This window comes from Perna viridis, chromosome 5, assembly GCF_037379345.1.
Source record: "Perna viridis isolate PV_CMFRI_1.1 ecotype Kerala chromosome 5, ASM3737934v1, whole genome shotgun sequence".
NCBI lineage: Eukaryota > Metazoa > Mollusca > Bivalvia > Mytilida > Mytilidae > Perna > Perna viridis.
In genome coordinates, this window is record NC_142449.1 from 42,780,700 (window position 1) to 42,924,878 (window position 144,179).

The following is a 144,179-nucleotide window of genomic DNA, read 5'->3' on the forward strand; positions in this document are numbered from 1 at the left end:
AAATTTTTACAGAATTTTATCGCCTAAAGTGATCTAAATCAGCAGTCGAATGTATTCTTAACATTGGTATTGTTTAAAGAACCAATTGAATGTTTTTTTTTCTACGAAAAAACCCAAAAAACTGATCTTATAATAAACTTCTGGCCACTCAGTCTCTGGACAGGGACTTCATATTACACATCATCGCTTTCATTAATTTAACATTAACGATTAGTAAGTGTGAACAGCGTATAAATATTTTTTGATAACACACTGAAAAAGAATCAGATATTTTTTGTATACTAATAAGGTCTTCCTGACTTCTTTCCGCATCATTATTTCCGAAATTTTTAAAATTCATAAAACAGTGACGTAGAACACATTTTCGGTGATTTTGGAAATCTAAATTTTGAACTTTACATAGTTGATAACTGTAATGAGTCATTTGTGACTACATTTACACTGCGATTCAATTATATATCGTAGTATGTCAAGGCAAGTGTGGCAAATGCGTGAGTTTACCAGAAATTGCTAAGTCAAAGATCAAAACTGAATATACTGACATTACTGTACATGTCATGTATCCCCATTCTTCTCCACTGTATTGGAGAACGGAATCAATCCTGTTGTAAAACTTATAGAAGATGCAAGTTCCAATGATTATAAATAATATTAGGAGGGCAATGACTTAAGTGCGAGTGAAGTCCATGCATTTGCTTGAAGACAAGTCACATGTAACTTACAGTGCTCACCTTTACGGCTTTAGCCAGAAGCCCAGGGCTTGTAAAAATTGTAATTCTACAACATAACATAAGAGGTTGAAATTCCGTTCCTCCATACCCAAACCTCTTACTTCTGAGCACCATATTGCATAACGCTCATCCCGCCATTCCTTGAAATTGGCAGAGTTATAGTAAACTATTTTCCATTAAAAACGCATTATACAGTTTCTTTACCATTTCACGGGAGAAAGTGACTAAACTAAAGAAAAACAATGACCAACCTGATGAGAAAATCCAGAAATCCTGGAAATCCTCTGTAAAAGCAGTTAAAATGAACTTCATATTTGGTTTTTAGCTTTTTGAGTGTGTAATTCCAGTTGATAAAATTACAGATTTTAAAATTTGCGAAATGAACATATCAAATTAAACAATGAATTGTCTTTACCAACTTAAAGTTCGTTTTGTCAAAAATATAATTTATTCCGTAAAATTAGTGACCTAACTCAAAATTGCTGGTCATTTTGACAACTGTCTTCATTACAAATGTTTTCTAGGTATTAAACTACTTTAATGTAAATAAAAGACATGAAGTATTTTAAAACACGTTTAGCTAATTAACATTTGCGGTGGCTTTCAGTATGTCAGATGCTAGAGGTTAGATGGCACCAAGTCAGAAAATAGGTTGCCAGACAACCTCTAGCATTGCTGGAGTAGTAAAAATTGATTCGGGGTACTGAAATGATGTGTACATTTCTTGTTTCAGGCTAGTTGAATCCTGTACAGTCCTGTATTTTTCGAGCTAGTAAACAGTCATTGAGAATTTTGAAGGAAAGAACTGTGTAAGTGCCAGCAAAGAATCGAGTAGGTTCCCTTTTGAATAAAATGAATTTTAAGTCATTTCTGCAAAATTTTATTTAAGATAATTTCATCTGTGGGAGCCAGAAAAAGATATTAAAAATATTTGTCATTTTACTGGTAAAACAAGTCCAGGTTTGGCAATGAAGCCTTGTTTTACCACAACCTGAAATATGTCCAAAGAGTTCTGATTAAATAACGTGTGTCTTTTAAATATCTTGTTCAGCAGGTGTTTTGACTGCATTTCAAAGAATCAGTAGGTACAGATATAGTGTTTTGCTTTGACAAGAGTTTCTCAAGTGGTCAATATAAAAAAAATATTGGTGAATTTCTACACATTTAAAAGCAAGCTTTACTCACTTATTAGGTTCTTTTTTCAACAAATAAGACTTCTTATCGCTATTTTGTTTAAAATCCCTTTGATCTTGCTATACGATAATTTTCAATCTCAAGCCAGTGGAGTGAGAATGAATATTATTGCTAGTTTCTATGTCCTCGCGTGACATACAAGCAATATTATCGCTAGTTTCTATGTCCTCGCGTGACATACAAGCAACAGCGTAGGAATATTTATGACCCAAATAACTCTCTCTTTGTTTACTCTGTATGAAATAACGGCTAATTTGTGGCAATATTGTCTAGTCTACAATGGAAATTGATTAAATACAGTAACTTACCCGATTAGAATGAATAAATCCCCAAATTATTGCACAAATTTTAAATGCGACCGTCATAGTTAACCAAGTTTTTTTCAAATGATGTGTTTCGCAGCTGCACAACATATGCGATGTCACATAGCACATCGCTGAAAAATAGTCTCGAAAGGAAATTTTGCAGTGCTAATAAAACTTACATATTTAGGTCAGGACTATTGAAAATAAGAAAACTAATACCTTACAATTCAAGCAAAACAGCGATAAACAGATTTTAAAATATTTTTTCAACTAGCTGGAGTTTCTCATGCTCATCTTTTCTCGCGGCAAAGCTGCTCGACGAGATTAGCATGAGGAACTCCCTCTCGTTAAAAAAAATATTAAATAATCTAATAATGCCATTGATAATTTTGCTAAGGACCTCTCAAATGAAAAGAAGAACATATTCTACAGCTGATTGTCTCGTAAGGAGGTTCTTTTTCATCATGAATATGAGTCCTACTGTCCAGGTTCACTCTAGTAAAGCAGTCTGTTGATAACTGTTGAATTGGTAATTCCAGGGGATTTAAGTGTTTATTATTTTTTTTTCAGGAATTTTAATTTCTTTTTTATTTTGGCACTTTTCATTTGGATATACTTTTTATTGAGTATATAAATATATAAGTAGGAGAGATAACTTATAACTTACTGTCAAAGTGTTTGTAAAGTTTGTCTTTTTAAGATATTGATAGGTCAAATTTAGTTGAAATGCACTATGAAAAAATGGCGGATAAATTTTCCAGAAGTTTTTCCTGATATAAGCAGTCAAAGAATATCTATGTCACCAGTGCTTCAGGATAAATTTGAATAGCTTTTCAGTTGTTTTCTACATGTATTTGAATATATTTGAGGCAAAAAAGACCAAATTGAGAAAAATGATGTACCACTCTTTGCCTGATTCTTACACAGAATGGTACTTAATTACAAGTTGGAAATCATCTTGTGACACCAACTCTTAATATTTGTTGGATTATTTATATGGAGCTGTAGTAGCCAGCAAGAAGCTTTGAATGCTGAGTCCTAAAAACAGTCAAGCATGCAGCATAAAGTAAGCTGCATGAAGAAAAAAAAATCACTGACAGACTGATGGAATTCATGCTGCTCAGTGTGGACCCATACTTGAGCTAAAGGTTCCATTTTATGTCAAGTGTGTTTTTTTCTTTGAACACATCTAATGCTTTAGTTGTTATTATCATGCAAACCAAACAATAATTGCTCACTTGGACATGTATATTTTGTACATGTACCTACATGTAGTTCAGAATGATTGTCCTGCATAGTTATTAAATGCTTTTCATTGTCAGGACTTTCTTTATATTAAACTATCTTTTTATATCACAACAACTGCATTTACAGGCACTGACATAGCTGTTGTTTTTTGAACGTGTGTGGTGTAGCTTACATGCACTGACATAGCTGTTGTTTTTTGACTGTGTGTGGTGTATTTTACACACACTGACATAGCTGTTGTTTTTTTAACGTGTGTGGTGTAGTTTACACACACTGACATAGCTGTTGTTTTTTTAACGTGTGGTGTAGACATGTCACAAGATTATGTAACTTTTGACTCATATCATTTCAGATCTGTGCAGAACTTACATGTTTTTATGTACATTTGGCTAAAATATAAATACAAATTGCACGAATTTTGGTACCAGTATCATAAGATATTATGCTGGAATACAAATCCAAAGCAGTGTTCTCCCCATACTGGCATAGCACAGCTTTTTTGGCCTTCCTCCAAAATTATAGCACAGTGCTCATAGTGCATTCAAACTAACAATATTTACTAATAGCTAAAATCATAGTGCTGCAAAGTACAGTGCTATGATGGCCTAGGTAGAACACTGCAAAGACTAAATACACTGTGAAAAGAACAGAAGAAGCTTGATATATATACATGTACATGTATGAGTTCAAGCACAGATAAAATAACCTACATTAATTAGTATTTAGAACTAATGATGGCATTGCATCATATATCTCAGTTCATCAAAAATATCCCATTGAAATATGAATTTTTCAAAAAGTATGTTAATTATTGTTAAGAATGGACATAAAAATTTGATTATCAGTAGAAAGTTGCCCTTTAATATGATTTTGTTCCCTATGTTCTGTTTTATTTTACTGATTACAATACCATGTAAATTGAAATTTGGCACATTTTTTTCAGATATGATGGCAAGTAATACAAGGTGTTCCATGGTAGAGGCTATTAATCAAAAGTATGATGATGATGGTGGTGAAGAGATGTTATTTATACATATACCAGCTTCAGCTCCTGGGAAAAAAGGTCAGTTTTAACAGCAGCTAAGAAAATTACACTGTAGGTTCAATATGACACATGACCACATGTATAGATTATTTCTATGCATAAAATTCCATGACAAAATCTAATAAAAGATGTTGGCTGTCTTTCATGCTGTAATATGCTTTAGATGACAGCCAGATAATACAAGCATGCCCTCGAAAAGAATTCTTTAAAATTTTGAATTTAGGTAATACACTGGTTCCAGGGTTTGACTCTAACAATTCATTTCTTGCTATGTAGCCCACAGGACTATTTAATAGATACTGGTAAATTAAGTGGTCCTCAAAATTGATTTGCAGTCCTCTCCTTTAGTCCTTAGGACTAATAAAATTTGAAGATTTAATTTAGGGTGTCCAAAGACTGCCAATGTATTTTTTCAGCTCCTGGGATTACCAATTTAAATTTCAACAAACAGCTTTTTTGACTTGATTCTTTGTTTTAGTTTTTTATTATTTTCATCTTGTAGAAAGTTATGTCTATTGTGATGTTTTGATAGGTCATTAAGTACTGGCACCTGTAAGGATCGGGCAACATTGAATCATGCTCAGAAAAAAACACGCAAATTTGACAATATAGGCATATAGTGTATGGTCTTTTGAAGACAAATTGATAGTTCCTTTGTCTTAGAAGTGTCAGAGGTTGCAGAAAAGCAAGTTCAAAGTTACATTAGAATGATATTGGAAAAGTGAGTTATCTTTCTTTGATGATTTAATTTATACCTTGTATCACTGACACTTAAACATGTTCAAAAAGAAATAAATGCAATTTTTTTCTGCATTTCAGAGAACATTTTGAATTATATTTCAAGAAAAGACATTTTTTTCAACATGTTTCACCCACTGCCTGATTCTTATTGAGAACAGCACTTAGTTAAAGTTCAGGTTTCCTTTTTCCTTCACTGCTTGTTAATAACAGTATTTGAGATTTTATTTATGGTGGTTTTTTTTTTGTTTTTCAATATTTTTCTTTGGATGATGTCTCAGGGGAATTTCTACTAATGAACTGTTTAAGTAGGTATAACCTTTATATATTTATAGCATCAGGACATATAGCAGTGCCACCTATACTTGCTCTTCATGACAGTTACATATGTGAAGCTGGTGATGGAGACAAGTTAGAATCATTATGTGGAACGGTCCAGGAGTTAGATCTGACTAAAAACTGTATTACGGACTGGGGAGAGGTAAAGAAGTTGGTTTGAGAAAGGCAACATTTGGCCTGATAAACAAAGTCTACATGAAGAAAATTTTGTGTTGTTTCTCCAGCTTTTTGGTGTGATTTATATTTGATTACGTGGCCAAAAGGGGTCCTTACAGAACTTTCTCCTTTGTAAAGTTGTATGGTAGTTTGAGGAATTGAATTTTGTTAAAATTACATGTCATAATGGAAAATTGAATTAGAAACTTATCTGCCTTATACATCTTCTGAAGTCCTTTTTATTTCATGCATTTTAACAGGTTAAACATGAAAACCTGCCCAAACCCAACATCACCATCATCAATACCTGCCCATACCCATACCCAAAACAATCTTCATCAATACCTGCCCGTAACTAACATAACCTTCATCAAAAACTGCCCATTCCCAACACAGCCTTCATCAATACCTGCCCATACCCAACGAGACCTTCATTAATACCTGCCCATACCCAACAAAACCTTCATCAATACCTGCCTGTACTTAACAAAACCTTCATCATTCCTGCCCATACCCAATAAAACCTTCATTAAAACCTGCCCATACTCCACAAAACCTTCATCAATACCTGCCTATACCAAACAAAACCAATTCTCAAAGTAGTTCCATTAAGGCATGTTATACTATAGTTCTGTTAAGGCATGTTTTACTGTATTTCTGATTCAGTTAAGGTTGCCTATTTCAGGTATTTGCATTAAAATGAACATATCTATAATTTCTAGGAAAACATATCAGTACAGTTCCTTGCAACTCTCATGTATATTATTTCAGGTCTTCAAAGTAATAGAAAGAACACCAAGACTGTGGTTTCTGAATCTGACCAGCAATAAACTTTCCAATGACTCATTACTCTTAGATAAACAATTTCCAAACATAACCAACCTGGTACTTAATAACACTGGTGTTACATGGAACACACTATCTCAACTACTGCTGATTTTTCCAAGGTTCTCTTATTACTGTAAATAATAAATTTTACCAGTGTTTATGTGGTTACTCACCACGAAAGAAAGTTTTTTGGGAGGGAATTTCATCCATCTTTCCACCTGTTCTTCCGTTAGTTTGTTCTTCCAGTCATTTTTGTACTTTTAACACAACTCTCTTTAACATTTAATGTTTATGTTTATTGAGATTGATATGATGGTACAATGTATATATCAATATTCTAACAGCTAGTTGAAATAGCCCAGTTCCAAATTCAATCCTACATTATACCAATGTGTCCTACTTAACTACCACAGAACACATGTGTGTTCTTTTGGACACTGTCTTTTAAGTTTGAATAGCTGTCAATTATGATGGTGGATGGCCAATTTAAAGGTCAAGGTCATCATAATTGACAGCTATTCAAAATTATTAGACAATGTCCAAAAGATCACACATGTGTTCTGTGATAGTTAAGTGGGACACATGGGTATAAAGTAGGGCAAATTTTTACCTAAAGAGCTATTTAAATTACTCACTAGCCTAGCTAGATTTGTATTGAAATTTGAACTGGTCTATTTCAACTAGCTGTAAAGCAAAATGTGATTAGTACAGCTTAAGGGTTTAAAGTAAGGTTTACATGTTAAGTTTGAAAGTGAAGATCTTTCTATAGTGTTCAAAGGATTTGGCTGAAACTTTATACGAAGGATGGAAATGATATGTTAATAAGCATGAAGATATATAATTATTGTTAAATGTTTTCAAAGGGAGATAATCAAACCTTTTTTAAATAGTATGATACATGTAGCTAGCAAATTGCGAATTCTGCTCAGTAACTAGGGTGATTGCTAGCAAACTTCAAATTCTGCTCAGTATGTTTGCCTTGTACAAGGGACATTCTATTTGAATTGATGTTCTGAATCTGGAATACTGTCAATCTCAGGTTGACCAGACCTGTTGCTCATAACCATCCTTATGAATATATTTACTGCCAGGAGTACCACATATGATAATCATATGCTGCTGGATTCATAATATGATCTTATTGAAACTGTATGATTCTTATATGCAAATACAATTGTATTGTATTGCTCATGGTTATCATGTGTTTGTTAAATTCATATGATTATCAAATGATAATCATGCATTCTTCATGTGTACCAGTAAATTGAAACATATGTCAATCATATCATGCTCAATTACTGTTAAAGTACTTTTATTCTCGGATACCAATTTTCATGGTTTAGAGGTTTTCAGCATTTTCATCAATGGAAATCTTTTCGTTGGTAACCAAATTTCGTGGTTTGGCCTACCCACGAAAACCACAAAAATTAGTATCCCATGAACAATAGTACTTTCACAGTGTAAGATAATCATATGTCGAAAATGCCCTTTGTATAATTCTCATGTGTGGCCATTGTGGCTGTGAAGGATTTCATATTTTTGTGAAAGAGTATCTGTAATTATTGGATTTAGGTGTCTTAAGATACCACTATAAGCATAATAAGAGAGGGCTACAGTTTAACTAAATTTTAAATATTTCTTGTGTTAACTTCTTTATTATAATCAAGTTGGGTATTAGTGTTACAATCATTTAAAAAAATTATAATTAAGTACCATTCTGTGTAAGAATCAGGCAATGGGTGTCACATATTTCTCAATTTGGTTTTTTTTTGCCTCAAATATATTCAATACATCTGGAAAACCACTGAACCACTATTTAAACTTATCTTGAAGCATCTGTGACATAGATATTTTTTGACTGCTTATATAAGGAAAAAGTGCTGGAAAATTTTCCTGCCATTTTTCCATAGTGCATTTCAACTATTTTTGACAGTAATTTCTTGAGTTTATGAGGTATAAACACGTGGATAATGCAGTAAAATGTCTGTATTTTTACTTCATGTGCTACACCTTATACACATTTTGCCTGATTCTTAGACGGAGAAGTACTTAAAAGTAATAGGATACAATGACTGAGTTTGAGCCATATACAAGAGGTGGGATTCTACTAAACTGTTGTTTTGTTTCAGCATTAAAGAGTTGCATGTGAGTCTGAATAATTATACTTCAGTAAACCTCCCAGAGGACATTCAGTACACACCTCTGACTAAACTTTTCATCAATAATAACAAAATACAAGATTGGAGTGCACTTTCCAGGCTTGGAAAATGTTTTCCTTGTTTGGAAAACTTTATCAGTATGGAGTCAGATTTATCAACATTATCATGTGACATTGATTTGAAACAAACGTTTCCATGTTTGAAATCTTTGAATTTATCTGGAACCAAACTTTCCTCATGGGATGATATTGATTTTTTCCGACACTTTCCAGTGTTAGAGGATATAAGGATAAAAAATATATCTTTCTTAGAGGTAAGTTTATCTAATACCAGTCTCTTTTAGAATCAAGCACTGGATTAAACAAGGCTAGGAAAAAATATCTACATAAGCATTGTAATATTCTGTTTCATTCATTGGAAGAGTAATCAAGGGAACCAAGGTTATAGCTGTAATCAAAAGAATGTAATCCAGGGACGAAGACCAGATATGGAAAACAGACATATACAACAAAGAACATTAAGTATCTAAAATCATACATACAAAGTAACAAAAGCAAATGAGCAACTCGGACTCCACAAAAAACTGGCTAAAAAATATATACTTACTTTTTAAGAGCAATTAATGACTCCTTGGAATAATTTGTAAATTTTGTTATTCATTGCAAATGAACATTTCAGGGGCAGATAACTTCATGTTCTTCTAATTCTTGGAAACCTATCTTAATCAAACCTCTTTCTGACTGATCATTTTAACTCCCTGCCACACAAAGTGGAGTAGTATTATGTAATACCTTCCGAAAATGTTCTTGTCTCTCTGTCCATCTATCAGGTTGTCCCTCAACGGTGTCCCGGTGATAACTTGAGAACAATTCACTGAATGTTTTGAAACCTTAAACAGCTGTTTTGTTACATGAAATACAGTTTAGTTTAATTTTCAGCAAAATTTAAAATGTAGTTTTTGAGTTAGGCCATTTTGAACATTATTGCTATCCCACTTTTTTCAACATTACGTGGTCAGTATCACGTAATGTTCCATTATTGCCCTATTTTTCAGTTGCCAATTAAATGAACTAAAACAAGTCAATGAAATTTATTTTAGCATAACTAAAAAAAAAGTTAAGTAAGTAATTTTCTTTTAAGCATGTATCTCTCTATACCAAAAATACTGAAATTTGTTTGTTAAATTTTCGCAATCACTTTAAACAAGTTCTTTGCTAATGTTTACTTTACAATCAAATTCTTATAGGAATTTCCAGAGAAAGAGAGAAGACAGAATGTTGTTGCCCGATTACCTAATATCACCAAACTGAACGGTAGTCCGATTCATGAACAGGAGAGAGAGGATGCGGAGAGAGCATTCATACGGAAGTTCATGGATATTGATGTCAAACCAACAAGGTAAGAGATTGGAAGCTAAAGAGGTGTTTGTGGTAGATACAAAATGTTGAAGTACCAATAGATATAGAATTCTGACACTGTTAATGGTAAGGTGATTCCTGGTTCAGATAAAGCCCAACTGCTAATGGTAAGGTGATTCCTGGTTCAGGAAAACCCACAAAACAAACAAAGGTTTTTTATTCTACATACGTCATACTGTAACTATAGTCCTTTATCATATATATCTCTATTTTTTTAGAAAACCATGCATTTATCTCTCAGCCAAATCAAGAACGATAACACTTGCAAAGTGACAATTTTATGTACAATCGATAACATTTTTCTCACAAAAGTGAAACAACTGGTTATATGTTCTATTACTGTTTCTGTATTGGAAAACAAAAGTGACTTGAAATGAATGATCGCCGTCTGTCTGATTTTTACAACTCCTGCACTTAAATAAACAAAATTTTAACAGTAAGGGCTCAGCAAACAACGAGTCAGTGCTATAAGGCTAAAAGAGTTTCAAATTGAATATGAAATTGCAACAAGGTTTCATATTTGTTGGTCTCTATGGAAACCATGTTTTCTATATAAACTATTCTTGTGCTGTGACATTTGAAAAGTCCACAAATAATTCCAACCAAACATTTTCTCATACAAATACTTATCTCTTTCAGGTTTCATGAGCTGCAAGATATTCATGGGAAATTAGACCATCTTGCTGAAATTGATATGACCCCAGAAACTCATTATCACATAAAGGTCATATTCGAGGACAAAGAAGAAATGATGGATATAGCTAAAAACCAAACTGTGCTAGATTTGAAAAAATTTCTTAGAGGTTTTTGCAAAATCCCCATTAACAGAATGCTGATCTTTGAATATGTAACAGGAAATTCGTATGTAAATGAATTGAATTATAACAACCGCATGCTACATACATTCAAATGGACGAAAGATAATATACTACAAATAAAGAAGAGGTGAAAGGGGGCATGAATGCAATGTTTCTTATTTAGAAGTCTCTTGACATGATTTAAACCCTTTTATTTTAACTGTTTATCATTCTTGTGCATACCCAAAATATATTTCTGTGAGTGAAATTATTTTGTTCTATTCAAAGTTGTACCTTGTGGAAGTATATGTCACACATGTTCAGTTAAGATGAAAGATTCTGTTATTTCTACTGTTCGTCTACAAGTTTGATTATCCATCTTTTATCTACTAACCTTTTTGAACAATTCATGTGGGAGATTTTCCCCCATTGACACTGTCTCAAGTGGGAGATGTTTACGTACAAGCAAAATTTTATATGTAAAAATTCAATTATTTAGTATTTTTCACTGAAAATATAGTAATTTTAACCAAAAACCTCTGACAAATCTTAAATTTTTAGCTCACCTGGTCAAAGGTAAACTTGTTGTATACTTCTCCAGGTACTGAATCGCTTGAATTTGTCTTTATAGTTATGTAGTATGTATATGTCCCTTTATAATTTTACTTTTATTGTTATGATATGATGCAAGTTCATCGGTGTTGTCATGGTACAATGCAAGTTCACCTGTGTTGTCATGGTACAATGCAAGTTCATCTGTGTTGTCGTTCATCTGTAATGTCATGGTACAATGCAAGTTCACCTGTGTTGTCATGGTACAATGCAAGTTTATCTGTGTTGTCATGGTACAATGCAAGTTCACCTGTAATTTCATGGTACAATGCAAGTTCATCTGTGATATCATGTTTTATTCCTTATTGCTGTAGATGTCAAATGCTAGAAGTATCTGTATTCTAGATAATACCATTAGTTGTGTTTTGATATACTTTTTGTTAAGCATTATCACATGAAATTATGAAAACTTTGAACACTGTAATTGTATGGGGAACTCAAAGTAAGAGATGTTTATTCTATGAATAAGTCCTATTGATTTAAAACCATGCATACTTTAGTTGATTCATTTTTGTTCATTGATATCTTTTTATAACCATAGAGGTCTACCATTGGTCCCACAGGAGCTTTGATTGGTTATTAAATGTCTAACTGAAGCAGTATTTGTGTTTTGTAGCTGTTGAAATATTTTAATAAATTGATACAAAAATGAACTTGACAAGTTAACAAATAACAAGTTGGTATTACTTTTTTATGACTGCTTCCTCTGATGAAAGATGAAGTGGAAATTTGCATAGAGTTATCTCTCTTTGTACAGGATTCTAATGAGTGCACTACATTTCATTGTTGGGAGTAAGTCTTGTTGCTGTATGTTGAATAATCTTAGTTTTCTACCAGATGAGTCAGGGTACAGTATCTGGGCATATTTGCATAACTGCATCAACCAAATACTTACAGTAATTTTTGCATAGGAAGAACTAGGCATGCTTTAAGTTATCAGACAGATAAACAGGTCAAGTGATAGCCTTGAATGACCTACCAATGCCTGAATACATCATCATTTCATGTTTACGGTAAGTTGTTAGCTCATTGTTGAATGGACTTTTTTCCTATACCCTGTACCCTCTATATTGCAGGTCCCACTGTATCATGATTTGGCTAGATCTGTAACTTGAAATGATGCACATTTTCAGTATTTGTTGTACTTGACCTAGGGACTAAGTGTAAACTTTGAAACCACATATTTGTCAAGTTTTTTCTAGGACTGGAAAATTAGAAACCAACTGAAAATTTTTATGTGATTTTCGGCTACTTTCAAAATGTTTGGAAAATGCTGTCAAACTGAATGAAGATGAAGTAAGGATTTAAATATTATCTCAATCCATTGAAAAGTTGTTAAAGTGCATCCCTACAAATTATCATTACATGGTTTATGATAAAAAAATTTTAAGAGAACTTTCTTCTTAATGCATTGATACAATGGGAACATTTTTAGACACCGAAATTTACCTTACCTTTTTGCAAGCAATTACTGAGAAAATAAGCTTTATGCAATGAAAGGTTAGATTTTTAACTAACTTCAGACAAAATAAAAATCCACTTTCCAAAGACCTGTTTTTCCTCAGACTAGAAAACAATTAACTACCTTGAGACAGTGAGACCCCAGTATACATTTTGACCTGATCTATTTGGATTAAAACTTCTAATTTTGTAGAATATTTAGTGTATTGCATAGAGCCTAAAGAGAAATATTTCAATTGATTGATTATTTGTCAGTTTATAGTTAATAGCAAGCCTTGAAAGAAAGTGTTTGCTTCCATAGCAAATGCTGAAATATTACTTTAGGAGGTAGACCTAGGGTAAGGGACACAACTCTTAGAAATCATTGGAACATTTGTATTCACCATTTTACATCAATCTTATGTAAGCATCAAAGTTACTTGGACTGATTTCATTCCGCCTCTATTGGAAGCTTGTTTGGCTTTGATGAAATTGAATATGATCCAAACATATTACTGATTTCAAGAGTAATGTCTCTTACCCTAGGTCTACCTCCTTAAAAGTAAAATCCTTACTATTAGATTATAACTTTAGCTCACCTGGTCAAAAGCCATGTGAGCTGTTGCCATCACTTGGCGTCTGTCATCATTGTCCTGTGTCCATTGTCCATCGTCCGTCATCGTTAACAATTTTTCAAAACTCTTCTCCTTTGACACTACTTGACCACTTGAAACCAGACTTGGTATGAATATTCCTTGGGGTATCCTGCATAGAATTGATGTGGGGATTTTTGTTCTGTCAAAAACATGGCCCCCGTTACTAAAAATAGAACATATAGGTCAGACAGTAGTTTTTCACATATATCTAGACTACCATTAGGTTTAGCCAAATTTTGAAATGGTAAGTGTTCAGCATGATGAGATCTATCAGTGGTCAAATTGTCATCTAAATCCGTTAAGCCATGTTGGAGGTATGGCCCTCTTTCGACATTTTTTTACTATTTTTAATGTTATTTCTTTCAAAAATCTTCTCCTCTAACACTACCTGACCAATTGGAACCAAGCTTGGTTTGAATGTTCCTTGAGGTATCCTGTATAGAAATGTAGTGGGGATTTTTATTCTGTTTGAAAACATGGCCACCATTACTAAAAATAGAACAAAGGGGTCAGACAGTAGTTTTTTTTGCATAGATCTCAAAATCTGTTAGGTTTAGCAAATATCTTTCAATTGCTGAAATGACCCTTATTATAAGGCCTTCAAAAGTCTTCAGGAATCAAAGTTGTCAGGCGACTCCTTGTAAGAGTTATTGTCCTTGAGAGATGAAAAGTGAGGGTTTTTTTTTGCAGTTTTCAGCCAATATCTTGAAAACTATAATTGATAGAAACTTTCAATGGCTGAAATGATCCTTATGTTGGTCCTACCAACGTCTTCTTGAGTCAAGATTGTTGGACAACTCCTTGTTAAATTTATTGCTCTTGAAAGACAAACTTTAACCAGGTGAGCGTTTCAGGCTCCTGGGAGCCTCTTGTTGTATTTTATTATGTGTGCATTAATTGAAGGAATAATGAAATGTATTTTTAGAAAAAAATGGAATTCAAATTAAAACATAGTTGGAGAAAAAGTATACATGTGGGCAATTGTCAGTACAGTTATAGAATTGTACAGTAGTAATAGAAATGATTAGACATTTGACAACTCCTGAAAATATTTTATAGTTTGCTGCTTTTTTTGGTCATGGAAGCATGATGCTCTTTTGTATGTCAGAGTTGTAATGGTCTCCTCCTGATAAAGGACAGCTTTAGTCTTATAATTTGAATATATGTGGATTTTGTGTTAAATTATGCTTTATCTCCCATACCAAACATCTTCTTTACCTTATTCTCATAAACTATAAACAGTTACAGAGAAAATATACAAACATTGATAATATTTCATAAATTGCATGTGTAAACCATTGTAAACCTGGAGGTACGACCTTCGTTAAAATTATCTTCACAAATATAGCTATGTTTCTGGGTAGATCAGTATTCTGTGAGGAAAAAAGTCTTGAAAATTTCAAAGTATTTGCATTTGAATGACAATAAATTGGTAAAAATGGTTGTCTATCTTTTTCGAAACATTTACATATCGTAACATAATGATACTCATCACCAATATCATGGGAGGTACACTGAGTGTACAAACAAGGGCCCGTGGTTAGGCAAAACAATGTATTGTATTTGTAGATCATGGATTTATGGCAAATATCACTTGACCAGCTCCACTTATGTGTTCCAGTAAACTCAATTTACCTCCATCGAATCTAAATCTTCAAATACAATATGGTTATCTCCATTCTAATGTAACTATCAACTATATCAGTGAAAATTACCATTAAAAATTATAAAAAAAAATAATCTGTACATTTCAGACATGCAGTCAATTGTGGACATCCTGAAATACTTCCTATTTTTCAATGAAATTTCTCATTAAAACAAATGTTGCATTAGAACTCAAAAAATAGTTTCAACTTTCTTAGTGTTCACTTTACTCACTGCAATATGTGCATTGTACTATGGTGACCTAGTTCAAATTGTTATTGACAAAACTGTATTTGATTATACATTCTTTACATTTCTTTGATTGATTGATTGATTGATTGATTGAATATAGTATAACATCCAATGGAAGATATTCATTCATGCATTTCAGGGCAGGTGATTGACTATCAAACTTTGCTTTGTATCCAACTGAAAACTGAGTCAGATGCTCACAGAAACAACAGGTCACTGGAAGGCAAATGTCACCCCACTTAGACAAATGATTAACAGACTTGAGAATCAGGGATATGAGGAAATGTGTCTTAAAAGTTCTCTTACAAAATTCTTTTGTAGATATCAGTCCTTAGTTAAAAAATACTCAGTTGAGTAATTTTTGTTTTTTGTAAAATGTTCTTTGTGCTTTTACTTACAATAGGAAATGAAAAGTCATTTTATTCCTCAATGTTGAGTCCCAAGTTTGACCCTATTTGTATATTTATAAAAATAGGTAGTGATCTAAGCCTGTGGTTTTCTTTGTCTCAAGTCTCAAATATCTGGTAGTAAATATTTTTTTGTTATCAACAACATATTTGTTACTCCTTCTACTTGCATTATTTAAACCAGATAAACATTGTATATTGGGATACATATCATTCTGTCAACTGCTCTTTGTCATAAAATTATTTTTCTTACTGTGTTTCTTTTACATATTTTTTATTTAATGTTATGTTTATCATTTTCCTGGAATTCTTGTCAGGGTCGGTCCATTACAACACACATTTTTGAGCCACATTAATGCCTCAGGTCCAGTTTGCATTAAAACTGTTTTTCCTTTGTAGATGTGGTTCAATCATCATTAATCTTAGTAACATGTACACCTTACAATAAACCTAAAAAAACCCCAATAATTCCAGAGTTCTGAAGGAGTTTTCATTGTATGTCAACACATTAAAAATTTTGTTTTGTATATTGTTTTCATGTTTTTTTCTGTTTTTTTTTTCATGGAAATTCTTAATAGGACAAAGACCAAAATGATAGAGTTTGTATTAAATTTTATTGTAATATTATATACAATATTGACTTATAACAAAGACTGTCACATGACATAAGTTTGATTTTTCATTGGACAACTCTCATTCACTCAGTCACTCCCACCTTGTGTCAACAAAACATACCAATCATGACAAATAAATACTGAACATATTGTGTAAGAATTTTCTTGATTTTCGATGAATTTAATGTAAAAAACTAAACTTTTGTATATGACTGAGGTAAAAATACATATTTAAGCACAGCCAGCCATTCAAAAAGTGTAAGATCTAAACAATGAATCCAAATGACACGATGATTGTATAAATTGTCAATTTACAATGAACTGTATCTATTGCATTCTCATATGCAGTGTATATATGTATAAAATTCACTCAACCTTTAACTAGCAATATGTTTGGCTCTGTAAAATACATACTCCCTAGCTTCTATGGTATGGTGTAGTAAGAAGTATCCAAAGCCAAACAAATGGCTAAATTTAAACCTGACTGCAAAAGAATGAAACCAAGAAATTATGATGTCCTTTTTCCATCATGTTAAATATAAATGGTGTTAGAATTGAATGACAATTAACTAAAAATACCCGTTTCATGAATACACATCAATAATTTATTATTGAAACAAGTTCTGATTTCAGTCATTCATGAACACACATATAAGCACACCAGTAACAATAAAATACACATTCACTCATCCTAAAATATGACCCCTACACATACAACAAAATCTCTCACCATAACAACCGTATTATCCAATCTACAAGTTCTCATGTTTAACAGCTTGATGCCATTTTTCGTCCACACTGAGCCCTTGTTGGGCAAGTAGAGAATAAATCAATATTTTAAAAAATAATGTTAAAGGTTGTTAAAGGAGATGGTGAATAAAAGAACTTGTAAATAAATATCCCGCATAAGATTTTCTCTCATCAAAGAAGGTCATATCATTTCCTCTCTAATTAATAATGATAAAAAAAAACTCTGCCATTGAATCATAAAAACAACACTGCTAAAATAACAGGAGAACTTGCAGAAATAAGAAATGTATGCAACAATCAATTTAGTAAAGTAATCCATCCTCAATAGCACCAAGGCAAAAATAAATAAAACCCTGAAAAACTCAGCTGTTGAACAGGGTAATCTTGTGTTGAAGTAAAATCATTAAATTCCATTTGAAATACAAAAAGATACTTATCCCATGTGACTTAATAAAATATTGCTTTCAAAAATGGCTTTAACACAATAAATTTCAGTACCATAAAAAAATGTCTACATATGCAGAGTTAAAAAAAAAAATGACAAACCAGTGTTGATGTTAATTTCAATTTTTCAACTGAATCACCTATTTATTTCACCCCCATTATTCACAATGAAACAAATTAACATTTTAATCTAATACAACTACAAGAACCCCATGTCAAACAGCTTTGTTGATTGTTGCTAACAATTCTACTATTGCATAGGTGGGACACGAAAAAAAAAATCATTGGACACATGATAATACTGAACAAATGCACTATATACACAATGATATAATTTAGGGAAAAATTCTCGTTATACACAACAGTTACTGCAGTCTAACTCCATCTCACATTTACAACCTTGTAAAATAATAATAGCCTATACTAAATACGATAACAGATTGGAAAAAGTGAATAACCAAAATATGATAACAAGTGCGAAAGAACGCATGAACTTGTTCCAAGCATTCTTGACACACGTTATACTATGGTTATTCACACTTACCAGTTGATTATCCTATTTATTACATATATTTTTTCTATAATATATCGCTAGTTTCACCATAAAATTTGAATTTTGTAATCAGCAGATCAGTATTGGTGTTGTGGTGTTTTGGCAGAGAAAATAGTTAAATAACCATAATGTGAATTATCAAAATTTATTACTCGTTGAACATTCAATAAATCACTTATCTATTTGATAATATCAACACACTGGTACAATACATGGACCTTCTACACTAGAGCTAGAGTGGACACTGCTATTTTCCCTTGCTCACTGGGGATAATGTTTACATTTTCATCCTGGTGGGGTTGTTGTCTCTTTGACATATGCACTATACCTATTCTTGTTATATGTTTACATTCTAAGCTTTTCTATGCTGTCCAGGGCAACATTAACCACTGGGTATGATTAAATAAAGTAGCATCTAAATATAAAAACTATGACTTAAACAATTTTAACTCATTGTCACTATGCCACCATGGAAAGTGGAAATGTTTACCCACATGATCAACAGTGCATGTCACTATTGATGGGCCACATGTTAAGATGAACAAATACCTTGTATTGAAACAAACTGTTCTCTAACTATTCTCATTATAAATATAAAATTTGGAATTTTGATGACATCCCTCAAGTCAGCTATCAGTATTTAAAAAAAATGAACTTGTTTAGCTGAGAACTGCATACCAACAGAAAATCTATCTGACAAACCACATTAAGAACACAGTGTTAGGTAAATAGGAAAAAAAAACTCTCTTCCTTAAAGTGAACTTCCTGATGGGATCTTTACAAGAGCATTATAAATGAGATGAAGAAAGACTGTTTCACTAACTTAAAAACTTAAGTATAAATTTTAATTAAAAGTACCCATTTGAGCACAGTAACAACTCATTAGATTTACCCTTTAGAACTGATTCCTCCAAATTACCTGGAGAACCAGTAAAAACGATATGACCTGGCAAGGCCAACAATACTTTGAATCAGAAAATATTTTCCTCTGATTTTTCAACTTTCTCGGCGATGAAAATATTTTCTGTGGATTTCAGAAACAAAGTTAACATCACAAATAACATTCTGTACACAATGAATTTGATATCACAGCCCGGGTTTTTACATTGTTTACTTGTGATGTGTAGCACTTTCCATGGTACTATAAATAACTTTGGTTATTCCATATAGTTACTATATATAGAACTGAGGTCCTATCTTTGGCAGTAAGATTATCCAATGGAATTTAAGCATGATGCACTCCATATTGAATCCTGAGTATTAACATGATGCACCACATATAAGAGATTCTCGTTTGAATGCCAGGTAAATTGTTTTATTCTCGTTTTATTAGAAGCCTCACGAAACACAAACATTAGTGTGTCATACGGCCTGATCACAGTGTTCATTAGAGCTAGTCCGTGTGCTGTCCAACGGAGAATTTCTGTCTCTATGTACATGTGAAAATTCAATTGTTCCTTCTGAAAAAAACAAAAACATTTCTTTGTCAAAACCAGTTTCTATTCTGCTAGATCTTAAGGAGGTAAGCTTAGGGTAGGGACACAATTCTTTCTAAATCATTGAACGTCTGTATTCTGTATTTTACTTCAATCTCAAGTAAGCATCAACGTAACTTGGAGTGATATCATTCTGTTTCAAATGAAAGCTTGAAAGGCTTTGGTGAAATTGAATATAATACAAACATATCACTGATTTCAAGAGTTATGTCCCTTACCCTAGGTCTACCTCCTTAACAGGTTGATTAGATGAATAGCTACCTGATACCATGATGTACAATTAATCTATCCACTAGATTAAGTTTTTCTTCACTACTGATCTTTCCTCATTATTTATTCAATACAACATTTAATAAGCATTTCAGAAGTATATTTATTTGTCAAAATGCTGTCATTTCAATAATAAAATCCAAGAAATACAGTTAAATTTTTTTGAAGATAACTTTTATATTTTTTTATCACAATAAAATATGAAGCTGATCATGGTTTGAAAGGTATGCACTTACCATTGCTACTTAAATCAGTGTTTGTTGCCTGATCTCTTGTATCTCTCGTTGAACTTTCACGACTTCCTGCTTGACGTTTCCGTCGTCGCTTGTGTTTTCCCGAATGAACACCATTTTCACTGGCCAATGAATTGTCTCTATTAGCATCACATGACTCAGCCAGCTGATCACATGATTGATTTGATTGCTCCTGAGAGTCTGAAGTCGTGAACTGATCGTAGCCAATCGGAACACTATATGAATTAGGTGATGGAGGAATAGCAGGTGCCTCCCCGCTGCCCATCGAGTCTGGAGTATTTAAACACTGTGTACCATCCAGATCAGTTTCAAGTTTATTATTATTATCACTGTAATGACTAGGTAAAGTGCCATTCGGAACAAAGGCAGGAGATTGCTGCAAAAAGAAAAAGAAAGGTAATGCTAATGAAGTAACATTAATCTCTTCATTCTGATAAAGCAGAAAAAGTAAGCTATAGTCTATACTGTATTATTGTTTACCTTTTAAGTCTGTAGCAATGGGGCAGAGGGATTACTATGACCCTCCTGTCTTTGTAGTAAAAGAGCATTAAAATTAACTGTGAAAAATGAACTTAAAATTGGTTTTAGAAAATATTGTCCAAATGACCTCCCTTCCTAATCCCCTACAAATTCCTAGTTCCAGACATGCCTTTGGAAATACATAACATCAAAGGATAATTTTGTCCAACAGCTTTAGAATAACCTTCACTATACCTCCTTAACTCTATTCCCTAGTCCTGAAATCTGTTTTTCTTTTGCCTTAACTCTTCCCTAGTCCTGAAACCTGTTTTTGTTTTGCCTTAACTCTTCCCTAATCCTGAAACCTGTTTTTATTTTACCTTTTTCCAGTCTAAGCAGCAGACATATGTTACATACCTGAAGATACTGGCGACCCCCATGACCACTGCCGTTACTAAGCGAATGCATATCCATCTCTGACATAGGATTCACACTAACGTTCATTTTTGTATAAGAATTCTGAACTTGTCCATTTTGAACTGGTGGTGCGGTTGGGACAGCAGAATAACCACCATTTACATATTTTTTCCGTAAACTGTCTGTATAAATTCTTTGAGATGGATCCTGGAACTTATTTCTCAACACTGCATCATTCATAGCATCTGTGATCAAAACAAAGATTCAAACATTTTTTAAAAACTTCTATTGTACAGTGCATATTGAGTCATTAGGTTTTGTTATGGTTTCACTTTAATCACATATAATACATTCAAACTTAAACCACTATCACATAACCTAATCATGTAAATAAAGGGGGCATGTTTTGGTCAGACTGCTTATATAAGAATTGAAAATGTTAAATTTTGAACACTGCCAACAATGTTGATCCAACATAGGTCATTAAATGAACAAGATTTTTTGTGCATTACTTTACAACAGAACTATATTTACAATTGAAATTTCCATTAATGAAATTCAAATTCATCACTGAGTTTTCTCTTTAAAGATTGTTTAATTGATCAAACTACATACCCATCATCCTTCTTTGTTGCCTCTGCTTCCACCAACACATAAAAATAAACACAATTAACAATAACATAAGAACACCAAATACAATCCCCAGAATCATATACAGGAGTTCACTGTTGGCTTGACTCTCTGTCTTTGTTGGTGAACCCTCGTTTTCTTGTTCCTGAGGAGGTCTGGATGTTGACAGAGGTAAAATTGGAAATTTCGGTTCAGGTCCTATAAAAATATATATAAGATATTTTCCTACAACCTGCAGGTAGATTTTCCTCATATTACATAAGTAAATTACACAACTGCTACCACTTCAATATATATAACATAGCTTATCAGTTTATTGTTAAAGCAAGGAATGCCTATATTCTAAAGTTGGGTTTTAATTATATTATCATTACAACTCTATCACTGTTCAGTCCACTGCCAAAGAAAGTGAAAGTTAACATGTTTACGCTATATGAATTACCAATTTACCTCTACAATGACAGTCAGTACAGTTAATGTTCACAATGTAATAGGTATTATCTACCTTAAACTAACAATGAGAAAACTGAATGTTTCATTCAGATATTTTCATGCTATTAAGGATCTCAGTCAAAATTATAAATCTGCAATTACCCATGAATAAAGTTTGGGTTAAATGTTAAGGTCAAATTATCATCTTACCCTTCCCCTCAGTTTTCTTGACAACAAGATTGCTAAAGTCACTCATCCCTGCCGAATTGAAACACTTCATTTTGATAGAGTATTCAGTGCCAGGCTGTAGATCCTTCAGAAGATGAACTCGTAGAGATGATTCCATCAGCATCTCCTTCTCATAATCTTCCTTGGAATTGAATGGTTTGTAATAAAGGAAAAACCCTTCAATTGGTGACGATTTGACTGGGATGTACTGAAATATGATGAACAACATGGTATAATTAGTTTGGTAGATGAAATTATACATTTTATGTGTAGATGAGATTATATATTTTATGTGTAGATGAGATTATATTTTATGTATAGATGAGATTATATATTTTATGTGTAGATGAGACTATATATTTAACATGTAAATGACATTATACATTTTACATGTAAATGACATTATACATTTTACATGTAAATGAGTATATTCAACACAGTGACTTAAAATTGATTTCAAAAATTTTGTTGCTTCTAATAAGTAATTACATGTAAATAGAAGGGAACCACTACTAACATACTTTGAATCTGCACTCTTTACATTGTTTAATTCTCATATTCAACTTAGATAAATCTCTCTGGTTAAATTTTTATGACATAGAAATTTCTTTTCATTCTTAAATGCATATTCTAATTTCTGCATTTACAAACAAATTTTGAGTTGGGAGTTTTAGTTTTAGAATACACATATTATGCAGTTGCTCTGTTTGCACTCAAGGTTAAAAATTGCAATTATGTATGTCTGATACCGATTGATATATTATTAGGAGAACTCAATATGCTTTTTCGAAGAAAAAATCATTTTTTTTTCTCTGGTAACAGAAACTTACAGTCCATTTGATATTGAGGGCATAATTCTCTCTGTAAGTGACAGGAATAACTTCTACAATCACTGGAGCTTTCTTAGGCACCTGTGGCTGTTGGTATGTCGGCAGATGTAAAGTAAATTTCTCGGAATTTGGGCCAACTTTGTTGTCATTGTTAGAATACACTGCAGCTATGCGAAATTTGAATGTTCCCTCAGCAACAAGATTTTTCACTTCAAATTGCCGATGGTCTCCAGGAATTTCTGTCTCATCTGTTTGCCAAGGGCTCTTCTTGGGTTTGATGACACGGTACTGAACACGGAAGAATATGATATGAAGTCCATCATTTTCCGGAATTGTCCAGTTAAGTTTCACTGAAGTATCAGACAATTGGTAAACATCTGGAGCTGATGGTGGTACCATTTTAACTTTTGCTGAAAAAGAAAATTATCAATGATTTTTTTTTTATTTATTCATTATTAAATGTTCATTTGTTGTTGTATACGTTATACATATACTTTTTTGATTTTTTTGTTTTTTTTGTTTTTTTGTTTTGTTTTTTTTTTTTTGGGGGGGGGGGAGGGGGGAATCGACAATATTTTTTAAACAGACAAGACATCATTTTACATGACTGTGTGAGGTTTCATTAAAATCCAATATATAACATTTTAAAATGTGTGGAACAGAATGTTTGTAGATTGACAGATACACAAAAAGAAAACAATATTTCTCTACTGAAGGAGACAAAAAAGACAGCTGGTCTACTTACTGGATGGACTATCATTCACCGGTCTGGGGTTCTTTGTTTTCTTATTCTTTCTCTCCTTCCTATTTCTTCTATTCTTCTTCCTTCTTTTCCCATTCTTTCTCCTGTAATGAGGTCGTCTTCGATTTTTGATTACATTCGTAGGGTAATGTCCATCCCCCTTTACTGCCACATGAATTACTGCATAATCAACCCCTATATCATTACTTGACATACATTGATACAATCCTGAATCATCAAGAATCACATGTTTCAGACTATAAGTTGTTCCTTGATTTTCGTCAACATTCAGGATGTTTGTGATAGGAACTGCATTGCGATACCAGATGACCTCTGGTTTTGGTGACCCACTGACCTGACAACGTAATTTCACCGACTCTCCAGGGGTTAAAGTAACTGAGGTAGTTTCTGCTGTGACAGTTGGTGGTTCTAAAATAAAACAGAAAGAATCTGGTCATTCAAATATAAAAATTTTTGCTGAAAAAGTTTACATATTTGTCACATGTTTATCTTAGAAAAGTTAAAGAAATTTGTTTGTTTTTACCATTAAATTTACAAATTTTAAAGAAAAACAATTATTATATAGGGTACTTCCTATGGTCTTAGATATTATGTCTTTGGATTTACTGACAGTCGAGTTTCAGAATAATTTTTTGTTATGAACTCACACACACAGGCAAGAGAGAAGCTTCTTACTATCAATCTGCAGAAAGAAAAGAAAAAAAAATTCTCGAAAATCATAGTCACTTAGCCAAAAATCCCCTCCAGCCCAGTAGTCTCCTAATGGATTTTAAAAGAATATATATATAATATATTTACCAATGAGTTTAAGGTAGACATCTTTGACCGTGTGGACTCCATTACCACTGTCCACTTTACACAGGTAAGTACCAACATCTTCCTGAGTTACATTCTTTATCCTCAAGTTTCCTGCAACAACAAAATATGTAAACTTCACACTTAACCTTCAACCCTATAACTCATTTAATTGACATAAGACCATTCCATTCAACAACCATTTCCTCTTGCACCAAACAATTGGTCTGTATTTCTGGTTTAACTGTTCTAATATTTCAGCATTAATTTTGCAAAGTTTAGAGACAAAATGTATCCATACTTTCACTACTGATGAGATGTTACACCTTGAAACCTGTGTACAGCATACTGAAATGTCTAAAAGAAAAACAGGAGTGGTATTTTTGTATTAACCACTTCTAACTGTTTTGTTTTTTTTTAGCATGTATTTTTTGGCGGTGAATGATGTAAGCTCCAACTATTTATTACTGGAAAATAAGATTTTGATATACCTTGTATGACCTCTGCACGATCAGTTGGTAAAATGCCACCATATTTTTCCCATGATACAACAGGCTGAGGTAGACCAATAGCAACACATTCGACAGTTACATCTTCACCGTGATGAGCCTCGACCTCAAATGGTCGATAAACATTCACAGAATGGGATGTGGATCCTAGAAAAATATAATAAAATATAATTAAATTCAAAACAGAGGCACTAAAAAGATAATGAACAAATTAGCTGAATTACATGCAGGTCAAAAAAGTGTATTTTCCAAATTTGTTAGAATTTTTATTTTTGTAAGTCACTTTATTTCATTTTTATGTAATCATTATAAAAATAGTCAATATCTCAAGCCAAATCATGTAAATTGAACTTCCATGTTTCCCTTGGTACCACAACAACTCCATTCTTTACACTATACCAGAAGGAGTTATACTGGTGCACATCTGTTTTTATGGAGTAGTTGTTAAAAAGTCATTACTACTGAGTAATGTCTACCCCATTTAGTTAATGACCATTCTGTTAACTGATTATAATTATACTGTAATGAAAACCCAGTGATAAATGTACATTTTTATCCAAAATAGTGGCAACAGAACTCATTCTTGTTTGTTTGAAGTTTTTACAAATGTGTCTGCCTTCAAATCATGTATGTCTAAAGAAGAAGCCAAAATACTAATTTTTTTTTTTGGCATTCATGATTATTTTTTTCTACTGCCTGTTAAATTCATTGGAATGGATAAGTACTGAGAGGACTTTATTGTTTCTCTTTTCTTTGGTAGTGCCATTTTTTAGTTTACAACTATTAAATAAATTTTATCAAGAACAATGGTTTTGCAATTTTTTAGCAAAGGAAAAATGTAAATAAAACATTGACCCTTTTAATATGTCAAATCTACAAGATTTAAGAAAGAAGATTTTCTTCTTTATTCCATGATCAAAAATCATTTTGCCTCTCTTTAGAAAGGACAAGGGTAAAGAAATGTCACAATGTCAATGGTCTGAAATAGGACAGGCTTTACATCATTTTGTCATAAAAATGGAAAATTTAAGACCATTAAACTATATTTCACTATTCTTTAATCTAGATCAAGGTCGGACTGAACAAAGGCTTCAAAAGTCCCCTCCTCAAGAGCCCCCTAAAACATTATCATTTTTCATCATCAAGATTGTAAGCAACCTCATCAATCACCCAGTAGATACTTAAACCACATCAACAGGGGCCAACCATAGGAGATCCAATTATTCTATTTCAAAAGGCACATTAGGGTGTCATATTACATTTCTGATTAATATGTTTTCATATTTTTCTAATGAAATTAAATTTTGATAAAAAACAGATCAAGTTACCTATGCATGAGGGTCATGTGATAATTACCAAGGTGACATGACCTAAATTTAAACAGCTGCCAATCATAATTACAGAAATCCATTGTTAAGAACTGGTCAGATAAAATGGACAATCAATGACCAAAACTTAGTCCTGTCATTTTCTCTCCAATTAAAGTATCCATTTCATAGCCAAAAGGGCTGAAAGTCAAATATCTTTGCCTAATATAAACATTTTTCAATGAATTAAAGTGAAAACAACTTTGAAATTGAAGAAATAAGCTGATGGATTGAGTACAAAGCAGTCATATGAATTATGTTCCAACAATTTAAGTTCAAATCTAAATACATTTTCTTGCAGAAAATAAAAGGATCATTCTTTGATTGATAATATTCCTATCAATTTTCCAGTCAAATTTAATTAAAAGGTCTTTGACTTAAAATCTCATTAGTCAAACTGTCTAACTACAACAGTTATTGGGATAATCCTGCTCTGTTCACACCTGACAGGTGATTTCATACCTGTTATACTCTTTAAGCCCAGGTATTCATCAATGACACAAGCCTAACTATTAAAGCAAAGAATCCTATCATTTAGAAGGCCCATTCTTAACCTGGGACATTATGGAAGGTTAAGATAGATTGTCCGTCTGTCTGTCATCATTCAAATCTGACAAGGTTTCTGTTAGGTCTACATTATTTTTGTGAATTTAGAGGCTGCTTGTCGCTTTCAATAAAACGGTCAATTTCATGAACGATGCAGGCAGCAGACATGAGATTTTTGCTGTCTGCTACACATCACTAAGGCATCCATCAAGTATCAAAACCTTAAATACCAAGGAAACAGAAAATCATCTCAATGTACATATGTATTCATTTTAGATCTGTTTTGAACTCTATTATTGCTTTGTCCTAATTACCGACATTCAGAACATTGTAAATTCCTTGTTCTGGTATCACTGGGAACATATTTTACTTCCTATCCAAATCTGGGTAGTAGGCAGTAAAATGGCTGTTTACAGCAAGAATTACAAAATGGGTCAATGACAGAAATGGCAGAATATCGTTAAACAGGAAGTAGATGTCCAACAGACCTGAAATCAGGACCCACAATATCGGACCCGTACCTGATGCTAGATACCAAATATCAAGAGTCTGAGATAAGTAATTGCTGACAAGGTGTTACAAAAATAATTTTCCCTCTTGCTCGCCCAACTTTCACCATACTATAACCAGATTTTCACTATGGGAAATTAGGCCGATAAAAATACAATCTTCCTCTCTGGAAGTGATTGGGAATCTGATAATATGTCCTCCCTTCTGCCTCAAAGTTTTTGAAACGATAGAATTAACAACCAACTTTCAGTGATTTGACCTACCTCTTGCTTCAAAATTTCTTTAGAGATGGACGAGAACCAAAAAATTACGTTGGAGAGGTGGCCTAAAAGTTTTCTCTGATTTCTAGTTACCAAAACATAATAAACATGCTATGGTTCAAGTTTATCCTCAAAAATCTAATTGCATTTAATTGATTTTAGGGTTTGAAGGTCCCCATAATTTCTGTTGATTTACATGTCTGCACTTAATGTGTCACAAAATAAGAATGTCATGCATTTTGTACTTTTAAAAGAAAGTTCTTTTGTCGAAACTCCTGTCTATTTAGGTTCAGTAAAAACATGCTCATCTGTTTTTGGTTGGCCTTTCAACCATGACATCTTATAATTACAATATCCTTATTTTCTTTGACTCTGTTGGTTTATAACCCTAGTTAAGTAATAAAACTCATCAAAATATAGCAACTCATAATATCAACCATGCTATTTCTAAAGGCAGTCAACCTGAAAACCTGGTGCAAAAATTTACCCAAGATGCTGTTCTGAAGTTAATTAAATGATCGTTATAAAATCACTCAGTAAGCATAGTTCGAAGAAGTAAGCAAATAGCTAGATAGAAAAAAGGAAAGATTTTAATAATGGTTGTGAATTGTTAATAAATATTTTAAAAACTGAGTTATTCCCCTTTGTTTAAAAACAAATTTTCATATTGCATGACAAAATGTTATAAACCATTTTATCTAAAGCAATTTATATTTTTAAATGCCAGAACATTGTAATTTATAGTGAACACAGATGTGTTCTGTACAGTAAAATCAACTTATTTTTTTTTTAAACTGGGCTAATTTGCACAATTTGTGTCAAAAATACAAAGTGTATGTCAAAAACTTTCATAATACATTGCACATTTGCAGTTCCTTTTTTCATGTTTTATTCAAAGCAAAACCTATGTTTTAGAAAACTAAAAAAAAAGGCATAACAAAACAAATACAGCATGATAAAATAACCATATTCCCAATTCATCTAACAATATCTCTATACAGAAAGTTCAAATTATGGACATATCTTTCCAAGCTAGTAAACACACTCTTTAACTTGACCAAATTATTTTGGAAAGTTTAATTATCCTGAAGTAATTAGAATGATTAAGTTGAGTGGTATTGATGTTTTTCTTTATGTGTTGATGTGTGTCAAAAACCACTGAGGGGATCGAATGTCATTTGTTCTCATTTCTTGTGTTAGAAAAAGTGATAAGTATAGAAGCATTTGGTCAAATAAAGGCTACATTATTCACCTGTAAAAATTGAGATTGATTTCTATAAATGAATACCAAATTAAAATAACTTCAAACCACTTTTCAAGACTCTGGGTTGACTTATTTTTTTAAGAATTGGCAATAATAAAAATTTTGTCTATTGAAAAATAACATAAATTTTCCATGTGTATATTGTTTGTTGCACAAAGTGCAATAAACAAAATATGCACATGAAAAATTTAAGTTATTTTTCTATAGACAAAATTTTCATCATAGCCAATTCTTATAAATTAATCAGAAAACATATTTTTATCTTTAAACATGAGAAAAGTAGCTCTGAATTTAACTGAATAGGGGCTTGTCAATATTTGTTTTATCCACTGAGATATAACAAAATTATTTCAACCAATCAGATTACAGTATTTATCTCCAATTAATTTATTAAGAAATGTAAATAAACAAAAATGATGTAAGCTTAAGTCATAATAGGATAATTAACTGGGAAGAGTGAATAACCGAAATATAATCATGAGCGCTGAAGAATGCGCAGATTTAACGAGTGTGTGGAACTGTTCCGTGCACAAGTTAAATTTTACCACAAGTAAATTTTACCGTGTTCTAGGCATGAGTGATCATATTTTGGTTATTCATGATAACCAATAGATTATCCTATCTATTATATAGATTTTCCCAATTATTCGTGGCTATTTTCAACACAAATTAAAAATTTTGTGAAAGACGGATGAACATTTTGACAGGAGAAAGCTCCCAAGAGTGAAATTACTGAATTTATTCAACTGTGCAAAAGATCCAAATTTTTGACACTGGGAACATTTGGTAAATCAGTGCTATCTATATAACAATAACTGATCTGCTGGTTTTGGTTTTCTTCATCAGAAATCTTTGTTATCCTAATTCTGCACTCCAATTTACACACACTCCAACCCCACAAAATGTATACATTAACTCATTCACTGTTGAAGTTGGATTTCTTTTCTACAGGCAGTGTCAGTTTAACATTGACAAGAATTACACACACTTATATATGAGCCTCTTGACTTTTTTTAAAATAACTCCATAAAAAAATATAAAGCTATAGAAATTAGCAAATATTTTTTCAGCTCAAGCATTTCCAAAACACTTAAAGACCCTTTAAAAATTGAAAGGACAATTCATATTTAATTTATTTCTACATATTTCACTTGACAATTTGGTAAGTTTAGATCAGTAATTATAAAATATTTTCATTGGCACAGAACATTTATACTATAGTTTGTCCCATTATATTTAGCTATAATGACGGTTTTTAATATCGCATAGCTATTCTCAATATCAGTTTTACAGTATTAAAACGTATTGTAATATATGGGTTTATCATAACCAAAAATCATAGTTTTACATTATCAATTTTTGTTCATATGAATGTATTATTTATGCTTCAAATGAAAAAATCTGGCGTGTCTATTCAAAAGCCATTGTATCAGTTACCTCAAACAAACCCATAGGGAATCTGAACTGACCCTTAACATGCCTAACTTGTTATCAAGCAATTTATTTCCAGATTTATTTCATTGAAGACAGGATCATTTTCATGTAATAAACAGTTGAACTGTCAAAACAGATTTTAGAAATTTTCATTGTTGAAATTTTAATTCAGGTGTACCAGTATCCAAATATAGCCCTATCTGACATTTAATAGGCAAGTTAAATGAGTAATCCCCCTTTTCCTTCACTTGTGAGAACATTATTATCTCCCCTTACATTTTTTTAATATTTTACAGAAAGAAACACAGATTTTATTCTTGAAAAATTATGTTTTAAGCAGACTTTAATATATTATGGGTAAGTCATTGCTCTCATACTAGAACTGGGACAGACAGAAAGACAAATCCTTTCGGAGAATCTGACATAGAATTTTTAATAAATAAGGCATCTTTGACCCATCTACTTTGGCAACAACAAAATATCCCTACTATTATTTACAAATCCTGCCAAAGATTCTGAGGAGAAATACAAAAATCGTAGTTACAATTTAATTAAACAGTAGGTTTATGACCTTGATATATACGATATTACAGAGATAATAGGATCTATTTCAAGTTTTCTTTACCCCTGGCAGTTCTTTTATCAACAGACAAGCGAGAAAATATAAGTATAAATCAGAGTATCGTCTTTTGATCTTCCTGTGGCATTGCCAGGTGCTTCAACAGTAAATTAGGTCTTCCAAAAAGATAAAGAATTTCGCTGGGCAACGTGCGAACCATTACACGTCCCTTTCATTTTCATCACGACCACCAGACTAACTGAAGTAACTAAGTTATAAGAGATTAATAAATAATTTGGGTAAAATTTGGACCACCACACGCGATGAACTTCTAACAGCACTTGTATTTCACCGAGATCAGATTTTATTTTTAATGTGATCTATTGTTAAATCTGTCTCTTTTATGATTTTTATGGCCCTTAATATTCGTTTATGAATAGTCAAATGTCAAATTTATATTTTTCACACATATATGTTAAGAGAGCAATTTCAAAGTTCCCCTGTTTTTGAACATATACTATCCCATAGATAATGGTGAGTTAACACTAGAGACTATACAGGATTGATTTAGAGTGGTATCATCATGAATATACATCCTATTGCAAACATGTCAACTCATTGTTAATAAAAGTTCTGAAAATTTATCTGCATAGTTTTAGCTATAAATCAATTGACAATTTTACTAGGCTTACTATTCAAATTCAAAGCAATTTTATTGAATTTTTTCAGTACTTGATTTTAATCAACAGCTCATAGTACACAGTCAATAATTAACTGTCTTTGTAAGAATCATGCAAAATCTGAAAAATGTGATACACCCCAAAAAAGGCTACATATTTTTATTTTTGTAATTAAGTTGTTTTATGGGTTTATACTATGAAATGTGTAATTATTCATTCAAATCTGCCTGCTCTTAGAAGATAATCAACATTGAAAATCCAATATAATCTATTGTATTAGAGTGTCATTTACAGAGTTATCTTCCTTAATTTTGAAATTTACAGTGCATTCTATATAATTTTTATCTCTTATGAACATGGGTTATATGAAAAACTGAATGTTAATTTCTGTTTACTATGGCAATTCAAACAAAATATCAAAAATAAAAATATGTAGCCTTTTTACCCATGAATCACATTTTGCATGATTCTTAGCTGGAGTGCTACTTAAGCATTGTGAGGTCTTACTATTACAATGGTAAAACCTAAAAGATTTAGTAGCAAGAGGCCAATTCATTGTAACTAATGTTTTTAGTCCAAAAATAGTCCAAAAACTTAATAATACAAACAAAAATTTGTACTTCTATACTCTTGAATTTATTCACAAGAAAAAGAACATATCACACAAATTGGATAATTTGTACTGTTATCCAGTGGTGAATAAAGATTGCAAGAAAAAAAAAATTTGGGGCCAGACATCAGAAATTGTATTGTTTCGTTCTTTATCCACACTCCTCTTTTATGAGTATCTGATGATCCGACTCGATTTATGTATAGCCAACCAAAAAAAAAAGCAGAAACTGCCGAAATTGAAAGTAAACATATGATAAAAGCAGAACCGTAATGGTAAAACGGGGTTTGAAAAAGCGGAAGAAAGCCAAGTCTGAATGAAAAGCATATTATTTTCAAAGACTGATCACATGACCTTGTATTATCTCCTGATAGGATAACAACTATCGATTGTGCTTACCTTGGGAAAATGGTTGAACTTTGAGAGAGATCATGTGACTTGAAGTTCTGTTTTGATTAGACACTGGATTGACAGCTATACATCGATAAATCCCTTGGTCACTGTAGGTTAAATTTCTAATGAGGAGGAAACCAGATGAAAGGATTCGGTAATGATCTGAAAAAAAAGACCAGAAAAAAATAATAAAACAAAGAGGAAATCACATATATAAATCATAAGACTGCTATTTGTAGCCGTAAGTCTCAGGCTTCTGAAGCACAAAAATATCCAAGTCCAATAACTCTTGTAAGATTTGAAAAATCAAATGTTGGAGGGACAAGATTCTCTAAATATGGTTTCTTCTATAGAGTACAAGCAACATTCATTTGGGGAGATGTGATGTATGGATAAACACTTTGTGACATGAAATAAAGAGTTCAGTTTTAACTCGAGTAGCACTATTAGTACATGTATTGTATGATGGATTTTGTGTCATTAGTTCTTTTTTAAAGAAAAAATAGAAAATAGGATTTGATGCCAAAAGAGTTTTGAGAAAATCGGTTAGACAATGTAACATTTTGAGACCTATATATTTGGCATGGGACTTGTAATGCAACTTAAATCTAAATGAACAAGATAATATTGAGCCAACAAATGAAAGTAAAGTTACTTTACAGAAATTATATTTCCTTCATTTTGACCCAATCTTGTAAAACTAGTATTTCAATGCTATAAAAAGTTCTTTCTTTGCCAAAAACTTTATCCTTCATCAAAACTAACTCTCATCATATAACAAAATACATTCATAACTCATAACACTTTTTACAAGCTATGAAAGTTAATCTGGCTGTTTCTTTTCATCTACGCATTCTATCAAGTTTATATAATGATATAATTAACTATAATTTACAGTTTAGCCAAGTTAATCTTTACCTAAATTAATATCCATCATAGTTTGTTATCAGAGATATGGCAAGACTAATAGAGCTCCAAACTCATGTAAATTAGCTGACTGTTACATTAATGTGCCAAAGATGGTGAAGAATGAACACAGAAGGTTTATTTTTGTTTTTACCTCTGGGTACCAATAGGTTACAAAGATTTTGAAATTGTACATCAATTAATTGATTCCCTGTGTATTTAGTTACCAGAGTGTCTTTACTCAGTTAAGATGTTGCCTGTATGAGGCCTACTAAAGGCATTTTTTTGCTAAGTATAAGTGTTCGACAAAATTAATTGTTTTACAGTACATAGTATAACTTGAACATTTTGCAGGCAGGTACTGTTTTGTCCCTTATTTCATCTAATCTGAAAATTACAAAAACAAGGTATTTGGTAGACCAAAGATGGAAGCACAGACAGACAGACTGGGGGATTTAAAGTATACTCCCTGAACAGTAAATTGTGCTTGGTAAAAGATTTTGCTAGAAATACAAATTGAAAACTGTAAAGGAGTAAATTTCAAGACTGATAATAAGTGTTAAGATTCTACAAGACTTTGTAGTAAACATGCAGGTCAGATCTCGTAATAATAAAATGCCATTAATTAATGACCATTAGCAAATTAAGATGATAAAAACTATTTACTTTGGAACTGTTCTAAACTGAACTCTTTTTGGACTGTAAAAAGTGTGTGGTTTAGACAGGTGTTCGGTTTATCAAGGGTACCATTAGATTGATGGAAAAGGATATTAAAAAAAGTGTCTGGTTCAGATATTTCAATTATTCGGATTTCAAGTTAAAGATAGGTTTCACTGTCTTTTTTCAATGAGAAATAAATTTGTTCCTTTATAATGTGTATCAAAACTACATAAGTAACAAACATTATTGAACTTCTGCCCCTCAATTATCGAAAGAACCAGATTCCCTACATATATCTCCCCTCCACTTACAAAGATTTATTTGAACTATGATATGACATCATACAGAAATATTGCTAGTTGCAAACAGCCCGAAAAAATTTAACTTCAAAGAACCTGACAAAACCCAGATCCCTCAATTCTACAAAACAGTTACAAGTGTTCAAATAAAGTGATTAATTAATAACATTTCATAAATTGCAGACAAGTTTCAAAAAGATCAGGCATTTCCTGTCAGATTTATGTTGCCATGGTAACAAATTATACTTTATCATATTTTATGTCGATACATTGCAAAAAAATATGTAACATAATGGATTTTGGTAAAAGAATCTGTTGGCAGCCTCCATATTGCTTTAGAATGTTAGAAGACATTACACAGCTGGAAGAGAGCATTATCATTCAACAGTTACAAAGACATTCACTTGTTTATTGAAAAGTTTCAAGTTTTTCTGTAAGGGTAAATGATTATGAGGGGAAAAAGGGGGAGTAGCAATTCATCATTTGAATAAAAAAATAAAACTGAAACCATTATATTCATATCTAAAATGTGATCAAGTTTATTTCATTTCTAGCAGGTGATAAAATAGTAAATAGATAGGACCTTGGAGACCTAAGGAAGAATAGGTGACTGACAAAGGGAAACATTTATTGGGTTCATCACATATTTTTTTATTCTTTGAATTCCTATGTAAAAATTCTCAATTCTCCCAGAAAGAACCTCACTGAGGATAAACACAATTTAAGCATGTATTCATTGTCAATAAAATGAATATAATAATGCCGAAAAGTTGTGAAATAATAAATTGATGGTTATGATTAAGGATGATACAGGTAAAAACATATGATGGCAATGAGTTTTATAGTTATTTTAATGGTTTTATGACAATTGAGAACAAGACATAAGAATGTTCAATATTTTAAAACCATTATTACTATGTTATCAATGCTATTTAACTATTTAATAATTGAATTGTTTTTCCATGATCAGATTGCATTAGAAAATGCTTAATTCTAAAACATTGAGGCCTCAAGAAGGACAAATGGTTCACCAACCTATTACAAGGAGGTAACTTAAATCATAGTTTTATTTTTGCTTTTTTAAATTTTCTGTGATATTTCTAACCTCATTTGAAGAAGCAGATTCATTTGTTTTCTTGACAAACATTGCTTTCAACAAAGGAGGAAAAAATTAAAAGATCTTTTGACAGACCGCTGTAGAAAAAAAAAACTTCACTGGTAATCAGTCAAATCATCATTTCCAGCTAGTCCTACCTAAGTTAGGTCTGACAATTCTGACAGTGAGCCATATTTCTGATCTTTATAATGTTCCTTTAATGCTATTCCAGAAAATAATTTAGTGTTTGCAACATTAAGTGTAGACATTAAGTACAATTTGGTGGAATTTCTGAGGAAAATTAAAAAAGATTTCTGTACTCCAGAGTAAGAGGACCAAATTAATTACAAATATAAATAAATTTTTAGTGGATGGATGGGAAGTATTAGCAAAAAGAGCATACTGAATCACCTACTGATCAATTAAAGAAAACTTTACTAGGATATTGAGCTAAGACAAAATTCAACTCTATAGCATTCAATAGAGAACTACAATGGTTAATCTGAACCTGTTTTTCAGTATAGTATTACATAATAAATTGCTATTTTCTAAGGGGTGTGTACAGTAAGGTTTCATATTTACGATAAATATGCACAGAGCTACATGTGTCATGTATTCAAATAGATTTACATTACTAATGGGGAAAATAACTCCATAATCCCAGCAATTTGTTATATAGATAAAAACCAAGCACAACTATATCTTAAGAGCAAATCACATTTATTTAAGGTAAATACCAATTTATTCACATTAAATAATCAAAATTAGCTTTGGAAATACATTAAAATAATCACAGCCCATAGCTCATGCATCTCTTTTGAAGTAAATTAGTTGTGTCATGGTATCTGCTAATATTATCTTAATGTGAACTTCATTCTGAATACATAGGTTAAGCTTGATCTTTGAAATTCAAGAAGTCATCGTTTGTTTCTAAAAACGCATTAACTTGTCAAATATTGTTCCCACATTGTAACTTGCATGTACCAAACACATTAAACCCATGACCAGGTAAAACTTTAAAATCAACACCCGTATTTGTTATTACAAAGATTTTTTGAAGGGCATTCATTACCAAAATGAAACTGACCATGAAAAAAAAAAACATTAGCAATTGAGACTGTAACCATGGAGAGGATAATCTGATCTGTAATGATATATAATTATCTACTCCAGAAAAAAACATGAAGATTCAACTGGAGTTATTTCCCTTTGATCAGCTGATTTCAGCCATGATTTAAATTCAAATGTTGATGGGTTTAATATTAATTCAAATGCTCAAGAAAAAACAATATTTGGTTTAACAAAAAGAATTTCCTCAATGTTAAAATTACAGTAAATCAAAAAATAAAAAAAAAGAAAAAGAAAAAAAAAACCTTAAGCAGAATATGCAAAAAAAAAAACCACCATAACAATACCAACCAAACCACCAATCAGTATGGACAATATTATTAAACAATTAGTTTAGTTTTTCTTAGTCATTCAGACAGTCTATCAGTCAGTCTACCTCAAATTTTGATACTAAAAATTTATATATTTTTTAATATTAACAGCATTTTCATTTAAAGAAAATATAAAAAACAAACATCCATGATTTTAAATTTTAAAAGCCTACATCTCCCAAACAATAAGAGCTTGGTTCAGGATTACATCTGGCTATCATTTACATACAATCTGAACTAATTAGCTTTAAACACTTGACTAATTTGTCCCCGCTATAAAAGGATGATTAACTTCTTTGGTTACTGATTAATCTAATTAGTAAAGCCCTTTAATTTTCGCTGGTTAGATAGACATCTACACAAAAACAATGATCGTGGATCAGGTCATCCCTCCTTGCCCGTCCATTTAAAATATACAACAATGGTTGATCTGTCACACTTCATATGTTTTGAAGCTATGATGGGACTTGAGCTTGTGACATGGTCGGAATTCTTTTGTTAAATGGCCATTAAAAAATTGTAAAGAGGTCTTTTTTGTTATGAGTGTTCTGACAAAGTTTGAATTATAAATAATTCATGTAACATATAATTAGCCAAAATGGGCCACCAAAAAACATCAGTAAAATACACAAGTTACTCTACCCACTGAAACATACTACAAAAGTTTCAAGTTTGTAGAAAAAATATGATGAAAAACTCTTTCTTTAGAAATGCATTGCACAGGATAACTACATTCCAAGACCAGTTTGTGGTAACAGCTTAAAATATCACTTTGTTTGTTATATAGATAAATTTTAATTCTCGAAGAAGAAATATATAACATTATAATCTTTTACTTGAAGTAATGTTGCTAATATCTTTATCAATTTAGAAGTCATACTGTTTAAAAGAAAAATCTCTCGAAATGTACCTTGTTGAAACAATTTCAATTCTAAATTGGCTAATGTTAAAACTACTTAGAGTGAACAAATGAATTTTTTCATCTTTTTCACAAAGATGTAAGCACAATAGGCAAAATTAATTCTTAACAGGTCTAAGAAAGTTTTGCTTCAATTTTTGAAATTTGCTCCAAGCAATTACAGCCCAAACTAAGGTTTCAAGGAATTAGTGATACATCTGACTCACTTAAACCCTGACACAGATAATTGAAAAAAAAGTTTCATAATTCACCAAAAGAGCTCCTTGACATCCCCCATCCTTCATCACTGCTTGTACCAAAATATATCAAAATGATTAATATATGTTTGTTGGAATCTGCAGCTGTTAAAAACTCAATACCATGGAAACTCGATACATTTAAAACATTAGGGGGCACTAATAATTAAAAGGAGAATAGCTGCCTTTCCTCCTTCCTGTTCTATTAAATTACTTATAATTTGATCAGGGAGGCTAATTTTGATCATGGATTTAAAAAGGCTTCTTATCACCTAAAGCTTAATAGAGCAATTACTTGATTTAATAAAAAAATAAGAAAAGATCCCCATTTAGAACCCCATAAGTTATTAGAGCACCTGCAAAGTTAGTAAAGAATTTTGTAACAATTTCTATATACAAAACACAGCAGAAGATTATTAAAATTAAGATATATTAGATGGGGCTTTCCACTTGGCACTGAAAACCTATCTATCTACTGCAGAAAATATGAGCTTAATGTGAATGTCTGCAACAGGGGGAACAAAACAGCTAAAAACAGTCTAACTCATTTGTTCCTGTCAGAGTCACCTGAGAATTTTGAAAGAAGGCATTTGTAATACTTTTTACAAAGGTTATATACATAGTCTCTCTTGCTACCATTTATTAAGAAGACATAGCTCATTCATTTATTTCAAACAGGAGTAGATGTGTTAATAGGAATTAAGGAGTATCTTCCTCTATCTATCTTCATTCAAAAACCATCAAAAACTTTTATATTTATCATCAACACGACAAATGCTTCCAAAACCATTAGGGGTTCCAGCAGGGACAAGTGCTAAAGGAAAGATTAAAAAATAATTACTAAGGGAGATAATTGAAGTTTTTTAAAAATCTGAACTGTCCCAAACTTCTCTCTTTTGAACCTTCATTAAATTCAGATGTTGTTTTACAAAGCAAACAATAAAGTGAAAATTGGCAAAATGGGAAATAAGCATATGGTACAAAAAAAGAAGAACCTGAACTGTAAAATCCAGATTCATTTTTAAGGCGGAAGAAAATCATCTGCAAAATACCAAAATATTTGAAGATCTTTAAAAAAAAATCCTCATATTAGAACTACCACTTACCTGATGAGGTTGATAAAATGGTACCATTGAATTCAAAGATGATATTAGCTTCTGGGCTGCTAATTGGCGGTTGGCATGGCAACACAATACTGTAGCCCAAAGTTCCATTCAAGTGAAGATCGACTCGGTTCTGGAATCTTTTTAATACTACAAGCATACAGAAAACAAGTAATGAAGCATGATATAGAAAATGGCTGTGTTGTATGAATATTTACTTTTTTAGGAAGAACAAAACTGAATGATACAAGTACATCTATTGCACCTTATTCTTACAGGGAAAACAGGATAACATTCATTTCCCTTGTTTTTAAATGTGCCAATGTAGAGCCGAAAGTATTAAAGTTTCCTTTCAAAGTTCTCTAAATCAGTTCTACTTGAAACAGCTATTTAATCCTTTAACTTTTAATTTGAGTTTATTGACCTATCAGCCAACCTCAGAAGTCACAAAAAAATCTTCAATCAGAGACAACCAGTAATACAAAGTACTCCTTAATTCACAATATCAATTTCAGACAATCTAATGAGTTTTAAATGAGAGGATAAAATTTGCAAATAATCACATTTTAAGTGTGTACTTTGTTGAAAATGTACAATAAATGAGTTTTATAAAGTACATGACACCCCAGGAAAGTGCATATTTTGTGATTTAAGAACGAAGTGTAGAATAAAGTGTGAACCAGGAGCAAATTACAATTTTTATCATATTCCTTAAATGGATGAGCCCAAGGCCTGACACTTAATTTCGTTTGTTTTAATATTTTAGATCATCATAATGAATAGCAATGTAAAAATAACTACTTAATTTTATCATAATAGTAACAGAAAATGTATAAGAACTGAAGGCAAACCTGTTTTAGAAAGTCTGGCAGGTCGACTTGTAACTTGGCCACTAGGTGTCTCTGCAATGCACTGATAAATGCCTTCATTTGTTTCTTGCTTTCGCTTATGTTTAAAACTAGCTATGTGTAAATTTGTTCCGTTAAAACTGAATCCCTTCAATCCCCCTTCTTTCACATAATCTCCATTAAATTTCCATCGCACAACCGCGCTAGGTGGCAAAACTTTACACGGCAACGTCACTGAAGCATGATGGGATATCACAGCAGATTCTGGTTCTTCAAGAAAGACAGGTATTGTATCTGAAAAAAAACATACAGGATCTGTCTTAATTTCTAAGTGAAAAGGGATTCCTAAAAATAACTACACAGGTATCCAATGAAAAAAGTTACTACTGACAGCAATTAAATATGGTCTATACAGTATTTATGATATTTTCAGTTTATTAATTTTTTTGTTCCAAGTTGCCAATTGATCCATTTTTTATATTAACACCAAAAAAAAAACAAGGATCAATTTTAGAATTAGAAAGAAAAACGTAAACTGAAGTAAGTTTTAGCTCTATAAGATAGAGGTACATGTACAATGCTTGATCATCTTACAATTTTTTATTTTTAAAATTGGTGAATACTTTTGATTACAACCAAGTTCAGAAACTATTCTAAAAACATAAAAAATGCTACTTGGTTTCTATTGCATTAATCAAAACTATTGAAATCTTAATACTGCATAAGTGGGAGTTTTCTCAATATCACAAGAAGTGTCTTAAGTGACACAATCAAAATTATAAATACACAAACTCTCATTGAAAAACATAAGAAACGCAATCAGAGTCAAAAAACATAAAAATCTGCTTCAAATTTATACTATAACAGTAAGGAGTTATCATTAGATTGTATCAATGATAATTTACTTCATTCTTCACCAATATCCATTTAGTTTTTATCTTGCTCAAACAAAAACAAATTGACGACTCAGAAAACAAACGTTGATGTGAAACATCATCAACCTGGTACAGAGGAGAAAATAATAGTTAAACAAGCATTGAATACTTGAAAAACTCTTTATGAATTCACATTTAGATATGAAAACATATTTTCTGTAAGAGCTGCAGTAAATGACTGAGATGAATGCACTCAGTAAATGAGCGAGTGATGGAGTCAGATTAGTTCCCATGTCATTACAGTAGCTTACTCCATCTGGTTAATGGGCAAGTCTTGCCAAGTACAAAGTATGAGATAAATTGCCGAAAACACTGCTCTCCAAAGCATTTCACAAACATATTAAGCTAATGTTCTATTGCTAATTCTTTCTCAAAAACATTTTTGTCATATCCCATGCCTATATCTGCATCTGCACTTGATCTAAAACCGATTTACTCTAATTTATCAAGTTTGCTGAAATTCAAATGGTTCTTATAACAGATGGGTTTCTATTGGTAATATGCATCAAAATCTCCTGTATCTTTTACTTATAACAAATGGGGCAATCCCTAATTAACAAAAACACACATTCATAAGGTTAAAAAATATCAACCACTCCCTTCAACTCATTAAATAATGTAATAAAATCTAGCACTAGTAAAAACAAGTTTTCATAAAGCTTTCCATGAGGTGCCATTGCTTTAATCAAGTAACAGTAATAAATTAAAAAATATGGTCTTGCAAATAGTTTCTATAGCATAAGGGCTAACAAGCTACTGTCAAAGTTTAAAAAAAAAGAAAAAAAAGGGTCATTTCTGGTTCAATTTTGATTTATTTTCCATCTTAATTCTTCCAAAAAATCTTTAGTCATAAAAGGCTAGCACATAACAAGTTCACTTTGACATCCATTATATTTTAAACACAGCACAACATTGACTTCCATAACAAGAGTCTGGTCAAAATTTCGCATAAGGTTCTTCATTTACACCATTGGCAAGGGTTATATCATCCTGTGATTGCGTTACAGTGTAATTTTTGACATTCTAACATTGAAATTTTCACAGTATCGGAATTAGAAGAAGTAATACAAAAGGTGCCTTAAGGAGGTAGACCTAGGGTAAGGGACACAAATTTTACAAGTCATTGGAACATTTGTATTCAGCATTTTACATCAATCTCTTGTAAGCATAAAGTAACTTGGATTGATTTCATTCTATTTCATATGAAAGCTAGATAGCCTTGGTGAAATTGAATATGATACAAATATATCACTGGTTTCAAGAGTTATATCCCTTACCCAATGTCTTCCTCCTGAAGAAAAGAGAACACCAAAAACACCGAAATTATTATATTAAAGAGTAGTTACCCTAACATTTTACAGAAAATATAGTAAACTTACAGGAAAATAGTGGGGCTAGTGTAAGCCTAAAATTCTGGTTTCCTACTTCACTCCAGCTTCCCTTTTTAATTCTCACCCCACCTTAAAGTCAACTTAACCTACCAGCACATATTTCCACAATGATGTAGGTATAATGTATTACACTATTACCTCACTTTAAGTGCCTCCATCTCAAATCACAGCCAAAATATTTCTTCAACTATAACCATAAAATATTCACATTATGGTTTTATGACGTTTATCTAAAGAGCAATGCTGTTTAACACAAGTGTGGTCTGGGTTAGAGTTTATAGTCTCTCCTCTTACCAAGAGTACAATAACTCGTCTGTATCAACACTCATAAAAAAAGCAATGAAATACCCCATAAACACCACCAAGATAGGACTACCCTATGCTGTCAATTTCAAGGTGAAGGTCAAATACATTTTGTTCACCCAATTTAGATTTTTATGGTCGACATCAAAATTAATATAATGATTTTCATCAGTCTACATAACAGTGAAGAAATAAAACCAGGAATATGATGTGTGATGTTTAAATGCAAAGGAAATAGATGCTGTAAGAATTATGTCAGAGTACTTCAGTATTTTGATATGATAGAATTTTATGAGGTTAGAAAAACATCAGCTGAATGGAATAACTCCACATTACAAAACCTTACTGTATAAAGTCTTCAACAAAATTTTCTATCAAAATACCATTTTATACTGTATGTTCTATAAGCACACTATTACTTGCTTATCTTGCTTTTCCTTCCCTTTTAAGCAAAGGATATGCATACTGGCACACTTATTATAAACTAATGTAAAATTATTCAGTTATGTTTAGGACAAACAGTATTGCAATATCCAACTTCCCTATATCCTTTCTGTAGCTTTCCCTGTACATCATCATCAATATCACTATATTCTAAATCCCTCCTGAAACAATTCTGTAGATCCAACACTTTCCTTATCCCACCCTGAATTCACCCTATAAATGTTCCCTACAGCCAACACTTTTTATACCCCTCCCTGTAGGTTCCAATCTAATATCCAACACTTTCCATATCCCACCTTGAGTTCACCCTATAAATGTTCCCTATAGCAAACATTTTCAATACCCCTCTCTGTAAGTTCTGGTCTTATATCCATCAATCTCTATATCCCTCCATGGGTGCAATCTGTACATCTGGACCAAACACTTCATAACCCTCCCAGTGAGCTCTCTATATCCAACACTCTCCTTACCCCTCTGAAGGAGCTCTCTCTCTCCATCCAACATTCTCCATAACCCACTTACAGAGTTCTCTCAGTATCCAACACTTTCAATTACCCTAACAGTGTGCTTTCTGCACTTCCGGCCCTATATCCAACAACCCATCACGTCACCCCAAAAGTCTTCCCTGTACTTCTGGTACCCTCTATTGATTTATGAGCATTGGTTTTAAATTACAGATCAAAGACACAGCTTTTTAAGATAAATGACGAAAATATAAAAATTAAAATGAATATGTTGTTTGGACTTTGGCTGTTTCCTAAAGGCTAATGTTCCTTCTTAGCATTAAATACACATTAACGAAGATCACCATCTAAATATTTCTAAAGGTGTCGATTGAGTGTTATGCAAATGTCCCCATAAGCCTTTGTAGAAAACTTTTGGCTGAATGCATCGGGAAATTTGACTTTTGAACATAAATCAAGAAATAATAGGGGATTTGAATTAAAGGAGGTGTTTTGAGAAATGTTTGTAAATGCTCTTTATACTAGGGTTTGTGTCCCAGCAGATGATTTTGTACTCTGTAATACTGATCGGTAATAGTCCAAAACTAGTCGAGGGCACACAGGTAGAAAATCTTATTCATGACTGATCCTCTGTTCAGAAAATTCTTGTTCACCTAGATGTTTTGTTTTATAGATATCAGTCCATGTATGACTATATCCTTAGTGAATCTGTACCAAGCATTATATGATAGATGTGGAATTAAAACCTCATTTAACACAATAAGTGGCTTGAATAAGCAAGTATTCAGCTTTATGGAGTATTTTGAAGTAGTCTTTCTCAATGAGACAATATCCTACTCAGAAGACTGGTGACAAATATGTATTGTCATCCAGAATAATAAGTAATAACTTTGGTACATGTGAGGGCAAGAAGAACATATATTTATTCCTCCAAAATTAAATATGTTGAAAACAGTTCATTTGAAATGAATTGCCCAAATTCTTCTCACTGTTAGACAGCCTAGCCTTGACAAAGAATGTACTTAGTTTATTTTTCTTCAATAAATCAGGGTCTGATATTAGCAGAGGCCCACTCACCAATGTCCCTTAAAATTTGGTGTGAGCTACTAGAATTTTTACTGTAATTGTAAAGAACTATACATTTTGGCTACCAAGCCAAATTTTTCAGTTAAAACCCTGCAAATAGTAAGCCAAATTTTCAGGTTAAAACCTTGTAAATAGTTAAAATGCAATTTTCTAGAAAACTTATTTTGAAGAAATAAAACCGATATGTCCTGCCACTTTTCAGGTCTTCACTCTGATGTTTGATACTACTTTATACAAGTGCTTCTAATGACCAAAAAGGAATATGGTAGAGAATTCAAGATTGTGCAGAAAAACAAAACTGCAACCACAATTAATTCCATGCATACTCATGAAAGTCTGATTGTAATCACAGATATTACACTCCTGCTTGATATTCAACAGACAATATAAGCTTAAAGGACAGAAAATGGGCCATTACTGTTAATAATTGTCACTGCTGTTTTCACTTGAAATTTTGGTTATCATGCATGACAGATCTACACAGCATCAACATACTTCTGACAGTTCCTACATGTGATTATGTTGTTATAGTGATGTTTTGAGCATTTAGCTACACCTTTCTATTCCAGCTGTCTTTGTATAGCACAGTGTTATGCTTATTATTCAATCAGAAAGTAATTGTAGAATGGTTATATGTAGTAAAAAGAAGCCAACATTTTATTCTTTTTAAGTAGCTGTCTTTGTAAGAATCATGCAAAATTTGAAAAATGTAATACACCCCATAAAAAGGCTATATATTTTTGTAATTAAATTGTTTTAAGGATCTATACTATGAAATGTGTACTTATTCATTCAAATCTGCCTGCTCTTAGGAGATAATCAACACTGAAAATCCAGTGGATTCTATTGTATTTGAGTGTCCTTTACAGAGTTGTCTCCCTTAATTTTGAATTCTACAGTGCATTCTATACAATTTTTATCTCCTATGAGCATGGGTTATACGAAAAACCAAATGTTAATTTCTGTTTACTAAAGCATTTTAAACAAAATGTCAAAAATAAAAATATGTAGGCTTTCCAATCATGAATCACATTTTGCATGATTCTTAGCTGGAGTGCTACTTCAGTAAAAACTAAAGCTCAATTTTCACATAGTTTCGAAGTTTGATAATTTCATTGGTAGACGTTATGAAAACAAACATATTGATGAAACCTTTTTCACTTAATTCTTAATGTCAACTTCAGCATCACCTTATTAGGATCATTTGTACTACTTCAATGACAACAGAATGTATATGGACAAAAATTGACACCGCTTCACATATTGAAAATTATGACCACAAATAAGAAGAAACATGTTTTGTGGTTTGTGTGGAGATTCCATGCAATAAAAGTCACACTTTTTCCAATAACAAAATTCAGTAATGTCACATTTTAATCACTTTACTTGGCATTTAGTTATTGTCAATTTCATCCAAGGTTTATTCAGGACAAAATATTAATCAATCATAAAATCATGATGCAGATTTTTAACTTTATCACTAAAGAGCTCCAAAAATGACAGCTACTTTGCAGTAAATCATGAATTTAATGTTACTGGTCAGTCAATAAATAAGCCAGAATTGTCACAGATAGTAAGAAATATATTATTTTTATTCATGCATTCTGTCACAAAAGGCAGGAAAAACAACAATAATTCACCTAAGGTTATGATAAATAGACACTAATTTTGAAAGAAGCAATTACAATACCTTTCCCATTCCAACATGTAAAAGACCAATTAGAGAAATTACCATAAGAAGAGGAAGACATTAGGAATAAATCTATCATGTATGATAGAAGATGGAAAGCTAAGAGTACAGTATCATGGTACTGCCATTATATGGCAAGAATATGGTATTGTAGTCCACAAGAACGTGACATTTTATAGATTTTCTGAATCAAATCCATACAACTCTTTCAGTGGGTTACACTTTAAAAATAAACATTTTTTTTTCTTAAAATACAGAAATGTGAACAAGATTTAAAACAGAAAGGATCATTTCACAAAATAATTCTATTTATACAACTATATAACCATCCCCCTTTTTATATTCACTGATGCAGAAAGACAAAGGTAAAGGAAAGTGTCATTACTATGATCTAGAATAAAATTCCCATAAATAAAAAACATATCTGATGTTTTTACCAAGCGGATCCATAGTGGGTTCAAAATACAATGAGAGGCCTACTAGAAAAAGTGGACTTCTTTAGGGGGTCACAAATCAATCTGGTACATAAGAACATATTCCATATGTGAATAATGAAAAGTGTAAATTTATGCTGACCTGTCTGGCAAAGTACATAGAATGCCTCAAAAATATAATTTTACATGACTTAAAAACCTTATTGAAACCTCTGCTACCAAACAAGAATATGTTATTTCCACTCCAATTTTTAAGTGATAGTTCTACTCAACATTTGTAAACACCATTCCCAACACTCCCCTAAAGGTGGTTCACTTAAAAACATAACATTCAATTTGGTTATCCCAAAAATGCCTTTCCTAAATTGGGTAAAAGATCATTGAAATCTATCCTGCATTACACACTTAAAAAACAACTCAATACCCTCATAATGATGAATGATAAAATCCATGTTTTTTTTAAATTTTTTTTTCAGAAAAGGATTTAAGTCTAAAAATTACCAAATAGTGAGTCAATTTTTATACTTTGCCTATAGGCTCTATTAAAAATGAGTGCAATGAATGCCAGTAATAGTCAGGTGAAACTAAACACCATCTGATAGCGTTAATATACAGCCAATATTATTTTCTATAAATCAAAAAGATTTCACAGCCAAATAGAAATTTTTACTTTAATGGTTTAACTGAAAACTGATCAAAGCTTTTTAGTAATTGTATATTTCACCATTGATTTATTCATGACTTGTTTGAGGTAACTTAAGGATGCAAAAATGTTGCTTTACACTGTACATTGTGTTTATTTTTTCAAGTTAAAGATGCATTGGAAAGATCTGATGAAATTGAGCTTTGAACCCCCCCCCCCAAAAAAAAAAAAAAAAAAAAAAAAAGTAGTGGTATGTGATAATATAAATACTTAGTTGGCCCTCATCACTGTGACAGAATTAAAAATCAGCCTTTCAACTTATTTCAGAACTGCCAACAATTTTTGGTTAACTTGCAGGTTTTGTCAAAATATGCATGTGGTCAAGATATATAGCTATATGATCCATCTCATTTACAACAGCCCATATGTCCATATGTTTGAGATCATATACACATGGCCACAATACCTTAATGGTCTGTAATATATATATTTCAGACTAATAATCAATTGAGTAGACCATAATTTGCACTTAACATGCCAGCTTATGATAAAAACAATTCCCAAGAACACAACTGGTCAACCTAACTCAAAATTCCCAATCCAATCCAAGCAGTCTGCACTCTTTTTCCCACAATTCCTAATCCAATCCAAGCAGTCTGCACTCTTTTTCCCACAATTCCTAATCCAATCCAAGCAGTCTGCACTCTTTCTCCCACAATCTGGGCACAAAAAGTTAAGCATCAACATTCAGCTTTGAAGTCATACAACTTTCATCCCTGATGGGTTGTTGTCTTTTTGACATACTCACCATATCTATTCTCTTTATAACTTCTAAATGACAACAGGAATTTCTCCCCCCCCTTTCTCTGAGATCTAACATGATTTTTAATTATTCCTTGTCATAACACTAACACTTACCATTAGACAAACCGTTGACGATTACGATGAGGATCCATAGAACGAGACCCTCCAATAGCATCCTTCTGATGCCCTCGCTCATCATATTTTGTCATAAAGACACACACAAGTCCAGAATCCACTCATTGAATCAGCTGATTACGTTCCACTGACTAAACCTGGAAAATAGAGAAAATTTCTTTGTAACTTACAATTCAATATATCAAAAACCTTTTTTTAAACTTTGCTTGAAAAAGGTGTTATTTTCATCTCCTCCTGACATACTATTATTTCTAATGATTTTTTTTTACCACTGAGCATTTATTCTGCAGGAGATTTTTCACCATTTCATATTTTCCTGCAACTTTCATGGGAGGAATAATTTCTCAGCCTATTCCTGATTTGAACTATTTTTGTACTCTCTAAGATAAAATTTCAATTCTAACGTGCTCCATGAAGCTCTATATTTTATCATCTTGGAGAATAAATTTAAAACACTCATTACTGAAAAAGAACTTAAACATACATGTACATGTATATATGGTGCAAGAGAAGGTAAAACCCTTATAGAAAATGATAGAGATGTAATAACTGCTGGTTTGTAGAATGTGCCCTACTTCAATCCGCATTCACAATTTTAACAGAAGGCAGCAACTTTTAATAACAAAACACTGACCTCAAGACTATTGACATTAGACCCATCATGTTATATTACATAACATGGCATATTGTAGTTTCAAAATGAAAAAGGTGTTTAAAGCCCATTAAACTACTTTCTATGGGTAAAAAATCTCACTAACATTCCACATGCATAGATAATGTTGCAATAAAATCAGCAACATAAGTGTGGATGTATACTGGTAGCAAACTCATAAATCTACATATGTTAGTCAATCTCAAAAGATTTTACAACCTTTTTCAAACAGAACTTGATAGCAGTCTACTCCAGTTATACACAGCCCCATCCACTTGGCAAAGATTTTTTTTATATTATGTAAATTATTTGTCTATAGTATAAGATGGTAACACAGCAATATAGTGATATGATTTCCAGTTTTAATCAAATTAGAAAGGGTGGGGGGGAAAGGGTAATAGTAATGAAGAAAAAAAAGGTACCATTACCACTGAACATATATGAACTTTAGGTTTTAATAGGTCTAATTGTGGGTCTATCCACCACCTGCATTTATCATGATAGTGTTCTTTTCCTTTTGTGACATATACAACAAAAAGAAAGACATATATGAGAAAATGTAAATAAAACCATTTCTATAAGCAAAAGATCTCTTAACCAAGCAATAGAAATACATCTCAGAACAAAAAAACATATCTTTGCATATGTATCATAAAGTAGCGATTAAAATATTTCCAAACAATTGATCAGAAAGATGTCGAACATATTCACATGTCAATTTGAATCGTTTTCCAAGAAATGACTGTACTCTCAAGAAAATGTGATTAACTAACTTGACCCAAATAGATTCAGCATTTTCCAATGCTTTTACCATAAAAAACAAATTTGGTTGATTCCCATTTCATTACATCTTTCCTGTAACACATGTCAAAATTTATAGCCAATATGCCAAGTTTCATTGAAATCCGTTGCTATCCAAGTGTCCCAATATTGTAAATAATTTAGTCCACAAATGGGGCCAATCAACTATCTAAAAGTGTGAAATACTGGGTGACCCATTTAATCAATACCAAAACCAAAACAAACATACCTCCAAAAGAGGAAACTTCCCAGTAAAATAAAAAAAATCATTTACTCCCTGCTGGCACAAAAAGAGGTTAAACCCTTAATATGGCTTCCCGCTGTTTACTGGATAATACAGGGATTAATGTAGTTATATACCCTGATCTAATCTGGCCAAGCTGATTGGTCATCTTCTTGATTATCATTGACCACTTTATCAATTTGAAGATGGGCCAACTTAAACAGGTGAATAATTTTATCGGGAGATGAATGTGTACTATCTATCAACGGAGCTTGCCGGGGAACTCGAGCTGATATCCATTCCTGTCAAACAAACTATCGCTACAGGGTGCAAAGCATAGCACAGTATAATGATAGAATACTATTGTGCAAACAAATCAGCTGATTATCTAGGGTGACTTTGAAGAGTTACTTCACATGGAGCTCTCCTGTGAAGAAGATACAATCTAACTTTGATCCTTTTGTTTATACTTTTAGTTAGAAATCTTAAATTGATTGAAATCCAAAAGTAGGGAAAACAGACCAAGTCTTATCTGTTTGAAGACTATATAGAATGACATAGATAGCAAAATACAATTCAAGTAACTGCTGCATATTAACAAGTAAAAAAGGCATAACAATTTTGGGAAATAAATCAAATTTTCATTTTGTTCTACTATGCAAATTGACAGTATATCTACCTGTTTGAATAAAATTGTATCCAATACACTAAAAAAACCTCTATGAAGTTGATTTCACTCATAAGTAATGGGTGGAATGTACCAATTCAAAATGTTTCTCCTTAAGTCCAAAAGTAGAGGTCATTATGACATACAGAAAAGTCACATTACCTCTGCATACTTCCACTTCACCATGTTAATGACATTAATAGTACTAGATAACAGAAGGAATGTAAATGCTCCAGAGAAATCAAACGGACCCTAATCAGGTGAAAGTGATTGATGACCAATGGATTCGGTCAGTAATAATCCCACCTGTGCCCTTATCATAGATAAAGCTGCTAAGAGACTGATTGACTTGTTAATCATTGGAGATTAAGCATGAATTTCAAGCTTTAAATTAAAGTCAGGATTTGGAGATATTTGCAGTGACCTTAGGTCATATTGTTTAGCATCACAACTTATTTCGTGGAAAATAAAGCAGAATTATGTAAAGTGCAAATCTTATCCAGTAAACTGAAAGATGATGTATGATAGAGTTCACAGTCATGTATACCAGTATATAACAACCTATCATACCAATGCATTTTGCATACCAAATTTCAAATCATTCCAATGACATATCCCCAAGTTTCAGCTAATGTAAATTTATGGAACAGGTACAACAGACAACAATGAAACTCATAAGCAAAAGGTTTAAATATGACAGCATCGAATTCCCGAAAGGATTATGAATACTCCTATTGCCTATGCTTGAACAGTTTGGTTGAATTACAGAAAAAAACTTTTCAAGCAGCCACCCCCTTTAGCAAAGTCAAAAGGTGCCCCCTCTTTGGAATTCCTAGATCCCCATTGACTCCCCAATAGTAAAACCCAAATTTCAATGCAAGTTTTAAACATCTAGAGAAACCTGATGATGATTCATAATCTGTTTACAATGTTGTTGTGAAAGGTAGATAACTTTATATGTCTTATATTCTATTTTAATGACAGCTTGAAGTAGCTTTGAAATTCTAACTGATACCTATTCTTGCAGTAAACAATATTTTTTTCGATTTGTGAAAACTGAAGCTTGGGAAAATTACACAACTAGTATTACAAGATAAAATTTCATATCCCTTTCTAATCATCATCCCAAAGATTTGATAATGTAGTAATGGATATAGATTTATATTAGGCTAGTCTCTGTGGTGTGTGTGTAATTACATGTGAGGAGGTCAGTATTAAAACTAAAAATATATTCCCTACGAGTGGATAATCTTTAAGCTCTACTTATTTGACAGTATGATAATCAGTGCCCAGTATTCAAATTAGTCAAGTTGTCCGCCCAATAAGTTCTTAGAGAGTTTGTAGCCATGCAAAGACCATTAAATACAAAGAGAAAAAGTATGGTGTATATGTCAAAGAAACAAAAACATTTGGGATAAAAATATCAGCCCAAGGCCATGCATTGGTCTTCAATGAATGATACAAGGTAATCCTCATACCACAAATCAGGCTGCAGCTGGCCCAAAAACATCTTTATACACAAGTAGTTTGAAAGTTTGTTTTTTCCTAGGTTCCCCATGCCAAAAATTAAAAAGGGTATATAACTACCACAAATTCTGTGGATCATAAGTTACTGGAACTATGCACAACCACATGTTATGTCCTGACTACCTATATAGTTTCATGGAATTTGGTGCAGTAGTTTTTGAGATTGCACTTACAAAATTGTGAGGGACAGGACAAAAACAATATGTTTCCCTACTAAAATGGAGGGGAACAGAATTACAATTTTCCGACCAAGTACCAAAGTATTCCAATTATATCATACCCATAACACGTTTTCCAAATACACTTAAGCTAACAACTAACGTCTGCATATTAATTACATCAAAATTCAATGTCTCATTACGATGTTCTAACACCTTGCAAGACAGATATTACAGAATTATTCTACTTTATTTTGACAAATTTATACTAACACCTGATAATTTGTTGGAATTCCTGAAGGCTATTTCACCTTATGTTCGACCTATAGGCTATAGTTGTGTATTAATGATTAAGATGAATCGTTTTTCTCACAACAAGTGACAATTCAAATATCCTCATTGGAATTCTCCTAGACTATTTTAAATGGAGAATCATGTTATCTTATGTATCAGAACATGTCCTAAGAAAAAATTATTTACATTTTTGGTGTGAATTTTTCTCTGTCTGAAGTATTCATGTTCCATCATTACTGAGCTAAATGTAATCTTGAAGACAAATTCCTCTCTTCCGAACAAGCTAGCCAGTACATTAATTTAAACTAGTGTGTACTATACAAGTAGAATATACATTTAACACTCTAGTTTGGTGTATATTTTGGTGTTTTTGTAATCCCCTCTTAACACCCCCTTAAAAAAAACAATAGGAATTTAGTATCAACCAGCATAAGGCTAAAACAGTCATAAGTTTCTTGCATTTATCACAATAAAGATGTTGAAAATTTCAAAATTCATCTTCCCCTGTCCCCCTCAAAATCTACCATTACCTCTAAAGCACCCCTCTTACCTAATGACCTACTTAAAATAAAACATACATATACTGTATCTATTGTTGATACACAAATAACAAATCATACTGTTTTCCTTACTCAATCACTAATCCTGTGTATGTTATTGCAGTGAGACTAACCTCTCTCTATTAAGTACTTCATTCTTCTACGATAACATCTAATATCTACTGTCAAAACAATTTCCATGCTGCAATTGTGATCTCAGAATCCAAAGAAATTTGCATTAATTTTGGCATCTCTTTTTCCAAATTTGTTTTTTAGACTTTTATGATTCGCTATTATATTTTCCACCACCACTTTTATTTAAGGAAGTAGACCTAGGGTAAGGGACAAAACTCTTACAAATCATTGGAATGTTTGTGTTTAGCATTTTACGTCAATGTCATGTAAGCATCAAAGTAACTTGGACTGATTTCATTCTGTGTCAAATAAAAGCTTGACAGGCTTTGGTGAAATTGAATATGATACAAACATATCACTGATTTCACGAGTTATGTCCCTTACCCTAGGTCTACCTCCTTAAATAAAAGTGGTGGTGGAAAATATAATAGCGAATCATAAAAGTACAAGAAGTTGTAGAAGTACATGTAGCTGTCCATATAAGAATATTTAAGTGGTGATACATGAGTCGAAAGATGACATATTTTCATTCCTAATAATTTACTTGAAATGGTTCAGAGTATTTTCAAATAATTGGGGCCAAGGGGAATGTTTACATTTTGTTGTAAGGGAAAATAATTCCTTAATACGCAACATTCCATCACTAAAATGTCAATATCTTACATCCTACTAAAAAATATGTTACCATAATGGAGAGTGCATTTCTCAATCTCTCAGTTATATTTGTGTGAAACTTATCAATAGACCATCTTAAGGAGGTAGACCCAGGGTAAGGGACACAACTCTTACAAATCATTGGAACGTTTGTATTCAGCATTTTACATCAATGTCATGTAAGCATCAAAGCAACTTAGATTAATCTCATTCTGTGTCAAATGAAAGCTTGATAGCCTTTGGTGAAATTGAATATGATCAAACATATCACTGACTTCATGAGTTATGTCCCTTACCCTAGGTCTACCTCATTAATTTCAAGCACAAACAATGCAGAGTAAACATAAACTGCTTTTCCAAATCTGCAATAACTGAAAGCATCATACATAATTTTTTATACATACAATACCAGAACTTCCTTTCTGACACAATTTTTGGTTGATTAACAGCAGCATTTAAATTCCAAGCAGTGTACATGTTATGCATACATGTAAAAGTACTTTCCAAGACACCATATCTGAATGTTCAGTATCAAAATAAACCAAATGACTATCTTGGTATCCTTAAGTCCACTTACACCATGATAAAGAACTGTCTTAAGTCAGACCAAGGACTATAACTGCCGATCAAACATACAGTCATAAATGTCACAAAAATCAATACTATACAGACTAGGTCACATGACCATACTTTCAGACCAGGATTCTGATCTCATAGAAAGCAAGCAGTTTAGAAGTGGGCTCATGATTATTCAGTGTAGACCAAAGGAATTATAGTTTACTCCTACATTGTAAGTTCAACTTCATTATGTATATAAGTCATAAGAATTCTTATAGATTGTAACAAGTTTAAAATCCTCAGCAAGTCATTGCAAGACAGAGAAGAAGATCATAGAAACAGTTGGAGGATGAAGATGACAAGTCTCACATCATCGAAACGGAGGAAGAAGATGACAAGTCTTACATCATCGAAACAGATGGAGGAAGAAGATGACAAGTCTCACATTATAGAAGTAGTCCAGGTATTATAAAATCTACTAGAAATGTTTCAACATCTTTTCAAGATAGAAGTGTCAAGACAGAATAAATGACACTTCTTAATAAAAAATATTATTTTGAAAGGAAAAGAAAGCTGATTGGTTTCATCGATCATGAAGAACCATAAACCTTAGCTTTACGTCTAAGTCTTTTGTTACAGTACTACAGCTTCTAAACATAACTAAAACTCTTCTTGAAACTACATCTACATCATGTAATCTAAACACAATACTTTTTTTTTGTTATGAAATTATTGAGAACAAAGATACTGACAATTCAATAATCTAATCAAAAGATTTTTGTGGGGAAAAATTTAAAATTTACAATCAGTGTACTTAAAAGCAAGATAAAGAGAAATAAACACCCATTCAAACTAAAGTAAACAATGGAAAATTACAATTTGACGTTTATAACAATTCACGACAAAGGTGCAGATCAAATACTAAAACCCTCTTAGAATATTACACAATTGAGGGATGCAGTAGTTTATCTTAAGGTGCACAGCTCTGACACTCTATCACTCTTCAGTAAACACTAGAATAGATTAATGTCCCCTTGTTTATATTTAATTAATGATAAAATAATCTCTTTCTTTATTTCAATATTTACATTCTTGACAAAATAAATACAAAGATAGTGTACAAACAGAGACTGTTTATAATATTTTTACTTCCTTATTAATCAGGGATGTGTTTTTTTTTCTTGGTAAAATGCTAGACCACTTGATCATATCAAGGTTCCAAACAAGGGTGTGGTGCGGGGGAGTCTTGCTTTAATGGAAGGGGTCCCTTCACAGCTGCAACAAAATTTTTGAAAAAAATGGAGGGTTTTCATAGAAACTGGCAGATTCAAAACTCTTTTAATTATAAAATTTTGACATGTATATAACATGTATAGAACAATTGGGAAAACACACTCTCTTAATTTTTTTTTTATGGAAAGTGGTGTGTGAATCCACCAAACACATCCCATGTTTTGAAAGTCATGCACACACAGAATCATTTAATCTGAACCAAACATTGGTCCACAGATATTTTTTTTTTAATTCAAATAATGATGTGTATATACATCAAACTTTTCATGAAATAACCACATCATAATAGAATAAAATGAGAAACAACACTAACACTCACAGTATTTCAAAAGAAACTCATGAGTGAAATTTCAGGCCCCTCCAAACTATATGGTATTACGGTCATACCTCTAATTGGGGGTATTGTATGCAATTCAATCCATTTGTATTTTGACCACATAGATAAATGATTTTAAGACCCATGAAATTAGAGGTGTCTGATTTGGATCCGATGATCAGCGAGTTGATAAATAGGGCCAAGTACATGTACCTAGATGTTTTCTTTTTTAGTCCAAATTTACCATAACCAACACAGGTTGGAATGAACTAGTATTATACGATGTATTATATTATTCATATGCACTGACTGACAATGACATCAGCCATCCAACGATTCTAAACCCACCTTTCAAAATATAACCTCCCTGATCATGTAAGCAAGTAATTTAAAAAGTTGGAAATTTTGCCCTCTTGTGACTGCATCTACATAAGATAAAGTCACCAGGTACACTTAAATGGTAAATTTAATTTAACGACACAATCAAAAGCATGCATAACAAATGGGACTTTTCTTACGTTTAATTAGGTAAGATTTGTACCATCTACATGCTAAAGGAATTCTAAATCATGGACTAGATTTACCTGATATTGAACAGAGGCCAAGCAATCATTATACAACCACTGACTTAAGGGGATAACTTCAAACTTATACTTTGCCTTCAACAATATTTTCTTCCAGTATATATTTTAAGTCTAAAACTCATCAAGAAATTATGTGTGTACTAAGATAACAATGTAAGAAATGGTTAATTAACATTAAATTTGATTACGTGAGACAGAAAGTTCCAGACACCTATTGTTAGAGGTGGAATACCTACTAATTCAGTTTGTTTGGCCTCAGAGCAGGTGTGGAAGTCTTTAATGTGAAGTACCATATGTATCAAGTAAAATGTTTTTAAACATTTTATGAGGAAAATATTCTATTTTGGTAAACAAATAACTTCTTTAAAAAACGGAACTTCAACAAAAAAGGTGTTCACTATTCAAAAAAGAAAATTGAACAATGAAAAAAAAATCAAATTTTGTATTCTACACTAATGAGTATGGCTGAGTTGATTTTTGACCTCCAACGATGAAAAAAATTGTCACCATTATAATTACACCTAAATATACTTCTAGAAATATTTATTGTGATCAATCTCAATAGATCTCAACAAAGGACTTAAACCGTATATAGTCAACAAAAGGCATATCTTGTATACATAATAAGTGTAATTATATGTTTCGGACAACCAACCTTGTGGCCCACTGGTCAATTTTACCTGGGTATTGAATGTGAACCTCTAATTATAAGAAGTTGGAATGCACAAAACAGTTAATATCTTGCTCACTGTAATTATATATGGCCATAAAAGGCACAGGTTCACTCAACATGTTAAGGGGAATATAAAATGTGTTTAAAGCTTCCAGGGTTTTTTTTATCGGAAATTTCTGTACCAAGTTAGGACCATTGAGGTTGTTTCCTGTTTTCGCCTTGATGTTGCCATTTATCATATGGCCTTTCCTTCTTGCATTCGTCCTTATGACTTTTGCCTAAAGTCTGCCTATCCATTGGGTAATTTTGTTATTTTATTCACATCGAATAGCCAATGAAGGTATATAAAGAAACATCCAAACTTTAGTACAGAAGGAGTGAACCTCATTTTAAGTAAGAAGAATGGAGTCATAGGCACAATAAATAACACCAAATATGACGCCAGTCTTCAGAATTGGAAGAAAAGTCATGTACGTAACAGCTTTGAAATGTCAACAACGGAGAAGATTCCGCCAGAGAAATACCACTGAAACTGTATCAGAGCTTCATTGTTTGTATAAACTCTGCGCCAAATAAACAAGTCTTCCAGCAGCTGGTATACAAATTGACCCCGATTTTTTTTCTTTCGACCTTCTACGTTTCTAACATTATACACTTGAATTAGATAAAGATTTGTTTAAGATTGAGAGAAGAATTTGGTACAAGATTCATGAATAGGATTCTGTTTCCTGAAAAGACCAGTAATTAGGCTATAAAATACTACAGCAATGTGAGAATCTGTAAGCTTCATTCCATAAGTGTTTTGCCTGTCAGCAGGGTTGGAGTGTGGTATAGAAATCCAAACACATAGTGCTTAAACATTTATATAAATTATTAGGGACAGGAAATATCCTTAAATGACATTCAGTTATACCCAGATACAAAAATTGAAATGTGCAACTCCCTCAACATGGCAAAATAGCTTTGATACAAACTTCGTGCAAAGGTGAAAAATGCAAACTAATAGACTGAAAACCAATGTCTAAAACACCAGTCGGACAATCAAAACAGCTTGAGACATAAATGCTGGATCCAGAAATTTACAAAACAGGATCCGTAATCCTGGGCTGTAATTTTTTTCCTAAAAAAAAATGACCAAAAAAAAATGAACTTGTGTTGGTGGTGTAATGCTTTAATAGTTAAAAAGTTGCTTGATTTTCTCTCAAACATGATTTAACGAGGTCTACAAAAAAAAGCAGAAATTGGCAAATCAAAAGTAAATATACAGTAAAAAAAGAATAGTAAAGGTTAAATCTGGATTTGAAAAAAAGCAGAAAAAAATCATGTCTGATCTATCGAACCATAATGCTTTCAGTACACTTTTAAATGTTTTAACCAACAAAATATATCATCTTAAAAAAATACTGAATTTCAAAATGGGAGCAGGTTCATTTTTTGATCCACGGTGAACTATCTACGGACACTCTTAAGAAAACCACTGACATACTCATAACCAATCTTTAAAGATTTCGGTCTTTAACAAGAAAACCATAACAGAAACATTATAGGTAAATTTAGAAAAGAACAAGTACATCTGAACTCAACAATAAATGTCATCCATGATTGTGACTAAACTGATGGCACTTCTTCCACCAGCATTGTCAAGAAAGTCATAACATGCAATTAGCCTCAGTAATATTCTTGTTTATGTGGTTAAAATCTTAATATGGACATTCTACATTACAGGGACAAGATGATTGACAAGGAAAAGATAACAACAAGACAAGATTCATTAATCTAACTATTTTAACAATGAATTCTTTCAAAATTTTCTTCAAAAACCAGTATTGAACAGTATGTTCTATAACAGTTTTGATGGAAAAGAAAAACCCTATGCAGAGGTTCAAATTTTCTTATCAAGAGCAAAAAGTCCTGGACTTTTGTTTTAAATCTTAAATGAAAAGTCCCCCAAGAGAAAGTGAAAGGTCCTAGATAAGGGTAAAAATCAAGCATGTTGGGTCCAGGTAAATGAAATTTTAATGGTCCTGCATCAGAAATTAAAGGTCTCACACCTTGGATCAGTGATAATTTGAACCCCTTCTACCTAATCAAATTTTAATAGATATCAGTTTCATCCTTTTCCTCCCATTGATGTAAAACATCTAATTTCCTTTTCTTCTTTGATATATTTATCCACATCACATGTTCTTATGAAACATGTTAAATAATTTCCATTACAGGAATATTAATTACAGACCCACCAAACCTTGGACAAAATTTCCAGTATACCAAATTGAAAAAGAGACTTTATAGTAAATACCTATATATATATAGAACTAACTTTGCCATTTTTTTCAAATCTACAGCTATCATCCAAAGCAATAAAAAAAAACATGTTTAAAAACCACAACAATGAATCACAAAACATCTAGCTATCACTCTTTTGTTTCACTCTGCAAACATATGACCTTAATTTGATAAAGATTCCTCTTTCAACACTTCAAAAACCTCATAATGTTGTAATGTGCATGAAAACATGTAACAAATTCATGATAATCAGTTATCTCATTCTCAAGAAACAAAATAGATTGGCAGTAACCAGAGGTGTTACACAAAACATACACAAAACACACAAATTGTGTAGATACTTACATTAAACCTTGATTATTGTTAAGAATGTATTCCTCGACAGTAAATAAAAGGGTATACACTAACACAATAATCCAAATTCACTAAAGTTTTGAGTTGAAAGCATCTAGATTCCATTGTTTAGCAATTTCCACTCAAGTTTTTATCACAAATTGTTTCTATTTTTAGCTCATGGCTTTCCTCGTAAAAATCATAACCCTTTACCACAAGAAAAACACTAAAAGAGAAACAATCAAAGACAACATGTAAAAACAGATGAATTAAATTCCACAAAACAACACAAAAAACTTCGCACATGCCTCCATGTAATTTTGTACTATACACACAATAATATTTGAATTACCAGTAACCATAGCTATCAGGTTACTTCGGCAGGATTTCTGTGTTTCTCCTGTCAAAATATAAATTTCTCCACATGCAACCAAATCTGATACCTCATCAGAGAGTAAGAATGTTGATAAAGAAACACTTTTCTGATTACAATCAACTTTTGAAGTGCTCTAGGCTTGATTATGTTTTAACATTAGCGTTGCGTAATGAATCCATAGAAATTAGAGTTTCATTTGAAATTAATTCAAGATAAATTGTTGATTATTCGGTTTTAATTTCTAGGCGATGCTTTTAACAGTTTCTTTATTGGTAGGTAAACCTTGTTTTTGCCTATCCTAATATCAATTTGCAGTTTTGCTATGTACAAAATTAACTTAAGAAATCCAGCGTAATTTTTTTCTCTACAATTCTTTCTATTCAACCCCAAAAATTCATAAATATTACAAATAGCACATTTCTAAAAATAGCATAATCTATCTTTACATTAAATTTTGAACGTTGAAATAGCCATTTAATACAAGTCAATTCTTTTTTCATATGAAAGGAAAAAGGTTCAATAATTCTTTCCAGAGCTTTAAGAGAAAAAATCAAATCAAATCAAACTGGGTATTAAGCTATAACAAATTCAACCAATGAATTAATGGAAGTTAGTACACTACCTCATTATAGGAAGGGATTTGGTACACCAACTAAGGTTCAATGTGAAAGCTAAAGAAAACTGACAGACATGTTTTATCTCATGTCAATATTAAGAAATTAGTAGCAAACTGCACTGAAACACCATCTCTAATTATTTTCACACCTCCTGAGTTTACAAGGAACTGTCAATCAGATAAAAAAGGGAGATAATTCTACATACATGATTTGTTTCCTGCTTAAACATTAAATATCACATTAATGAATAGAATTTTGTTTAGCATAATTTTTCAATCAACTGGTCAGAAGCCAATACAGCAGAACAAAATTCCAAAAGAAAATTCAAGATTTTTCTAATTTTAAAAGAAAATAAAGCTGAACTAGATATTTGGTCTCTAAAACAGACTTAGCTTAATAAAAAAAACCTCATCAATCAAGAATTAAAACAAAACAACAATCAAGTCCCAAGATTTCCAACTGATGCTGGTATTTGTTGGTATTTGGTATTTACCAGAAGAACTCATTCACCCAACAGTCTGCTCAAGTCATTATATCATTTTTCATGAAGATGAAGATTACGCTGTTTTCCTGCTGACAACTTTCAATGATTTCTGAGCATATTTTGGAATGGTTTTCAAATTCAGCAGCTAACATTTCATGGAGGATAAATTATTACACCCTCACCTGACTGTAATTTGTTAAAGAATCATTTTTCAAAGTTGCCAAAGAGGAAAATTCTCCGCCATTCTGCCTCTGGTGTAGGATCTAAATGATCGATAGCGACAAACAAAACAGTTCTTCTTTCCAATATAATATACAAGAAATTTGTTGCAATCATTTACAGAAAGTTCTATCCAATTTAGCTAAAAAAAAAACCATGAATGTTCATTTTTTTACATAAGATCTGAACTCCTAATCTGAAAAGAATAATTCCTGTAAAAAATGTACAGATGAACTTTTTTAAGACAGTAGACTTTTTTAATGGATTAACATAAGACTCAAATCACATGCAATATCAAAAGTTAGAAGTATATCTCAAGAATCTTCTGAAGGACCAGACACTCTGTGAACATGCCAGGAATGGTTCTATATAAGTTAAGACTTCTTCTGCCTTTAAACATTTCTGTTGATGAACAACCATTATGTACTACCAATAATGAAAAAAAACAACTTTCCCACAAATATGAATGACTTCTTATGACTTCTTCTTCGGTCCACAGAAAGAAAACTTTTAATACTATTATCAAATACTAAAGCACTTTCTAAAGGAACAAAGTTATTCAATTAAAAGATGTAAATTATCATAACACATCACGTTTCCAAAATTTAATAGGTTCATATTTTATACATCTGGAACTAGATTATTAATATTATCTAAAGAAGGTGTACAAGCTAAAAATTATATTATATAAAGATTGACAATTTAGAATTTTGAATGGCCTTTATATTGGTTTAAAGTTGAGAACAATGTCAAAAGAGGGTTTCACTCAGTGCAAAAGAAAATAGCTTTCGGTACTACACAATGGATTTAGTGTCATTTGCCAAACTATTTATTCTTGTGTCGCCATATTCATCATTTGAAAATTACATTAAATTATATGTTAAATATACCTTTACACAGTCGGGTGTGCGATCATCATGTTTTCAGTGACAACTTCAATAACCGATTCTCACATCAAACCTGTATACATTTTAAACAACTGGACCCATTCCGACATGGCATTAACACTCTGAACAATAACGCTTGTGAAAAAATTCAATACTCTTTTTTTCTGACTCAATACATTTTTTCTCTTGATAATATTGGAAGGTAGTGCAAGGAAGACAAAAAAAATCTTTGTAAATTTAAAATATTTAAAAAACTGAATGTCAACACTTGAAGCCTTAAATCGATTCAACAAAACTGTCTCATTCAACAATGGGGTCCAAAATGTTACCAAACATTCAATTTTAGTCTTTGCCGTAACCATAACAACCTACTCATATATTCAAATAAAGGAGTTAGCCATTGTTATAAAAGCTGTTGGCATTTTGTAAAGAATATTTACTCTACTTTAAGCGACAGAGAACAGTTTTAAGACCATTTTATACTATACTTGGAGTCTGCAATATTTACAACAAAGAGAGCTGGTGACTTTTCAAAGGTATAAAAAGGAGGATTATGATATGACTATGTAAATTTGAATGAAAGTGACATTTCAGCAAAAGTCTTTCCCACAGAATAAAAAAACATGTAGAATTTTGCTCCAATTTCAAGTAAAAACTTCAGTCCTTAAATAAGATCTTGTCCAATCTTGTCAATTCTGTATCTATTTTTTTCATTTTCAATTTTGGAGGCAATAAATTGCTTCCAGATACCAAGTAATCTCAGCTTTAGTGTCTCATGTTTTGTCCATTGCAATGCAAAAAAAAAACAACAATTAAATGATCTGTATAGTTGCTTCTTGATTGCAAACCAATATAGCTTGTTTTTTGAGTTTTTGAATGGCATAATACCTTTCATAATTACTATCTACAGGAGGTCTACATACACTGTTTCCGTTTAGACTCAAAATGTTTTTTATGCATACTAACACACAAAGCTTTCTACGTCAAAAACTGGTAAATAACTGAGGCACATTTAAACGTCCATGATAGTTAAATCCACAGACGAAATTTTATGAGATTATTGCCATATAATATGAAAATGTATCGGTATAGAGGAATACCAAAAATGAAACAACTACACAAAAAATGGAAGGATTAAAGACAAGATCGAGCAAAATCAGAGATGAAAAGAAAAACAAACATTTTCATCTAAAATAAAGTTGCCCCACTGGATTAAAAACAGTTTTAGACTACTGGAATACCAGAATTCTCCACTTTCATCACTTGCCAACATATCAATAATAACTGCTACAAATGTTATATACAGCTAATGAAATGAAACAAATACACACACGTTTAAAAATAAATGTCAGAAAAGCAACAAAAATCTAAATCTAGACCAGGTGCACTAGTATGGCAACAAAACTGTAACACATTAAATTCAAAATATCATCAAATCTTACACTTACAGCATAGCGTTACAATATGAAAATTTTCCTTGCAAAAACAAATAAAACATGCCTTACCACAAAATCATTTTAAAGCCTCAAGTTTCACAACAACAGAGGACTCTAAAAATCTAACTTGAACAGGTATTAAATTGACTTTTGTGATCATGTGTAGATAGATGTTGACACAGAAGTGTGAATTAAGTAATTGGTAAACATTTGACAAAGTCGTTAGTCTCTCCTAATCCACAACTCCTCTTGTACTAAGTCAATATTGGCTGGTTAGAGCTGTTTTCATGGAGGTTGAGGTCGTATCCTGGTATTTATACAGAAAAGAACTGAAATTCAGGCAAGAGTTGAGCAGTATTTGTAAGCCAATGTCTACCAACCATACAAGCTTTCCACGAAGCTTATATTGCTTAAAGACAATTTCATAAGAAAACTGAATATTACAGAGTTCAGATTAAGTATGACTGTGGTAAACAGATAGCAGGTAAGGGATGAAGCAACCTGCACATATAATATATCAGGGCAAGAAGGTAATGAGACATTGATACAATACTAGCTATTTCTAGAAAAGCAGAGGACACTTACTCTACCGGTGCACCCGGTCCATGTTCCCAGTTTTTAGTGGAGTCCAAGTTGCTCATTTACTGTTGTTACTTTGTATGTTCTGTTTTTGTTACTTTATGTTCTTTGTTGTGTATGTCTGTTTTCTATGTCTGGTATTTGTCCCTGGATTACATTCTTTTGATTTCTGCTAGAATCCTAGTTCCCTTGATTACTCTTAGTTATAGACCAATGGACATAATTTGTGTACCTAATGAAGGACAGATATGAGCTTAAAAAAAATGAAGGATTTTTTTTTGACATGTTGTTTATCAATCCTCTGTACTAGTCACTGTGTTTTAGACATAATTCCTATCAATTTACAGTACAACCTGCTTAAACAGGACCCAAAATAAACTAAAAACAGCCTAATTCATCACTTCTTAGAATTCAAAGCAGTTTGAATGTATTCTAAATCTGCCTAAACCAAAGAATTTCATATTCCACAATACTGGTTTAGACAGGATCAAATATATAGTCCTTGAACAATCCGAAAAATGATTTGACGGAAAAATGACCGCTAACTGATCGATAACCGATGACTGATCTGATCGCAGTTTTATTATGTAAAATGACGTATGATCTGTTAAAAATAAAACAAATGTGAAATGTTAAAATCTATTGCATTATGTAAATATATGTAAAATTGTCAAAGAAAAGCAAGGAAACTGTAAAATATATTGACCACTCTACGGTCACGTGATGCGATCAACGGTTTAATGGATCGGTCTGACAGATTGATGACTGATCAGAAACTGATCGGTGACAGATTTTTGTTGCATGGATCGACTTAAGTACTGTATATACTACAGTGAAACCTTTCAAAACCAATCCCTTTATGACAGGGAGATTTGTTCTAGTGAGGCAGGTGTTCAGTTTACAAAGGTATTGAACATATTGAATCTGATATGAAGGAACTCTAATAGATGTCTGGTTTACAGTAATTTCTGGTTTATTCAGGGTTGGTTCAGACAGATGTCACTATATTTTGTAGTACCATCTAGGCACATAAAGAGGCTATGAATAAATACTTTCACTCTCAACAATAATCCACTCCTATCCTTTGAAACCTCTTGTTACCTTAACAAAAAGATAATGTATAAATTCTGCTGATAATGTAATTACTTTCTCATGATAAACAATTTATTTATATGCTTGACCTAAAACTCGAAAGGTGCAAGTTTTTGTGTTCTCACATACCATTCAAAATCTAATTAAAAGTTGGTAAATAACAAGGGAGGTAACTGTATAAATGTCAGAAATCAAAACAATTAAGGGCTTAACATTCAACTTAAATTAGAAAATTCCTGATGAAACAAAATGATTGTAGAAGAAAGAAAGAAAGAAAAGCTGTTGATAAATGATATTGATTCTACACTTTGCTTGAACAGGCAATGAATTTTTGATCATCTTCAAAAATTTCCAAAACTTTTCAGCCAGTTTCTCAAGAGGGAAGTTACTTTTGAATGATACAAATAAAACATGAATGAACATCATTAAACCATTTCAAATGGGGTGAACAGTAAAATCTACCTAAACTGAATCCTAAATAAATTGAAAACCTGTCTAAACCAGACACTTCTATAAGTCCCTACATACAGTTTCAATGTATTATGAACCTTGGTAAACCATTTCCATCCTACGCTGAACAAAAGGATATGGTTACGGTGGGTTTCACTGTGTTATGAAAGTTGTCCAAAATCTGATCCCGAAGACAATTTTTAGATGAACATGTCCAGTTTTTAAGTCAACACATTAGTAAAGACCTATGATCACTCTGTAAGAATGTAAATTTTTTACAGAATTATTAAGATAAGTACATGTAATTACTGAAGGACACAGATTATTTAAACTATCATGCATTGACCAGAAAATAAGAAGAAGACAGTTTCAAAATTTTAAATCCAGGTGTCTCACTACTTAAATCCTTTATGAAAACTCCCCAGGGGATAATATCCCAGATTATTTTCACAAAGTTGTGGCACAACAAAGACACATTATCTCTTTTTCCTCCTGACCAACTATATTAATAAACTGGCACAATAGGTGCTACTATATCCTAAAAGAAAATATTTCATAATTGAATAGTGACAAAATCTTACTATAAAGGAATGCAGAGGGATAAATCATATTTGTTACAGATTTTATTCACGACATGTCGCCACTGGTCATTTTTACAGTATTTATAATAAATGTCCTTTTTAATGCCACAGAAATTTGTTATCCCCAGGCAATCTCATTCTAATGCTATAAGTATATTAGCGAGGATAAGGTTACAATCCTTTTTAAATTGTTTAAGAAATATATATTACCATATTTTATCTTCATGAACCTGTATTATTTTGTTATTGCAGGTGGGGATGTTTTCATTAAAAAGAAATATTTAAAACATTGAAACCTGCAGCCCTTGTCTAAATTTTTTTCAAGGTGGGGCCATTGGCTATGAGTTTGCAGAAGTTTTAAAATTTACCAAACAGCATCTAGAAATTTTCTTTTTAATTGGAACACAAGCACATTGCTATCCTGTTGTGTATGGGGCAGACTAAGGTGAATTGAATGAAATAAGACGTCTAAAAAATTTCAGAAGTTTGACTGTATCCTTATTCTAGTTAGGTCCAAATTGACATATTTGTCAAAATCTTAAAAGTATCACTACACACAGTGACCAAAAGTTTTAACAACAAAAGGCAAGTTTTGGTGACACACTATTCACATTAAATAGCTACACACATGAATTCACAATGACAGTGCTTTTTGATGAGACTCGACATCGAAACCCTTCATACAACAGAATAATACCATAATTAATGTTTTGAGATTTCAGCCTAACTGAGAAATACGAAACTCTTTCAAAAGTCAGGAGAAAATTTCTCATTTTGTCATGTACACAATGAAAAGATATATGGTTTTATTGAGAGTTGAGAATTGTGTCTAACTGGGATAGAAATTGGCATTTTATCGAAAGCAAAAAAGTCATCAATAAGCACATGACATCCCAAATGTCTTAAGATATCAAATTTTCATATTTTCACAAATAAATAACATTTAAATCTAAATTTAAAACCCCATGAAGAAGGAAAGATGTATTTTTTGCAAACAATTTATTAAGTTTCACATATATCGTGACAAGATAAGTGCGGGAATTAATGACATGGTGGATAGCAATTTCTCCATTTTGACCTTACCATAGACCCTAACACAGAATTAATTTCCTAGATAATACATTAGCATGGCTCATGAAAAAAGAATGCAACAAAATATATCTCTTTCTTCTAATTTAAATGGAAGAGTTAGCTCCCTTACATTTATGACCTTTGATAGAGTCCAGTGAAAATTGTGAAGATCTTCAAAGTTTAACAAATGGAATTGAAAACTGGACAATTTGTAGGAATATTTCAGCCATTCTTCTATTTTACAGAAGATTTCATAACTCTGTATAAATCAACTAAGTTAGCTGAACACAATACAGCAGAAAAAAAAAAAACTTAAAAAATAAACAGAATTCAAAGAATGTTTCCCAAGCCATGTATGGATGTAATCAATTGGAAAAAAATCAACAACCAGCTTTTAATTGACTTAAAATTGTTTTATTTTTCAGAGAAATTGCTTTTAAAACAGAGGTCTTTAAATGCAGCTGTCAGTTTTTTTTATTACCTTGATTAATAACTTATACTTTTAAAATTTCCTTAAATTTAATTAATGAAAATATGTAATAGAGCACATGTTTGAACTTCAGAACAACCAAAAACCATGTTTTTGAGGACTTGTGGTGACCTAACAATTCATGACAAGTTATAATGTCATGTGGCTTATTTATGGACCTACTTCTTCTGCCACAACACTACAATGTTAATGTAAATTCTACTAATAGCCAAAACCTTTTAAAAAGCATGTAAACCAGAAAGGGCAAGTCTGCGAGGTTAAAGTAATTTCATATCAGAAAAAAGAGAAAAACATATCTCATAGACTTTGCTTTATCACCTTTATAATGATATAAAAGTAATGCTATGAAGATGGTATGATAATTTAAAATATCTTTTTGTCTGTTCCAGTAGGTTTAAATGTTACAATGTCTTATGTATTTTATGTAATGTCAGTTGACAAAAAATGTGTTAAAAGTTTTTTTTTTATTCCTAGATAATAATAAGGTCATGATTTTTATTAAAAAATGTACACAGCAACAGCAAGGATCATATTCCAAAGAAACAGCTAATGTGCCAGGTTTTATTTTATACACATAAAAAATCACTGTGTTCTGACTGTGTTCATCTTTATAAATTTGCAAAAATATTCTTAAAGTGGTCTACAAGCTTTTTGGTTCTTTAACATTTCTTTTGCACTCAACATTATGACAGAATTAAGTTTTCATGGCGATTTTCTTAGTAAATATACAAAATAATTACTATCCTTCCTAATAAATACTAAATACATTTAAAATCCTGAAATTCAGTTTTGTTTACAAGCATATTTATATATATCTGCAAATTGTAGTAAATATGTTCAGAATTACAAAATTTTATATAAACAAATTAATGTCACTCAAAATTACTTTTCAGCATGATCAAAATTTGGTTGAAACTATCATATATAGGACAATATTTACATAAATCTAATTAGGTTAACAACATTCCCTACTCTAGCATATTAAGAATGTAAACTTTGTATATATTCCTAAACTATGATTAACCATTAAAATCATAATAAATACCTTTCGACAAGATACTTGATAATTAAATGCCATAGCAAACATTTGAAATTTTATTTAGATACATTAAATGCTTACAATCATTGAATTACATGTCATCTTTATACCTGTTCAAATACAAATCAGAAGACGGACAAAGAAAGTTTGCATTTCATAGATTAAAGCTAGAAATATAATCGCTCTGTCCCCAAATACAATAAAAAAAAATATCAACAAGAGAGATGTACACAAAACTCACCTTTCCACACAAGGTAAAAAAAATCAGGTAATAAATCCACCATTAAATATCCAAAACAAATAAACAAAATAATTCCAAAACACGTTAAAATTCCTACATAATGAAAACTAAATTAGACTTAGCCTCCAACTAGTACAGAATGCATGTTTGTAAGTTTAACACGAGCATTTTTACTAGAAGTTTATTCTACATTCATGCTGTAAAAACATTTCTCTCCACACACTACTGATACACAAGATTTTTACGCTTGGTTTAAGACATAGCGAATACAATCCATTCAAAAGCTTACAAGACCACGTGTTTACTCCCAAAGCCATTACCTTCAAACATGATGACTGACATCTGAGAGGCCAGCCATTGGGGAAAATTCTCAATAAACCATGAAATCAGGAAATTAGTTGATTTTTTTAATTGATTTTCCTTAGGGAATAGGGTAAGATATTCAATTAAAGGTTTTCATATGGAATACCACTACTGGTGGATAGTAGCAGAGGAAGTGAAGTTCTAATGTAAATTTTTTTTATTAAAGGAACTTTTTTTATCAGAATTTTTTTTGTCTAAATGGCCTTATATAAAAAAAAATTGTAGCATTTTTATAATTGAAGGTTTTTGTGCAGTATTGAGTATCTGTCTAACAGCTGCAAACATTAAACCTTGAAGTGAAGGAACTTCAAAAAAGTGAAAAAGTTGGATATTTGATGCAAAATTGTTAGATACCTTCACCATAATCAATATTTTGCCTACGTATTTCATTGCCATTTTAATGCTTTTTCTTTTGTATTTAGCAACATTTACCTTTATTTGTGCTTTCTGTTAGTTCAAACATCAGTTCATACTCAAAAACAATGAAGAATTGTCCAAAATTTGATGTAAACTCCTCTACTTTAAACTGATTGAGAAGAAAAATCTGTGAAACTGTACCAGTAATCTATCAATTCAAAATATTTTGTTTTTAATTTTGATTCTTTTGTTTATTTATCACGCTGTTATTCTGCGGTCCTTTTCACAAAAAATCATGAAGTCATAATAGAGTTAATTATTATGACGTCACAACTTAAGACTAATTTTACTCTTACGATTTTTTGTGAAAAGGGCTGCTGGTTTTTTAGAGTCTAACAAGAAAAGCCAGGAAAGGGTTTAATCATAGATCATAATCATAATCATCAATCTCAGAATATGCCCTTTTTTTCTATAATCCAATCTTATTACTGATTGAATTATAGAAAAAACAGGGCATATTCTGAGATTGATATATAAAGTCCTTACCTCACTCCTTCTTTTTTAAATCTTGTATGCTTTTAAATTCAAATTCTGTTTCTTAGAGCTGTTAAATGGTTCCTGAAAAAGAAATTCAGAAAATGTTACCAATCATTTTAAACAACCTGCATGCAAAAATAAAAATCAGGTTTTACATATGCCATATTTCAGAAGATGAACCTGAAGCATCAAAACTATTGTTAAAAGAGAATAATCCCTTAACCAAAAAGATGATCTATAAATTTTCTAAAGATAGTAACAAAATTGGGTTAAAAAGTCTTAGAGAATGAATTTCAGAGACATCTGATATATTCAGCTTTTTGGAACCAAACTTTGTCAAAACAAACCCTTCAAATCAGTCTGTTATTTAGCATCAGTTTTGATCCCAGTGGCAACAACAACAATAGTTAGAGTTCATACACTAAATATCATTTAGTCGACAATTCAATGTTTATTGTTTCATGACCTTTTTTCTTACAATATACATTGTAGTTTTTTATGATTATTCTTCCAAACATATTCTTTCCTTTTCCAACCAATTTTTTCAGTATCCATGTACTTTTTCTTGTTTTCTTAGTGCAAATGACCAATTGCAACAAGCACTTAATGAGAAAAAAAAACACAGTCCAAGTTTAAGTAAAAGTGCAATGTATCATTTTTTTTAGTCATAAATCAATTTTTCAAATAAAATTCATAAACATTCTTCATCACAAACAACAACATACCCCACAGAGCACCCCATTAAATTCTGTTTGGGGTATTGTTCACAAGTTTTTGTTAACTTCAACAGGTCAAATAACTGACAAGAAATGAGTATCAGTAGCTTATGTTGAGGTGCAAATATTTCTCCATGGTTGGACGAAACCACATTCATAATCACTGGAGTGTGAAACAATAAAGAATTTAAGTGTTTCCTTCATTTCATATGCATTCTGTTAGAGGAGTTTTTACAACATTGTGTCACAATACTAAGATTAGTTTCATTAAATAGATCTTTAATCAACCACGATTCTCCCTACATACAATTATCTGCATTTTGCATATTTGCATTGTTTTCACATAAAAGCTATGAAATCCAATACATGGTAACAATGAAAGGCTATCTAAGCAGATAAAACAAGTCTGCACTTACAAGTTATGTAATATTTGGGTTATCATAGAGGTATTTCCTAGCCTGTTCTGTTACAAATTCTCTGATTTTTCAATTACATGTAAAATGAACTTGTGAAGATTATTATTGTAACTGTTAAATGGAATGTAAATAATTCATTCATTCATTTTTTCATAATTCAAGAATGAATTAATAGTTTTCCTGTATCTAAGCAATAGATGTCTATAGAAGACTTCTGCTGAAGATTGATGAAAAAGGAAATTTTACAGATAAGGAGAAAAACGATGAAAATCTATTTTAAAAAACTGAGTAAGACTGAGTAAAGAAGATCCCTCTTAAATATGAGCATATACCCAAACTTACGGTTTCAAGTGTTTGTAGTTTGAAATATAGATGTACCAGTACATTATAGTTAAGCATTAAATTAAAATTTGTTTACATACTTACTTCTGACACTAGGGAAATAGCTAATAGGTGGATGGTCATAAACTACTCAAATATAAAGTCCACATTTGGATATTCAGTTCACTGAAGAATATCTACTTTACCCGTTGAAGATTATATTATTTTAATTTTCATTTGAATAAGTTTCGTGACATATTTTCATAATACTAGGTATTTCAGCTGCAGTTCATCTCGACATGCATATTGATTTCAAATAGTCATTTCATAATATTAGAGTTATCTCCCTTTGGCCAGTAATCAGATAATTTCTAGAGTGACAGATATGATGTATGGAGTGAGAGAATTGCCGTAGGAACTGAACTAAATGATGCAATTATAACACCATAAACTTCCATCGGCAATATTCATGACAAACATTGTAACAGGCTATACATAAATTTCAATCTATCACTGAATGTTCCAAAATACTTGAAAGTGTTCATCATATTTCAACATGATGAAAATAAACTTTTTTAAAGTACACAATACAGCTTCATTGATTCAAAGAATTTAAAAACAAAGGGGAATTGATTAGGCAACTTTCCTTATACAACTTCAAAAAAACAAAAAACAAAAAAACAAAAACAAAAACAAAAAAAAAACAAAAAAAAACACTGGGGTCAATATATTTAGCTTTTTCAATAGCCCTTGCTTTTACAGAAAAAGAGCCAAGAGGCCATACATGTACAAACTAATAGTTCAGTTGTGGAAATAGTCGTTTATATGAAAATTGAAAAAAATATATTTCCCCACTGTTTTATGAAAAATAACAAACCAGGGACATCTTTATAAATGCATAAATACAGAAAATAGGCCATCCACACTCTACCATTTCTTCTGATTTTCAAATGTTGATATGTTCAGTGCATCAAGCCCTTAACAACTATAAACATTTTGAACCCAGTACTTACATAACGTATATCTTTGTTTATATTTGCAAGGTTGAAAGATTTTCCAAGAACACTGTCATCAAGGAAATGTTACCACAAAGAGGGAAAACATAGGAATGCTATGCTATGACATAATGAAAACAAACTATGCTTAAAGAGGCAAAAATTGGTGGAAAAAAATTATGATAACATGAGAATTACCTCGATAACTAGTTTGCCATATTGTAAACAGAATTAAATACAAATGTATGATTTTCAAATGCCAATTTTTCGACAGAATTACGCACATTCACAACAAAATTGACATTATATTGATGACATTTTCAGAATGCAAAGAAAAAATGATTGATGCTTAACAGAAAGCAACTGACATTTTAAATAAACTAGCAGACGTTGGAAATAAATAATCCAGTTTTCATTTGAAGGTAATTTTTTTTCTTTATATTTTAGATGTGAGATTTATGACCACAGTATATATCATTTATAACCGACAATCTGTTTTTTTTGCTTGATAAATTGGAAAAAATCTGCCAGAAATTACTTTTTGTATGGGTGTATATTAGCTTCTTAATGAAAAATCTAGTAAATTTTACAATATACTGACTAAAACAGTTGTTCAAATAAATATTTCAAATATATATGAAGCCAAAATATTCATTAGTTGGCTCCAGTTTTGGATAAGTTAATATTGAATGGTTTCTATCACACAATCAAGCATTCCTCCTAGTCTGGAACAGAAATATCTCATATTGAAAAAAAGAAAGAATTATCTTTTAAAAATAAATTGTAAGATAATATACCTAACTTGAAACAATTCATAAGTAAAAACACTAATCATTTAAAAATCACCAAATGTTGAAGTATATATGGGTATCAGAGTAAAAAAAAATGTTGTAGATTGTAGCCCCTGAAGCACAGATACAGACAGGAAATATTACAAGATAATAATTTACATAGGTATTTTAGTGGCTTGTCTAGAACCTTTAAGTATAACCTGTAAGTAACTACCAATCTTTATGACAAACAATTAGGTTACAATTTGACCTTTGACCTCATATCTATTAACTGACCTTAATATGCTGACAGCCAATAAGATTAGCAGGAGATGATAGACAAGGGTCTGACAGTTACTGGTCATATAAACTTCATTCATCTCCTTACTATCAGGTTTAACATTATCTGTCCATTATTTATCAGATAAGTTTACTACTGGACATCTTTAAAACATTACTTTAATTTGTACAACTGTGTTCCTATTCCAGATGAAGCAAAGACCATAAATGATAAAGCTAGGGCATTTTGGAAGAAAGTCTGATTACTTCTATAAAAAATCACACCTAGCTAGGATATAGTCCTTAACTATAGAAAGTAAATTAGAACTCAAAGTCTCTAGTTTTTAACTCAATCCTTTGAAATATCAAATAAATATGCTCTAAGGTGGATCTAATAATAAGTGAGTATGCTTGAAGAGGATTGGTCGGTTATATAGAAAAAAAAAACGATGGAAATCCCTGGAGCATACCGGTCAAAGGTCCCTCTATTCTGAATTTTCTAAATCTGCCACTGATGCCAGTTAGCTTTATCAGGTCTAGGCATAAAATTTAGATATGTGTGCATGTAGTAAAATTTATTTGAACAAAAAAGAAAAAACAGTGATGTTTCCAGTATATAAGTTTATTAAATATGAGATTTTTTTTACCTTTGTAGAGAGGTTAAAACGGAAAGATTGATTATCATCAGATATACACACAGTACATCTCCTGCCAGCACAAAATATCATTAATTATATAGCTACATGTACATACAGGCACATTTGTCAGAAATTTTGACAGTTTCCATCATTTTTCTACGCTCAGCAGGAACCCAGCTCCTTAGACTGGTAAGCATTACATCACAAACTCCCATCATTTCATGGTACACTGGTAATGTAACATTCCTCGTCATCTGATACCATTTAAACTCCTTAATGACTATTGCATATGCTAACCCTTTTTAAATATGTACAATATTATTATACAATTTCATTCATATTCTTTCACCATTCTAGTAATCTATTTTGGTTTTATTCAATATAAATATCAGTCTTTCGGCCAGTCTTCCTATTAAAGTACATGTACTCTCAGTAAAGGTAGTGAAAGGCTCTCTTAAGTATGTACTGTAGTCTGAGATTCCTTGGGCTATGATTTTCTACAGACTATCATCCATCACAAATTCAGATTCAACCCCAACCCTATCGGATTTGAATTAATCCTTGGAATTAGGATATCAATACATGTCCTGCTAGTATTTAGCAATAAATGTTCATTACAATACTGTTACACTTTCCAGATCTGACTCCTGGATGCCCTTTTATGTTTATAAAACTGAGAAAAGTAAAAAAAAAAAACCAGAAATATCTGTCTTTCCTAACACTCTTGAGAGGTTAGATGACAAATCAATCTAGAAATTGCAATTACAGCTATGCATGTTTTTAATACGTCCATAAAAAAAATTCAGAATATGACTAATTTTTTTTTAAATAAGTTTCTTTTTAAAAATTCCCCAAATTGCATTTGTAATTTTCAGGTCTAAAAAATCATAGAAATGACCTTGGCTTTAATCACCTTTAGACAAAGCATTTACAACACACTTCTGAAATCCAACTGGTCAATTATTAGGTTATTTGTTTTGATAAATCCCCCCTATTTTGACATTCCTGACACAAGTATCATCTTTCAACAAGAAGCCATTAAGAAGAGTTTGTCTGCACCACAATATAGGTTTTATGCAATAAAATCAACTTCAATTGATAAAGTTACCACCTGACTCTCATAATTTATGTTTCCAAGGCAACAAAAACATTAAGAAATTTAGCTTTATTAATGTTGTGCCCTCTTCAAGTTCAACCATTATTAACATGTTGTACAGTTTCAAAACATCTTGAAGAAATATTGTTGTGCATAGAATCATGAATAATGAAATTTGTTTATATAGAAGCTTTGCCCCATTTGAAGTTTAACTAGTATAACAGATAGATAACACTTCAATTTTTGGGATGTCTACAAAAAGGGGTAAAAAATCAATTTAAAATTCACATCATTAAACTAAAAATAAAGAAATTTCAACTTTCATTATCATATTTTGATTAATACATCTTAATTTGCATAACATTTTTGTAATATATAAGAGTAACACTTTAAAAGCAGGTTAATGTTTTGTGATGGAGAGGAGGTCACAAAATCTATTTCAATTCTATGCCAATCTGGATAAAAGATATTTCAAACCCTATGAAAATTATTTTCAAAAATTTAAACTGATGACCTAGCAAATCTACTAAAATTATTTTGCTTGTCAAATTTATAATAAAATTTGTGTAATTCACTAACACGACCTACAATTTTCTTACAACAGCTTGTAAAGAAAAGATGTACAACTTTTTCTCGTAAACTTGACATTTCTATAAAATTATAGAAAATATTGTCTTGACAAGCGACAGAACAATTATACGCACAACATTTCACTACCTTGTCATCGTATCTTGTAAACTTAGAACACAAGTACAGAAGGTTGAAAATCAAAGAAGATTCATGTCATTTTTGGAGACCTTTACCATGTCCTTCTGGTGCAAACACGATTAATGATGGCGTGATGTACGTCCATTATCAACAGAACAAATATGGTCAGTTGTTAAACAAGGACAAGAGACAATTTTCTCATACATTATTGGGACAACTGTCTCTAAAATCTTGTGTAAATATTCAAAATAATAATCCTTATCATAAAATGTATCATTAAGTGTAAGTATTTTTAAAAATCAGGCAAAAAATTGGCAAAATCAGAAACATGCATGTCAAATTCCCATCAATCTAACAATATAATTTCACTCAAAGATGTTTACTCTATTTGAAAAGACCATTATTTGATTTCTGCATCTCTGGATTTGCTCCGATAAATTTCAATTGGATGTTAGTAGAAAATTGAAGTTTTTGACAGATTTATCTGCCCTTAAAATGTTCATTTACAGTGTATTTCAATAAAATAACTCACTTTACCAAAATGATCTGGAAAATCTTGGCTTTTATTTTCGATTTTGAAGGTGCAAATAGTAAAATTAAACTCAAAACGGCAGAGGATGCTTACCCTACCGATGCACCTGGTCCATGCTCCCAGTTTATAGTAGAGTTGTTCATTTGCTTTTGTTACTTTGTATGTATTATTTTAGTTACTTTTTGTGTATGTCTGTTTTCCATGTCTGGTCTTTGTCCCTGGATTACATTCTTTTGATTACCGCTATAATGTTGATTTCCTTGATTACTCTTTCCATTCTATTTACCTGATTCATACAAAGACTAACACTTTAACAAGAAAATCCACTTTCTTCTGTTCATAGTGCCACCTTTTATCAATATTGTTGTAGTTTACAGAACTTTTGTACTTGTTGGGCTATGTTGCATGTTGTTGTCTTTGAATTATTTCATTAATGTTTTTGTTTTGTTAATTACTAAGATCTTCAATTTACTTGTATTTGTTCCTATCATTTTGAAAATTTACATACTGCATTCAACTTACTTTTAACAAGCCTCTGTAGAAGTCTGGGTCTACTCCCAGATCTGAAACAGAAAAAAAATAAATTCATTTGACTTGTCTTACATAAAAGAGAAGTTTTTCATTTCTTCCAATAATTCCTATTAAATGTACAATGCAGTTTTTTGACACCTTAGATATCTGGGCAGAAATTTCTTGCTTTACAAGACATTTAAAGAGTAAGCAAGGGAACCAAGATTGTAGTGGAAATCAAAAGAATGTAATTCATGGACAAAGACCAGACATGGAAAACAGACAAACACAACAAATAACATAAAATAACAATTATAAACCAACAACATCAAATGAATAACTTGGACTTCCCTAAAAAAAAACAGCTATCAACATTTGAATATAAAATGTCTCCTTTTTCTGACTGTTACAAATAGGTGGCCATAAAAAAGGTATTTTTTTCTCCCCAAAAATAATCTCCATCCCAAAGAGCTACAAGACTGTGTTCAAGGGGCACTCAGAAGCAACAAAAACCTAAAACAAAACTAATATACAACCAATTTAGCACTAAGATTATATAACAAAGTTTTTCATTAATAATACTAACCACCCCCCTTATACATGTAACTGATACAGGTACTTCCTCTCCAACAAATTCCTACAGTGGCCTTAGAATTGTTATCTCTTGTAAACATACCTACAAGTGAGTAAGTACTTGTAAACAGGAGGGACTATTCATAATTAAAAAAATTTCACTTGAATCTTCCACATTCTTAACCTAATTTGTAACAAAATGACACAAAAACTAACATGAAACATTACATCATGTTGTCAAACATTTCCTCCCATTGTACTACACTTCCCTCCCCCTTCTTCGATATTTATACACAAAACCCAACGCTGCAGAAAAACGATTTTCCTCTTCGATAGAGTTAGCAAATTTATAGGTAATACTGCACCAAGTAGACTGTAGTCTTCCAATAATATGTCAGCCTCAGTTTAAATTGAAAGTGAAACTTAAATGAGATATTTTTTTGACAATGACTAAAGTGACTGTCAAGCAAATACATTGTTTTTTTTATACTAAAGTCATTTTTCTCTTCCTAATGGAGTGTGTGCCTGTTACAATGGAGTTCAAGATTAATGTCGACCAATCTACAGGTAAAAGGTTTTCTATGCACATCATATTCTAATCACTCTGAAACAGGTGACACCGGCTAAGTATGTTGACAATATGAATAGCATTTTTTGTTCTCCATTTTTAACTTTAATACAACGGTGGGTGAAGTTAGGTTCCATAACAGGAAAAAAAGAGTTGAGTAAATGACAAGACACATTACCCAGTCACAGACAGCAAATAAAAGCAATTCAAAATGACAATTTTTTATTTTTGGCCACAATATGGAATAATTTTAAAATGATATGAAAATCTTTCATCAATTTTTTGGACACCTGGAATGATAATTTATATTCTAAGTTTTTACAGTTTGTTCTTTTGTTCAGAAATCGATTAAAATGAGACTGAAGTTTAGGGCTCAGAGGTTTAAAGATTTTGGGGTCAGGTAGGTTTAATTTATCATCAATCTATCTTAACTGCCTTTTCTGAAGAAAATTTGGCATCCATAAATAATCTAATTTTGTGAAAATTTATATTGAATAGAATAATTTTAACATTTATTGTTGTGAGCACTGAACTTCAAACGAAAAAATGGACAATGCCCAAGAATTCAATCATTGAAAAAAGCAGGAAATTTAAAACAGGGCTTCAAGGCGTATCCTTAAAACTTTCAATAAAGTATCCTGATCAAGAAAAATAACCTCGTAAAAAACCTCCAAAATTGGACAACATTTAGGCCACCGAAATGATTCTTTTGTGGTCACTTGAATTGATTAGACAGATGGCTAAAATACAAACTAATTTACTTGACATGGAATTGATGAAATTCTACAGGAACCTGAACTAGATGACATTTTTCATGTTGTTCACAAATTATGATATTCTCAGATCTTTCATCCAAAAAATTAAATACATTATCTCTCCTATGTTATGATATTTATTAGGCCCAGCATGAACATGTAAAATGGTCGCCAGTTAATACTGAAAAGGGGGTTTCTAAAGAACTTTTTGTAGGTTTATAAATAAAAACTTTGTCAGAGCTTATGACAAACTGATACCCATTAAAGAAATTTAAACCAAAATTTTAATCCTTACCAATACATGTATATAACTATTCCTAAGCACTGAGGAGTTATTCCCCATTATGATACATCTCCATAGCAACAAATGATTTGCAATTTGAACCAAGAAAGATATATATTTAGTGTCTAGGACTGAAATATCAAAGTTGACTGGTATACAAATACATTCATACAAAATATTGACCCATGAAATTTAACACATCTTTGAGTATGCAATTTAAAGACACCTTAAAAAAGACAATTGCTAAAATTTGAAAAGATGTCCGATTGAAGTTCAGACACCATGGCTAATTTAACAGTACTAATTACGTTAAAACACACCCGCCCTATTCAAACTGATACATTTTTCAGTTGCAAGCCTTTGTACTAAAACCGGATAGTATTACATTTGTCATAAAAAAACGTCACTTCAATTTTATTAAGCGTCTTCGTTTTTGAAAAACTTATCTTGCCTTTTCTATTGAAATCTTTTATGCATATCATCTGAAGGTATTTTTAGTCGGGTGTCAATATGGCCATAAAAACAGCCTAAATACTCATTTATCGACTCTAAATGTAATTGAGACACTCTCATATACAATAGATTCTAGATCTCCGTTAGAGATATAGCTTTGTTAACAATCAATGGTCTCAATATCTGACTGAACATGAAATAACATTGGTCACATGACCTTATACATAACACTAAGCAATATTACTGTAGTAAAAAAAGCCTTTTTTTTACACTTTTTTTCAATATTTTAAAATGGCATAATACATGTATTGTAAACTTGTAAACCACTTATAACATTTGCCTGTGCTACTTTTACATGGAATCATCACATTCATTTAGGAAAGCTTTTAGTGACACGGCATAAATATTCATTTAAAAATTGCTGAATGATATAATATCAATAATAAGTATTATACATTGATAAATTTTGGAGTCTTCGTTGACTTTCTTAAGAACGATAAATTAGACAAGTCTAGAATTTCATACACAACTGACAGAATAAATTTCTTCCTCAAGGCTAAAATATTGTAAGATATATAATTATACCATTTAAAAATTGCATATAATTATATATTCTTCAATGGGAAGATTGAATCTACAGTTTGCCATTCCATGATTAGTGATCTAACATTATACTCTGTTATTCATGAAGTAAAAAGATGGCACGAATGAATTACTCTCGTGTCTTCAGTTCCTGTGACGTGTTTGGTAAAATTTCCTTACTGTTGACATTTCAAAACAACTGTATTTCTGCATTTCACAATTTGTTGGCCTGTTTTTGTTCAAGACCACTGTCAAAACTGCATTTTTCAAGAATAATTCAGCAAAATTTAGCTCCTAACCTTTTTTTTTCAATTTTAAAAATAGAGAGTTGAAATAAGGCTACACCAGACCATTTCAACTATTAAGAGATCATTCTCTAGTATCCTAGTCAGACACTAAATAAATGATAACTAAATATTATTAAAAAATAACATATTTTTACATACCTTACACACTACTGCAATTGATTTTTTCTTGGAGTTACTTCCCTTAATTCAAACTTATGAGTCATATAAAATACAACAACTTGATATTTCTAAATTCGAAAATAAAATGATGAAATATTGGTTTCAAATGCAAAACAAATCAGATGTCTTTAATGTATCTAAATCTCTCAGAATATGTAAACTAACATTTCTCAATTGCTCTCCAAACACCTTAAAATCTCGTTTACTAAATTTTTATTAATCCTTCAAGTGAAGATAAATTTATTTTAGCAATGGAGGTTAGAAAAATGTTTGTTTTATAACCTCACCGCCATCTTTTAATGTACTTATGGGGTATATCATTACCCCTCTGTTTACCCAAAACTTAAAGTCAAATAAATGTTCAAGTACCATTTCGATAAAATATTTGTATGATCTCCAACTACTGTTTAAATTATTTTTACCAATAGTTTTTAAGTAATTTTGACAATACGAAATACAAGTATTACAATACAGCTGTACAAAATAACATAATATTATTAGAGGTAATATTTCAACTAGTACCCCCTGCGGATAGTGAAAAAAAAAGATTTTTTTAAGAGGCCCAAATACCAACAAATCAACCATTGAAAAAAAACATAAATGTTCATCACAAAAAATCTTTCTTCAAAACTATTACATGACACTCTAGTTCCTTTGTTTGGAAATTTATTTTAGCGTTTTCTTCTTAACACAAAAAAACTTATTGTTTGCTAGAGAAGTGCACTTGTTTGGAAAATAAATATGAAAAACAAACTGAAAATAGAATTTCAATAGAAATTAATTAATTCTAGACATAAACGACGTTTTCAAACCAAAGACTTCCATACAATTTGACAAACATCCGGAAAAATGTTCTGCAATGGAGTGTTAAGGAAACACAAAGCGTGTGCGAAATCTCCTGGTGCTTGTGACTCGACAATTTGCACTTGGTCACCGATGTGGTTAGCAGAGATACAAAAGAAGGAAACATACAAAAAGGAGTTAAACTTAGGTTTTCATCATGACAAATCGTCCTTATGATTTGGAGAAACTTTACAAGTTACAGAGAAAAAGATAGGATACTTTTGTAACATATTGACATTAATTTTCACATGGTTTTTGGTCAATGTTTTCAGTTGACAAAGCATGTGCAAGGAACCAAGAAATATGGTGGAAACACATCCTATAAAGAGAAATGTATTATAAAGGAAAGATATTTACTGGTGTGATTCAACAAAAATAACATATCTTATGCACATGAGACATCCATTATTTGCAGGATTTTATGTATCATTTCATACAAACAAGGAAATGTTCACTAAGCTCCACGGAAGAGATTTGAACCAAGTCTGAAGTCATTTTAGCTGTATCTGTAAGAATGTAATATTCAAGCTATGACAGAAAACAGTCTATCAGGCACTTTTTAGGTCCAAAAATGTAGGAAATCAGAAAATAACTTTCTTAAAATCAGGAGGTTATCAGGAATTTTTTAACATAAAAAGTAATGTAATAATAAAAAATTCCATGAAAATGGCCACCTTCCACCCCTCTAAGAGCTTACTAGAATTGTAGTAATTTGAGAAGCAACACTTTGATTAAAATACTTAATAAAGTCACAATTTTAATGTTAAATAGCAATCCCATCAATAGACAATATCATTTTATGCAATATACATTCAGTTTTACTTTTATAACACTATGAAATATGTAAATATTTCAGCAATTTTTTTTTGTGATGCAAAGGTTCAAAATCAGGAGTTATCAGGAGTTTCTCTGGAAAATTCAGGAAAAAATCAGGAATTACCCAAAATCAGGAAAAATCAGGAATAATTAGGAAAATTAGGAGTCACTTGACAGACTGCAGTAAACATTGTGCACAGATTCTGCAAAATAGCACATTTTTTTCTTTTAACTTTTTTCTTTGGAATAAAAAAAAAATTAATGACTCCCCATTTTTCTGCTCCCTTTACAGAATCATTGGATGCATGCCTGAAAAGGATATCAACTAAAGTAGTTATTGAAAACACATATTTTGCCAGAAGTTTCACATTAGGAGATAAAACAATAACAATTATATCTGTGACTATGCAAGATATCTAAAATATTGCAAAAACATCACGTTCTTTAATTTTATATGTTAAGATAGCACTCAATCATTCTAAGTTAGTGGCAAGTCTAGTGCCTTAGTTGGCAGCACTTTTTACTATGCCACTGACGTATTACTCAGAATTATCTTGCTTAAAGAGGCCATTCCTGTTTAAATATAATATTGAACTAATAGAAGCATCCAAAATAACAGTTCCAACCATTTCAGCTACACACAAAATGTCCCGAAATAAACACTTTAACAGTAATTTGTCTTTTATAATGTCTCATGTAATATGCTTTTGTTGTCATATGTACGTGCACCCCTCTAATTCAGAAAGTTGGAGGATGAAATCAACACTATTACATAATGTATGAAACGTCAATCAAAAGAAAACTAAACACACATGTCAACAATATGTTTCAACATCAAGCTATGATTTACACTTGAGAGAACTACTTTCGTGGACATGCAACACTTGTACTAAGATGTAATAAGCCTCTGACAGAATTTCATCTTCACACAAGAAGTAAGGAACCACGGATGATTTCCAATTTAACCTTTTATAATTCTTTGGTGTTTCATCTTCATGTATTGAAAATTATACCATGTGCCAAGATTCTGACTCGGTTCTGGGCAGAAAATACATATAATTAGGATATTATTAAATATTATAAGAAGTGTGCTACTTCTGATGAGACTACTCGAACTTTATAATGTTACACCAAACTGCTAGAATAGGTAAACAAAAATAGAAAACTCTTCTGGTGGAAATATTTGAACCATGATTTTTTCATTAAATAACTTCTTCGTTTACCTAAAAGCATATCTTAAAGAGAACATTTACAGATAGCAAGGAACATTATGACCATACTAATGTTCAAAAAACCAGCATGTAAACAATAAGGTACTAATGAAGCTAACAAGTTCCAAAGATTATAGCTTCAATATCTGGCCACTATCACAGTTGAATTTTACCTCTCACATATATGTTTTCTCATTATTCTTTGATCTAGAACATAAAAGAAACACTAAATTTCAAAAAAAACTTATCCCAAGTGCACTTAAACTTAGCCGTTTTTATTTTTAGTTGGTAGTCATTTCTTATATGCCAAGAATTCAGCATATTGAAAATAAAGTGATGACACAAGTAATGTGTCCAAGTGTTATTTACTGCAGTCTGTTGATACTGAGAGCTAGCACATTATTTACTGCAATCTTTTGATACTGAGAGCTAGCACATTATTTACTGCAATCTTTTGATACTGAGAGCTAGCACATTATTTACTGCAGTCTGTTGATCCTGAGAGCTAGCACATTATTTACTGCAGTCTGTTGATACTGAGAGCTAGCACATTATTTACTGCAATCTTTTGATACTGAGAGCTAGCACATTATTTACTGCAGTCTGTTGATCCTGAGAGCTAGCACATTATTTACTGCAGTCTGTTGATACTGAGAGCTAAGTTTCTGGAGTCTGTTGATACTGAGAGCTAGCACATTATTTAAAGTTATAAATTCTTACTTGGGTAAACTACAGTTATAACATATACATCATTAAAGCAGACCTGATAGTCAAGAAATATACTTTTCCATTCTTGTACATGATGTCCATTCATGTTTTTAAATAATAAAAAGAAATATCTCACCTGGCCCAATCCTATTTCAGAGGTTGACACCTTTGTAATTACAGAATATCCCATTCAATATTAATATTTTGACCCAACAGCCATAGTTACTTGCACAAATCATGCATAAAAATTACAAGTTTGAAATAGACTATAGCTCAATTTCAATAAAAAGCACATAAACGTCAGTATAAACGCTGTAAAACCATAACAAAAATCATAATCTGACAGAATAGCTACACAAGTAAAATAACTAATGAAACTTTATATATATGATCAACAAGATTACAACAAGAACATGCTTTGTGGTTACGCAACAGCAATTGCTTCAGACATTGAAAGAATGCTTGATCGTGAAGAAAAGATGCTGTAATATAAGCACTTGAATGAAAAAGGAATCTTGGAATTTTTCAGATAGAATAACACATGAAGACAGTTGTGCTCATAAAATAGAGCAATCACAAGAGCCAAAAAGGGCTAAGTGACAGAGAGATAACATGAATTAATTCAAATTGTCAAGTGATATTTTGTCCTTTTCTAAATGAAGTTTTTGAGAGAATAATATCTCAAAGAATAAAACTATCTATGGTAGTAACAGACCATATTCCAAAGAGGTCAGAGGTAAACAGTTCTTCAATGGGTCAAATATCATTTTACAAAAAGGTAGGAACTTGCTTCATCCCTAAATAATATAAATGAAATGCTAAAAGACAGGAATAAAGTATTGAGGAAAATGGTAGAGTGATAAAAGGCTTAACACAAGAGGTCAAAGACTGTACCCCAGGGTAAGATTTTGGTGAATAGTTTCTGGTTAATCTAGGACAGAATACAGTGACCTGATCATGCATTCAAATAGCCTACTTTCTGTGAGAGCTTATTATACATCAAACTAAGTGTAAAAAGGGCTTCTGTTACAAATTTAAGTCCCCTACAAAAGCTATTGATGTTGGCCTATGTAAACATTTTTCCTAAAAATAAAGATGGGTCAAGGGTACCTATTACGCCATCTGCAAACGAGCAAACCATGAGAAAATTATGCAATATGCAAACATCTGAAGACTGTTGATGGATCACCTATATAGTTTTAACACCATACTGTATTACACTATTTGAGACAGTCAACATAATCTATGTTAAAAAATTAACAAGAATTTGAAAAGTGACACAAGATCTAATTCTGAAACAGACTATAGACAATAAATGACAAATTAAGTTTGCATTTGTGATCCCATTAAAGTCAAGATTGTTTAGCCTGATCTTAACACATCAGTATGGCTTACAGTTATTGCAGATTACATGTGTGAAAACTAGCACAGTCATTATCTAACAGTCATCAAATACTTGACCCCAGGCAACCGAGAAGGTAATGAGGAGCAAATCAAGCGCACCTAAATGAAAATAGACTGGTACTAAACCATCTAAAGTGAAAAATAAACAGTTCATATTATTGAGTTTTTCTACCTCGAAAATAGGTCGACTACCACAGTCAAAACGGTAAGCTAATTAATTGAAATATAAAAGATTGGGTCCTAGGTGTTATTCTAGTCAGAATGACTGATGGTCAGGGCTGACTTGGGAATTTAATTGAGTGCACCACATCTCCAATGAAAACTAATAAGTACCAATTCTTATTCAAATTTTACTCTAAGAATAACTTTATCACCACTTTAACACAGCCAAACAACCATTTGATGATAGCAATAAATTAATGGAATTGAATTTGTTAAAAATTGAACAATTAAATACACATACTTCTTAATTAGAACATAATTAATTGATGGAAAGTTTGGTGTTAGGGTAACTTAATAATGTAACAACTGGAATAGCATGATTCATATTTCTTTCATGCACTCCTCAAAATCTTGTAACATATGCGAAAATATTGCACAATTTTTATTTAAGAGTAATTGAGTACAAACACTGAGAGAACGCATCAGAGGTATACGATGTCTAAAAATATAAACACAGCCGAGAGATTACAAATTGTTCATTTTCTGATATAGCGCATCACGATTATAGTTTTGTAGTCAGTATGTTTGAATATAATGAGGATACAACACGAAGGCAGCTTTCCAATTAGCATCAATTTCTTGTAGAGGCATCCTATTTATCTGTAATTGATTAAATTAGGGGTTAGTCTTGGTTACAAAAATTGGCATAGCAAATTTTAAAATCTTGGAAATAATGCTGGTGTGCACGTTCCCACACATGTGGCTAACAGATTCAAATCCAGTAACAAATGCTTAATTGGGGAAAGGACAAAAAATAAGCAGAAAAATTTAAGTAAAAGTCCCATTATAATATATACACTGTATTTTAAAAATAAGCAGTAGTTTGATGCCCAAGGCTTGTGAAAATAATGGTTGGGCACACAGATTAAGCCACCACAGGCCAACAGCCACTAAATAAAATTCCAAAAATGTCTTTCAGGCCTGTGAACTGAAAAGTTGACTATGAAGGCTGATCATAAGATCAAATATTATACTGTAATATATTCTTCGAATATTAAATATGAAACTGCACAATTTTTTTTTTCATTTTGATTTGCACAATATCAACCACATATAAGGAATTTCTTCCAACTTTTTAAACTTTGCTACACTTGCAATGGGTATCTAACTGAAAATAGTATCTACAAAATGGGAACAATGTGTATTTTCATGTTTCATTATAGCCAATATCAAGATTGCCGACCAAAGTCGAAAATGGCAAAACAAATGCAAAATTTTAAGGCAAATTCTATGAGTTTTTGCAAGAGAAACAAAACATAAGGCACAATTTTCAGTTTGTCTGCACTGATATGAAGGAACCAAAAAATTGTTTTAACTGCACCTAGTCCTTTGTGATGACAGATTTGTACGTGATAACACTCCCAAATATCCTCACTCCACAGAGTGACAGTTAAAAATGTCATTCTGAAAATATGCTTAAACTAAGATTGTCATCATAAATTTAAATTTTAAAAGGGGACTCACTTTTCACCTTAAGTACAACTCATACACTTAAAGTGAAATAACACTATTTTAGCATGAATAATTAAATACTAGGCCATTTTAATGCAGAAAAAATACTGGTAAGAAGGATGCTTACTATCTGATCCTAGGAACCTACAGAAAGCCAAGTAGAGAATTCATACTGAAGAAATTGAAAGATTGGCCTTGGTCAGTAAGCATACCCTAAATACTCTAAGACCTTAAAAAAAAAAAAAAACTCAAAAACCCCAACCTGCATCTGACCTGTGATTCACAAAGCAGCAGTACTAAAGGTAATAAAAAGGAACCTTTAGAAAAGACACAAGAGGAATCACCATTAGTAAAGGAAAAGAACAAATTATACAACACATCAAATATAAAAAAAGAGACATTTCAAAAAAACACCACAAAACCCACTACTAACTGGGGTAAACTTGTATACTCTAGGAGATGAACTGTTTCTGTTTCCTGGCAAGACACTGGTCATGCTGCCAAATGACCTTTGACTTATTCCTTACCAGATAACAAGTATAAGTACTATCATACTGAGTTAACAAACAATAAACAATTAGGTGACACTAGCATCAACACAGAGATATCATAAATTACTTCCCTTTGCAATCTATCAAAAGAGGCGTTGCTCATCCATAGAAGTGATGAGAGCCTTAACTAACATTAGAGATAAGCTTAGAAGTTATTGTTTCAGTAGCAAAGAATTTGTAAAATCTCAACAAATTGTGTAAAAATGCAATTAAAGTCAAACAGTATCTCTCATATTAAATAACTGGAAGCAGGTTTAGTCAAATTCAACTCCCAAGATAATTGATAAAACACAGAGCATAGCCTGTCCCGAATAAATTACAGATCATCATAAACTTTGCACTGGACACTTATTAGAATACATCAGCAAGTTATAAATATTAAAGCACTGTATCTTAATTACTTCCCCTGTCTCTGTTCATTTAATGCAAAGACCTTTTGAACTAACAAATAAATTAATCTAAGATTATCACATATCAGACCTGGAACTTGAAAACAAATCTTTAGTCACAAAAAAAAAACATTCTTATGTGTGTGACCATTAATTCTGTCTTCCTTTGACACTAAGACAACTCTATGTATTTCTTGAAAAAAACTTATGGACCATACACCTCAGTATCAAACTATGACAACCAATAAAAAAATTGACATAAACTCATTGACTTGTAATAATAGTTACAAAAAAGTAATGCATCTATCTCTCATACTTTGGAAACTCAGAGTACTCAAAATATGTTAAAAGCAGTATTTCCACATTTTATACTTTATTCATAAAATTATACACGTAATACATTCACTGTGAATACTTTGCACTGAGAACATGTGTCAAACTTGGCAACACTAGTGAAACTGGACAGCTAGCATGACCTTTAATCAGAGGGCTTTCAGTTTCAATAACAAAAGTTAAATGTCAAACAGCATGCCCCTGTCATTGTCCCATTGTATAGCATGACCCTTACAACAAAACACCATTGCCATAACAACTAGGTTGACATTTTAGAAATTAGATTTTAGTTGCATTGGTCAGCATGATGAATGTGGGTGGCCAGCAACTGTCAACAATTGTGCATCTACTTTAAAGGGAAACAAGATCTATTTCAACTAAATGAATAATAATGTCCATTTTGATCATTGAAAAACAAAGCAATGTAAAAAAGATGATGGGAAAAACTAAAAAAATACCCCAAAAATTTAGGAAAAGAAAATAATATGGAAAAAGAATTCTTCTAATCCATAATCCTACCAAGTTTTCATGGCATAAAATATTTTAAAAAAACACTGAAATGAAAGGGTAGCAGAAACTGACACAAATAATCCAGTTTTCACTGCCTAATAGATCACATTTTTTAAAAAAAAAAAGAATTTTGGAAAAATGCAAAACCATATTTAATAAACCCCAACTTTCCTCCATCTATGTCCATGTGAACTATTTCTAACAAATTTTTAAACAGTATAACGAACAAAAACTATGAAAGAAATCTCTGTTCTTCTGGTGTCGTAAACAATGGACAATGAGATATCATGTGACCAGATTTTCTACAATAATAACTTTGATCCGGAGTGATGACAATGCTAGAGATAAATATAATGTCAAGATTTACTACTGAACAAAAAAAAAATTCAGTTTTAAATCTCTAAAATAGGTTTGAGGTCAAAGTGCATGTGCATATTATAAACATCTTTTAATAAGTGGCGTGTATGGTATCTGAATGAAGAGGATTTTTTCATTCTTCATTACTTCCGTGGCGACACTAATAAAAAATACAATTGTCTTACCTAGTTTTCATATTTCTTTTTCTTTCAAGTTATCACATAGTTTTTTTTCTTTTTGATATATGAAATTACAAAGTAATAAATATAATTTAATATTCTTTGTAGTAAATATATTTACGTGTCATGCCATTGAAAGATCTACATTACATTTGTCAGGCCAAATTTATTGTTTGTGTTTGATATGTTTTCAAAGGCCTGCAACTCATAATAACAGGACTTATGGTCTTGCAAAGACATCACACAATTTTAAACCATTTTTACAAAACATATCTTTTACATTTTTTTTCCAAATAAATTTCAGATATTTACTGGTAATTTAATTTCTAGTTGTTCACTAATGTTCAAAACAAAAAACTTTCCAACCAAACCACTGTCATTTGCAAATGTTCAACTGATGTAAGGGGATCAAAATAATTTTGCATTGGTCCAAGGTCCGGGACCCTGAATTTCTGACCCAAGACCTTTGAAATTCAATTTACCCAGGTTTGTGACTTTTAACTATATTCACTGACATTTTAGTTTGATCAAGTGGACCACTGATTTTAAATTTTATACAGTTCAGGACCTTCCGTTCTTGAAAGTAAATTTAGACTCCTGGATGTATGTACCAATACAGTAACCCCCATGTTACGCATGTTATAAAAGTCCTGTCATATCTGTGTACCTCAGAAAACCTTCAGAAAATGCTAATAATGAACTTGGAATGGCCTAAACACAAACATTATAGTTAACAATATTGGGTCACTAGCCTTACAGCACTGGTTTATTCAAGCATCTCAGTAAGTTACATGACCACTAAGGCCCACATTAGCACAGAAGGCCAAGAAATTCAACTTCTACTTCATTACCAATTCATACCAAACAATTTTAAACAGAGAAATCAGATTTATATCTGACATAAAATATAAACAAAGCATATAACAAGAAGGAGAGGATAATAGTTTAATAAAGTAATTTTAGTGGTTTTTGATGACCTATATTGTGTCAATTTATGACAATTTTACATCTTCTATCATTTACTGAATTTTACCTTGGAGGCTTTTATCACAAGTTCATATAAACCATCAAAAGATCTGGTATAGATATATACAAAAAATTGTATGTCCTGAAACCGAAATTTTCAATTTTATGTTATCTGTTTGGTTGAAATTCAAGTTAAAAAGATACTGATTGGGTGAATTCCTAGTTAAGAAAGGCATGAAAAAAGTTCAATTTGGTATATTTTAAGAGGGACTAGGCCTAGATTGTAAAATGTCACAGCATATGGTAAATGAATAGTGTCCTCAAGATCTTTATACTGCTCAGCTTTAACTTTGTTTCACAAATTGATTAAAGCTTGGAAGGGTAAGACACTCCTGAAATGAACCAAAGCCTAATTTGACAATGCTTTGACTACCAAATTTTCAAATACTTCCAGTACAACATGATCAGTGGACGACCCAGAAACTCTGAAAAAGGGGCTAATTACTGGCATAAAAAGGGGGAGGGGGTTTCATTTTTATTTTAATTTAATCAACTAAACTTTTCAGGCATAGGGGAAATAAGGGAAAACTTAGGTTTATGGATGAAATAGTGTACATGATCATTACAAGTTACAGAAGTTGAACTTTTATTATAATGACCAAAACTACTTTAAGAACCTGCTTATTGTTAATTGAAAAAGAGTCTATTTAGTAGCTAAAAAAACATTTTCCTTCTGCCATTCATATACACTAGTTGTTTTTTTTTCTTGAGTATATACCCAAGTACATAGAATACCATTTTAAAAAGCTTATTTTAACTAGTAGTAGTATACATATACTGTGATGGTTTTATGAGGAATTTTATTAGGTATTTTGTTAAGTGCTCAGTTAACAATCATTGCTTAAAACTCCTCATAAAACAAAATAGTAATATGATAGTATTAAAACATATCAAATACTTAAAAGAATGTTAGTTATAAAAGGTCAAAACGCTTTTCAATACTTTTTAGAAAGCTAAAAGTGGTTTCAGGAACCCGTAATTGATGCATTGTATTTCAACAAGGAAATTATCCCAATCTTTACAGCTCATATAGGGGTAAAAGATAAAAGACCAACTTATCAATATGTTTTCACAAAACTGCAAAGATGAACCTAAAAGCCTAACACAATTGCTTATCAAATACCAAATCCAAATATAATATCATTACAATTCGAAACTTGTCTTTAAGGTAAATGCACAAACTTTAACCACTTTAACAAAAAGACCCAGAAGAAGGTTGAAGGTTACGGCACCCATGAAAAGCAGTGACAGGTACTGGTCTTAGGAAAAGTCAACATTAACAGCCATTCAATAGAAAGCAAAACAAGACTAGGATGACACTAACAAGACCATATTAAAGTCCATCACAAAATCTTGACAATCGTATAATACAAACATAAAAGACCCCATTTGATTGCTACTCAGACACTCACAAGGTTGTCTCCCCCTGCTCTCAAAGTCATAACAATATTTTCTTTTTTGGTAATGCAATAAACTTGTATTGTGGCAGAAATTAGATAATCTTCAAGAACCCGATCTTCTCTGTCAATTCTAGTTCAGAAATTGAGGGTTTTTGAGATCTGACAATTCTTATTGTATCCACCAGCAAGTGAGTAATTAATTCCGCGATGGGAGTGACAATTTATACAAATTACAATAGTCGTCCATGTCAAATTTGGAAACATGATCCATTTTCCCTTTCAATTGATTCGGTCAACTGGTCTAATATCTTCGGTCAAGCAATCTGGTAGCTACTGATGTTAATAGTATTAATTTTATGTTTTCTTAAATCGTGTGATATAAAAAAGGCACTAAGAAAGGTGACCAATAGTATTACTTAAAATGACAAGAAAGAAATATAAAAAAAATTTGCAAACTCATAGATCAATATGGTCTGTCATTTTAAAGGTGAAAACTGAAGTCCAGAAAATAAATAATGTCTAATACGCCATATTTTGACAAAAAAGACAGATCATTTTACACCTACTATAAAGTATCATTAATCACCTGTCTCTACACAAATAAGCACTTAGTGACCAAAATATGACCACTAGATCATGACAGAAACAGCCCCTAAATGACCGGGACCATTAGTGAGATATGACCACTAGATCATGACAGAAACAGCCCCTAAATGACCGGGACCATTAGTGAGATATGACCACTAGATCATGACAGAAACAGCCCCTAAATGACCGGGACCATTAGTGAGATATGACCACTAGATCATGACAGAAAAAGCCCCTAAATGACCGGGACCATTAGTGAGATATGACCACTAGATCATGACAGAAACAGCCCCTAAATGACCGGGACCATTAGTGAGATATGACCACTAGATCATGACAGAAACAGCCCCTAAATGACCGGGACCATTAGTGAGATATGACCACAGACCACGAACTGTACATTTAAGAATTTGATAACAGTAAAGGCAATGTTAATAAATCAGAAAAAAAAACAATATTTTGAAAGATTGTCTTTAAATTAAGCTCAAGATTTTACTAGTGTCAGAGATGAGTGGACTTAATTCCATAACCTCCTAAATTTGTTTAGTTTAAAATGCTCTATGTCTATGTAAATAAACTACTCTTTCTGAAGAAGGTAGACCTAGCATAAGGGACACAACTCTTACAAATCATTGGAATGTTTGTATTCAGCATTTTATATCAAATCAAAGTAACTTGGACTGTTTTTATTCTGTTTCAAATAAAAGCTTGATAGGCTTTGTTGAAATTGAATATGATACAAACATATAACTGATTTTAAGATTTATGTCCCTTACCCTAGGTCTACCTCCTTAAGCTATATCTAGGACTACTAAGCTGCTGCAGAAAAAAAATCAATCATAAAATTTTCTATAGCCACTGAATTGTCTATACTTAGTCTAATTCTTATCCAAAGGTAAAGAAAAGCTCAGGATTCAAACTTCCGCATTTACCAGACTGAAAATTCAAGGTTGTTTGCAAATACTCCTGTATAACAATGCCTAAGCCATTATACCAAATTTAAATTAAATCTGATCAGAAAGTCATTAAATCATTGAAACTTCTAAGCTGATAGCGACAGCTTGGTTATAACATTTACCAATATCAAATACTCAAACTCTACATAAAAAAATCATGTTTTAGAAAAGTTAATGATCCGATAGGGTATAATTGGGTAAACTACAGTGTAATAGGGTCTTTTACTTTGCAATTCCTCAACTGTTTTATCAATCGTCTATAGTTTCATTTCAGTAGTTAATGAATTTTTGAAGTTAATGTGAGTGGAAAAGATCTTAGGAAGATTCATGCTGTGGAACACAGGTTTTCTATTATTTTCAAAGTTCATTGATTCAGATTTTATAGGGTTTTTATCTAAACTTTGTTGATTCGATCCAAAACAAATCTCTAAAATTCAATATTACATAGTGCTCTATACCATATTGACAATTCAATACTGATTTGGTTTATTTTTTACTCTTATGATGTAAATTTTAATGCCATTATTTAATTTTATGACTTTCTCATGTTGTGTAATGCCAAGAATAAGACTAACTTTCCCCATAATTCTTTTTCTAACATCCTCCCCACAAAAAACCAGTATTTTTCTTGACCAGTAACTTCAATTTTATTTCATAAGTACAAATTTTGTAACTCTAACAACCTATTAAAGAGTATACCAAGAACATCTAAGAAAGAGACTATAAATAAAGGAAACCTGCAAGGGTATTCTTTAACATTCAATATACAATTCGAAGCCTTCAACAGCTTTCCTTCTATACACAATAGCCAATGGTCTATAATACTAACAGTCTCAGTATTCTACACAGGCCCATACAAAAGAGAGGGGGAGTGCAACCACACCCCATTTGAAAACCAACTAGCGCTACATGTATTAAACTTGTGGTATTGATTCAACATCTGTGAATATTAAAGTAAACATTTTTTATGAACTAAGAAGTTTGCACCCCCTATGGAAAATCATGTGTACAGGCCTACTATATGAAGTTCAAGAGTGGAGGTGGATCCAGATATTCTGAAATCGGGGTACTTGAGCGGTTTAAAGTTTTTTCTTTATAACCAACTACACTTTTTTGAGCATGACCCCCTCCCTCTCCCTAAATCCATGTATGTACAGAAGTATTAGTAGTCATACCCGATAACTGAAATTTTGCCTTTAACATCCAAGAGGACAAGTGGTGCATGGTCACAGTAAATGTGCTACGGCCCTTGATTATAATGCAAAGGGGGTTTAATTTTAAGCTTTTTATTTCGTAAATTTCAACCCACCAATCAAAATAACAACCAAAAACATTTTTTTTTTTGATAAAAAGGAACTAATCTTATGACCTGCAACATGACCTAATAAGAATTGTACTTCATGTAAAGATAGAGTTCATTGACCAATGAACTTACAGAGACCACAAATAAAGTACTCTGTAAAATTAAGTAGCACTCCAGCTAAGGATCATGCAAAATATGTAAAATTCATGGGTAAAAAGCCTACATATTTTTATTTTTGATATTTTGTTTGAAATGCCATAGTAAACAGAAATAAACATGTGGTTTGTTATATAACCTGTGCTCTTAGGAGATAAAAATTATATAGAATATACTGTAGATTTCAAAATTAAGGGAGATAACTCTGTAAATGGCACTCAAATACAATAGAATCTACTGTATTTTCAATGTCAATTATCTCCTAAGAGCAGGCAGATTTGAATGAATATTTACACATTTCATAGTATAGACCCATAAAACAACTTAATTACAAAAATGAAAATATGTAGCCTTTTTTGGGGCGTATCAAATTTTTCAGATTTTGTATGATTCTTACAAAGACAGCTACTTAAATTCTTTCCAACATCTTGACTTGATCTATAAAAACTAATGATTTTTCAGGACAAATAAATAATTTATAGTGAGGTAAAATGTTGCAATGAAATGTCCCAAATATATTTTTAATTTAAGACAAATGACGCTGAACACAACAGGCAAATCCTAAACTTTCTATAGACAATGAATTGATGGATCACATTTCCTTTAAAGTCATGGAGATATCAAACTGAGAAAAAATAGATTTATCGTTAGCAAGTCCCATTGAATGTTAGGATACACAGGACAGGAATTGTCCTCCAAGTATAAACCCAACATTGTGTTGTAGAAACAGATTTAAACACCATCAATAAAACAGAAATTTAAATTCCATCTTTCATCTTTAATGCTCATAAACAAAAATTTAAAATGCATGACACTGTTTGGTCTAATATGATTTTTCACGCTCTTCTCCTGAACTGTCGAATTTAAGTTTTCTGCACCGCACTAATGAGAGATGCAGAAATAATAGATCTTTGTAATTTGATGAAATCTTCTTATGAATAGATTTTATATTTATTTCAAAGGCTGATAGTTTTCTTGAAAAGTATTATAGCAGATACTTTGGATATTTTATTACTGTAACTGCTGAGGAAGAAAGGAATTCTTTTCTTTTACTGTTTTGTTTGTTTTCTATTTATAGTTACAGTTGCATATGCACTTTTAATGGTCAAAGTTTATAAGTTATACTCTCAAAAGAGTTTTTCGAAAGTTCACTGAAATTACTTTTTGTTTTTGACAACTGTATGAAAATATTCTTTTCCTCTCATAAAATGTTTGTTTACATCTCATTCCCCATTTCTTCCACAGAAAACTAAGAAGTGACAGGCAGGAAAATAATATCCTTCTTATAACGAAAGGTCATTGAAAAATTTTTAGGACAATTAACAAAAAAACAAGATACAGTAACTCTTCCATTGAAAACAAAAAAATTAACATTTTATTCTCTTAAACTTCATATTGAGTAGCAGTATAAAAATCTTCATCATGGTTCATACATAGCATGATACTTGTCTGTCTTTATGTCATTTGTCAGCCAGAACCAAAAAAAGAATTAAAATATATTTTCCTGCTACCAGAATAAATCACAGACAAGTCCATGTCTTAATTATGTACTTGTTAAATAGAGTGACAAGGACCAATGTTGTATTGTGTATTGCCCCAAGCATACCTGTTACCAAAACATCCATCCTACATTTCATATTTGAAAGGGTCGAATGTTTCCATACTTTCATTTATTTCTGTTCATTTTCAAAAATGTACATTTCAGCTATATGATACTGTTATTTTTTAGTCAACAATCATTATTCACTTATGAAACAGACATTAGTTTTCCCAGATTATTTCATTGTACATATCATAAATATACCACAGTTGATATTTGAAGTCACTACCTGAGAATTTTACTATATATTATATATCTAGGACCCAAAGAAACAAAATTTCAACAAATTTACAAAACTTATATTTGTAAGACTTCAATGATTTCTGACTTTTTGTTTATTTTTATCTCATACTTAACACATTTTTATCTATATATATTTTAAACACTATCTAAAAAATAACATATACACATCATTCCATGAATAATGGTATCATTTGCAGATTTTAGTGCTTGAAAAAAAAATTGAAAAATCTGAGTACCTTTCATATAATAACTAAAATTTCCCTCATGCACTGTGCCTAAAATACATTTGCTATGACAAAGGACTATTCAACACAGTTTAAAGAGACAAAAATCATGGTTTATAAAAAAAATGAATTTCCTGAATCTTCACTTTTATCATTCATGCTGATTGCAAAAAAAACTAAGAATTTAAAGAAATTGAAAGAATGTGCAAAACATAAAGAAAGGAATTGCGAAAATGCAATATAACTAGGAACATTTTTCAATTTTATCACGACAGATCATTATGATAGGAAATTAAGAGGATAAAATTAAAATAAAAGATGTTGCAAACTATAAAATACATGTTAGTTTGTTTCTACACTAATACCTATAGGTTTCACACTTAGCCACATGTTACAGATAAAAAACACATAAAATTTGTTTTATGGAGCAACAAACTTATGGAGTTATCATTTATAAGTTTGTACTCTGTCTTTTCCACAATATAGATAAAATGGTAAAATAGAGCAAATATTAAAGTAAAATATGCCAAACAATTAAGTTGCAAAATTTACAGACCTTTAATACATGAATTTTAAACCTGAGACTAGAGAGCCATTAAAATGAAAATATGAGCTATTTTAATAATTAGTGGTTACAGTTTCTTTTCATAAACCTGCCTGTACAATGAGAGTATTGTGTATACAGAAGAGAAAAACTACCTTCAAGAAAGGTTTAAATATTTCAGTTATTATCGTGAATTATGATATGTACGAGGGTGAAGATGTACAATAAACAGTAGCTGTTGCTCTCGTCATTTTCACCTATTATTTCAGATGGACAATACAGGTAAACAAAAAGTACCTGGATTTTAACTTATGATGCAAATAGAAATGACAATAATTTTACTTACCACTTAATCAAGAAACAAAAAATTAAGATTTATCCACAAAAAAGCTTTAAAAGTCAAAAAATCCACTAAAAGTCATAAAATCTGACAGTTAATGCTCACAGAAAATTTCTGTAAACTCACATGCCCATCAAGAACCTATGCTATCCATTTTGTATGGCTGTATCTTATAACTTCGGTCGGCCCACTGGGGCGTACCAAAACATTATGACAGAGAAAAATAGCTCTATACTCAAAGGCTATAGCCGTTCACCCAACCACGACAATTGTTCAATGAAAAATATAATTTATTATATTTAAATAAGTGTTGACACAAACACGATGAGAAATGAGGAATTTATTAATTTAATTATGCCAGGGAACCTAATATGGCCACATCCTCAGCACTAATGTATTTTTTAGCGTTTTCTCTGGTTTGAAAAGTTGAACGAGCTGGTCTGTGATAAGGAGGGAAGGACATTACAACCTGTCTAACAAGCCTTCACTAAGATGATTAATTTACTGTAATGGTTGTGTACTCTGTTGCTTTGAACATGTAAATTATGGCTAACTTCCTACAAGATTTTGCCAAAATTTATATACTTTAGATGTACTTGATAAGAAATGAAAGTTTTTTTTCTATGATAAAAAATATCCAGGTGTAAAGTTGATCTTAGAAATCTTCAATATGCCATTGTTTTAATTTTTAAGTAACCACCCCCCTTTTTCCATAATGTTTAAGTTAGACTGACAAGCTGTCGTTGAAGTGATCGTCTTCTATCAACCAATAGCAAATAAAGTGAAACCTATTTAATCTGAAGCCTTGAAAACCCAAAAACCTGTCTAAACCAGACACTTTTTGAAAGTCCCTACATATCAATGTTTGTGAATCTGGGTAAACCAAAAACTTGTCTAAACCAGACACTTTTTGAAAGTCCATATATATGTTTGTGAACCTGGGTAAACCAAAAACCTGTCTTAACCAAACCAAAACCAAAAGGGATTCAGTTTAGACAGGTTTCACTGTATTATTTCATTGTGGTTGTAAGTCTATATATATGAGACATACAAAAGTGATTTAGAAAAAAATTGAATTACATTAAATATATTAACCCATCAAGTGAACAGAGATTAATGGTATACTCATACCTTAAAATGGATCAAACTTGTAGAAAAACAGGTTAAGTTTAGGTGGTTTGCAATTTTTTGCATGATTATCAATAAATCATAGACCTGTCCATATATCTCCCATTTACCATCGAATGATTGATCTAATATATTCCTTCATAACATTGTAATGGAAACTAAAGGGGATAAACAAAGCAAGGCAGATTGTAAATTGCTTTAAACGTAAAACGTCTACAAAACTTTGTACTAATCTCAAGCAAAAAAAAAAAAACTGTTATAAGATTCTAACTAAATTATTCAGTCACATGCCATAAGAGATGTTCAATGTTGGCTTACATACATGCAATTCAATGGGGTTGTCTAGACCTTTCTCAAGTATGCATTTCATTCATTCAGCTCCTGTTCCAAAGAGAATCTTGATCTACAAAGAAGGCCTCAACAGAGAACATCTAATGCCAACAGTTAATTCTCAGTGTTCTGTTAACAAGTATTAAGTTCTGTTACGTTCCTGTGTAGGCCTTATTTGGTATATTATTGAGAACAGGCACAGATTTCTGCGGAGCCACATGGCTTACTACCCCACTTAAAAATTAGGAAAAATGAAACATTTTTGCACGTCATAATGATTTTCACAAATTCTATGCCCAAACATTTTCTTGCCAGTCCTTTATCTTAAATCTACCTCATTATGGATAAAGTGCTTGTTTTATTTCTAAATTATATACTGCTAAAGTAACAACTTTCAAGGGTACTCTCGTACAATTTTTTGGTTTAAATATTTTAGGGTGGTGTTAACTTAACTGTCAGACCTCTCAACTGCTTAAAGAACATAAAGTAAGATATTTTTCCATTGGGGTTACTTTAGCAGATATATTGTTACCACAAATGTAACAAAAGTTCTCCCCCACAAAAATTTCCAGACAGACAGACTGACCAAAAGTCAAGTTGTTCCTTTAATACTTCTATAAGGAGATCCAAGTCAATTCAACTCAATTTAATTTAAGTAAATTTAACTTTGAAGGATAATGCCATTGACTGATTTTGTTTCCAAAAACTTTAAGTTAATACAAACGTAAACCTAATATGCAGAAATGTCATTAAATTCTGAACAAGACAAACCAACCACAAAAAAAGACTAATAGCCATTAAACCATCATAAAACACAACTGGACTGCTTACAAAAAAGATGAATGTGTATTTAGTATTAATACTACAATACAAATAAAATTCATCATATATCATTACTGTTGCACATAAAGTTCATAATGTTTTATTTATTCAAATTAAAAGCATTAAGTATAACTTCAAAACAAGTCTCAGTATGTCACATGCATATAAAAGTCACTATTGAAGAGTTACCTGTCGTAATTAGCAAAAAAGCTTCTTGTGTAAATAATGTTTGTGGCAACTGGCCACTGCCATAATAAAATTATAACAAACTAAATGAAAGTCAAAATCTAAACGTGGTCAATAACTCACATACCAATACAAAAATATATTATCTGCAAGTCCCAAGAAAACAAAACAGAAATATGAGTGAGATAAGTGAGATAAGCAGAGACAGAAATAGTATGAACCTATAATCCTCATTGGTTGTTGCTGTTATACTTTTAAAAAAGTATAGCTAAGTTTACAAACAAAACTAGAGGCTCTAAAGAGCCTGAATCACTCACCTGGTCAAAAATTTTCTAAAGCTGGACTCTTGACCTTATTGTACTATTGTCACAAGAATCATTTTTCAATAGTTACCTACCTGGTTTTCACATTATAAAATAAATCTCCCATAGTCAATTTTTGAATTTTCAAATGCAAAAACTCACACTTTGGTCTACTGATCTTTATGAAAATTCTGCATAGGTCAGTCTCACCATGATAGTTAATTTTACTCTGTCAGAATTTAGCCCAAACCATTTATTTATGACTTATTTCCAAAAATCTTCAATTTGACACCCAGAGGTCTATTTTCAGTAACATTGGCCATGGTTTTCCCCACACAACGGTTTTTAAAAATACCCAAAGCAATATTCAAGCAAAGTTTGGTTACATTCTATCAAGTAGTTTCTGAGGAGAAAATGTTTGAAAAAGTTAACCGACAACCACAACGGACAATGATGACAGACACACAGTGATGGCAATAGCTCACATGGCCTTCTGGCCAGCTGAGCTAAAAATGAGTTGCCGACATTACCAAAATCATTCAATATTAAGCACTCATTAAACACAGTTCAGTTAGTAAATCTCTTGAATATTATTGACACTATAGCTAATATCTACAGATAAAATAAAATGCCTTGAAAAGAACAGGGCTTGATGACTGTAGACATCAAACCATCAACAGTTTTGGCAAGCATTGACACATCATTGAAGCTTGTTACAGTTTTGAATTTTTATTGCATTCAGATATTTGACACTATATATGAATTTGAACAGAATCTAAGAAGCCCTTTTTTGGCCAATAGCATCTGAATGGTTTGAATAAACTTCAAAAACTAATCCTAACTTTCCTTTTGAGGTATGATACATCGTAATACAATTTCGATCCATTCCCTTTCACCTAAGTTATCACCAGGACATTATGAAAATGCTTGTTTCTGGTTGTTTCTTATTGGTCCCTCATTCCTATGTTTTAAATTCACAACCCCTAAAGTAATTACAGCCTTACTTTGGTGGTATGTCATCTTGTGCTACAATGGCAAAGAGACCAATTCAATTATAGCCAAAGCAATTGCTTTGACATCAAGAAAATGAGTGTTTCTGCCCACTTTTTGGACCCTCATTCCAAAATTTTTCAAGTTAACAACCCAGAAATTAATCCCAGTCTTCTTTTTTTAGTATGACACTTTGAAGTATACTTTCAAAGAGATCCATTCACTTATAGTAAAGTTATTGACTGAACATCAGGAAAGTGTGTGTTTCTGGCCTCCAATTCCTCAAAGATTCAATTCTTTACCCAAAAACCAATCAAATAAAACAAGACATGTTGAACATGTCGAAAAGACAACAACCTGGATCAAAATAACAGCCCAAGTCTTCCATCCAACAAGAAAACCCTCATACCACAGGACAGGCTGCAGCTGGCCCAAAAACATCATTAAACAAAATGTATCTTTGTAGTATAGAATATTTAGACATCCATATGCTATTCCTGGAGTTGGTAATTACATTCTATGAGAGGCTTTTAATCAATATGGCCCAAAATGACTCACTGGTAGGGCCATAGCTCTCAAAGTCAAAACCAATCTTTCTTTGTATTTGAAAGTTCTGAACCTTGGCGTAATATTTTATAAAGATCAACTAACTTCAATTCAAGCTATCACATGAAAATGGAAGACAAACACAACACAGATGACAACAGTAAAACAACAATGGCCGAACACTGATAACTTACTGGCGTGGAAAAAACTGCATCAAAATTTGAAATTGCATGCCAAGTGTTTTTTCCTGAATGAAATGTAGTAATTCATAAGTAAAAAGAACACAAATTTTACTGTGCTGGCTATCCTCTTTTTTTTTTTAAGATAATACTTGTTTTCATCTAGTTTTCTATCAAAAAAAGTTTCAAAACTTTTCAAAATCAATAAAAAAGATTGGGGTGACCATAGAAAGAAATCTGCTTTAAAAGAAAGAGCCGTTAAATGTTTACAGTACTAATGTAAAAAATTCTTCCTTAAAAGATACAAAATTCAGAAGAACTAACTTAAACAATAACTCAGCACTAAGAATTTTTCACTATACAATTTTTAACTTAACTTATATTCTCACCAAAAGCCAAAGCACAGTTGATTTATGGCATTTTTCTTTCATCCTTGGCTTATGAAAAACACCCTAAAAATTTTGTTAATGGATTTGCTAGTAACTCATCCATGACCATGAATACAGTACCTATAAAGCTACAAACTTTGTAATGTTCACTCAGAAAATACAGGACATTTGATTTATGTACTAATTAGCATGTTTTCCTAATAATTTTTCTATCACTTTAATCACCTTCAAAGGATAAAACTGGAAGTACTGGTCAAAACTAGTGTCAGGTTGAGACTTTTCAAAAAGTTTTTTCACCATTCTAAAATATTTTAAAGAAGTTGGAAGTAATGTTCCTTGTAAGTGTAAGACAATGCAAAATTTTAACCTTCTTAGAATGAACTTGGAAGTACTGGTCCAACTAAATGACAGGTTAAGATTTTCTTGTCATAGTTTTCCAGTTACTTAATTCTGTCTTAAAGAAGTTAAAAGTACTGATCCTAATCCATCCATTTTTCATTCAATCTAAAAACGAAAAATCATCCTAGAAGAATTATCCAACTTATTGTCATACTAAAACTTTCACCACCGGAACTTTGAACTGACAAGTACTGATCTCACTAAATGTCTAGCCCAGACTTTCCATGACACTAAAACTGCATTTAAAGCAGGAACTTAGAACTAAGAACTGAAAAGTACTGATCCTACTGAGTTTCATGCAAAAACTCCTATCACTTGAACTTCAACCAACAAATAAACAAAGTAGCACTGATTCTACTGAGTATCAGGCAGTGACTTTCCCAAAAAATTGTCTCTAAATTACAGTTCATTCAAAAGACAAAAAAAATGTACTTAACACATTAAGGGTCAAGTAAATAATTTATACACAAATAAATAAAATTACTAATACTATTAAGTAGTTGTCTTACACTTTTATAAATGCCATGTGGTTTTCTATCACTTGTCTTGTTATCAATAGGAACTGTAGACAACCCACCAGAATTGTTTTGTTAAATCATGCAGAATTTTCAAAATTATGAATTAGACTCCCCAATTTTGTTTTCCCACTAACAAGGTACTAGTTTTAGTACAAAGTACCACATTTAAAATACACAGACAAGGTACAAGTTATAGTACAAACAAGGTACCAGATTTAGTACAGTCAAGGTACCAGATATAGTACAAACAGGGTACAAGATTAAGTACAGACAAAATACCACATATAAAATACAAACAAGGTACCAGTTATAGTACAAACAAGGCAACAGATATAGTACAAACAGGGTATAAGATTTAGTACAGACAAGGTACCAGATATAGTACAGACATGGTACCAGATATAGTACAAACAGGGTACCAGATATACTACAGACAAGGTACCAAGTCACTGTTTTACCTTGTCAGATAATTACAATAAAACTTCAACTTGCCAAATACCTACATGTGCCTGTATTGTCAGACAGTTACAACAAAACTCCAAGTCGCCAAACACCTGCATGTGCCTGTATTGCTTCACATTGTTGCCAAACAGTTACAATAAAACTTCAACTTACCAAACACCTACATGTGCCTGTACTGCTTTACATTGTTGCCAAACAGTTACAATAAAACTTCAACTTGCCAAACACCTACATGTGCTTGTACTGTTCAACTGTGTAACTCCATCACACATTGTATTTGTGATGATAATGTTACCGAACTATTTCCTGATGGATTTACTTAAAACAAATTTAAACATTTGCTTTATGACTTTTTTGTAATCCTTACCCATTCAAAATACATTAGATTTTTTTTCAATTATATAAAAGACATTTTCAGTACCAGTGAAACTTTTTAACTAAGAGAATATTGCTTTTTAAATCAATGCCCTTCAGAAATAAGACTTATTTCAGATTTTCATTCATTTTTCAAAATTATCTATCATTTTATTGAGTGCAAAATTAATTATTTCATTCTAAAACTCTTATTAATGTTTTTGCGGCTCTCATTTTTGTGAGGATTCAATTTAGATTTTTAGTAGTACATAAACAGAAGAAATTAAAGGTTTGGAATTATGATATTTTTCATATAATACATACTATTGATTTAACATAAAGCTGAAAATTTTAACATAATTCTGCAATATACAAGACATGCAATGCTTTATTCTTGACTACACTAAACATTAAGATTTTTGACTTACCCTTTTCAGTACAATGTAGTATAAAAGACAAATAAAATAATAATTTTTCAGTTGCTAATATTGTTAGGGACTTCTTGCACTCGTAATTTCAGTACTTTATATTCCCATATGATTTGCATAATCATATATTACTACTCTACATTATGCTGCAGATCTGTGCCCTGTTTACTTCCATAGTGTCATAGTTCTAGCTTCATACAAGATAAAAAAGTTCCTCTTAAATATGATACACCAGGGTTCTACGTGTGTTTCTTGCTTGTATGAGAATGGCAAGTTTACATGAAATAATCAGTTAGCATTAAACATTAACCAGTTCCGGATTCAGACACAAAGGCTCATTACAAGACTATATAGGTCATATACATTAGCAGGGCCCCGATATCTATATACATTCATTGCCAGTTATTTAATGTGGTTCCCTGGTCAATCATAAGCAACCCAAAAATTGCTAAAATATACCACTTCTAAAAAATATCATTTACATGTCTATGTTTTTTTGCTTGTATGAGGATAAGAAGTTCACATTAAAAAATGAAATGATCACTTATGTCTGTTTCCATGTCTGGTCTTTGTACCTGGATTACATTCTTTTGATTACCGCTATAACCTTGGTTTCTTTGATTACTCCTTAGCAATGAATTGAATTTATATAATATTACCCAGTTTCTGATTCAAACACAGGGGCTCATTACAATTGACCATAGACATCCTATACATTATCAGGGCCAGATATCTATATATATAGCCATTGCCAGTTGTTTATCTTCGCCTCCACAAGAAAAAAAATAGCTCTCCTACTCAACCCAGGTATAAAACTTTTGCCTACTATTGGTAACTTTTTACAAAATTTATTTATTTAAAATAAAAAATAAACATCTTAAAAGCCTGAACTTCTTCCTTGACAATCCTACCCATGGCAACAAACCCATTATTAGGACTTTAGTTTGATGAATGCACTGTTTGGAACTCATAACAGCAACTTCAGCTCAAAACTGTGTGAAAGTTTTCCCAAAATACATTTAAACAGATTTCACTATGTATTGTACTATAAATAATTTCCTTTCAAATCTTCATCAAGAAAATGCTATGAGAAGAATGCACAAGAGATACAAATACCTTTGGTGAAAATATTGTCTAAAAAGTTGATCTTTAATGACCATTCATCTATCTTCCGTGTCAGGATTAATCCCCCCTACATTAGGTGTTGTTAGAGTGAAAAGACCATTGCTGTGACCATAGATAATAGTCCCTAAATTGACAATGTCCATGACAATAGCATATAGAATGTTTGGATGGTAGGGGGTGGAGTGCACAGGGATGTCCTCATGTCTATCTTGTCATTGACAAATATCTGTAAGGTTGATGAACGAAACCGTGGAAATCAGTGTCAGAAATGAACAATAAATTTTGACAATATTGTTACAAGGGAAAAATGCAGAACAGTCAATATGGGTATTGTATATATGGAGGGTGATTTTGACAGGAAAAAAATTGACAGATATGCCAAAGTGGAATGCATACACAAAATGCACCTGGCTGCAAATTATGCAAAATGTACTTACATATAACTTGAAGCCAACTTGGCATGCCTATGATGCATTATGGAGAGGATGAGTAGTGACACATAGCTAATTTGTTATGCCCCACACCCTTACCACTTTCAATCCCTCCCAAGTTTATCATTCTTTAAAGTTACCAAAGAAAAAAATCATCAAAAGTAGATTGGCAACTTTTTTCTACAATGAACATTTTTTCTCTTGGCTTTTCAATATTACAATTGATACAAAATCACAATATTATGATAATGGATATCATGAATATGTCAAAGAGACAACCCCACTGGGATGAAAAATGTCAGCTCAAAGCCACCCACGAATGTTAAGATGAATGACCAGGAAACCCTCACACCACAGGGCAGGCTGCATCTGGCCCCAAAACATTATATATAGGTACTGTGAAATAGTTGCTCCATTATACTCCAACAACATAAAAGTAAACTGAAAGTGAAAAAGAAACAATACATATTTAGGCCAGAAATTCCTAACTCGGGACCATCACAAAAAATGTACACTGTATTCAAAACTGACATTTTTATCACTACTTCCCTTTGTGACTTAGTTAACAATTTAGGCCATTGTATGTCTAATATGCATGTTCCTCAATACTTTAGCTCTACTATAAAAATAGTTCATGTTTTCTGATCAGGGTTTGATACTAACCTTTCTCACAAGGTAGCCCGCAAGACTAGTTTATATATAAATTAAGTGGTCCTCAAAATTGTTTTGCGGTCCTCTACTTAGGACTAAAAAAGTTTAAGAATTAACTTAGGATGCCAAAAGGACTATCAATTTAAAGTTCAAGGTTGTCCTCCCTCAAATAAGGTAGGCATGGGTTAGTGTTGAACCCTGCCAATTTCTGAGGTCAAGCATACAGAAAGTGGATATACAAGCTTTAAGATCAGAGGTCTCCAAAATGAAATTTGAAAAAAAGCTCAGGAAAAGAATACCCTAATGCTTTAATTGGAGTTTAAATTACGTTTTAAAAACATCAAAAAATTATATATGGTTTGAACCAGCAAAATTGTATTGTACATTCTAAGCCTTAGTATCTGTATTGGTTTTTATTTCAGGGCAATTACATAAATTTCACTAAACATACATGTACCGCTAAAACACTTAAATTTCATTCAAACACAATATCAAAACTTACAACAAATGAAACGCACATAAAAACACAACAAAAGTGCTACTATAAAGCTAAATATATATTGAATGCTGAGCATCAGTCTGTAATTCTCATTATATTGTTCAAATGTGTTGGTTCAGGCTAAAAAACATTATCACACGGATCATTACCAATTTATGACAACTCAGAAGAAATGTTCTCAACTGTCTTTTTGGAATAGTTTGATTACAATGTATGTGCAAACATTTCTCTCATTTCAAAGATAAAGTTTCATTCCAACTGGGGTCTGTTTTTCCCATCACTACTGAGTATGACTGCTGAGGGAGGAGAAAAAGCCGTGTTTGTTCTCCCAACTTGGTTCATTTTAAAATGCTTGCCATGACAATGATAAACAACCCTTCTGACATGATTGATTTCAATCATTTTACCATCTTTTGAATAAATCAACAAAATAAATGTTTTTCTATGGGTCCCATATCTTAGGCATTTCCTATTTAATATTGGAATTTGTTAGATTGAAAGAAAGAAATAATGAAATAACCAATTGTACATGTATTATACATGAACCCTAATATCAGCAAATAAACAGTATTTGGTTTCTGAAAAGTTCTGACATCACAATGGAAAGTCACGTCTTCAAGTCAGCTTCTATTATACAAAAGGTCTAGGGTCCATTGAGATATTAAAACAAAAGGTCCATCCAAAAGAAGTCCTTTTGTTTGCATCATCAAGGTGAAATGTACCAAACCTACCAGAGGTAATGCTGAACTCTTATAGTCTTATAGATTCTCTTCAAGTCACAATGGGTCACAGACCACATGTCCTCTAATTTTATTTTAGTTGATACAATAAAAAGTGAAAATATTTCTTGTAGGCAATGAAACTGCTTCCATTTTCAATGAAATAAGTAAATTTGAGATTAATATGAAGAGCTCATTTACTTCTTATTTTACAATCTTATTTAATGCAGATATCAATTGAGAGTAGATTTGAAGTATAAAGCTAGAGATACTCTGAAGGTATTGGTACTATGAAGAAAATACATTCCATTTGTCTTGAAACTTTTAGGAAAATATCAAATTTAAACTTTCCAAGTTCATCATTACTAATGGCTTCAAATATTTTAAAACAGCTATAAAAAACAGATAAATAATTCTACTAATTTGCAATGAAAACATGCCCAATTCTTTAAAATTATTCCAGATAAACAGAAATTTTCTGGTTCCCAACAGAGTAATGGTTGACTTTTGGCACTAGTAAAACAAATGAAGAAAGGCGTCAGTGTGATGCTGGATACCAGTGCTATTGCCCATTACACTCCAGATAACAGCCGATTCTTTTACAATCTCTTCAACAATCTTCCAAAATATTAGCGAGGTATCACCACTGAAAACCTATCTATTTACAATACTGATAGCAACAAAAAAACAAATATGTTATAATGTTTGTGTTTTAGTGGGGATGGATAGGGGTACCCTGCTATAAAATACAGCAATAAATAGACCTGTTGTGATGCAGATAACCATTTGTCTCTGGAAAATTTATATAAGAAATCCAACAGACTTTGTCCACCATATCAATGACATCAATGTCTGGTTTCAAAAAACATCTCAATACTTCCTCAACTCAAATTTTGACTAATCAGATCACTTAAAATTGAAGCTTTGAGAAAAAACTCAGGACTTGAGGAAATTCTCAACTTGATTTTTCTTTTATGAAACCCAGGCCAAATCAATTAGCTATATAAAACCCATTTCTATATTCAATGTATTCTAACAAAGATAACAGAGGTCGATCTAGGATATGAAGCTAGATGAGTGTGAGGTGCAGAGCAGGATGATGTGAAACTCTTGCTTACCAAAAGTTAGACTGGGTGTTTATATTTGTTTTGCAAACTCCATGTGTAAGTACTAAAATAAATTGGTGCATTCTTTTTCCATTTTTCTACACTTTCAAACCATGCTTGTCAATTTTAATACCCACCTAATTCCCAAGGATAATACATAACCTACACATTCAAGTGGACTGCAGCTAAGATTGCAAGACAGCTTGTATCTCATCAAAAAAAACAAACAAACAAATAACCAAACAAAAAAAATAGTTCTTTTTTTTTTTATTCAATGGTATCAGTTTTTATGGTTTGTTTAAATCCTAGAGCTTGTTAGAGTATCACAGTTTTCAATGAATATTTCTTATAAACATACTGCTATGCAATAGAGCAGAGCTTTAGGCCAAAATCTGGTTGATCAAAAGGGGGTCTAATATTAACCAACTTATTCTCACAAGCTGTTTATTTTGGTTAATTTGGAAGCAAGGAAATATTGTGAAAGCAAATGGCCACAAAGAAGTCCTTTCAATAATGAATATAAATTAAATAGAATGTAAGTCCTGAAAATAAATAGGAGACAAATCAAATACATGTATATATCCTCAGCACAAAAATTAAGCTGGTTGACAATAAAATATTTTAATTTCTAAAAAATTTTGATTAGTTAAGAGTTATAGAGCAACAGTGTCCATTTTGCATAACATAACTTGGTATTTTAGCCACACCCAAAAACTACAGAAATACTTCAGTGGTATACCAATACACGAAAAGAATGCATATAAATTACATATGGCCCTTTCAATTGATAATGATGACAAAGTTGATCTGCTTTAAAAAATGTTGATTTTATATTACCAAACAATTTCTTATGGTTTGTCAAAAACAGTGTTAGTTTCTGGAGTTGACATGCTGGACTTTGTTAGAGCAACAGAGATTTCAATAGAAATTTCATATGTAAATAAGAATATGAATTCAGAGTATTGAATAGGTAACATATTATGCCTCTGAGTGAAGCAGAGCTTTAGGCCAAAATATAGTTGATCGAAAGGTGGTCTAATATTAACCAACTTATTCTCAGAAGCAGTTTACTTTGGCTAATTTTGCTAGAAAGGAAAAATACTGTGAAAACGAATGGCCACAAAAAGTTCTCTTCATTAATGAATATATATTAAAAGGAATGCTAGTTTTTAAAATCAAATCAAATATATATTCTGAGCACAAAATTAATTTGGTTTATAGGAAATTATGATCATTGTTATATGGAATTACGCCAGAAAACTGTATCAAGTTCGTATAAAAAATACTTATAAGTAAATGTATACAGACAAACTAATTAGGTCAATATAGACATGTAATAATAGAACCATGATCAAATTCATATTGTGAAGAGGCTGACAAAAGCACACACTGAATACTACCGAATATAATGGGAGAAGCCCTACAGAATGACAAACCTGGTCCTAATTGGTCCCAAACAAAAACTATCTTCAGTCCTTGTTTGACTGTCACAAATAAATTACTGCAAATATAATTGTTACAGTTGATATCATTTTGCCATTAGAAAAAACATTAGAAACATGACAGAAATTTGTACTTGTACCATATAACATTTCCTCCTATTGTATACAAGGTTCTGAGAACCTTCACTGTGTCACTGACCTCATTTGATCCATTAACATTAACCCTTCCACAGCTGAGTAAAAGTGGGTCCTGTATAGGATTTGGTCTACAGGAGGGTGGGGGCAAACAATGCATTAATGCATTCCATATCCAAGAAATGAGGGTGTTCAGAAGGAAATTTTAGAGTTTTAGATAAGTTTGGTAGGCAATATCTCTGCAAAAACAATGGTAAAACAGTAAACCCCCAACTCCTTCAGGCTTCATATCACAGAATAATCCTTGTAATCAAACCTGGTTTAGTCATCAACATAATATTTACCATATAAAACAAGGACAGACAGATGGATATCTGGATTTTTTGTGTCCATGCATCGTGTTGCAACAGGTAATAACACTTTCTTTTAGAAAATGCATCCTGAAAATGAACAGTTCGTGTTTTTCTATAGCAAATATTACCCTACTGAGAAAAAAATTTAAACATTTTAACATTTCAATTTAAAATCAAGGAGTAATCAAAGGAACCAAGATTCAATAAGAAATCTAAAGAATATAATACAGGACTTAAAGACTAGATAAGGAAAGCAAAGAAACACAATAAAAACATGAATTATCAAAATTAACTTGTAAAATGAAACAAAATCAAATGACCTACTTGGACTCCACTAAAACCTGGGAGCATGGACCAAGTGCACTGGAAGGGTATGAGTCCTCTGCTTTTCTAGAAAACCAAGCAAGTTCCTCATAAAATGTCAAGTGCTGGGCAGAGAAAAGAGGAAAGGAAAACAATGATACGGTGAACAAATCAATATTCATGGTGCAGGTGGATACATCGTAACAACCCATGCATTCATGATAAAGACCATATAACTGCAGTAGTAATGATTTTAATCTTGTAGCAACATAAGCCTAGTTGTAAGATGTCAAGCATGGTACAAAGTCTGTGTAGTTTTAGATAAGCTCTGGCATAATGTATGAATCGTGATATGAAAACTTAATAGGTAGGTACAGAAGTGATGTTGTCACAAATGAAAGGAAAGTTGACAATACTGAATGAAATGTCATCATGTTTGCTGTAGAGTTTTGTCAAGAGTTTTCCTTTACCATCTGTCTCTAAGTGTAGGTTAAGATATGAGACTGACGACATAGTGTCTGTAGAGTCCTTTAACCCAAGTTCTTCAGGGTAAATGTGATGTACAAAATCTCTGAAACTAAGACTGTTTGCAGGTAGTACACAACCAAATGTGCCACATATGATAATCATATGGTGCTCGATTCATATGATAATCATATGGTTATCATATGACAATTATATGATATTTAACATATGATAGTCATATGATTATCATATGATCTACATATGGTAATTTTGGCTTAAAAACATATGACAATCATGTTTGTGAAAAACAAATGATTATAATATGATAATCATTGCTATAATCATATGTATACCTAAACATATGATTATCACATGGTGCTCGATTTATATGATAATCATATGATGCAAACCATGTGATTCCCATGTGTGGCACATTTGCCTGTGTATGTCATCTACAAAGCAGAAACTTAGATCTAAGGATTTGGTAAAAAAGATGTTCCTTCTTTTGTAGCAGATCAGCTATAAAGTCAGCCTCATAAGAGTGAAGGAAAAGGACAGCAAGTAGCAGAGCACAATTTGTTCCCATTGAAATGCTGACCGTTTGTTAAAAATTATGTCTACCAAACTAGACAAATATGTTGTCAATCATAAATTTCAGCATCTTCTTGGTTCATTTGGAAGATGATTTGGGATCTTTTTTTTTTAGTACAATTTAGTATTAACACAACTTGAGGGCAACCACTAAAAAAAATCAAAGCTACGTTTTCTATTTCAACAGAAAATACCAGGATCAATAACTTCCATACCCCTTTCAGAGAATACTCTTAAAAATGCCTGAAAATACAGCAAAAAGAAAATCAGAACTCTCAGGCATTGATAATCTTGCTTCAAGCAAACCAACAGATATGTCCAATCTTTAAATATTTTTTTATTCAAACCTTTCACTTGCTTGTTAGGAGCTTAAGGACATATAAAACTGCAAATTGAATTATTTCTTTTTCAAATAATCAAGCAATAGTTATGGTAATTCATGCTTTGTAACAGTCTGGTAGCTTCAATCAAGCTTTTTAGGAACAGTCACACTCAAAAGATCCATGGACAGATGGACAGACATATGGGTTGATAAGAAGATTCCCCTTCCCCAAACCAATATGGGTGAATAAGGAGATTCCCCTTCCCCAGACCAATATGGGTGGATAAGGAGATTCCCCTTCCCCAGACCAATATGGGTGGATAAGGAGATTCCCCTTCCCCAAACCAATCAAAATCTGAATCTTACCTACCAAGAAATGTGTGAGTAACTCAACAGGTGATTCAGGAGTCAATGTTAAAGTCACTAGAAAACTTTGTTCGTGAACGGAATTAATTTTATAATTCTACTAGCTGTCCTTGTATTTTTACCATTACATGTGTCCATGACTCTACAGAATTTATTTCATGTTTGATGGACAGAATTTCTTCCCATTTACTTTCATTACATAACAGGCCTTATACACTGTACATAGACACTTCAACAAATGACTAACTACCATAAAGAGAGCAATGCATTCTCAGTCATAGAACTGTCAAAGATCAATTAAAACTAAATTCATATATACAAATTAAATTTGCATGTTCTTGAATACACCTTAACGACACACGAAAGGTAGAAAAAAAATTACAAGCGACAGGTGATACATTACAAAACATGAATCACATGCTAATTAAGGTAAAATTCACACCTGTGAAACAATTTGTTCTTCACATTGTTTTTATGTGCATCTGTTGAACTTGGTATTTCCTTTGTAATATAACTTTTGTGTTTAGTGCATTAAAATAATAACCTAGACTTTGCCAGGAGCCAGATTTTATTCAACATTAAGACAATGTACTTTACAATGCTGAGATATTTATATTACATAAAATATCCTATCAAGAATAGCAATTTTTGGCTGGGTAAGGAGTATCTTCAACATTTCCATGAAGTTCAAAGTACTAATCAACTAGATAGCTAGAAATCTAAGACAGGAGTGGAATCTCAATTTAAAATGTTATTGAAAGAACCTACTCATAGCACCTATTTCACAAATGCAGTGGAATAAACACTTTTTTAGAATTTAATCTGTTGATCATACAAAAAAATGCCAAAAAAAATTTAGTGGCTCTTATGTAAGGGCAAACCTATAATTTCTTGCATCTTCAGATGAGACGAGGGCCTGACTCACTAACTAAATCAAAATTAGAGACCGACCTCCCCATTCTTTTTGCCTTTCCAAATATTATGCAACTCAAAACAGTTTAACCACACAAAAACTACAAAAGCCCATTAATGCAATCCCCTTCTTAAACATAATACAATCTCTGCCAAAACTACAGACATTCTGCTATCTTGTTCCAAGACCTCACAGCAATGGACGATTTTTCTCTTTTGACAAATGGGAATTTTGCTGATTGTTCTAACATACAAAAAAAACTGAGAACTTAGAGCATTATCATACTTGATAGCAGGATTAAAGGTTTAAAACATTTATAAGAAGAGTAGGAAAGAACACAATGTCCAATGTCCTTCACTCAGTGTCACCCATGGAGCAAAATTACTAAAGTTGACGAAGCAGTACTTGTTTCAGAAGGTATAAACAAGAAGAAATGATCTCTGTAAACCAGCAATCTTTTTTTTTTTCAGACATATTATTGCAATTGTTTCAGTTTTGATGATTCATACATATTGAACAATTAAGGAATTAGACCTAGGGTAAGAGACATAACTCTTAAAAATCATTGGAACGTTTGTATTCAGTATTTTACATCAATCTCATGTAAGCATTTACTTAACTTGGATTCATTTTATTCTGCTTAAAACGAAATCTTGACAGGCTTTAGTGAAATTGAATGCGATACAAACATATCACTGACTTCATGAGTTAGTCCCTTACCCTAGGTCTACCTCCTTAAGTAAATGTTAATTACTCCTCTGAATGAAAATAATTGGACAAACAAACAAATGCATAAGTTAAATGAAATTGTTTTTAATTTCAAAAACACAAAAAAACAACACTTTCCTTAGCAGTCTTTAGTAATTTTTTGTACAAGACTAACCCAAAATTTAAAATCAATGAAAAATCTTGTACTGTATCAAAATTGCAATCAAATACATAATAAGGGCACCTACAAGAGCAACAAACTAAGTAACAGACAGACAGACAAAACAATATGTCACTTTTTGAAATGGATATGAGAAGTGTAACAATATCATTATGCAAATCACTCTGCCATTCATAAAGAAGTGTGAACTTCTTGCACTTCAGAAGGACGAACTTAACAGAACAGCATAAAGGTTTGTTTTATGACCGATATTTCCATCGGAACATTAGCAGGAATGGGCTATGTACTATCCATTTACATAGATTGTAAGCTAAGTTGTGAAAACTAATATTCCTGTGTGTTATCATCATATTAGCAACATGGTGTTTATGTGTTTGACCTGTAGTACAATTACTAACATGTTACCAGCGCCCTATCATACTGATTTTTATCTGTTTTTAATGTTTTGTTGGTATTTTTTGCTATACCACTTCACTAAATAACCAAAGAATGGGATGGAACTAGCTAATTAACTATCATTGTCTCTAAAGCACCATTCCCAACCAAAATCTGAATAATCCAAAAATTGTATCATTCATGATGATGTTGTCTTGATAGTATTTTAATAAAATAATAAAGTAATCGTTGGCTGTGCTCTTATCTTACCACATAAACAACTATACTGTTAGCATTCAAGAATTATTGTCCATCATAAAAATGATTTCAGGCCATAAAAATTTAATTTCTTGATTCTCAAACCACTCAACTCTACTAAGGTGCCTTATTGATTATAGCCAAATCAATGAAATTAAAGTAAAACATGCAAGACTTCTGATTATGAAAGTTAAATCCACACAAACCAAATGTTGGTTCCAAAAAAATCTAAAACATAACATGCCAAACAGAAACAGAAACTGGCCATTTCTGGTTGTTGTTCTAACCATATTGATCATTTGGACCAAGTTGTTCAAAACTTTAGCAGCTGGATAAGTTGTATACCCAATAGATTGTACTACACTTAGCCAGTGGATATCTCTTTTGAATGACTGGGTCATGGATATTAAGACCACTCCAAACCACCCAATACAGTTTTAATACTACAGTTAAATGGGTGATTCTGTTTTTTTTTTTTTTCCAATATTTAAACCTTGATGAAACTAGAAATACTGTGGGCAAAATCAAAAAGGGGAATACCCCTTACTTCCAATGGAGTTCAATGTAAAGGTCTCACTAACCACTTCTAATGTTTCCATAACTCTACAGTTTCAATTTGAATTTCCAGGACAAATGACATCTTAAAGTTGCATAGCATTGCAAAGCTTGGATAATAAGGCTTTAAAAGTCATTATGCTAATGGTACAATAATCATAGAAATTCTTCACAAAATTTACTTGAATAAACAAGAGGATCCCAGGAGCCTGAATCACTCACCTAGTTAAATTTTGTCTTTCAATGGCAATAAATTTAAAAAGAAGATGTCCAACAATTTTGACTCAAGAAGAACTCTTACAAGCAGTTGTCTGACAACTTTGATCCCTGGAGACTCTTGTAAGCCTTATAATAAGGATCATTTCAGCTATTGAAAGAATTTAGCTAAACAAAACAATTTTGGAGATATAATGTGCAAAAAAGTAATGTCTGACCCCTATGTTCTATCTTTAGTAATGGCAGCCATGTATCAGATCAAAAATCTCCACATCAGTTCTATGCAGGATACCCAAAGGAACATTCATACCAAGTCTGGTTCCAATTAGTCAAGTAGTGTCAGAGGAGAAGATTTTTGAAGAAATAACATGAAATATAGCAAAAAAAAACATCAAAAAGGGTAAGAACTCCAACAAGGCTTAAAAGATTAAAATGAAAATTTGACCACAGATAGATCTCATCATGCTGAACACTTATACCCAATGTCAGACTATGGCTAAACCGAACGGTTTTGGATATATATGGGAAAAACTACCGTCTGACCCTAAGTTCTATTTTTAGTAAGAGCAAAAAAAAATCTACAACACAACTTTTGTGCAAGATACCCCAAGGAAGATCTGTGCCAAATTTTATATAATTCAACGCAGCAATTTCAGAGGAGAAGATTTTTGAAAAATTGTTCAAGGACAACGACCGACAATGACAACAGATGCCAAGTGATGGCAAAAAATCACATAGCCTTCAACCAGGTGAGCTAATAATACTGAAAATTCATATTTTTAGCTTTTCTGCTAACTGACAGCATGGAGGGAAATTACTCACACATGTAAACAATATTTAAATATTTTTGAAGTAAACAACAAGTATGATTTTAAACTACACATTCTCAGCTTTATTATGACTACTTTTGCTCAGAATACACACAAATAATGTACTTAGAATACATAATTCTTGGTTCAGTACGTTTTTGGTATTACATAAGGGGTTACCATTTGACCTCGAAGTGGTTAGTGAGGCCCAATCCCTTTGATTGATTATCTCCCCCTGGAATTCTCTTATAATCATATTGCTTATCTACATGTGATAGCCTACATTCCTATAAAACTTCATTAATTACCATTGAGTAGTTTAGGAGGAATTATGCTCACTGGGTTTTTATAAGCAAAACCCTTTAGTTAAATTATCTCCCTTGCTGTCATCTGATTACAAATTGCATTTCTTCATGCACTTCTACAAGTTGATGCCCAACCTTCTAATACAATTTCATCAAAATCACTTGAGAGGGGTTTTGCTTACTAGATATGTGAATAGACCAAAGGGATATGCAGACATGGTAATTCCGATACGTCCCTAAAACATGCATGCAGGGAGTGTATTAAGATTGACGTAAGTTACTAATGGCTCTGATATTCATTTGCTACATCATAGTATAAGTTAGACAATTAAGTACATCATAGTATAAGTTAGACAATTAAGTTTCTATCTTAGTACTACGTTTTTGTCTGATTAATGTCAAAGTTCAAAAGTAACATTAAGCAACCTGTCCAATCTGACACCTGAGTATTTCAAAACCCTTTTAAGTTGATATTTTTTGTTGTTCTTAATGTTTCTTTTTTATAGTTTGAAAACCACTTTTTGAAGTAACAGTCTTTATAAATGTCAGACAGGAAGTGATTCATGCATGTCAAAAACCCATCAGTTTCATTTCTATTTCTATTTTTGAAAAAGTCAGAGACAACATAACATGTCTTTGTCATTTGGTTGTAGCACTTCAGAGATAAAGAAGAAGTACATTGAATGTATATATGTAGGCAAAAAAACCATTGTTTGATCAGTGTTTTTTTTTTCTACCCTTGTATCACCTCTATTAATGGAACTGATTGAGTTTCATATGGATTGATACTCAGTAACTTCTCAGTAGTCTATTTCACAAAAAAAGTCTCGAGTTAAACCACGTCACAATGTTTTTTATTATAACATCACACTTACAACTTTTTGTGAAATTGACCACAGGTCTTTAGGTTTGTCTGGTAAGAGGGATTCCATTGTACCAATATAGTAATGCTGAATCTACATGTTTTAGAATTTATGTACTATTTTGCCCCACAACTTATCAGGATCCATGTAGCTATGTTCAAAACAATTTCTATCAAGAGCTAACAAGACAACGCTTTATCATAACAGCAGGTTCAGCATTTTGTTCTTAATTAAACATATGAACTTGATTAAAAATCTATTTTCATGGAGCAATTAATTTGTTTTTAAATGGTACAGGATATATTCATTCTACTAAAACCCCTTGTATGCAGCTCATTAATTATAAAATCATATAGTAAATTACAAATTCAAATTAGCAAGTAAGCAAAGATGCATTCTCTCAGCACGGACCTAGTAAAGACCAGAAAATTCAAAACTTCATGAAATCTTAAGATGCTTAGAGAAAAGAGAGAAATTTAAATGAGGCAATGTGGTGAATTGCTTTCCTGTCCCGATTATAAACTAGGGTAAGATGCATTTTCACAGCAAGGACTTAAGAAAATACAAGGCCTAAATATATTTTAAATGGACTGCAGAAAAAGTCCAACTGTGAAAGATAAAGATCTAATGCATTTGGATCCATATAAAAGGTATTAGTCCTAATCAAAGGGACTTCAATAGTGCCTGCTAAGGTCACAAGCCCTTCACTAAAAAGATAATGGATAATGAACAATGATGTTAACCTAATGATAAAACATTCAAAAACAAATTTTTCACCGTTTCTACCGACAAAATATGACATATCCCATTACCATATAACATAAGCTAAATTATCACAAAATATCCATCAGTTAAGCAGGGTACACAATTTATCAAAAGAGAAACGCAGCTCTAAAAACCTACGGTATCTGGAATGTATTATCAACTATCACACTAATAGCGCCATTTATTAGATGTAAGTGTAGATAGAGAGAATAAATAGGTTTTTTTTCTTTGAAGATGAACAGAAGTAAAAAATAAACATTCATCCTAACCCTGAGCTTCCGAGATGGCATATTCACATTAATATATTTTTCAAAAATTGTGAATACCATCACTTAAAAACCCTTGTCAAGTTTCTAATGTTTTTTTTCTTTCTTTTAAATATGAAAATAAATTATTATGAGTTTTAGATGAAAATGGCAATATTTTAATGTTGAGCCTTCTTAATGTATCAAATATACAACTGCATTAATAATACATTTACCAACAAATGTAAACACATTACTCTTTGTCTTGTACTCAGATTTTTTAAGGGCAATCAAGTTACCACAAAAAAGCTTCACAATGCAGCCAGCTAACATCGAAGTGTGAATAATCAAAGTGCTGTAAGCACAGAAGATTTTGGATTCTTGTGAAAACTGTAGCATGAACAAACTTTCTAAAATTACATAATGTAAAATAAAACTTAATTCATACATTTGTGTTTCCCAAATTAGTAAGAACTGATTTTTTTCATAATATGTAGAAACAGAATGTCAATTTAAACTACTGATTTCTGAAGTATAAACTGTAATTGAAAGTTAAACAGTATCCAACTTTATACACATTTACAAATTTGGTTCCATTTCACCTTCTTACCAAATTTTTATACTCTTTACAGCAGAGGGTCGAAAATATTTTGTATTTATCAACTAAAAAGACCACGTTACTGCTTTCTGTTCCCAAGGACATCGTCAGACATGCTCATGAACATGTATCATGACATGTTGTTGTAAATGACAGCATATTATATGAACAAGAAAAACTATTACCACTGTCATCTTTCCTGATCTTCGCAAAAAAGTTATCTATTGTCTTCATTTGTGGCAATTTCTTCCATGATATATTTTCGCTTTATTTTTAGACCAGAAGCCAACAACCATTTCTTACCAATACTTCCGCCTTTTGATTGGCTGATCAAAATAAATGATCTATATTTAGTACAGGGAAAATACAAGAACCTGATAAAATTAAACTGACAGCAAGGGTTCGAGTTCACCCATAATTAAAGATAATCCTTGTATCTGGAAAACTGATAAAACCACAGAATGTGAAAATTTTGGCGAAAATTTTGTATTCAAAATGGTGGGGGTGCAATATGGTCAACTACATATGGTGACACAATCCTACAAAATTTGAACAAACTCTGTTGAGCAGTGTCGACCTTGTGTTCCTATAGTGTAGAATTTACAAATTCAACAAAGTCCCATTACTCCTGTAAAATTTGTCAAATCAAAATTGCACTGCAAAAATATCACTACATGTGGTAACTTTACATAATCGAATAAAATTTGTAAAAATCAAATGAGCCGTCTCTGAGGAGTTGAGTTGACAAAGTGTGAAGCACAGATGGATGGGTGCATGGACACCATTATTTCTAAGTCTCCATCTGTGTTGCAGTGGGGTACAAAAATATCTATGAACTGTTTCAACATTTAGGTGTCAAAATTACTTCAGAAAGTATTGTTTTTGCGCCTTTCAATAATTTCTCACAAAATTTTGAGGTCTGTAGGTATTTTCTTTGTATTGACATATTGGCCACATACTTTGACACAACATTTTGTCAAAATTTGTCTGATACATATTAGTGAATATATTTAAGCAGTTGACCCATGTGGCCAATGTCACCTGTAAAGAAAAACACACATTTAAAATTTCGACAAGTGGAGCGAGGCAAAATATTTTTGGTGTTAAATTCTTAAATTCTTCAAATATTCTTCTAGAGTGGGTTCAATGTAGATATCTTTTGTGGTAAAATTAGCGAGAAGTTAAAATTTCAACATAAAACAGCCTAAATCTACCCCTGACAACCCTTGCTTTGCAAATTTTAGGGGCGTGCAAGCCCGCCAGGCTCCCCAACCCCCCCCCCTCCTGAATCCGCCTCTGTATTTTTTTTTATTTTCAAAATTTCTCACTATTTACATTACACCATATTTTGCCCACTTTATCTACCCCTTTCATGAACAGATGTGATTAACATCTGCTTTAAAGCATATCATAAACACCCTGGCGCTTCTTTCTTGTATCAGTATTTAAAGTCCCTTAAGAAAAAAAAAACAGATCCTAAATGAAAGATTCGCTTTTATCAAAACAAAAATTCTCGGTGATGGATTCAGCTTCCATGTTTTTGGTTTTGGGTACTTCTTGTATGCAGCTTATTCTAGGGGTTAGATTTTCCTATATACTAGATTCTAATGCTGCTGATGAAAGGTTACTCCTTGAAACACATGTACAGCATACTGGAATTTGTAATATTAATATGAGTGGTATTTTATATTAAGACAATCCATTAAAGTATTTTTCATTTTCTTTTAGTTATTGTACAAGGTATTTACAAAGAGATGTATGGACAAATAGAATTAAAGAAAAGACAGGCTATTCAAATCAAGAATGACGTAAAAATAGGGGCTCTCAGATCATACTTTTCAAATTTTTTCTTTCAATAGAGACTAAGGTAACCAGATGAAACAGTTTTATGTACGGACAAAAACATCATGTGTTACCATTAATGTAAAAGGAAAAAATACTTTTTTTTGGGATCCTATTTAATGTTGACTTATTTAGATCATATGCACATAAATCAATGGAAAACACTAAATATCACACCCTTGTTAGCTAACATAACTTCAAAATGGTAAACATTATACTCAAATTCCATGAGATTAGTAACTTTACCCTACACTATAACACAGTCCTTGTACAAAGACCAGCTCCATACTTGGGCCATATGTCATGTGATTTCTAATGGTGACAAGGAAATTATGATGTATCATATCCTGTCCGTTTATCTAGAGTCGAATGTCGGTACCCGTCGTGCGCCATCCATCCTACAAAATTAAAGTTCTACAATTTACTGTAATATTTCAATTTAATTCATTTCGTAGCACACTGATGGATCATGGGTCAAAAATTAAATGCTACGGTCGGCCATTACGCAATTTTCTATAAAGATAAATGCAATCGTGTCTGCCAAACTGGCTTATTAAGCTTCTCATCGTTCACTGCCTGCTGAAATGCGATAGTTTCAAGAAAGTTCAGATATAATGTAAAACTTTTTTTAAAGTACAGATTGATTCATCAAATGTGAAATATGAACCTGTTAATTTGAAAATTAAAGAAATTCTGTCTGTTTGGTATTTTTTTCTCAATAAATTCTGTTTCTGTGTTAGAATGCACTTCATTTTTTTTTTTTGAGTTCTTGCCCTTGAACTGGATTTTTTTTTAACAATGCATTAGATATATAATATGTCAATGTGTATGTATGTATGTATGTATGTATGTATGTATGTATGTATGTATGTATGTATGTATGTATGTATGTATGTGTGTGTATGTATGTGTGTGTGTTGGTATGTATGTATGTATGTATGTATGTATGTATGTATGTATGTATGTGTGTGTGTGTGTGTATGTATGTATGTATGTATGTATGTATGTATGTATGTATGTATGTGTGTGTATGTATGTATGTATGTATGTATGTATGTATGTATGTGTGTATGTGTGTATGTAAAGCATTTCATTGAAACTATAAAAGTTTTATAGTGCCAACCTTTACTATTAAAGTTACAGATATAAAGACAACAGATTCAGATGTGAACAAGAGTGAATTATCAAACAAGACGAAAATAGATGTTATGCAGGCATGGTTCAGGATAAAAATGTTGAAAATGGACCATTTTTGATAAATGGAATCAGAATTTAAATGGGCCATTCACAACTAAATATGGCTTTGATGAAGGGACAAATCCTAACATTGACTTTAACAGACAAGATATTAAATTATAAGGATTGTTTTTAATTTTTGACCAAGTTATGCTCACATAACCAACTTTGGGCAGTGCATGCTTGTTAATAAAGCTCTTTGTGGTTCTTGAAGCATGAACTGTCTGGAAGTTGGTTATTTCACATAACCTGGTCAAAAATTAAAAACAATCCTAAAATCAATTATATCTACATTCATTATCTTTTTAAGACTTCAAACAATTTTATAATCAAATGTAAGCTAAAACATATGATCACTGTATAGTTGTATTACAGTTTTATTTGTAAATCATATGTTTTAAATGTGATTACCTACATATGCAATTTGTCATTGATTAATGATTCTCGTATGTATCATTTGATTTGCCCTTTTATGATGATTATTTCATTGGTGAAAAACATGATTTTCATATGTAAACTATTTTAAAATCATATGTAAACATAATTATATCATGTTTCATGTGTAAATCATATGTAGCAAATACACAGGATTATCTTGCTAGGCTGTGTATGTATTTAACCTTCTTTTTCATAAAGATATCCTAGCATCAATATCAAGTAGTCCTGCTGATAGAAAATAAAACATATAATGATAATTCCTATTGGGGAAAAAATAATAAAATCTTGTCCTTCTACAAATAATATACTAGAAATGTTGATGAGAAAAAGATGAAGTTTTAAAAAGATTACTGCAACCTTTCACCCATAATTCGGAAAACTAATCAGATAATATGTTCAAATTGAATTATTAATTTATATCCCTTAACACTAAAATTTATTTGAAAAGAATATAAACTTGGCAGGACATGAAATTTAAAAGAAGGACTATCGTCTCAAAACTTTTTACAAAATGTGGATTTTGCTAACAAATAAACTTTCAAGGTGCCCAAGTGCGTTTTAATTCATACCCATATTTTTTAATTTCAATTTTCAAATAATATCTTTAGTGCCGAATGTTTGTAAAGTCAGTTTTAAGAAGTCTAGAGTTGAATAGAGTAAAATAATTACACATTTAATAACATATTCCTTTCCAATCGATATTCAATTATCACAAAAAAAATTAAACACGGAGTCATTGCGTAATGTATGGAATTTCCTTTTGAAACTAAATAGGATTTTATCAAAAGTGTTTAAAATCCTCGCTTTTCAATGCCATCTGACAACAAATATTATTGTCACAAACCTATTGTGCCAAGTTTGAATACCCTATTCATATTTTTTTTACTCATAACTAATAATTTACCATTATTTGCATGTTGTAAAAAACATGTATTAAAGTCAAAATCCATTTACATCATTTCAAGTATACCTGAGAAAATGATGGCTGAGGCACACTCCCCCTTTTTTCTTACTACTGCAACATACATTCTATAAAAGTATATCTAAAGTACAAGTAACAGTGCTTTGCCTAAAGCCACTAGCCCGAAGCCTGAAATTGATTTGGGCAAGTGAAATGATGTGTACTGTTCTTGTTTCAGGCTAGCTGAATCCTACATGGTCCTCTATTATTCAGACTAGTCATTGAGGATTTCGAAGGAAAGGATTGAAGTAAGGAGGAAAGAGTAATCAAGGGAATAATGTTTCTAGCAGCAATCTAAAGAATGTAATCCAGGGACAAAAACCAGACATGGAAAACAGACAAACACGACAAAGAACATCAAATAAACAAAATTACACATACAAAGAAACAAATATAAATGAGCAACTCGGACTCCACTAAAAACTGGAAGCATGGACCAGGTGCACTAGTAGGATAAGTGTCCTCTGCTTTTCTAGAAACACCCGCCGAGTTGTTCATAAAAAGTCAAGTCTGGGGTAGACGAACGATATAAGGAAAACTATGACATGTTGAACAAATCAGTTTCCATGGTGCAGATGGATATACCGTAACAATCGGCGAATTCATGATGACGACCATAAAACTTCTGTAATGTTGAATTCAATCTAATCTTTAGCAACATGATCCTGTTCCAGAAGCCTACTTGTAAGAAGTCTAGGGCGATTCAAAAAGATCTGGCACAACATAATTTGTGATATGAAAACTCAATATGCAGGTGATGAAGGGGATGTTGACACAAATGAAAGGAAAGTTGACAATACAGAATGAAAAATCATCGCTTTGTCGTATAGTTTGGATAATATATTTTCTTTACCATCGATCTCTAAGTGTAGGTCAAAAATACTTCACAGTACCTGTAGTATCCTTTATCTCAAGTTCTTTGAGGGCAGATGCGTATATAATATGTCATCTATATGAATTTATATCAAAATTTCAGCCTAAGTTGTAAGACTGTATAGACCTATGCATAAACATTTTTAAAAAATGGAGCTCTACGTACCACTTACAACTTAACTAAAATCAGGATCAATAACAAGTTTCATGAAGTCTCATTCATTTAGCAGGAAATTTGGGTCAGCCATTTTTGATGATTATGTAAAAGCATAAAATAACCATATAGAAGGGATAGATGTTTTTGGCTTTTTGCAATGTTTTTATTATATCAAATCCTAACCAACAGAAAGCAGGAATTTGGACATGAAGGCAAACTAGAAAAAAACAATGAGCAAAGCTCACTACAGGATATCATATCTCTCACCCACAATAATCTTATGATCAAAAATATAAATCTAAAATAAAATCTCTGATACAGCATGCATATATGTAAATAAAACTTCTGTCAAAATATCAAACAGCTATGACAGAGAAAAGTATATACATACAAGATATGTATTATGAAAAATATCAAACCAAATTATTTTCAACAAATTGTAACAGAGGCTTGGTTACATAAAGAATCTCAAATTGAGACTTTCCTCAAATTCTTCCTCAACTTAATTTTTTACCAATCAAACCACTTGAAATTGAAGATTTGAGGAAAACTCATGTACTTTTAAGAAACCAAGCCCTGACAGACAGGACAAAGAATAATATAGTAAGGCACAACAAAATAATGAAAGTAAAATAAAAATTCCTCTTCCAACTATCAAAAATTAAACTATTGTTGTCAATACCAAGGGAGGTAATCATTATAATTTAGATTAATTTTTCAAATAATGTATGATGTGTTTAACTTACATCTAAGTATTTATTTCAAATATGTTTGTTCATGTATTAATTAAAGTTAAGTTCATATATTGTACTATTATACCTCGAGTTAGGCCTTTAGTGAAATAAAATCTTTCAAACCATTCAAGGATTAACATAAATTGCATTATGAAAGTCAGAAAGAACAAAAGGCTCACGAGTTTCAGAATAAGTTAATTTTCTTGTCTGTCAAGAAGGTATTTTCGAAGAATATATTTGGAAAGATGAAAGATAAAAAATTTGAGGCAAAACACAAATTTCTATAAATCAATTTGGACTCAAAACATTACTGGAGCAATGATATATTTAAACAAAAATGCAATTTAAATTTGTTTTTCATCCAACTGAATTTTGAAACTGTAGAGGAGTAGTATACAGAATGAATATGTATCTATGCTTAAAAGAAGTTAAATTTTAAACAATGCAAGGTAGGATTTTTGATATATAGAAAGGCAATCAGAATCAAGGATTGTCTCTAATGACCATGTTCATCATGTTCAATCCAACAAAAACGACAGATTACTACTGCTTTACTACTTAAATTATTTGTCAAAATTCAAAACGAAAAAATCTGGAACAATAACAATTCTCACAGAAATGGTCGGGAAGGAACCTTCGATAGAAAGCAGATTTAAAGAAATCAACATTAGGCACTAGAACTAAAGGTAAAGGATACTACTAAAGAACTAAAAATAAACAATACCCCATTATTTTCTCCAAAGTTGACATTTTTCAAAAATTTCTGAATCACTTAGAATAAGAAGTTTTTACAAGGTACTTAAAAATCCTCTCTTATCATGATACATTTTTTTTTATTTAAATAACATATTTTGCACTTCATACATTTGAAATGACAGAGTTCTATCTATTTTAAGTACATTACAATCACAAGCTGATAGATTGATAGATGAAGTCTGAGGATATAAAGCAATAATTATCTCCCTTTGATAATAAATTATCTCCCCTTTCTGTGTAACATGATGAAGCCTTCTTACTTTGATGTGTTATAGAATGTACATAATTATCTGCTTTACAGTTACATCACTTCAGAACATGGATTTGTTTATGACTATTTTAGTTAACCTTTGAATGAGACAGATTACATCACTCCAAGCATGGTAAATTTGGGAAATGTTCATGTCGGTATTATGTTCTTAACTATGATTTAAATGTCAATATAAAGAGGCTGTGGAGTCTGAAGTGTCAAAGATACTCTCCCCAGCCCAAAGTTAAAACTTCAAGCCTTCCTGTGGACTAAGTTATGTTTCAGTTCAGTTCAGAGGGGTGAAGGTGATATTCAAAGTGAAAGCTAATTCCATACAATGTGTGTACAAAGTCCTTTTCTTCGTTTTTCTTAAAATAGTTGCCATACATTTTACCAGCCAAAAATTTGTAGTACACTCTGTAAGGCAAATATGTGTATGTCCCCTACAACCTTAAATCTAGTATTTGCCACTTGGTTACGGCAAAATTGGCAAACAACGTTGAAAACACTTTCTAATCAAACAACGTTGAAAACACTTTCTAATATTTCTTTAATTCAATACACAATCTGTAAACAAATAATTCTGTGTTTTTCATCAGGAAAAAAAGTAACAAATCATGACAACTTTAACAAAACATTTTAACTGGAAACTAAGACTATGAACTGAAAAAGTGGAAAATTATCAACTTGTAATACTTTTTTACAAGTGAAAAATGACCGTATTCATCAGACAAAATTTAAAAACTAACAAGAAATCCCTTCACTTACAAGACCAATTTCTTGTAAAACAAATTAAACCACAACTATGAAAATAAAAAAAGCAACAAAAATCACATATTTACCACAACAATCAAGAAATTTGCCAAGAGTCTCCTCGTGGATAAATAGAGACTATACCAAATCTTGTACTTTTGAAAAGCTTTTCATCAAATAAGTCTTTCTCCAGTTCAAAAGAATAGCTGTCATTTCATCTAAAATAAAGGAAAACAATAACACAGATCACAAAATAAGGTTGTCGAAAATGAAATAGGAACAAATGCACAATCAAAACTAAAAAAAGAAAGAATTATTATGAGACAATGGTTCCGAAATATTCTACAAGGTCCTTCATCAAGAAAAAATCCTTTTCTCTATTAAAAATTTCCCTATATAATATTTTTTTCTGTGATATCATATTCTCAAGACCATTTAACAATTTAGTTATTAGATATATTAGTTCCAGCAACCAAATTTATTCACAACAGATACCAGCAACAGGCACGTAGCTGAGGCCAAATTGAAGTGAAGGCAAAATTACGGCAAAGCCTGAGCAATATTAAGGGAAAATGATACGAGTTTCACAAATTGTCATCTATTTATAGAAAAAAGTGTGACAATATGATACACAAATGACAAATTTAACACAATATTTGGCTTTGATAGAGCTATATAAGTCAGATAGGCCACTAAAAAGACACTAAGTATATAAGTGTAAAATGATGTCATATAAATGTACATGTAATGATAAAAGGTATCACTCCCAGTCAGTAAGTATACTAAAGAGTAATCTGAAATGCATCCAAAATTGGCATTGTCTGTTCCAGGGGTGTTCTGGTGGTTAGAATTATTCTTCATTTTGTTAAAAACTTGTTATTTAGTGCATTTAAAAAAAACAAAGAACTTCAAAGAGCACAACATGATACAACAGCAGTTTGTTGAACTCTGTTAACTTGGGGCAAGTGTGGACACAATATATATATTTTCGACAGACATATAGACATACAGTTCATTATGACAACAATATAGCAAAAAATTTGAAATACAACAAGATTGCTATGCATAGCCATATAAGTACCCCACCACCACAAAAAAAGTTGAAGTGCAAAAGCCCATAACTCCTGTAAAATTCTGATCAACTACATATGATGACTAACAATCATACAAAAATTGAACAAATTTGTTGAGAGATTTCTGAGGAGATGCATCCACAAAGTGTTCCTAAAATATTACATTTTTCAACAGTAAAGATGCAGACAGTGTTCTAGGATTCCCCTTTCCCATCACCCGAGGCAAGTGCAATTTTTGTGTGGGAAAGTTCTTTATTATGACCCACTTTTTTTTAGAAAAAAATGTAATGGTAAAAATTTCAATCAATGAAAATATAATTTTAGAATCGGCCTAGTCAAAATTCCAGACAGATTCTTCCGTCTAGTGCCTCCTAGATTTTTCTTCAGTGTAACTAGAAGAAACTAGGCTAAGGGGTTCTGATTGATAATTTAATTTCAGAAGTAACTTGGTTTCCGATTGAATGAAAAATTTTGTTAATCATATCATAGACTAAATTTAGTAGTGAACTGATATGTCATCAAACTTTTTAATGATTTCTAGTTGAATTTTGGTTCTTAAATTAAATTATAAGAAATGACTATTATATTTTTGGGTTTATTTGAAATAATCTCAATGCCTGTGGTGCACACTTGAAGATAATCAGTGCTACCATGTGATTGAGGTTATTTCTTCATAGACCAAAAAAATAGAACAGTCATTCCCTAAATAAATTCAAAAAATAATTATGCTATACACAGGCAAATGTGCCACACATGAGAATCATATGGTTTGCATCATAAGATTATCATATAAATCGAGTACCATATGATAATGATATGTTTAGGTATACATATGATTATCACATGATTATCATATGATAATCATATGTTTTTTCACAAACATATGATTGTCATATGTTTTTAAGCCAAAATTACCATATGTAGATCATATGATAATCATATGACTATCATATGTTAAATATCATATGATTGTCATATGATTACCATATGATTATCATATGAATCGAGCACCATATGATTATCATATGTGGCACATTTGACTGTTATTTGTCCATCAACTATTGGTTGACCATAGACTTGTAAATAATCATATCAGACATAAAATGATGTATTACTGTGGCATCATCAAAATGAACTTATTCCACAAAACATTCATTTTCCTTAAATTTATATTCTTACTATAATATGAACAACTTTTATGTCATTGCAACAAAGTTGATATTTTATGGTAATTTTCATAGCCTTATACCCCTAAACCTTTGATTGCCTATCTTCTTTGCACCTGGATAAGCTGACCTTCCACTGTCATGAAAAAGACTGACTGACCTACGTTATTAGAGAATAAAAAAAGTGTACAATCATTTTCAATCTCTCTTCATCAGTTTATCGTTGCAAAGTAGCAACAAATAGTATTTTCCACCATTTTTAATTCTCAGAGCATTGGCCTAAAAAAATAGACTAAAAATTAAAACACAAAAGTTCAATGGATAGTTCTAATTTTCCTTCATTAGTTATAAGCTATCAGTTATATTTGCATTAAAAATACACAGCCAAATGTGCCACCTATGATAATCATAAGAAAATCATATGATATTTAACATGTAGTGGTCATATGATTACCATATGATTCTCATATGATAATATGGGCTTGAAAACATATGATAATCATATGTTTGTGAAAAACACATGATTATCATATGATGACCAAGTGATTATTATATGTTATATGAAACAAATGATTATCATATGGTGCTCGATTCATATGATAATCATATGATGCAAACCATTTGATTCCCATGTGTGGCACATTTGCCTGTGTATAGCACATGATATATAACAGTTCTGATTTTTTTTTTAATTCATGTCATGTTCCTCTAGACAAGTGCATAAAGAGTAAGAAAAACTGGTAGCTGTGATTAGTCTCAAAGGCAACAATTGAATGAGTACCTTAATGCAATAGAGCATCATAGGATTATGAAAAAGATCAACTTGGAATATGAAGATACAGACTTTGGTATGAAAGCAATCAACAAAACAAACAAGGACCATTAAGTAACAGAACATGATAACAATTCATAAACTATAGCTTTGCCACTTTTATATTAAAGCCAGTATATAATGGTTATATTCACAAGCAGAAAAATGATAAACTGCCAGACTGCTACAAAACATGGTTGGAGTTAAATGAAAATATAATATTAAACAACAGGGTACAATCATTGCTAATGGATATGTGTCGTATCACAGACCTCGATAACATAAACAATTTACATAAGCCTTTCTGTAAAATAGTGCATACATGAGTGTGAATATTTATACCATTGTCCTAATAGGGAAGAAGATGAAAAAGTTACCCCATAAATCAAAACTAATGGCAGACTACAATACTTTCACATACATATTTTCAACAAAATGTATTCATTATACATGACTTAATGTAAACTTTAAATTATTGGTCAGAACTTAGATGTGTTTTTTTATCAGGAAGTCTTTACAAAGTTTTTTGACCAACTTTTTAAAAAAAAAAAATATGTCCAACAGTAGTTTACTTGTCCTTTGCATTCTTGCTGAATATAAAACAGAGCTACCATTTTATTTTTTTAAGTAGTACTCCAGCTAAGAATCATGCAAAATGTGATTCATGGTTGGAAAGCCCACACATTTTTTATTTTTGATATTTTGTTTTAATTGTTATAGTAAACAGAATAAAACAATAAAAATGTAGCCTTTTTTGGGGTATATCATATATTACAGAATTTGCATGATTCTTACAAAGACTACTACTTAAAATAAGAAAGGTAAAAAATATCAGGATGAACAATTAAAATTATAAAAGATGAAAAATATGACATTTCCTTTATTTTGTCTCCAGTCCATAATATATGTATACTGTGAGCAAGGTTACAAATAGAATACAGTTTCTAATGGAGTTAATATATAATGTTAAATTCTTCAAATCATTATCTCCATTTGCAGTCTTTCAACAGTAATTATATTCATCATATGATATCCAAGTTTTCTATAACATTTCAATAAAGCCCCTTGAGTTGTGAAGGAGAAGTTGTGCTTAAAAGAAATGTGGACAAACAGATGGATGGACAGACAGGCAGGTCCTACATACCATATATTTAGTTTGCTGTGGATATAATTTGTGGTACTAGTACATGTAAAAATTTTAATTAATTCATCTTCCAGAACCTAGTTTTATTTGTGTAAGGCTAGGAAAAAAATACCATGACCTTTCATACTAAATCATGATGTCATGATGACTTGGTACAACTAATTACAATTAGACACTGGAAGAGAAAGAGCATGAAATGGACACATAATCACCTTAACAAAAATATAAACATCAAACAGGCAGAGCAATTAGCTATCTAAAATTACAACAGAACAACAGCTACCCCTTCAATATGTTTTCATCTTTAAAATGTTTCTTTCCAGTACAAAGTAATACCAATTAAATTGTGGTATGCAAATATACATCACATGCCAACTTAGGACCCATAAATCTCTTATCATATGCACATTAGCTGACATCTCAAAGCTTCCAGATATATTTTCTGTAATTATCACAGTTGTAATGGGAATTCCTGTTTTTTTTTATATATATATAATGTAACATGCACATGCAAGGGGAGGCAACTCAGATACAAGAGGCTCCAAATGGCCAACTTTCTCCAAAATCAAACTTATCATAAAACTTCACGTTTTTTTTAAGATTATAAATGGATTGATGACTGCTGCTTACGATTGAAAAAGTCAAATCAATGTATGAAAAAGAATATTAATGAAAATTCATTATTTGAGCTCTGAAAAAGTACAAAGGCCCATAATAAATAGTTTCAGCTCAAAACATAAGTTAAAAGATTCATGAAGTTAATTATTTTCATGAAGTTGTTGCATAATTCCCTAGTTAATTCATCTTTATTTCCTTGCAGTCATGCAGACAGACAGACAACGATAAATTGCTGATTTTCAATCTTTTGCCCTTTTTGCTAATTATCATTTTGGAGAGCAGGGCCACACAGTAACTTAGCAACAACTTAGATAAATAATATATTTTATTATTCATAACTTCAGCAGGGGGCATAACTCAAGAAAATGACTATAAATCTTGCCGTCTGTGCTGTTATATCATAGATTTTACACAAGGATAAGAAAATTTCATTATAATTAATTTTCCAGACTTTGAATGTCATACCATGCTAATATAACATTCAAAATACGAACTTACACAAGAACTGTTAAGTACCAGTCCATATAAAATTCAGACACTGCCAATTGTAAAGTGATTCATGATGTAGAAAAACCCATCTAACAAACAATGCTTATTCAATCTACATGTGCTATATATTGACATAACAATGTTTATTTCTGTATTCATATTTTGAGAAAATATTTCATTTATCTCCCACTAAAACCAACCAAATCAAACCAAATCAAGAACAATAACTCTTGCAAAGTGCTAATTTTATGTACAATCTATATAAATTTTATCTCCAAACCACAACCCCCAAATGAAAAACTAAAACTTGTTATGTGATCAGCAACTGTTTCTGAAACATAAATAAAACTAAATTCGGTAGGTTTTTGACATGCATGAATCACGTCTGTATGATTTTTATAAAGACTGGTACATAATATTTGATACACCTTACATGTAACAGTCTACAGACCCAGCCCATATTGTATTCATTTCTGCAACAATTTTTCTGACAAAAAGATACTTGTTTACCAAGAATCCATGGTGGTGTTTATATGGGCATGCTACTATTTTCACTATTTATTTGTTCTTATAAATTCAAGATTGCTAGATTACTAAATGAAGTGAATAAAACATTCTTTGCAGAGTTACCTCCTCTGATTTGAAACATCATTGTGGACTATATAAACTGAAAAATGTGTGTTTTTGTAAAAGCACTCTACATGTTGACATACTCCCAAATAGTTGAGAGTGGGAAAACTCTCCGGGACCCACATGGGGTCTGGGAGTAGGTCAGAGCATCAACACAGCAGCCCAGCAACTAGTAAGACATACTCTGAGTTCTTTGGTCAGGTTTCCCCGAAGGCTTGACTCCGCTATACCGTAACTATTAACAGACATCTACATAAAGAATCCCCACAAGGGGCTGTTGCATGAGATCAATAAGGATAGTAAACAAGTTAATTTTTATTGTACTTTTGTCATTAACAGCAATTCTAGTGTATACTTTACTAAAATTATAAAATCAAGAGAGCCAGTTTTATTTATTGTGTTTACAAATCAGTTAATTTTGTAATTAAAAGCTCTGCATTTAGTGGTATTTTTTTTTTAATTTAAGGCATTTAAACAGAATACTATTTAAATTTCCCTCTTGAAAAACTCACCCCAGCAAATTAGAGTAATGCTGTACTATGCAACTTAGGATCAAGGTAAAATCATGAAAGAAAACCTTTAATTTCTTTTGACATTCCTTAATTCCCTTAAAATATATAAATCCTGTAACATGGAGCAGTCTTTTCTGTCATCTTGCAAAATCAACCATACATATGTATATTCAATTAATAAATAGTGTTTAAAATAATGTAAAAATAATATCTTTAAATTATTATAGAAGAATTTTTGACATAAAAATGTGAATAGTAAACTGTTATATTAACATTAACATTAACTGTAAATAGCCTCTTTCAAGAGGAGATAAAATACAAAAGTACCAAAAATATTATTTTGCATATACAACCTCTCATCAGCAGCATTAATATCTAATAAAAAGAAGATCTAAATCCAAAACAACTGTACACAAAAAGTTCTCAAACCCAAAAGTATTGAAATACAAAGCCAAAATGATGGAAAATTCTTTCAAAGGGGAGATAATTGGCAGGAAAAATGTTTGAAATTTTTTTTTCAATATTACAAGAAAAGAATTTTGGTAATCCACATTTTCTTTTTGAAATATGAAGTATGTCAGATAAATGTTCTGTATATAGATTTAAAAGAAATTGTATAAACCAGTTTTTGATAGTTTGCAAAATAGTAAAAATCCCTACAAAATCTATACAAGATGTTGTAAAAAATTGCCTTTATTAAGGCTCAATTATCTTGAAATTAAGTTTTCTTTACATTTCAATTCTAAAGTATGTCCATTCAAGGTAAGCTTGGAGAAAACTAGAAAAAAATCTACATACTAAAAACATTAGGTATAAATATCCATGATTTTTACAAAAATTAGATGAGCACTGAATACGAATATATTCACTGCACATAATAAAGATTTGACACAAGATGTCTGATAAGTTTAATAGTTCTCGTGATACAAACCTATTATTTAAAATGCTTAGCCCAGAGCAGCCTGTTGTAGCATGAAACCTTTTGGCCCAATTTCAAAGAGATTAACACTTTTACACAAGTTACTGACCAAATAAAAAAAATGCTTGTTTCTGGCCCCTATCAATTACCAACAAAATCAATCCAAGCTTTCCTACCCTTGGTACAATTTTCATAGAGATCCATATGCTTATACTTGAGTAAGGCTTATTTTAGGCCCTTAACCTTCAGGGCCATAAACCCCAAAATCAATGCAAACTTTCTTTGTATGGATTGGAACCTCATTCAACAATTTCAAAGAGACCCATAAGCTTACATTTGAGTTACAAGTAAAGTTGAATTTCAAGAAATACTTTTTAGCCATTTTACATTTAGGCCTTCACACCAAGTTTGGTTCAAATTGGCCTAGTTTTCTTAATAAAGACGACTGATGATAACGGACACTATGTCAAATAACTCATAGTGCCATTTGGGCCAAATGAGCTACAAATTAAAACAACAATTTAAGAATCAAAATCAGAATAAAACCAAAATGTAATTGATAAAATGCTTCAGCATAGGATCAATTTCATAAAAAAATTATAGGTGGATTATTGGTTGTAAGAATAGAAAATAGTACTGTAAGTCATACCTTACAAATTTTTAGGAATGGACCACTGATGCTTGAAGAAAAACCATGTATATTTTTTCACTGTAGTACTAGTTAGAAAGTGTTTTTGCTTGCATGGTTGCATTTATCCTGTTTTTGCTTGCATGGTTGCATTTATCCTTTAATGCAGCAAAAAATACTAAGAAAGTGATTTTCATGTACAGCAACTATCTTAATGACTATAAATCATACATGGATTTCAATGGTTAATAGTCCCAACAGAAAATCTGGAGTGTATTTTGTTAACATAAGATGTATCAATAAGTGGTACATGTATATGTATTTTACAGACAGTCAGTAGTGAACTCAGTTTTGAAATACAAACAGATCAACTGACTTTAATATAAGATTATTTTCCACAAACAAAAGAGACAATCAATGGGGAAAAAAATAAAGTTTGTTTTTGTCTACAAATATATTTGTCTCATCCCCATGTTCCGAGTTCAAAGAGGTATAGCTTCAACAAAATTCATAAGATCATAAATTCCTGACATATGTACATCTATCCTAATTACAAAGAAAGTGCATGAAGTGCGATAGACAGACAGACAGACAAACAGGGCAAAAACAATATGTCTCCCCATGAAAGTGAGAGGAGACATAATTCATCTAGTTTTAGTCTGGATTTTACATTCACATACATACAAGACTGATCAGTAAGGCCAAGTAAATGGTAGATTTTAATGGTAGATTCAAAAAAAGATATGGGGAGTATTGTAATTTTTATTTTTTATTTTTTACAAGAAATTTACTAGCCTAATTCTAGCTTTTTGAAGTATAGATATGTTCTAAATAAATAGCTACATCACTTTCTATGAAGAAACATCATTTTAGTCACCAAGATGAAAGATTTGTGTTATACTATCTCAATACTAGAAACCATACCTGTCAACTTTTTAAAATCTCCATGGGGTTTTTAGGTGGGACAGTGTGAATGGATATTTCTAGGACATATTTTGCAAACTGCATGGGTATTACTGTAGTAATGTATGAATGAGACAACCACTGTAGTATTAAGGGCCTTTTTTTAATTGAAGAATATGTGCATGCACTGCCCATTTTTTGTGGTGGATTTCTCCAAACCTAATTAAAATTCTGAAGTTTTAATTAAAACAAATAAGAAATGAGAAAACTTTTATTCACATTCAAATGTACTTCTACTATTTTCTATATATATTGAGAGCTTATTTCTTTCGTTCCATTTGTGCCAATTGAAGTGGAGTCAGTGATCAGTTTTGAACTTAAAGGGGGTTTACTCCAATTAAAGTATCCTTGCCTAAACACCCCATGAATGAATACCATGAGGTCCATTATATAAGGAAATGTAACAAACAAACAAGGGTGATGCTACCAAATTTTCCAAATCATCACTATTTAAAAGGAATATTATTTCTTTTACTTATTGCAAACAAACCTTTTGTGAAGTATTCTGCAGTGTTGAAATTACAGGAAATGTGAAAAAAAGAATTGAAGACTGCAGAGAAGATTACTCATTTTGTATAAACAATGGTAATTGTATAATTTGTTTACATACATTGTTCTACAAATTTTAGACCTGTTAAATTGACAGTATTTGTCAAATTGATTGTGGAGTAGAAATAAATCTTTAAAAAAATTATTGGCTGTTCAAAAAATAGTGGTAGACCCAATCATGGTTCGCCATCATCAATAACCGTGTTCAGCTGGCTGCTCATCTGAGATTGTTTTGATTATAAGAATCTTCTTATCAAAGCAATGAGATTGAAAAACAAAGTTAGGGGTATGAATTCGGTGTTTTATAAGTTATTTTGATAAAATCACATTTTTGGGACAAATTTGTCCAGAAAAAAACGTGTTAGTGGGACAAATGGCCAAAATCATTTATTCAATGTGACAAGAAACCCATTTCCCTAGAAATTGCATTCAATGTGGACAAGAAACCTATTTCTGTAGAAATTGTATTCCATGTGGAAAAGAAAACCATTTCCGTAGAAATTGTATTTAATGTGGACAAGAAACCTATTTCTGTAGAAATTGTCATCAATGTGGACAAGAAACCCAGTTCCCTAGAAATTGTCATCAATAAGGACAAGAAACCCATTTCCTTAGAAATTGTATTCCATTTGGAAAAGAAACCCATTTCCGTAGAAATTGTATTTGATGTGGACAAGAAACCCACTTCCCTAGAAATTGTCATCAATGTGGACAAGAAATCCATTTCCCTAGAAATTGTATTCCATGTGGACAAAAAACCCATTTCTGTAGAAATTGTATTCCATGTGGACAAGAAACCCATTTCCGTAGAAATTGTATTAAATGTGGACAAGAAAACATTTCCCTAGGAATTATCATCAATGGGGACAAGATATCAATTTCCCTCGAAATTCAAGACATTTCCAGACACCAAGAGTGCAATGGCATTTCTTCTAATAAAATCTTTCTCTATCCAAAGGTGTTTCAGTTTTCATAAATGACTAAGATTGGCATCTTAACGAGATTTTCAAACATCTAGTTTTATGTGAAAATACAACAATTCTAAAAACATCAAAAAGTGCACATTTTTAGAAAATACATCAATTTCTAGATTAATGCAAAAGTTAAGCCACTTCTTATATGCAGTGCATTAAGGAAATTAGATTTATATGTTAATTAGGCTTCTTCTTTAAAAAAAATCAAACAAATTATGGCGTTTTGTAAAAACAACGGAAATCCATTTTTCTCTGAGCTCTTGCATAACATCAAAAGGATTCATCTTGCTGACAGAAACCATTAGTAGAATACACTAGGAACAGTAGGACGATTATTTTTCACATAAATAATTTTGACAGAGTCGTATTTTAATGTTTCCTAGCTGACTCAAGGTATCATTTAAAATATATTTATCCACAAGATTTTGATGAGCAATGTGATAAGAGCTCCACAGGTAGGAAAAACAGCAGCGAAAAATTAATTTTAAAAAAATGTCAAGATACTTTTACCATACTGCATAATAAATGAATTGTTCAACTTACGCCAAAATAAGCCTGGCGTGGTTGTGTTTGTCAATAGGAGACTCAGTTTGTCCTTGGAAAAATGCCTAATGGAAGGTGTAAGTTACAGATGGCTCTAATTTCAACTTACTGCATGTACACATACATATTTGTAAGTTTGAAACTGCATTTCTTACCAAATAATTATCAATTTCAAACATTAGGTAATCTCCCAAGTCAAAATAGTGTTTTCATTTTCAGTTTTATTTTAAGTAAGTTCATCCGTTACCATAGCTGGGATTACTATTCCGTTACCATAGCTCCATAGCTGGGGTTATAAATGAAGATTACACAAGAAAGTTAGAATCTTACAGGGGTGCAGTAATGTAAAATAGCGTATCTATGAGTTTCACCCTCTGTTAAGTGAACATATCTCTTATGCAAACATATCAGTCAGTCCTTAACCAAATATATCAGTGAGTCCTTCAAAGGATTCAGTTGACAAATTTTTTCTGTACCAAATAATGGATTCAGAAGCAACACCAAATGAAAAAGAATATGCATTTCAAAAAAAAGGTGGAACTGACTTGAAGATTGCCAAGATGCGATTAAAAGGCTTTTTTCTTGCTTTAATGTTTGAGAACCTTAGAAACAGAATGATAAGTTTCTCATGTTTATTTTACCTAATTATAAGGTTTAAGTATGATCTTCAGTTCAGACATGCAATCACAACAGTAGAGGTGTTACAGCAGTCATAATCTTAACTGTAGAGGTGTAACAGGAGAGTCATAATCACAACAGTAAAGGTGTAACAGGAGAGTCATAATCACAACTGTAGAGGTGTTACAGGAGAGTCATAATCAAATGAGTCCAACATTTCTAATACATTTAACAGCCACTCAATTTATTTTTATTACTCTGAATGTATTATATTGGTTATTTTATGTTCTTTGTTGTTTGTGTCTGTTTTCTATGTCTGGTCTTAGTTCCTGGATATATTCTTTCGATTTCCTCTAGAATCTTAGTTCTCTTGATTACTCTTTGAAACGGGTATTACAGGAACACTTCTCCAAGTACCTCAAATTTTTAGAAGCATTCTCAAAATGTTTAAATGGCAATAAAAGTCGTTCTATCTTCAGTGAAATCTGATAATCATGTGATTCATAGTCTAAAAAATGTTAATTTCCATTAAATATGAATATGATATAAAGCCACCAACTAAGAGCTCACTATATACATGTCCTCTCCTACAAAGGAAGATCGAAAACATGTCAACTTTTAAAAATAAATGTTAAGTTTGCAATAGTGTTAAAAAATACTTAATGCCTATTTATAGTACTATTACATTACATGACAATACAGTTGCAAGTAAATTTGAGCTATTAGTTTCAATTAAATACCTTTTTCTTTCAAATTTGAAGTATAATTATGAATGAATTAATGTTTAACTAGAGTTGAAATAAAATTAAATGCACAAAGAAAACAATAACACTTTTGAAAAATGTATAGTTCTGTTAAGAAAAATGGATAGATAAAATAAATCATTATAACTACCGATGCCAAAATTTAGAGCATGAGGCCAAAATTAAAATTAAGTTTGTTTTCCCTTATCTGTATACCTACACATAACAATTGGCCCTACCCAAATAATTGTATTACTATTCTCTGACAAGATTTTTTAAACTATTTTTAAAGCATCATTTTTCACTTCTTTGATTATCTTTTTTAGATAATCATGTGAATTTTGTGGAGAAAACATTTTCCCTACCTACCTACCCAAAGCCAGGAGCTAGGGTTGGATTTAAAGGGAAACAAACATAATTTCAAGTGTGGCCAAAAATTTGAGAACCTGATACTTTGAAAAAATAAATTTCAATAATCACCATGTATAGTGCTTCAGTCATTAACCCACAAGATTAAAAAACCTAGATGCCCTAACCTATACCTCCAATTTTTTATGAAACCCTTTTACCCTAAATGCAATACATGTACTTGCAACCATAATTTACTTTGGCCTGTACATTTATTTTATGTTTGGTTGAGCAGCTCAGTTAGATTTGAAAAAAATTGGAAAGGACACCCAATAAAATGGACATTAGGACCAATATCCACAACTTGTCAACCAGGATATAAAATGTTAATAATTACACTGTGCTTACTGACATGTAAATTTTCATAATAAATACACAATTGTCAAAGCTACATGTATTCCTGATTTCTGATCAACTGAACTTTCATAACTACATGTATATTAACACTCCACGACCAAAAGACACCAATATTTTCAAAGTCCTGTCTTGCAGCTATGTCAATTAGCAAGATCACAATTCCTAGCCTTATTTGAGCAGGAAATCCATTTATCACAAAATACTTGAAACTTCCTAGTACAACAATAAGTAGAATCAAATTCTCAACCTTCTTTATATAACATTCTCATATTTGAGAAAAAAATTCAAATTTTCAAATAAGAGCGTTCCTTAAGCTTCTATGTGAATTTCAACAGAGATGTTTAAAAACAAATTTATTTTCCACATTTGCTATTTCTTAAACAAAAAATTAATGTTCAGATTTATAAAATATACAATTAGCCTTTATGTGTTTGTCAAAACTACCATTAAAGTTTAAAATTTAAGCAGTTTTCAATGAGCCATGAAGAATAATTTTTCCATATTAAATGTTAAACACACATTAAAATGATTTGTGGCTAGTTATATGAGAACCTTCTTATAAATCCTGAGGGCATGGGGTGCACTTAATGTAAATTTCATTTAAAAAGGAGCCAGTAGAAAGTGCCGATGCAATACCCATGCAACAAATGTTTTAAAGTTGTGTATAATTTTGTCATTAGTAAGTCCCATTAAGAAATGTGCTACTTGAAAAATTCATTAAATTTCATTCATATATTAACAAAAATATGATATAAAAGTTAAACTATAATAAGAAAATACATTTATAAAATTAGAGCTGAAAATGAAGTGTTGCTGGGTATTGAACAGCATTGGTAATTAAACATCTACTGGTGCACCTGGTCCATGCTCCAAGTTTTTAGTGGAGTACGTGTTGCTCGTTTACTTTTGTTGCTTTGTATGTATTATTTTAGTTACTTTATGTTCTTTGTTGTGTTAGTCTGTTTTTCATGTCTGGTCTATGTCCATAGATCATATTCTTTTGATTTAGAATCTTGGTTTCCTTGATTTTTTTTTTTGACAACACATGGACGCCCACTCAACATAATTTTCACAGTACAGGATGTGATTCAGAGTTTTTAGAACTTTAAAGGGGTTTTAAAGGCTGTTATGTGATCATTTTGCCCAAAACTTACACAAAACTGACATAATATTCCAACAGGGAGGGTGGTGTCAACATCCTCAGAACTAACCCCCTGGATGCACCACTGCAATTTGTATACATTTTTCAACTGTAAAGATGCAAGTGTTCTAGGATTCCCCTTTCCCATCATCCGAGGCAAG

At 31.6% G+C, this 144,179-nt stretch overlaps 2 protein-coding genes across 12 annotated transcripts; one reads left to right on the plus strand and one right to left on the minus strand.

Moving 5' to 3' along the window:
* Positions 1-357: 357 nt before the first annotated feature.
* LOC148617803 (tubulin-specific chaperone cofactor E-like protein) lies at positions 358-16,222 on the plus strand. Of its 7 annotated transcripts, XR_015922535.1 has the most exons (9): positions 358-491; positions 1,465-1,540; positions 4,422-4,541; positions 5,597-5,742; positions 6,528-6,703; positions 8,714-9,056; positions 9,990-10,141; positions 10,801-12,583; positions 15,702-16,222. XR_015922535.1 is itself a non-coding variant. In XM_088585380.1 (8 exons), exons 3-8 carry the CDS (start codon positions 4,424-4,426, stop codon positions 11,108-11,110), a joined length of 1,245 nt encoding a protein of 414 aa, XP_088441506.1. In that variant the 5' UTR covers positions 358-491; positions 1,465-1,562; positions 4,422-4,423; the 3' UTR covers positions 11,111-16,222. The 7 variants fall into 7 exon arrangements, 6 of the variants coding, with proteins under 6 accessions (XP_088441506.1, XP_088441503.1, XP_088441507.1 ...); XM_088585380.1 differs by having other exon boundaries at positions 1,465-1,562; positions 10,801-16,222; XM_088585377.1 differs by having other exon boundaries at positions 10,801-16,222.
* Positions 16,223-16,564: 342 nt separating this feature from the next.
* On the minus strand, positions 16,565-99,527 carry LOC148617804 (brother of CDO-like). 5 transcript variants are annotated; one of them, XM_088585374.1, is made up of 16 exons: positions 99,506-99,527; positions 78,377-78,417; positions 71,393-71,464; positions 48,851-49,008; positions 40,546-40,836; positions 39,698-39,844; positions 33,043-33,198; positions 25,396-25,560; positions 24,908-25,018; positions 24,092-24,517; positions 23,347-23,756; positions 22,499-22,724; positions 21,842-22,054; positions 21,227-21,471; positions 20,333-20,726; positions 16,565-19,790 (listed from the first exon to the last, which is right to left on the minus strand). In XM_088585374.1, exons 4-16 carry the CDS (start codon positions 48,933-48,935, stop codon positions 19,693-19,695), a joined length of 2,967 nt encoding a protein of 988 aa, XP_088441500.1. In that variant the 5' UTR covers positions 48,936-49,008; positions 71,393-71,464; positions 78,377-78,417; positions 99,506-99,527; the 3' UTR covers positions 16,565-19,692. The 5 variants fall into 5 exon arrangements, with proteins under 5 accessions (XP_088441500.1, XP_088441498.1, XP_088441499.1 ...); XM_088585372.1 differs by having other exon boundaries at positions 99,407-99,524; XM_088585373.1 differs by lacking the exons at positions 71,393-71,464; positions 78,377-78,417; positions 99,506-99,527 and adding an exon at positions 70,127-70,377.
* Between the last annotated feature and the right edge of the window lie 44,652 nt (positions 99,528-144,179).

Coding starts and splice junctions, on each gene's coding strand:
- LOC148617803 (XM_088585380.1), top strand. CDS start 4,424: ATGATGGCAAGTAATACAAGGTGTTCCATGGTAGAGGCTATTAATCAA. Junction 5,743..6,527: donor GTATTACGGACTGGGGAGAG/GTAAAGAAGTTG, acceptor ATATTATTTCAG/GTCTTCAAAGTAATAGAAAG. Junction 9,057..9,989: donor AAAATATATCTTTCTTAGAG/GTAAGTTTATCT, acceptor AAATTCTTATAG/GAATTTCCAGAGAAAGAGAG.
- LOC148617804 (XM_088585374.1), bottom strand. CDS start 48,935: ATGATGAGCGAGGGCATCAGAAGGATGCTATTGGAGGGTCTCGTTCTA. Junction 24,518..24,907: donor TGTCTACCTTAAACTCATTG/GTAAATATATTA, acceptor GTTTTATTTTAG/AACCACCAACTGTCACAGCA. Junction 20,727..21,226: donor GGGGTCGCCAGTATCTTCAG/GTATGTAACATA, acceptor TTCTTTTTGCAG/CAATCTCCTGCCTTTGTTCC.